Here is a 144179-nt window from a genome sequence, read left to right as displayed (position 1 = left end):
AAGCTTTACTTTAGTTATATCTGTTGAAAAGTACAGAAAAACTGTAAAACGAGAAACAATTTCACTGTAAACTGCATAAATGTTTCACCCATAAATGGACAGAAATATCTAAATGATCAAGTCATATTTTATCAGGCTTTGTCTTGATCTTTTTCTGGAGGTCCTCCCTGACTGCCACTCTGAGAGTTCTGTCGCTCAAAAAATATTGCCCTTTACCTCATGATTTTGTTTTCTGTAATTCTTGTTGGAGAGGAATCACACCAAAGGTTTGATCAGAGCTGTAGCAATGACCACCTGGCTTGGGTGAGGTTCATTCTTAACATTGGCAAAGTGACCATTTAGAGTGTTTAAAATGCTTTCACTAAAGGAAAAAATTGCTGCTTGCCGATTGTGTGGTGATACACAATTTGGCTAGGGCAGTATAGAGTGTTTTTTATTGACTAAAAATTCCCCGTCTCTCCCTTTTTAGTAATTTATACTATCCAGCAATGTCTCTGTAGCTAAGAGGTACCACGTCTATGCAGTATATTAAGTTAGATCCTCAGATGCAGCTGAGTTTATTGAAGCCTAGGACCCAAAGTGAGAGGGTGGCAAAGGTAGCTTTACAGCATCTTTATACCTCCACTTCCTAGGGCTAGTCATTAGCGGTTGAGTCCCCAGCGCAAATTAGAGAAGCCTTCTGTATGAAAGAGATTAACCTCGAAGAACCCAGGTTCAAAGGTTGGTCTGTATCAGGGTTTCAGTAACTGAAGTCTGCCAGGGGATAGGTGAAAGTGGCACAAAGTGGTGCTCAGATACTAGGATGATGAGTATTGTATAAGAATACAGATCGCCTGATTACTTTAATTAGTGGGTGAAGGAGAGAGAGGCGCTCGAGGGGTCCTTCCTAGTCCCCTACCAGGGAGCCCGCTATCGTGTCTTTTACTCCACAGGAGAGGCCCGGTGCTACCTTTGCCGATCAGTGGGGCATGTCTGAAGAGATTGCCCCTTGGCCCGGCGGGGAGGGGCACCCGAGACCCCCGAGACCCAGCAGGACATCGGCTCCGTCGTTGCTGACACCCCTGGCCACCCGGTACCTGAAACCACCTCTCTTCCTGCCCCATCCACCACTGCTCCCGGCCCGGCCCAAGAGACACCTCCCCTACAACACCCAGACGAGCGAGAGAGCCCCGCCTTTGCTATTAACAATCCAGCAGAGCCTATGGAGGAGGATGCAGCAAAGATATTACCGGGCATAGGAGAGGGCCCACACCAAGGAGAACTGCCCCTTCCATGCTGCCTCACCGTTACCCCCCCGAACCCCTGAACCATCGCCTCTGCCCCCCGACACGACCCCTGCTAACCAGCCCCCAGACGATGCTATGGAGGGCTGGACCCTAGTCCAGGGAAAGCGAGGCAAGCGGAAGGCTCGAGCTCTGCTGCACCCATCCGATGCGGAGGCCCCCCGAAAGACCAGGAAGAGAGGCACTGACACTGAGCCTTCCGCTATGCCCACGAGTGAGATCCATCCGCCGGTGTCGGGAGGGGAAGACAAAATAGCACTGGAAGGTAGAATCTCCCCTCCATGGGAGACCCTGCCCTCCGAGACCCCTGAGGAACCCCCTCTGCCCGAATATCACTCGAACCCCGAAGTGACTGTCGTAGCGGGTGCCAGAGGGGATACCCCCGGGGTGGCAGAAGACGACCTCTCCTCCATGTATGAGGAGATCGAGGCCCTAGGTTTGACCCCGGTCACCCAGGGAGAGGATGACCTACTGCCGGCCGGCCTCGATCTGGGCAACCTCACCCCAGTCCCCCTTTCCCCATGCTCCCTCCCACAACCGCCTTCCTGGGTGGGCACCCTACAGAAGGTGGTCCACCACCTGATGCCGTGGCTGCCAAATCCACCATAGAGCCTGAACCTAGCATCACTGGGAGTCCCCCCCGCCCAACCCTGGAATCTGCTTGGGAGGCGCCACCTTTCAGCTGCTTGCCTCCTGAAGCCCAGAGCCTCGCCTCTGTCCCCGCCCCCACCCCTGTCCCTGCCCAATCCACCTCTTCCTGCAATGCTATTGCCATCCCTGGGATTATTTCTTTCCCGTTTTTTGCGGATTCCCCCCAAGGAGCAGCCTTTGTATTTTCCTGCCACGACCCATTAGGAGCTGCAATTTTCCCTCCACCATCCCCTTCTACCCCAAGGCTTGAGATGGACCTACTAACTTTAGCCTGTCAGACGCCCCGTCGGTGGTCCGCACCCTGCCTGCCCGCCTCAGCGGACCACGAGGCTGCACCAAGAGCCCCACTAGGGAATAACCGGGAAATCGCAACCTCACCCTCCCATGAGCTGCGAAAAGCATTGCGGGAGTTTTTAGAAGACATCCGTGGCTCCCACAACAGGGTACAGCTGGCTCTCCAGCTATGGGGGGACTTTGATCAACTCCTCCAGGCCGCAAGGGCCCTTATAAAGGAGGGTAGAGGGAAAGGAAGTCATGGTGCCACGGCCTACGGGCGGGCCCGCAGCTTCCATGATGATTTACTCACTTACGGGTTGGGTCACAGATTGTTGCATGACCCGCCGGGGGCCGCGAATACCCCCGCCAACAAGGAACCCCCACCCCCCCAGCCCTCCCCATGACGCTTCTCATTATCGCAACTTTGAACACCCGGGGCTGCAGGATGACTCTCCTCAGGTCCCAGGTGCTCTCTTACCTTCGGGAAGGGGGGTACTCTGTGGTTTTCCTGCAGGAGACCCATACGGATCCGACCGCCGAGGGCAGCTGGTGGCTGGAGTGGGGGGACAGGGTCTACTTTAGCCACTTCACGATTCAACAAGCTGGAGTGGCAACCCTGTTCTTCCCCAACCTACAGCCCGAGGTGCTAGGGGTCACTGAGGCCATGCCGGGCCACCTGCTGCATCTCCGACTCCTTTTGGAGGGGCTCGTGGTCAACCTCGTTAACATCTATGCCCCAACAACGAGCCCGAAGCGGCTGCAATTCTATCAGCAGGTGTCTGACTTTCTGGGCACCCTAGATTCTCATGAGTGCCTAGTCCTGGGAGGGGACTTTAACACCACCCTCCAGGAGCAGGACCGCTCAGGGGCCGAGCTGAGCCCGGCCGCCGTGAACCTTTTCCGAGGAATAGTCGAACATCACTCCCTAGTGGACGTCTGGCGTGACCATCACCCAGATGACACTTCCACGTTCACCTTTGTCCGGGTGGAGGCCCATCGGTCACACCACTCTCGGTTGGACCGTATTTATTTATCCCGTTTCCATCTTTCACAAGCCCATTCCTCCAACATTCGGCCGGCCCCATTTTCCGACCATCATCTAGCCACCATAACAGCCTCCCTCCATGCAGAGAGGCCGGGGCCAGCCTATTGGCATTTTAACAACAGCCTGTTGGAGGATGAGGGCTTCATGACGTCCTTCCGGGAGTTTTGGCTGGCCTGGCGAGAGCAGCGGCGTGCCTTTCCCTCGGCGCGACGATGGTGGGATCTAGGGAAGGTGCGCGCCAAGCTCTTCTGCCGTGACAACACTCGGGGCACCAGACGACGGAGAAATGCAGCAATAGAGCAGTTGGAACGGGAGGTCTTAGAGATGGAGAGATGTCTGGCTGCCAGCCCCGAGGACCCGTTCCTCTGCGGAGCGTGCCAGGAGAAGCGGGAGGAGCTCCGGGCCCTCGAGGACCATCGGGCCCGAGGTGTCTTTGTTCGATCCCGCATCAACCTCCTTCGGAAGATGGATCGCGGCTCCCGTTTCTTCTACGCCCTGGAGAAAATGAGGGGGGCCAAGAAACACATCATCTGCCTTCTAGCAGAAGACGGCGCCCCCCTCACGGATCCAGTGGAGATGTGTGGGAGGGCCCGTGACTTCTACACAAGCCTTTTCTCCCCGGATCCGACCAATCCTGGTGCTTGCAAGGTGCTCTGAGAGGAAGTCCCCATGGTCAGCGTGGGCGACCAAGACCGACTAGGGCTGCTTCTCACCCTGGCCGAGTTCTCGGAAGCCCTCTGTCGCATGCCCACCAATAAATCTCCGGGCATGGACGGGCTGACCGTGGAGTTCTACCGCGCGTTCTGGGACATCCTTGGCCCAGACCTAGCCACTGTCTGGGATGAGTCTTTGCAGGGCGGGGTCCTCCCTCTTAAGTGCAGGTGAGCAGTGCTCACCTTGTTGCCGAAGAAGGGGGACCTCCGCAATTTACGAAACTGGCGTCCCGTCTCGCTCCTTAGCACGGACTACAAAATCGTAGCGAAAGCAATCTCACTGCGGCTAGGGTCCGTGATGGCGGATGTGATCCACCCAGACCAGACCTATACTGTCCCGGGTCGCAGCATTTTTGACAACCTATTTCTAGTCCGAGATCTTTTGGAACTCGGGCGTAGAGACAGTCTGTCGTTCGCCCTCCTGTCTCTTGATCAGGAGAAGGCGTTCGATAGAGTGGACCATGGGTACCTCCTGGGCACTCTGCAGGCATTTGGATTCAGACCTCAGTTTGTGAGTTTTCTCCAGGTGCTGTACGCTTCTGCGGAGTGTCTGGTTAGGCTTAACTGGACCCTGACCGAACCGGTCAGCTTTGGGCGAGGAGTACGGCAGGTGTGCCCCCTCTTGGGCCAGCTGTACGCTCTGGCAATCGAGCCCTTCCTCTGTCTCCTCCGCAGGAGGTTGACAGGGTTGGTGCTGCAGGAGCCGGAGCTGTGGCTGGTCCTGTCGGCGTACGCTGATGATGTGCTCCTCGTGGTCCAGGACCCAGGGGACTTGGCGCGGGTGGAGGTTTGCCAGGCCATCTATTCGGCAGCCTCCTCCGCCCAAGTCAACTGGGTCAAGAGCTCTGGGTTGGCGGTGGGGGACTGGCGGCAGGTGAGCTCCCTCCCACCCGCACTTGAGATCATCCGGTGGAGCGTGGGTCCACTGCTCTAGGCGTTTACCTTTCTGCCACGGACCCTTCTCCACCAGAGAACTGGCAAAATTTAGAAGGCGGGGTGATAGAGCGGCTCCGGAAATGGACGAGGCTAATCCGATGTCTCTCCCTCCGAGGGAGAGCACTGGTGCTTAACCAACTAGTCCTGTCCACGCTCTGGTACCGGCTCAACACCCTGGTCCCGACCCCGGGTTTCCTGACCAACCTCCGGACATCAATTCTAGAGTTCTTTTGGTCAGGAATGCACTGGGCCCCTGTTGGGGTTCTTCATCTACCCCTGAAGGAAGGAGGCAGGGCCTGAAGTGTCTGCACACTCAGGTCCATGTCTTCCGCCTCCAGGCCCTGCAGAGGCTCCTTTATAGTGCAAGTAGTTCGACGTGGAGCATACTGGTGCACGCCTTCCTGCGCCGGTTCCAAGGGCTCCGATACGACCAGCAGCTCTTTTATCTCTGTCCGAGAGGTTTTCTGCGAGACCTCTCTGGGCTGCCGGTCTTCTACCAGGACCTCCTCTGGACCTGGAAACTGTTTTCAACAAACAGGTCCGTGGCGGTCTTCGTGGGAGCAGATCTCCTCGCAGAGCCCCTGGTACACAAGCCCCAGCTCCGTGTGCAGGTGGCAGAGTCCCGCTCCGTGCGCCAGAGTTTGGTCCTGGCAGAAGTCACGAGAGTCGGAGACCTCCTGGACTATGACCGGGGAGACTGGCTGGATCCCCTGACGCTCGCTCGGCACATGGGGCTCTCCAGACCTCATACCCCCCGGCACATACTTCAGGAGGTGAAGGCTGCCTTGACGCCCGCTGCTCAGGCTTATCTCAACCGAGCCCTGCGCGAGGGCGCACCCCGCCCACCCTCTACCCCAGGCCCGCCGGACCTTTCAATTGGGCCCATACCCCGTAGATCCCAACAAACCCCTCACCCTTTGACTGCGAGCTGGCTGCATGAACTGCAGCCGGTCAGCTTCCAAATCACGCCTCGGAAATATCTATACACACTCACGCTTCACACCCTTCACGTTCACACCCTGGTGTCCCGCCCCGATACAAAGTGGCAGGACCTCCTGCCACCTTTGGAGGGTGAGCGACTCCGGTGGGCCAGCTTGTATTCCACCTTGGTCCCGAGGCCCGTCGGGGACATTAGTTGGCGGCTCCTTCACGGTGCTGTGAGCATGGGCGTGTTTTTGACGCGGTTCACCCCCATCCCGGATACTTGCCCTTTTTGCAACATGAGGGAAACCCTGGTGCACATATATTTAGAGTGTGCCAGGCTGCAGCTCCTTTTCCAGCTCGTCATGAATATTTTATTACGCTTTTGGCTACACTTTTCCCCTCAACTTTTTATCTACACACTCCCCATCTGTGGCCCCACAAAATCGCGAGATCTCCTGGTTAACCTCCTCCTAGCCCTAGCTAAAATAGCCATTTATAAAACCAGAGAGGAGAGGTTGGCTAATGAAGCGTCCTGCGATTGTAGGGCCGTTTTCCGATCCTCAGTACATTCACGTATCCGGGCGGAGTTCCTCTGGGCGGCGTCCACTGACTCCCTTGACGCCTTCGAGGAGCGGTGGGTGCTGTCCGAGGTTCTCTGCTCGGTGACCCCGTCCAGTTCCCTCTGTCTGACCCTTTGATTGAGGGGAAGAGCGAGAGACCCCAGCCCCAGCTGTTGCCACTGTGGATACCATCATCACTGTTACCTAGGAGGGGTCCTATCACACGTGGTGTACGTCCCCCCAACTCCCAAACCACCCACCCTGCAGCCGTGCCCATCTTGTCGGGCACTCTCAGGAGAGGAATAATCGGTGACACTGGGTGTGGCACTAGGTAACTCGAGGGGGTAGAAGACCATGAGTGTCGAGGAAGCCCCCCCGCTCTAGGCCACCAGGTAACTCAGGAGGGTGGAAGACCACGAGTGTCGAGGAAGCCCCCCCGCTCTGAGCCCAGGCTAGCCTGAACATTTCTCCCTCCTGAAGGCTGCTGTGTTATACCTTGTGTTTGCTTTTGTTTTGTTGCATAGTTTTGCTTTATCCTTTTTGGTGATTCCTTGTAAGTGTTACACAAATAAAATTATTTTCTGCTTCAAAAAAAAAATCTCTCCCAGCCCCTGGCCTGGGCTTTTCTTACTTTTTGCCCCTGCTTCAGTTCCCCCCCGCCCGACCGGGCCAGATGCTTTTTCTTCGTTTTGGGTTTTTTTGCTGTTTTTCTTTGCTGCCGTTCGAGTGCTGGTCGGCTGCCAGCTTGCTGCCAGCCCCCCCACGCCTGCCCTCGGACGCTGCTACTGCTCCAGCTGAAACCCCCGGAGGAGTGGGGGAGGACTGCCGACCCGCTCCCCGGAGGAGGGGAGTGGAAGCCTCCAGACCCAACCATTTTGCTGTGTGTTTATGGTTCCATACTGAGCCATGAAGAATCTTCTTATCTCTGCGACATTCCGGGCCTCCTGAAAGCCCTGCTGTTTAAAGCTACAAAGCCAGAAGAGAAGATAGCCGACAGAAAAAAACGCCCAGGGAAGCTACAAATCATCGTGGAGGGGGCCGTAAGACTGAGTAATTTTTGAACTGTACTCTTGTGTGGGGGGAGTTTGACTGTGTCCTAACTGCGTTTGTAGGGGCACAGGGGGTGTGGCATGGAGCTGCCCCCCGATCCATCGGTGCCCCCCCCAACACTACTACAACCGTCACGGCCCCCGCGCTGTCTGTCCCTGCTGGCAACTCGCCATCTGCCTTTGGATTCAGCTGCTTGCTCTGATTTCACCATCCGGACCGGAAACGACAACTGACCTAACGAGACTCTTTGGACAAACACCCGTGGGTCCACGTCTGCCCCCCCCCGACTGTTCACCCCACAGTTTGCCCCTATTACCTGACCCCAACTCCTGTTTCCTCCCCTGTCCAGTCCGACCCATTTGGCCCCCTCCCCCCCGCCTGCAACCCAGCAGGGAGAAGTGGTTAATCTGCTTCCCCCTCCCCCCTCCTCCTTCTGGTGCCTCCCCGTCTCTCCCTGCTCACAATGGCAGGGAATAAGAGGGGTGAGGCCCCTCTAACAACCTCAGCTGCCCCTCCCCCACCTACCCCCCTGCCCAACCCCCAAGCCTCCCCCCCACCACTGCTGCCAAAACACCTGCCACTGCCACCGCTGGGGCCCCGGTAGCAGGAGGCACCGGGGTGACTACTGCCGCTGCTACACCCACTGCCCCCCCAGATTCTAGGAGAGTCCCCCCAGTTAGCCAGAAAGACCAGGGTGTGAAGAAGGGAAAGGGCCCCCCACGACCACCAGGCCCTCCATGGCAGGGGCTGCCCCCACCGCTGTGGCCTCGTCATGGACCATGGCATCTCTCCCCGCTGTTCCCTCCACCAGCTCTGCGAGCGTCCCTCCCCCGGCCCCCAGGGCGTATTCCTGGTTGGTAGCAGCCCCCCCCGCCTCCCGCCTCATCTTCTCACCCACCCACTGCCTCTGCTACCATCAATAGTGGCCGGGGCCCCTTTCCCACCATGACCAGGAAGCACGGCGTCCGTTGCCTCCTGGTGCCCGCCTCGCCCCATGTGGAGACATACGTGCAGGCGTTGGCAAGGGTGGTAGGACCCACGGCTATTGTGGCGGCCTCCAAAATGTACGGGAAGGTCTTCATTTTCTTAGCATCAGAGGCTGCCGCCCAGGAGGTGGTGGAGAAGGTCCTGGCGGTGGGAGGGGTGTTCGTCCCCCTGGAGCCGCTAGAGGACCTGGGCGTCCGCCTAGTCCTGACTTCCGTCCCTCCTTTTCTACCCAGTGCCGCCCTGTTACCCGCTCTCTCCACCCTGGGGAAAACCACTTCTGTCATCAGCCCTCTCCCGTTGGGCTACAACGACCCCACCTTGGGCTACAACGACCCCACCCTCCGTCACGTCCTTTCGTTGCGCCGGGAAGTGCAGCTTCTACCGCCGCCGCCGGCGCGTGACGGAGAGGCACTCGAGGGATCCTTCCTAGTCCCCTACCAGGGAGCCTGCTATCGGGTCTACTATTCCACAGGAGAGGCCCGGTGCTACCTCTGCCGATCAGCAGGGCATGTCCGAAGAGACTGCCCTTTGACCCAGCGGGGCGGGGCACCCGAGACCCGAAGACCCAGCAGGACATCGGCTCCGTCGTTGCTGACACCCCTGGCCACCCGGTACCTGAAACCACCTCTCTTCCTGCCCGATCCACTGCTGCTCCCGGCCCGGCCCAAGAGACACCTCCCCTACAACGCCCAGACGAGCGAGAGAGCCCCGCCTTTGCTATTAACAATCCAGCAGAGCCTATGGAGGAGGATGCAGCAAAGATATTACCGGGCATAGGAGAGGGCCCACACCAAGGAGAACTGCCCCTTCCATGCTGCCTCACCGTTACCCCCCCGAACCCCTGAACCATCGCCTCTGCCCCCCGACACGACCCCTGCTAACCAGCCCCCAGACGATGCTTTGGAGGGCTGGACCCTAGTCCAGGGAAAGCGAGGCAAGCGGAAGGCTTGAGCTCCACTTCACCCATCTGATGTTGGAAGGGGAAGACAAAATAGCAGTGGAAGGTAGGATCTCCCCTCCACGGGAGACCCTCCCCTCCGAGACCCCTGAGGAAGCCCCGTCTGCCCGAATATCACCCGAACTCCCCGCAAACCCCGAAGCGACCGTCGTAGCGGGCACCAGAGGGGAAACCCCCGGGGTGGCAGAAGATGTATGAGGAGATCGAAGCCCTAGGTTTAACCCCGGTCACCCAGGGAGAGGATGACCTGCTGGCCGGCCTCGATCTGGGCAACCTCACCCCAGTCCCCCTTTCCCCATGCTCCCTCCCCATAACCGCCTTCCCAGGCGGGCACCCTACAGAAGGTATCCACCACCTGATGCCGTGGCTGCCAAATCCACCATAGAGCCTGAACCTAGCATCACTGGGAGTCCCCTCCCACCCCCAACCCTCGAATCTGCTTGGGAGGCGCCACCTTTCAGCTGCTTGCCTCCCGCAGCCCAGAGCCTCGCCTCTGCCCCTGCCCTCACCCCTGTCCCTGCCCAATCCACCTCCTTCTGCAATGCTATTGCCGCCCCTGGAGTTATTTCTTTCCCTTTTTTTGCGGATCCCCCACAAGGAGCAGCCTTTGCATTTTTCTGCTGCGACCCATTAGGAGCTGCAATTTTCCCTCCGCCGTCCCCTTCTACCCCAAGGCTTGAGATGGACCTAATAACTTTAGCCTGTCAGACGCCCCGTTGGTGGTCCGCACCCTGCCTGCCTGCCTCAGCGGACCACAAGGCTGCACCAAGGGCCCCACTAGGGAATAACCGGGAAATCGCAACCCCACCCCCCCATGAGTTGCGAAAAGCATTGCGGGAGTTTTTAGAAGACATCCGTGGCTCCCACAACAGGGTAGCTCTCCAGCTATGGGGGGACTTTGATCAACTCCTCCAGGCCACAAGGACCCTTATAAAGGAGGGTAGAGGGAAAGGAAGGCACGGTGCCGCGGCCTACGGGCGGGCCCGCAGCTTCCGTGATGATTTACTCACTTACGGGATGGGTCACGGATTGTTGCGTGACCCGCCGGGGGCCGCGAACACCCCTGCCAAGAAGGAACCCCCACCCCGCCAGCCCTCCTCATGACGCCTCTCATTATCGCAACTTTGAACACCCGGGGCTGCAGGATGGCTGTCCGCAGGTCCCAGGTGCTCTCTTACCTTTGGGAAGGGGGGTACTCTGTGGTTTTCCTGCAGGAGACCCATACGGATCCGACCACCGGGGACAGCTGGTGGCTGGAGTGGGGGGACGGGGTCTACTTTAGCCATTTCACGATTCGACAAGCTGGAGTGGCAACCCTGTTCTCCCCCAACCTACACACCGAGGTGCTAGGGGTCACTGAGGCCGTTCCGGGCCACCTGCTGCATCTCCTCGTCCATATGGAGGGGCTCGTGGTCAACCTCGTTAACATCTATGACCCGACAACGAGCCCAAAGCGGCCGCAATTAAAGGTATTTAGCCTCAGCTAGCCCTATAGCACACTTGGCTGGGTTGGCTGTGAGGCCAGCCTGTCTTAGCGTGTCCAGAACCGCTTCCACCTTTCCTAAGTGGGTTTCCCAGTTGTGGGTGTGAATAATCACACCATCCAGGTATACTGCTGCATAACTGGTATGGGGCCATAGGAGCTTGTCCATAAGACGCTGGAAGGTGGCAGATGCCCCATGCAGTCCAAAAGGAAGAACAGTATATTGAAACAGACCCTCTTGGTATAGAGAATGCCGTCTTTCTCATCTTTGGCAAGGGGAATCTGCCAGTATCCCTTTGTTAAATCAAGGGTGGTCAAAAATCGGGCATTGCCCAGGCGGTCAAGTAACTCATCGATACAGGGTATGGGGTATGCATCGAATTTGGATATCTCATTCAGCCGGCAAAAGTCATTACAAAATCTAGTGGTGCCATCGGGTTTGGGCACCAACACAATTGGCCTTGACCACTGACTGTGGGACTCTTCGATGACTCCCAGTTCCAACATCCTTTTTACCTCTGCCTTGATCTCCTCCCTTTTTGCCGCTGGGACCTGATAGGGCCTTAAAGTAACCTTTGCCCCAGGGTCTGTGATAATGTGGTGATATGCTTCGGTGGTGCGGCCTGGTTTGGTTGAAAACACGTCCTGGTATCAGTTGATCATCTCAGTTACCGCCTTCTTCTGGTTTGGTGTCAGATCAGTGGATATCCTGATCTGCTCCTACATATTATTTCCCTGGATCGGGGTCTCTTGGGCCACTACACATGCCTCTCGTTGGTGCCAAGGCTTTAAGACGTTAATGTAATAAATTTGTTCTTGTTTCCGGCGTCCTGGCTGCCGCACCTTGCGGGTTCAACCACCTCATAGGGCCCCTGCCATTGGACCAAAAGCTTGCTTTCTGCCGTGGGTACCAACACCATCACCCGATCCCCTGGTTGGAACTGTCGGACTTTTGTCTGCCGATTGTAATGGGTTTTCTGGGCCTCCTGCGCCTTTTCCAAATGTTCCCGTACAATAGGGGTGACCCGGGCTATCCGTTCTCGCATCTGCAACACATGGTCAATTATATTTCTCCCCTCATTGGGTTCCTCTTCCCAGATTTCTTTTGCAATATCTAGTATGCCACGGGGGTGGCATCCGTAAAATAATTCAAAGGGGGGAAAACCCAGTTGAGGGCAGAGGTACCTCCCGGATTGCAAACATAAGTTAGGGTAGTAGGGTGTCCCAGTCCTTCCCATCTCGACTTACCACTTTCCTTATCATTGCCTTGAGGGTTCGGTTAAACCTTTCTACCAGCCCATCGGTCTGAGGAAGATAGACTGAAGTTGTCAGGGTGTGTATATGAAGCAGCGTACAGAGGTCCTTCATTAGCTTCGACATAAATAGGGTACCTTGGTCTGTTAATATCTCCTTTGGTAGCCCCACTCGGGCAAAGATCCCCACCAACTCTTTAGCTATCACTTTAGAGGCCGTGTTCTGCAGGGGGACGGCTTCTGGGTAGCGAGTAGCATAATCCAGAACAAGTATATATTCGTGGCCCTGGGCTGTCTTCTCCAGGGGTCCCACTAGATCCATGGCTATTTGCTCGAAGGGGACCTGTATGATGGGAAGGGGTACTAAAGCTGCCCTCAAGTGGGGATGGGGACTGTGCAGCTGACACTCCGGGCAGGAAGCACAGTACCTCCGCACTTCTTCATGTACTCCGGGCCAGAAGAATTGTCGCAGGACCCGTGCCAGGGTCTTCTCTACCCCTGTCATAAATATAAAGGGAAGGGTAAACACCTTTAAAATCCCTCCTGGCCAGAGGAAAAAACCCTTTCACCTGTAAAGGGTTAAGAAGCTAGGATAACCTCGCTGGCACCTCACCACAATGACCAATGAGGAGACAAGATACTTTCAAAGCTGGAGGGGGGAGAAACAAAGGGTCTGGGTCTGTCTGTGTGATGCTTTTGCCAGGGACAGAACAGGAATGGAGTCTTAGAACTTAGTAAGTAATCTAGCTAGATATGCGTTAGATTATGATTTCTTTAAATGGCTGAGAAAATAAGCTGTGCTGAATGGAATGGATATTCCTGTTTTTGTGTCTTTTTGTAACTTAAGGTTTTGCCTAGAGGGATTCTCTTTGTTTTGAATCTAATTACCCTGTAAGATATTTACCATCCTGATTTTACAGAGGTGATTCTTTTTACTTTTTCTTCTATTAAAATTCTTCTTTTAAGAAACTGAATGCTTTTTTCATTGTTCTTAAGATCCAAGGGTTTGGGTCTGTGGTCACCTATGCAAATTGGTGAGGACTTTTATCAAATCTTCCCCAGGAAGGGGGGTGCAAGGTTTGGTGAGGATTTTGGGGGGAAAGATGTTTCCAAACGGGCTCTTTCCTAATAAAATAAACCCGGTTAGATGTTTGGTGGTGGCAGCAAAAGTCCAAGGGCAAAAGGTGAAATAGTTTGTACCTTGGGGAAGTTTTAACCTAAGCTGGTAAAAGTAAGCTTAGGAGGTTTTCATGCAGGTCCCCACATCTGTACCCTAGAGTTCAGAGAAAGAAACCTTGATCACCCCCAAATGCCCCCCAAAAAGATGCAGGGGCAGACTATGGGCCAGACTTAATACAGCATTCTGGTGTTTTTGAGGTACTAGGATCTGCTGTACCTTCTGTCCCCTGTACTGGTGCAACCCGGTATAAAATATTCTTCTTCATTATGAAGTAGGGTCCTGGTCCCTGGGTTTTCCCTTCCACGGGGATCCCATCTATTTCGGTCACCTCCTTCCTTATGTTGTCATATCTTGGATCTTCTGCCTGGTCCCATCCAAAATTTCCTCTCCTGGGGCTAATCTGCCTGAGATCTAGGGGGCCAGTCTCTGTTGCCTCTACTGGTTCAGAGGCGTTAGGGTGTGGGTCCAACTCGGGTGCTTCTCCCTCCTGGGTAGCCTCCTTGTCAGCTGCTCGGGTCCGCCTACCTACGAGAGCAACTCTCTGGCTTTGGGCCAGTATTCGGGTTCCCAAGGCCTTAGCTGCCCTTCTTTCCCTTTTCGTCTTTCTACGCTATCTGGGAGTGGAGAACAAATTTCAAGAAGGTTGGGGGTTGACAGTCTACTGTGGATGCCTCACTACTTTCAGGGCTTCCCCCTTTCTCCAATTCCCTTACTGGGAGTAAGTCTCCAAACCCTGGGAAGTCCCTCCCTATGAGCACTGCATATGGGAGTTTAGGGACTACACCTGCTGCTACCTCAGTAGTGTTCCCCTGAATCTCGATTTTTACTGGGATGGAGGGGTAATAACCAACTGTCCCATGGATGCATGTTATCCCCATACGCTTAGCCCACAACAGCTGACTACACTTCACGAGCTTCCCCGAGACAAGCGTGATAGCACTCCCCGAATCAACCAGTGCTGTGGTCTCTACCCCATTTAGCTTCACTGGTCTAGTGTACATATGTGGGGTTAGTCAGACTCCCACAAGGTGGATTAGGGAGCATGGGTCTGCCCAGTTCCCCAGGTTACACTGCACAGGCTCCTCGGCATTGGGACACTGTGCAGCTATGTGTCCCCACTCCCCGCAGGCATAACATCTGTATGGAGCCCTAGGCATTCCCCGGTCTCTTGGCTTGGGTAGTCTAACATCACGATCCTCTTCCCCCTCAGTGCTCCGACTCTTTGTGGCTTCTGGTGGGCCTTCAGCCCCTCTCTTTTTCCACCTGGGTTCTCCTGGTGGCCCAGTCACACGAGGTCTAGGGCTTGGTTTTGCTAGTTTAACCCGGGATGCTTCTTCCTTAACTGGTCGGGTCAGCTCCCTTGCCATCCTTCGCCTTACTACCAGCGCGACAACCTCGTCGTAGGCGGAGGGTTCGTTCTGGCTTGCCCAGGTGCGAAGGTGTGGCGGTAGTCCAATCATGTACCGGTCGATGACCAGAACCTCTAGTATCTCCTCCGGACTCCGGGACTCAGTTCGTAACCACTTTTGTGCGAGATGGATGAGGTCATATAATTGGGACCATGGGGTTTTGTTTTCCTGGTACCTCTACTCATGATATTGCTGGGCCCACACTGAGCTCGTTACCCCAGATCTGGCCAGGATCTCTGCTTTCAGCTGGGGGTAGTCTGCTGCACCCTCTTCAGGCAAATCATTGTAGGCCTTCTGGGCCTCCCCACACAAGAATGGAGCGAGGATGCCAGACCACTGTTCTTGGGGCCAAGCCTCCCGCAGGGCTGTCCTCTGAAAGGCCAGGAGGTATGCCTCTACATCATCCTTCCGCGTCATTTTCTGCAGCCAATTGCTGTCCCACATGATCTGCGTCCCATCATGGCCGTGGTTCAACTCTGTCAGGGTCTTTACCTGGTTTACCAGTTCCCGCAACATAGCCCGGTCTTGAGCAGCCTGGTCCATCAGCAGGCGATTAGTTTCTTGCTGCAGCCGCACTGCCTCCTGTTGGGCAGCTGCCTGGACACGAGTAGCCTCCTGCTCAGCAGCCGTGGCTTGTATCAGTGCCCGCACTACCTCCTCCATTGTGGTGAAAAAAAATAAAAATAGACCCTCTTCCCTCTTTTTTTTTCCCCCTTCCAAACACCCTCCTTCTTCTGCCTCACTGTGGACACCAGATCCCACTTTTGACACCAGTTGTGACAAAGTTCCTGCTCTACCTTGGTGGGTCTTGCGCTTATTGGTGGATTTGCTCACTTTGGAGCTTCACGGCAGCCCTCAGCTTGGCCGTTTTTCTGAACGCACAGTCCAGGTCAACGACTCCTGTGTCTGACCAGGAGTTGGGAGGATTTGGGGGGAACCCAGGCCCGCCCTCTACTCCGGGTTCCAGCCCAGGGCCCTGTGGAATGCAGCTGTCTAGAGTGCTTCCTGGAACAGCTGTGCGACAGCTACAACTCCCTGGGCTACTTCCCCATGGCCTCCTCCCAACACCTTCTTTATCATCACCATAGGACCTTCCTGCTGGTGTCTGATAATGCTTGTACACCTCAGTCCTCCAACAGTCCGCATTCTCACTCTCAGCTCCTAGTGCCTCTTGCTCCCAGCTCCTCACATGCACACCACAAACTGAAGTGAAGTGAGCTCCTTTTTAAAACCCAGGTGCCCTGATTAGCTTTCCTTAATTGATTCTAGCAGCTTCTTGATTGGCTGCAGGTGTTCTAATCAGCCTGTCTTAATTGTCTCCAGAAGGTTCCTGATTGTTTTCCAGAGAAAAGGGACCTACTTAGCCTGGGGCTAATATATCTGCCTTCTATTACTCTCCTATAGCCATCTGGCCCGACCCTGTCACAGTACATTTTTTGGGTGGTGACTCTTCTTAGATGCTCCTAGAGGACAGCATCAAACTCAGCCATCAGCTCCACAATTTTAAGGAAGTTTCCATTGTTTGGCACATACAGCTGATCTGAAGTGCCACACAGTGCTAGGTTTTGGGTAGCAAGCATTCTCACAATGGCAATGAGCCTTTTCAGAACATTTTGCCAGTAAAGAGACTGATGCAATCTTCTCTTGATGCTGATCATCTATGGTGGCCTTTAACCTTAGTCTCATCTCAAGCTCTTTCCACCAATGGAATGCTCTCTGGTGATTTGCTGCCTTTTCATGGCATGCCAGATTTCTAGCCAGATTTTTCCAGTCTTTTGTTCCTGTAGAACCCAATGTGCCTGGAATATTAGACTGGAAGAGTTTGCAACAAAAACAGTATGCAGCATTTTGGGTTTTTGAATACATAAGCCATGGCCTCTCCACTTTGTTACCATTGGGGATTTCATGCCAGTAATGTGTTGGATGGAATCTTCTATTTTCATTGTCTTTGGGGAACATGAAGTTTTCACTTGCTGTGGCCCATGCAGTACAAGGAAGTCCCTCAGGCTACTGCTCAAGTGGGTCCTACAATCTTGGATCATCTAGACTTAAGGAACTAAGCTCAGCAGCAGCTGTTTCTTGCACCTCCACCACACTCTGATCTACACTTTTCTTCAGGAATGTGCATGGTTACATCAATTTGAGATAGATATATGGATGCTGCAGTAACTGTCAGGTCACCTGCACTCTGACTAACTGGAAGATCAGGCATCTTCTCACCACTCACATCCTCACTGGGGCCGGAAGGCTCACCATGAACATTTGTGTCTATGTATCTCAGGAGAGCTCCTTCCTACTTAGATAGAAAAGCTTACTTTGTTTTCTTTCTTTTTCTGAATGCTGCCCCAGAGGGGCATTTTCTTCTTTCACTCATGACTGCCGTTCTGTGCCAGCTATAGTGGCTCTCAATACTCAATTGAAGGGGCCAAATAAGCAAGCTGGTAGCAGGGCCTGAGTGAGGGAAGATATCAGCGTCTTAAGGGCCTAACTGGCTCCTACTACTTCAGTTGACTGCCTGTTCTCCTCAAATGGATCCAGGGAAGCAGCAGAAACAGGAAGCTCCCTGAGAAGCTGGTGTTAATCAGTCTAGGCTCCCTGGGGGTGCCAGAGAGGTACATAAGAGGCTCCTCCTCCTCTTTCTCCCTGCAGCTCCTGCTGCTTTCTGTTTTTCCCTCTCACCTTTTCTCCTGCCTGCCTTTTATGTCTCTTATGCCCTCCTTCCTCCAGCACAACACTCCACCATCTCTGTGCATCTAGAGCAGAGAGAATACATATGCACCAGCAGCAGACACAATTTTCTACACTCTGGGTCCTAGTGGCGCCCCCCGCCCAGTCTGGCACCTGAGGCGGCCGCCGCAGTTCGCCTCATGGTAAGGCCAGCCCTGTTAAATGTCCAGTGGGCCACAGGAACTGAAAGAACCTTGTCCCTATGCAGTAAGGCAAAAAAGGAAAACTCCAGTAGCCTGCAGCTACCTTCCCACTCTTGATGAATATGTCTGAAAAGTTACTATAGGCTTACGTGCAGCATACATAGTGTTAATTGCTTGCCTCTCTACTGTAAAGAGATAGCAAACATTGGCAGACTGAGACATTTGTTTAAACTATCCAAACACTTGTAAATCAGTGGTAACTAAAATGTTTCCAGGTGGATTAGCAGAAAACAATATAACCTGGCTGTTTATCTTACAGCTACCATGCTGAATGGGGTTGTCCTTTCCCATGTCTTCAAGCTGGAGGAAAGTAGCAATTTGTTTGTTCAGGGTGTGTTGAAAGGAACTCGTATATCTTGGGTCCGGCTGATTCCACTTAGCATAAGACCCAATGGGAGGCCCTGAGAGAAATGTGGTTTTACACCGGCTTGACTCGCACGCACACACCAATACTCGGGCTTACTGGGGACCAGTTCAATCCTCAGTGCAGTGTTGCTTTCACTTGTGCTGGCTGATAATGATCTCTGCTGAGTCGTTATGCCAGCCACTGTCTGCCACAGTTCATGCCAGTCATGTTCTTGTCATGACCCCACCACACAGACGAGCTCCCTATAGCAGGTGCCACAATGGTGGGTTGCACAGAGCTAGCTACAAAGGTTCTATGCTCCCAGGGATACCTTCATGTTGACAGGTTTCAGAGTAACTGCCGTGTTAGTCTGTATTCGCAAAAAGAAAAGGAGTACTTGTGGCACCTTAGAGACTAACCAATTTATTAGAGCATAAGCTTTCGTGAGCTACAGCTCACTTCATCAGATGCATATCGTGGAAACTGCAGCAGACTTTATATATACACAGAGAATATGAACCAATACCTCCTCCCACCCCACTGTCCTGCTGGTAACTGTCCTTCATGTTGAGGGATTCCTCAGCTGGCCAGCAGGGACTGTATAACTAGCTGTTTGTGACACACAGTAGTGTGAAATGGTCATTGCTTTGCGGGGCCCCTTTTGACGTGAGGCCCCGGCCAAATGCCCTGTTTGCTACCCAGTAATGCCGGCCCCAGCAACAATCTTCCAGAACTCGTGGACATCTCTTAAAATCACAGAGTCCATTAACTCCTTGACAGAGTCATGGCGTTAGTCATTGTCCCTGGCCAAGCAGTTCACTAATAGTGTGTGGTATGCAGAGACTTAGGCCCACAGTGCAAAAATTATTCAAGTCTTTCACCAGCAACTTGATACAGTGCTGCCTTTCTGCCACAGCAGCCATAGCTTTGCACTCACCCTGGAGCTAGGAAGGCAGACAGTTTTTATAGGGAAACCAGATTGCCCATCAGCTTCCAGGGTTGTTCAGGTGAAATGCACCCTTCCTTCTCTCAACCCTGTGGAAGATTAACAGTGGTTAGTGGATTATTTCAGCCCCAACCGGCTAGAACAATGATGGTCCTGAGTCTGTTATTGAGCGCCTTGTGCACTAGCTCTATCCCATGCCACAGTGCAGGCGAGAACTTATTCTAAAAGGACAAAATTCATCCCTGCACAGAGAACAATTTTGTAGTTTAAGTGGGACTTTAGTGGTCCTGACTGCACAGGGAGACGTCACATATCTTTTTATTCCATATTTCTTCTCCATCACTGATTGCCATATCAGATATGCTCACTTTATCAGTCTCAACTAAATTTCCCTTGCTGCTACCACTAGCCGCCTTAAGCATGTACCTGACGGATCAAATTGCATTCTTTGCACTTCATCACCCACCTGTAAATAATCTGGAATAATCAATTATGCTAATTTTGCATAAAACAGACGAGTATCCAGCTCACTTTGGCTCATAGCGGTGACAATAGTAAAACTTGCACCACGGCTACTCTGGAGCTTTAACTGTGGTGAGGCACTCTGAGCAGTTCGGCATCGCTACCTGCAAATGTCATGGATCACTTGCAATTGTCTGTTTTGTTCATTCCCTCTGAAGCAACTGGGGTTGGCCACTGCTGGAAGACAGGATACTGGGCTAGATGGACCACTGATCTGACCCAATATGACTATTCTTAAGTTCTTGTTATGTGCTTTAATGTATTTGCCCCCTCTTCACCCCAAATTTAAAATGCTCTATCTTGCTTGAGTACCGAAGAGCAGTAGGATTGCAAAATTCCATGCACTGAAAGTATAACGGTGGGCACACTAGGGGTTGTGTCAGTGTAGCTGTACCAATTAAAGAAAAATCACACCTCTAACCAACATAGTCTTCCTTCAGAATGAGTGTGTCCACAAATTACTTTCAATCTTCTTTAATTGATAAAAGAGTGATTGTGATGCTTAGGCTCCTTTTCCCTTGAATGAGACTCCAGGACACAAGCAGCATAGTAGGCTGGAGGTGTGGGACTAGTGAATCTATCTTAATGAACTGTGAAATGTCAGGTTATTCCCCAGATCTCATGCAGAATGTGAGGAGGGGCTACTGAATTGCCCCACTTATGAACAGTGAATTCTCCAATTATCCCAGGAATGCAATGCAGTGGGCTTGGGGAAATGTGGGGCTAGCAAATCACAAACATGCACCCCTCCCACCCAATGAGGCACACAAGCTGGGCACTGGGTTAAAGCATATGCAATATTTATAACTTTTTGAGAAATGTATTTTGCGTAATTGTGTTTGAATGCTCTTTCCTTAGAACCTCTTTTACAGCACTTTGTCACTATGGTTTATCCATCTGCTTATAAATGATAAAGTTATAAAATCATTGCATGGGTTTGTGGATACCACCCAGGAATCCACCCTTGCAGAGTGGTTTAATAGGATGTATACACCCGTGGTATTTCATGTTGTTCCAAACAAGTTTAGTGCGATTCAAGCCTGGTGGTCTGTTGAGACAGAATGCAGATGATAACAAGGGTTGTTACTGACTTCTGATTGGTGCTGTGATTACTCATGGTACTTAGATGACACACTGGGTGCAATCTCACTGTGATGCACTCTTTACCCAGTTGATTTGGTTGTATCTGGAGATGCTACACTGATGGGTGGCAGTACAAAACCCTCAGACAGAAAGATATTCATTTTTCCTCAATAAAGGCAGTGGCAGATGGTGTGCTTCAGGATGTACTAGACATGCTAAGGACCCCTATAGTCTACTGTATTACATGTTTTTTACAATAAATATATTTAAAAAGTGAGCATGGGATAATGGAAAACCTCCCAGGAAATCTGCGTCATGGGGATAGTAGTATTACAGATATGTCATTTGAAGAATATGAGAAAGATCAGAGAAAAGAAGCAAAGAGACTTGGGATATACAGATGTTTTGGATTCCTGTAAAATGCTTTGAGTTTGAGGCTAAAAATACATGGAATTGAAAGAACCGATGGATGTTAAACTTCTGCTCCTATATCTGCTCTTACTGCAAAAATTGATTGTGTCTTCTAAAAGTCTGTAAAATATAAAGTTTACTGATTATATTTAACATTCACCTTGGAAAAACCTGTGAGAACCACAGTTATTTTCTTTCCACCCTATGAACAGGACCTCAATTGCTATATGCTTAACTACCATGCTGGATCAAGACCTCCGGATGGGGAAAGAGATACTGTGTAGGCAGTACAGTGCTTTTGGAAACATTAGAAGCCTATGTGAGTTCATTCACCTTCTGTTCTTGGGGATCTTCTGTGCTTACCTTACTTGTAATACTGGAAGTAGCTAAAAAGCTACCAAAAGAAACAACAGCTGAGGATACCATCACGTAGAGTATGTAATTGCTGGGCTAGTTCTGGTGATGATTTTGGTTGTTCCCCAGGATTGTGGTGGTTGTTTAAGGGTCTGCAAAAAAGTAGGGGCTTCACTGGAGGAAGATCTCATCCCCTGGCTGTGAGCAACCTTATACCTGGCCAGGAATTTTAGGAAAACTGATGACTGTTGCCTTAACTCCTTTATAATATTTTGAAATGCTTTCCCTTTCCTATAGGTCGCTGGCCCAATGTCAACCAAGAATTAAAATTACCAATTGTTTGAATTTATCTTATGGTTTCTTCTTGAAGTTTCTAGGATTTTGATAAAGGCAATAATGACCCTAGATCTGACCTCATGAGGAGTGGAGGCCATGCTCATTCTCCAAAGGGGCTGGAAAGGCCAGGTCTTCAAGCAAATCTGTTAGCTTTGGTTCGGGTGCTTGTCACGTGTAGGCCTTCTTCACCCTCCAGGATTTCAATTAGTCAAAAGTTAGATTTTGATTAGGGCTTGGTAAAATTGGCAGCTCTGAAAATTTAATTCTGCTTCAGGCTTCAGTAACTTTTCTGCAGAAACTTGGGCCTCAGTTTGTACTCCCTACCAGATCCCTGAGGCACAGTGCATCATCTGTGCATGGATTTAAGGGGCACAGTATGGTACACTGTGACTCATTTTGTTATAACCACACATTAAGGGCACTCACCCATTAGTGCAGAGGCAGCTAGGAAACGAAAAGAGGTGATCCTAAGCTCACTGAAGTCAATGGAAAGAGTCTCACCATTGATTTCAGTGAACTTTGAATCAGGCCCCAAATGAGGGGGACCCAAGCTCAGTCCCTCACTTCAGAACGAACAGTGTCTGGAATTGCTGTGGAAGTTGACTGAAGGAACAGCATTGACAGGGCTCTGAAGAAGGCTGCATCAAGTTTGTTTTCAACAGAAGGGTTGACATGGTATGGGACAGGAAAAAATTAAAGGATTGTCTGGACTCAAAAAAGAGATTGGAGTACCACTTAATGTGTGTGACAACGAAATAAAGCAAATACCAGAGGAATTCATAGAGACTGGCCAGTTTTTGTAAAATGTTTCCAAACTAGAAGCTGAACTGTCTTTCTGGATGGAACTTTGACAAGGATGTTGTAATAAATCAAAGGCACAAAGGACTATAATAGAAATCTATCAAACTTGCTGAGCTACTTTAGTACACGCAGGTGTGTCAAGTTTACTGTACCTTACCTGTGGCTGGTTTATGATACATGGATTTTAGCCTCAATCTTGTTGTCTGGGAGAAAACAATTGGCCTGCATGGCATAACTAATGTTTATGGAGACTATATGCCAAACTGTATTGATTAAACTGAATGACAATAACATTGTGCAGCAGCGAAATTTCAATAGAGAAACATTTGCATTTGTCATCCATCACTGTAATACCTTTGCCCAAGCAGCTATATTTTCAGGGCAGTAGCAGCTACACACAGGAGAGGGTTTGGTATTAAAACAAACAAGAAAATTAAAAAATGGTGCAAGCCATTTTGGATTAATCATTTAGTGATCTCAACTAAAAAGTCAATAATTAACAACAGTGACCAACCCAGCATATCTGGGCTGGCGGAGGAATTTGTTATTCTTAGTACAGGGAAGTACTGCAAAATCTTAGATACATTGGAGCCTGAGGGAAAGCCTCTTGACTTCATTGGGCTTTGAATCAGAGCTATGGTGTTAGTAACTGTTGGCAAATGCGGACTTATTAAAGGGAAGCTGTAGGAAAAAATGTTTGGGGTATGTGCACATTTTTTGCCTTTCTATGATTGATAAAAGGTGGCCTGAAAGGCTTTTTGCTTTGATTTGGGGTTTTTTGCATCACCTGTCTTCCGGTCTTTCCTCTGCTCTATCTGGGTCGAAAGAGGACAATCAGAAAGATGAAATAAAATGAAGTATTATAAGGAGAATATTCATGTTATGCATTTGGCTTTCAATCTGCAAAGGACCTAACAAAATTGAGCTACCATCTTGCATTATTTAATTTTCCTAAAAGGGTGATATCTCAGCATTCACTATTACTGATAGCCCTTGAACATTGTAATGCGACATGTCATTGGCAGTAATCCAATGACCATAATCTCCTTACTTCTCTTTATCACTGATAAATGGATTGGAAAAATTCTGCCCCTTCCTTTTAAAGACAGACATTTGTTTTTTAAACTATTTATTTTTAAATTCTTCATTGTGTTGGTGAGGCAGTCACGTACCGAAAGTTCGGTAGTACATACTGGAAGCATTGTAAATCAGCCAGAGAAATGAATCCAAACTTTAAAAAATGCCTAAGTGGAGCCAGGGCACTGAGGTGATTAGACCTGATTAAAAAACTGTATTAGTGGGAAGATTTTATTTTTCTTGTGGTCAAAGAAGAGGAGATTATTTTCTGGCAAAAGAGACGTAATGACACCCTCCAGGAAAGCAATGCCCAAGAACAGTTGCACAATCCACTGAGTGAAGATTTTCATTATCCTGATATTTTATATATAAAAATGGTGGCTAGAACTAATGTATATGACTTCTTTGCTGTGACGGTTAGCTTTCACAATTTAAGACCATTCAGGACAGGTTATACTTGAATAGCAGCCTCTGTGGAAAATACAAGGTGATGTAGTTAGTGGTATAGGTGATTCAGCAGGGGACACTGACCTTTGCCTCATGATTGATAAGAAGGGCTTTAGCCTAGGAGGTGAGGGGAGAAGGTTGGGAGAGACTTGTGAAATCTCCACACCACGCCCCAACACATAGGTGCAGGAAAACCAGCTAAATTAAAATATAATAAGGGATAATGGAACACGACAAGCTTGAAAACTGGGTGATGTCTGAGAGAAATAACAGAAATGCTTATACACTAATGCAAGCAGTCTGGGCCTTGAACCCTATGACTCAGTACTGGACTAAAGCCCTCATCATAGTGCTATAGGGCACTGCATTTTATAACGTGTCCCTCTTCAGCTAAGGTGTGAAATGGAGATCCCAATTGCTTGCTGTCCCTTAAAGATGGCATGTGAGTTGCCTAAATGAAAAGGATGTTAACCCGGTGTCAGGGCCAGATTCCAATTTGAGTAATTGTATTTATCCTTACCTAAATTTGCCGTTTATTTTCAGTTGCACAATTTTTTTTCTTTTCTTCCGCTAAACTAAACCATAGTAATTTCTGTGTTATGTGTCTGTATTTCAGTGGTGGAGGAATTGATCCCTGGATATAGTTTGTAAATCAGTTTGTAAAGCACTTTGGGATGAAAGGCACTATATAAATGTAAAGTATTGTTATTATACGATCACTTGTGGGTTTGGGGAGTAGAAGCATTTATTTATATTTCTATTCCCCTCCTAGTTTGTCTTGGCCCTGACTGTACTAATTTCGTGGGTAGGTAGGCTCAGGAGGACTGTAATTATTTTATTGACCAGCCTTCTGTCTCAACTGTGTCAATAACATATGTTATTATTGGAGAAGGCATTTTATAATGAAGCCAGCTACCAAAAGACCTTTTCCAAAGCATAAATAATTGAAGAGGGTGGTTGATGTTCTCAAATGGTTAAGCTGCCCATGTTACTAAACTGGATTTGCAAATAATTTTGCTGTGATGGTAAGTGAGCATGGCTCCCTTGGCAGTTGAAAGTGTGTTAATCAGAGCCAGATTGAAGACTACCCCCATAGAGGGTACCAAATGTGGTTCTGGAATACAGATTGTGTTGTGTGGGTGCAAATCATGCTACTTATTTTTAGAGCAGGCAGAGTTTCTTAAGCTGGTTTACAAATACTAATGTGGCCAGGTGGGTTGTAATAATGTATGCGGACCCTTAAAGGCAGGATACAGGACTAGCACTGTCTCCTGTCTTGATTTTAGTCCAGAATGAATGGAGTTCTGGGAGTTGTAGTCCCCAGTGATAGGACTTAGAGGCTGTCGCAGCAAGGAATGCTGGGAAGGAGCATGAGGAGATACAGGGCCTGAACCAAAGCCCTCTGAAATCTGTGGAAAGACTCCCAGTGATTTTATTTGGCTTTAAATTAAGGCATTAGACAGCTCCTTCCCTGGTCTCTCCATGTTTTGAAAGACGGGGATACTGATAGTAGTTGGCAGTCCTTCCCAGCATTCCCTGCTTTTAACTCCTATCAGCCCTGGGAACTACAACACCCAGAATTCCACTCATTCTAGGTCACCACTGGGAATATGGTTGAGCTGGCCCTACAGTCTGCCTTAAAAGGTGAGCACATGCTATTACACTACCATCTGTTTACAAAGTTTACAAAGTTAGCAGTGTCGGATGAAAAGTGATGTAGAAAATAACTTCCATTTAGATAATGCCTTTCCACCAAAAGGATCTCACAATGCTTCACCAGTGATATACACTGAAATGCAGCCAGACAGTGCCTCAGGTAGTTTCTCACTCCTTGGGCAGAAATATGCAGAAATTTAAATTGCGTATCATAGGCCTCTATGGAATTTTCATCTCTGACATTTCATAGCAGGGGAGAGAACATAAAAAAGGCACATGCCAAAGTGGAATGTAGAGGAATGTAAGGGCTTCATGGAGACCTGAGTGTTGATGAGTCATGTCCACATCAAGCTTAACCATCTGTAGTTGTCCAGCATTAATCTTATAAATGAGTTAGGGTCTTATCCGATTGACCACAGAGATTAACCAAACTTCTTCCTTGGTCTGATATGTTTCCAAGGCAATGTAGCAAATAATTTCTAGAGACTGACCATTTTGTAGGGGGTAATACTGGTAGAAGAGAAAAGAGAAATGAGCCTGGGTGCAGTGCACAACTTGATTATGGCTATCCAGAATTTACCAACAAACCAGAAATAGGCCCTCTTTGCATAAATCTTCCTCATGTCAAAGATGATAGGAATCATGCAAATCAGTGCAGGCAACTCTTGTGATTTTATCATGTGTCTCACGATATTTTGGTGCTTATTTTAAAAAGACAGCTTCTGGAGTTAAGAGACTGCCTGAGAACCTCAACTTTTCATTCAATACACTGGAAGCAAGATAAAGCTCTATGTAAAATCAGTGGCATAAGAGGATGTATATGTTACAGGAGAGTTCAGGAAAGATCTAACACATGGAGTTTACTGCTTATGTAAAACAGATATATATATATTTTAAAAAATTATGGATTTTATGCAAGGAACTATCCCCATCCCTTTTTATTATATATTAATTATGTAGCATCCTAATTGCAAATAAGAATAAAAGTACTTGCTCTGAGGAGTTTACAATCTAGGATCTTAAAATATAACACCCTGTTCCTGCAAAGACTTCAACACATGCATAATTTTAGGCACATGCATAAGTGTTTGCAGGATCATGGCAAAAATCTCAATTACCCCTTGATAAATTCTGTTTGGTCAAGAGCCAATCCTCAAGGACTTTTCTTTTTCATTTGTAGCAAAAGTAACTGCACTGGGGAAGTGTAATATCTTCTGTCTTTTCAGAAAACCAGTGAAAAAGTTTGTGGGCCAGATCCTCAGCTGGTGACTCAGATTAAATGACATTGATTTATACCTCTTGATGATCTGGACCCATTTTTTTTCTTATTGTGTTTTCAGTATGAACTGCCTTTGCAGCTCTAGAAGTAGAGAAACCAAATCTCAAGTGTAAGATGTTTGAAATTCAAACTTAGATCCTCTGTCTGGTTTTTGACCATGGCCCATGCCTTTATAATAAGTTGAGTTAAACCAAACAACCCCCACCCCTCCAAATTTTGAAATATTTGAAATCCAGATCTGAATTATTTTATGGCTTGAGTCCATTCCTGCCTGGAAGTCACCAGCAGCTGTGTGAGTTAACTAACAGGTGAGATACTATGGGATAAACTCTGTACCATGCCAAAAGGAACCATTATGATCATCTAGTCTGACCACCTGTATAACACAGGTTGTAGAACTTCCTCAAAATAATTACTAGAGCATATCTTTTAGAAAACATCCAATCTTGATTTAAAAATTACCACTGACCGAGAATCCACCATGACCCTTGGTAAATTGTTCCAATGGTTAATTATTCTCACTGTTAAAATTCTTTGCTTTATTTCCAGTCTGAATTTGTCTAGCTTCAACCTCCAGCCATTGGACTGTGTTATACCTGATACAGTATCGGTATTCCAGTCATGGATTTCAATAAGTCAACACACAGTTTGGCTAGTAGTGCATGAAAAGACCTGATAATATTTTAATTTTACAGAGTTTATGTACATTGCTTGAATATATTTATTTGATGCTGATAGCTGGCCAGGTGGCTGCTTGGGAATTGCAGTCAACTTTCTCCATGGCAATCAAGAGCCAAACAAGATGCTGTGTTAGGCAAGGTTTTCAACTGACATTAGGGAATTTTGGGTTAGATCCCAAGACAGCAGGACATTTTCACCGTCTGCCAGATGCCTAATCAGACCCATGAAATAGATATATTTTAAATGTTACAATTTTACTGAAATTTTAATAAATATGAGTAAGCTTTGTGAAGAGATAAAACACCCTTGTTTCATTAAGAAATAACAAAGCACATTTTGACTTTTAGTTTTTACAAGCTAATGTTTTTGATGTTTTATTAGGCGCTTAGAGCAGACACAGTTGCTCTTTGACTCAAACACTCTTAGCCTAATGAGTGCTTTGGGTTTCTTTGAGCGCATATCTCTTTTACCTGTACACTATCATGTTAATCCAGCCTATTGGGCAAACATTCTCCTACAGTATGTGACAAATTGCTCAAAGCACATAAACTAGAGCTGGTTGAAACATTTGCAATACAACAATTTTTCATTGAATAATGCAGTTTCATTTACATTTATATGTTTCACAGGAACATGTCAATTTTGACAGGAAAAAGTCATTTCTTTGAGGTAAAAACATTTCTTTTTTACTTTATCTTTTTGATTAATTTAGTTTGGACTTTTATATTAAAGTGGTAATATTAATATTCAAATTATATGTAAATTATTGTATTTAATATTTGAATTTAATATAAAAATCAAAACAAAATCAATCAAAATGTCTAGACAATATATTGTACCTTACTGAAACAACAAGTTTTTAACCTTATTGCAGTGAAACATTTCAACTTTATCAAAACAAAACTTACTGATGGTTCCAAATAGAAAATTTTTTGAAATTTCAGTGAGCAGGAAGTGTTGATATTTTGGCAACTTGTTCTGATTCAGAACAAATTATTTTTCAAAAGGTCAGAATTTCCTATGGAATGGAAATTCCGGTTTCTGACCAGGTCTAGTACCTACACAATTGCAGTACATACAATGAACTAAGAAGTAAATATGACTGCTACAAATATAGTAGGTGGTTACCAAAAAATAAAGGGTTGCTTTGTCACTGACACTGCCTAGATGGGCAAAGGGTTGGGGAGAGTGTGAAAGAGTCCTCACCACTGTGAGCTGTTGACCAGGACCAGCCATTATGTGGAAGAGGAAGTGGAAGCGTTGTTCTATGATGGTGCTGCTGGCCACACTCGACCCTGATTCTGCAAGGTACTTATGATTTTGCCTGTCTTTACATACATCAGTAATCCCAGTGAAGTCAGCCGGACTAAATGCATGCTTAAAGTTAGGCACATATTTTAATTCTTTACTGCATGGAGGCCCAAGTGAGGTGATGTAAAGACATGCCTATTGCTTCAACTCCTTCCCTCCACACCACTCAACAGAACTGAATGGGAGCAGGGAAAGAGCACATGGTGGTTCAGGCCCAAAAGTAGCAGAGCTGAAACTGCAGCACCATCTCCCTGCCTGGAATGTACAAGCATTCCTCCTGCAGTTCCCACTGCAGTGATACCACTCCTCCCTCTTAGGCCCGCCACATCCATCCAGGGCTATGCCTTAAAAGAGCAGTTTTGCTTCAGATCTCAAGTTAGGTTTAGGTTATACAAAACTCAAACAACCGAACTTGAGTGATCTGTGCTACTCCCAGTATTGCTCCTTCAGAATGACCAGACAAGGGAAACATATCTGGTCAGGCAAGGACTGTATCCATTCGTTGGGAAAGGGCTCGGGCCTAATGTAGCTCTCTCCAGAAAATTTTCAGGAATGCGCAGAAGGGAAGAATGGGTAGGACTGAATGGCACTGGCAAGCTCCTTCTACCAAAACTGTCTCTGGATATTATTTGTCATAGCAGCCCCGTTATTAATTAGAGTTTAATACCAGCATATGGCCTTTAGTTAAGGAATGACATTTATTAAGGAGTTAAATAAGATGAACTTATCTTCTCTTTCCATTAGGATGTCAATATTTTTGAGTTCTTTATACTGCATAGACTTTCGTTATTATAGTTTTAAAGTGACACTTGTTTGCTCTTTGCTATCAATATAAAGTGATAAGAAATCATTACGGTAACCTGTGGCTTGTTAAAATGTCTTATCTTTTATTTACCTTTTATCTTGCTATGCTACCCTTGTATCTCTTCTGGAATTTGTTTATTGATGGGATTCCATTTAATTATCTATGTTTGCAAATAATATAACAATTTGCATCCTGTTAGAAACGTTGGAGAAAGCTTTCAGATGCTGGTCTCACTATAAGGATAAACTCCTGTACTCTTTGTTATTTTAAATTCATTTGTGCAGCATCTAGTACAATGTGGGTCCTGATCCATAACTAGGGCTTCCAGGTGCTATGGTAATGCAAATAAAATAATAATTAATAATAATAATTAATAATGAATATAATTCCTAAACTACAAGAGTTATCAATTTTCTTGTTAGTATCACCCTTTCATTAGCCCCCATTTGAACGGTGGATCAGATCCTTAGCTGATGTAAATTGGCATACATCTATTGAAATCAAAGGGGCTCTTCCCATGCTTGAAAGTAAGCATATTCATGACTGTTTGCAAGATTGGGGATTTCATGTGCATTTTAGTTGAAATTAATCCATTGACTGCAGATTACTTTAAGGATAAACTGGTCCGGTATATTTAGCTCTTTTTTGCATTGTCTTATAAGCTTGTATACAAATGAACAGGAAATAGATTGACAGGATTATGCCTGTTATCTAAGCAGAAAGAGCGGGATCCTTTGGATGAAATTGTTAGCCACTGTGTGAACAGGCTTTATACAGAGGTCCAAATCAGAGGTAGATTCCCTCCCTGAACCTGAAGCCAGGACACCTCTCCAGCTTGTCTGCAGCCTACTCTTTCCCCTGAAGGCAAAGTGTATGTCAAGTGGATTCATGCTATTCACAGACCCACTGGCCATGTTCTCAGCCCTTGTCTTGCCAGACAAAAGCACCCCTATACACTCTCATGGAAGGGCCATTGTGGAATCCCCTCTGCGCACGTCTGTGCGCTCTGGCCCTGCCATGGAGCAATAGTATGGCTGCTCCACCATGAGCCAGGAGGAGTTTCCGCTAGTGCAGAATAATGGACATGCGGGATATGTAAAAGTTATAAAATCAATGGGAAAAATTCATTTTGAGAGCCAATGTTAATTAATTTTTTTTCATCAAACACTCTTGATCCACTCTATTTAATTTGTCATTAGTACTATTGGTACTGAGTCTGAAATGGCTAATCTAGTCTGGTCACATTTAACTCTAAACTGAATTGCCTTGCATATGGGGGAAAAGACAGACACTCATTAAATCAGCAGGTTATATACTGGTGGCATAGCATTTTTGCAGAAAGCTGACTGTAGTGGATATTGAAGAGTCCTAATTAGAGAATTTGGGATTTATATACTTTGATCCAGAAAGCTGTTGAGTAAGTACCTATAGTGAGAGCAAAAATATATTTGCTAGACTATATAGTTACAAGGAACACGCTGTACCACTTTAGGTTGCTGGGGGCCCTGGAATAAAGGAATGTTCCTCACCAGGCAAGGTACTGAGAGGGAAACTTATCTGTGTGTGCTCATACAGCCATCAGCCTGCGTAGATTCCATGGCTCCTGCACTTCTGGTTCATTAGAGGCAACGGCTGGTGGATTTGTGCATAGTGACTAATCCACTGTCCTCACACAAAGTCCTGGATTCTCCCCTCTGGTGGAGTCACTTTGAGGTGCATCAGCAGCCCAAGGTGGCCATAAGTCAATGGAGATAGCTAGTGGAGAATTACCCTTGTGCAAGGTAACTTGCTGGTAGTGAAAATCTGGCAGAGGTGGCTAAGCCAGTCACCACCCCCATTATTCCCTGTGTAAGGGCAGGAAGGGCATTTCAGGGGTGAGGAGCAGTAGGAGTAGGGTGAGGGTGGGGGCAGTGAGGGGAGTGGGCTTAGTGGAACAGTGTCCTGCTAAGTCTGATCTTTTACTGGTGTAAGTCAGGGCTGCCGTTGTACAGCTCTAACTTGTGCCAGGGCTGGGCAGCCCTGAGTCAGGGAGCCAAAACCAGGTCCCCCATCTTCAATCTATCCAATCAGGGCCTACATATTTAGCACTGCCCCACTCACCTTTTTTGCCTTTAAACTGCTACCAGTGACCTCACAACATATACATATTGTACTGAGCACAGTTGTACAAACACAGGGTCATTTATTTGCTATCCTGGAGTGTTTATTAGTTTGTTCCCTTTTGTTAACATATGAAATTTCACAAAAGCAAATGCACTGGTAAAGTGGGGAGCACTAAACCAACTCACATGTGTTTCACTGCTCCCAGTCCACGAGAATCCAAAACAATAAGGTGGAGCAAGTTGGATGGGAAAAGTAAGAGAGACAGCATTCAACGAAAGGTTCCCTGTTCTTAGTTACTCAATTGGTAAATCATAGATTCCAGCTCAGATTCTGTCTTGTGCTGAGATCTGTTTGGTTCAGGAGAGGGTAGAGGATTGTAAGGAAACCAGTTATGGCTCCCTGATCTGAGAGAGAATCTGCACCACCCATGGCTGCTCCAACTTATGCCAACTTGGTACGGCCCCAGTTGCTGCCATGGTGGATGGTGTGGGAGTTGGTCTGAGCGTTTTCCCACACACACACATTGAGGGAACTCTCAGACGGCTAAATACAATCAGATTTGGACTTCTTTGCACTGTCAGATTGGAGTAGAAAACCTGGCCCTCTGATTTGAGACTCCTTAGATAAAAATTCTCTTCCCACACAGATAACATTCATAAAAGCCCCATGCAACCTTAGCCTCTGAGAACTCCTTTCCCAGTATGTCTAAACATATGCATCTAGATAGATTAAAACTTGGACTTAATAATCCTCTCACAATAGTTTTTCACTGGTGTAACTCCTTTGATATTGATGGAGAGACTTCTGATTTACACCAGTGTAGCAAGAGAATCATTGCCAACATGTCTCTGTAAGTCTCCTTTTCTGTTACAAAATGAGTTAGTGTTCCCGATTAAGTCGAAACAAAGATATTTTCCCCACAGTTAAAAATAATAAAACCATTTTCCTTTAGAATATTTAATGCAAAGTGTCACTCAAATTCCAGGATTTAAACTAGGGGAATTTGCAATAACCTTTTATAGTCTTTCCATGTCATAATGATTCTACCTATCTAAAAATCCTGCCCTGATCACAAATTCTGTGCAAGGAACAACTGAGAAACAAATTAAGTTTAAAGACAGTGGGTGGCTACAGCCAACTCAGTAATCTCAGAGACCTGTTTTTTTGACATGAGCCAAGCAAGTTATGGCTGCTGAGCAAAAGAACTCACAAAGGGCTTTGCCTTGGCATCATTCTAGTAAGCCAGAGGAGCTGAACCAGGGACCTCATAGACATTTGTACCTTCTTATAAGTGCACCAACTGGAGCTACTGATCCAATGACTCCCGAGACCTGTACCTTAACAAGCTACAGGTTTTGAGCCAGCAATCTCATGGAGATCTGTGCCTTCATCAGACTAGCAAACTAGAGATTTTAAGCCTGTCCCTTGACATGAGACCAGCAAGGAAGATGTTCTGAACCAGACACCTTTCAGAAGTCTCAACCTTCACAAAAGCTCAAGAAAACTCCAGCTGTTTACCTAATGCCCTGTCAAAAGGCCTGTACTTGGACATAAGACCAGACCAAGGAGCTCTGCCAGTAACTTCACAAAAGCTTGTGTCTTGGTTTCAGCCCACCAAGCTAGAGATACCGAGCAAGAGATGTCACAAAGACTTGTGCTTTGACATCAGTCAAGCATGCTAAAGCTGCTGTGCAAGAGAGCTCACAGAGATCCCTGACTTAAGAACACCTCAACAAGCTAGAAAAGATGACTCAGAGACCTCTTTTGAGAAAACTTTCCTGGTAATCAGACCTGCAAGCTAGAGATGATGAGCCAGTAATGTACACAGCCTGTGCCTTGACAACAGGCCATCATCAGCCCATAAGTGCACAGGGCTTGACCGAAGCTGAAAAGCAACCTCTTGGATCAGGAAATCAGGCTGAATATTTCCCGAGACGAGGTTCTCACCACATTTCAATATTTTCTGTCAGCAGTCAAGCACTAAATGCCAAAAGAATGTTTTCACAGGATTTTGGTACTTCTGGTGAATCCAGGAATCCCATACAAATGTGGAAAAAAGAGTTACATTTTTTAAAAAGGAACTCAGAGTGTTTTTAAGCTCAAACAATGTTTGGATCAGATTCTGTTCAAGGTTTTGATAAACATTCAGGTATTTTTAGCTGAATCAGATCACTCATCTGTCACTTCTGCTAGGAACTTTGTATTGAGGGTTTGATCCTGCAAGGCACTAAGAACTGATACCTCGCAGGAGAGCTCAGAACATTGCAGGCTCAAGACCTGAGTTAGGAAAGTGAATAAGCACTAACTTGGCATAGTCTTAAAGTGTTCAAAGAAAGAGAGATTTAATACAGCATCCTATTTAGAGTCTGGCATCAATACACATTCTGACTGCAGGGAGGGAAGACTGGGTTGATATTCAAGAGGTATTCTTGGTGTTCTTGGACCCCTTTATCTCTGGTCTTCATGCACAGAATCCAAGTGCAGCCTGTGATGAGAACCATCATCAGAACCAACAAATGAACTGATACTGTGATCATGTATTAGAAATTTCTGCCTGGATGCTTTCAATGCAGAGAGTCTAAGAAATGATGGATGCATTGTAAAGGATAAAGAGAATTGCGATCCCTTTCGTAAACAACTCTGTCAAAACAGAGATTAGGTCAGTGTATTTTTCTACCATCAAGCCGACTGGGAGATCATCATTAATCCTTTTGGTATTGTGTCTATAAAAGCTACAAAAAGGGAAGAACACAGAAAATATTGTAGGCAGAAGTGTTGTAGGCAGAAGTATGGATGTGCAGTACAGCCTATTACCCATGAGGATGGCTGGTCTGGAAAGACCAGACACCCTGGCCTCAGCTTCCATAAATTTAATATTAAATGTGATATTTTTCTGAGTTGATAAGACCTAATCCAAGGACAATTATTTAGTTTTCCTGGGTTGCATGTAGCTCTTGGCTTCCCCTCCACCCCCACTGTCCTAGTTTAATGGCATTTGTCCAAGGGTGGTAATTAAAGATAGGGCAAAATGGAGATAATAGTTAACTGGACTAAACAGGAAGAGCTGCACTTTTAAAACAATTTATTGACTTTATCATTAAAAGATGCATTTAAAAATAAAGAATAGCGTTTTGGGCAGTACTGGGGTTTCATCAAGGGATCCTTGGTGTTCTGGCAACAGTGGATACAAAAATATTCTAATAACTATGAGTATAATCGGGAAAAAACAGATTAATGTTTCCCACTAAGTCAAACATAAGCAGCATGAAAGCTTTCCAAATAAGGTGCTGTTTATACTATGTTCTTAATAAGAGGTACCATATTAAATTAGGCTAATAACAGCTGAGTATAGATGTGTGTTCAGAGAATAAAGAACTTTAGAATTTATACTGTCTGTTTTATTTATGTCATAGGAACATTCTCCACACACTGTTTCATCTACTCAAGATGGCTGTCTCTATTGCATTCAGTGGATGGTAGTAGTAGCTGAGGCAGTACAGAGGTGTTTAGGCCTGGGTATGTAGTGATGAATAAACTGGCCCTCCCGTGGCTCAGCCCTGCCACACCTCTGAAGATGCTTCTCTGATCTGCTGTCAAGTCCTCCCTGTGTTCGCTCACAACTTAGCCCTACATTTTGCTCCCACTGCATTTGAGGGACCTTGGGTTGGTGAGTTATAAATACCAGCAGCCTTTAGGGGCTCTTTTCCTTTTATGATTAAGCTAGACAGAGAGATGGCAACAAAGAGATGCCAAAGCTGAGGAATTGAAAATTTGGGGCTTGACCCAAAGCTCCTTAAAGTCTTTCCATTGACTTCAGTGGCCTTTGAATCTGGCCCTATGTCACCAACTTGACCACTTGACAGAAAGAGCTGAAGCCATTTTCTACCAGAGCAATGTTATGCCTCACAAAAGTTTGTTGATTCTAGCTTAGTCCTAATAATGCCACCCAGTCACAAGGCTAGATGTGAAAATGGTGGTGCTAGAAAAAGGCAGGTGTGCATGTCAGGAAGGAATCAGTGACTGCCATCAGAGATCAGAAGTAATATTTAACTTGGCATTTGCTGACAATTTAGTTGACGTCTGTTCTGAAAAGTTATGGAAAATTTCCTTAATCGTGCCTTTTAAGTATGGTATCTAGGCTAACCCTTTTTCAGTTTTAAAACAGTTAGATTCTGTATTCCAGCAACACATGAGCACACCTAAGGCACTGAAATATAAATAAGGGGAAGTCAAATTTGGGGCTTACCCTTGACACAGTCCTTCAGTTAAGAGGCCCATGAAAGCTTTATTTGTCACATGATGGGCTAATGTACACTTAGAGAGGCTGAGAAAGGTTTTGTAACATACATGTAAATCAAGTCAGATGGCAGAGCTGTCAGGTATCTTTAAATGATTTGTCAGAACAAGCTAATTCTAATTAAATCCCAACCCCCCACTGTTGGGATATAGATATTCAGGCCTGCCTGTAAAGGCCTATACTTTAAGAATTTAGGTATATGTTTATAATTTAGCTAGTAATAGAGGTATATAAGAAAGAATCTGTGTAAGGGCCTTCTCTCACTGTGACAGTCTGAGGCCTTGTTCTGAGGCCAATGCCTTTGGCTAAGCAGCAGAGGCAGCCATAAGCTGGGAAGCGAATGGTCACATCCTCACATTCCAAACTAGCCAATATGGGGCTGTTAGCGAGGTGATCCGATCTATCACCTCCAGAGAAAGGGAAGAGCCTAGAAGATGTAAAAGGAAATTTAGTTTGATAGTTTTGTGTCTGGTAAGAACTCACTTATCAATAGACACAGCTGGGAAACCCTTATGTCTTTATAGATGTAGTTGTGAAATCCTCACTTCTGTATTGTTTTGTCATTATAGTTCCCACTTTGCTACTGTTTATTTGCATGGTCTCTGTCTGGTTCTGTGATTGTTTCTAACTGCTGTATAATTAATTTTGCTGGGTGTAAACTAATTAAGGTGGTGGAATATAATTGGTTAGCTAATCATGTTACAATATGTTAGGATTGGTTAGGTAAATTTTAGTAGAATGATCTGTTAAGGTATAGCTAAGAATATTACAATATAAATTAGGGGCAAACAGGAAGTAAATTGGGATTCGAAAATGAGGAAAAAGGAACTTGGATTTAAGTTTGCTGGAAGTTCATCCCAATAAACATCGAATTGTTTGCACCTTTGGACTTCGGGTATTGTTGCTCTCTGTTCATGAGAGAAGGACCAGGGAAGTGGGAGAGCAAAGGAATAAGCTCTCTAACACCCACCGCACAAACTCAGTTGTGAATATATCCCTGAAAGCTGTTCAAGATTTAACTTAATCTGCATATGTCTTATACAGTAGTAGTACAGTAGGCTAGTAGTAGGTCTATATAGCTTATATAGCCATATAATGCTATGGCCATATAATACTGTGCAGTACAAACACGTGCATATGTCTTATATGGTAGAGAAAGTTAGTAGTAGATCTTTATAGCCTATAGAGCCATATAATGCCAAGCACCTCCAGGGATGCAGCACTGCAGATAAAAGTAAGCCTACCAGACAGTCTGTAGCGAGGTGGTTACCCACTCTGGCCCTGAGGGGCTTAAAACAGCCCAGGAGAGAGCTGTGGCTGGGGGGAAGTAGTTCCCAGGCTCATAGGGGAAGCAGGCACAGCTGGGGCCATGCCCCAAACAGACCACAGCTGGCCCTTATAAAAGGGCTGTGAGCCAGATGTTCAGACAGAGTCTCTTCTAGTTGTGGAGAGAGATGGGCCTGGCTGCTGGGGAGTGTACCTGAGGTGAAGTAGGGCTGGGGAAGGCCAGAGGAGCAGGGAGGCTCCAGGCTGGAAACGCCCCAGGCTGCAGGTCTGGCAAATGGCCTAAGACAGGGCACTGGGGTTGCAACAGGGCAGCCCAAGGGTAGGTGGAGGCAGCAGGTCCAAATCCCCCTTGCCTGTGATGAGTGGCTTGTACACTGCAGTCCGCCCCAGTGAACAGGGGCTAAGTGGTGGCTGGCAGTAGCCATATACTGAGGTGGGGATAGGGGGTCGGGGGTTCCCTGGGGAGGGGAGACCCAGAGACTGTGGGGGTACTGCCAGGGGGCAGGACCCAAGGGACAGGGAGCACTGGGGTCCAACAGGGACACGGGGGGGCAGTGACAGGTGAGACACCGGTCGATAGAGGGTGCTCCGGAGGCTGGCGAGCTAATTCCCTGGACGACCAGCAGGAGGTGCCACTGTGTGAGTCTCGCAACACTACACAGTCTCCTTTACAGTTCCCTAGTTGCAATTCCAATGGCAGAGCCAGTGCTAGCCCACTGGGGCCTAAACAGGAATATCCCGCCCCTTGCAATACTAAAACAGGCAAGTTCTTATAATAAAAAGTTAATAGGTGGCCACCTTGAGCTGCTTGGGCCCCTAAGCAATTGTTTAGTCTGTTTGTGCCTAGAGCTGGCTATGTCCACCTGATTCTGGTAGCACTGGGCTATGGCAGAGATTAAATTTCCTAACTGCCCTCCCATGCTCCCCATATGGAAAAGTTATGCTTCAGCTCTACTTCTTGGATTCCTGGCCCATGTAGTGGGAAGAACCCAGTGGTACATGTGTATGGAGCTGGGACCCAACAAATACAGAGTTTCACAAGATCTGTGGCCAGCTGTGATCATGTGCAAACATACATTTGTGCAAGACAGGTCAAGCAACAGGTAGAATGTATGCAGGCTTGTATTTGTTCATGGACTGAGATTATGCCCAGATTTTCATGGAACTGAACTGTGCAGAACATATAGTAAGAATGCAAGTACATATCAGAACAGTGTAATGATCACAGAGGATTGGGGGGGGGGGGAGAAGAAAAGAAAAATAAAAACTATTGGTCAACCAGAGTGTGTACACGATCTTGTTATATGTTGGCGGCTGCTGAAGAGTATGGAGGGCATCATCTTTCAGTGTATTTCTCCTAGCTATTTTCATTGCTGCAGGTGAGTTTCTCTCTCAAGACAGATCTATGCAACTTCTCAAGCCTTTCCATGCTATGGTAGCCATTCTGATTTTAGATGTTGTTAACATAGTGAACTGCCATTTTCAGTGAGCTATATAAGACTGAGCTGTCTAACTGAACATGCAGGATACAGTTGGGATTCAAATGGAACAGACAGTTTGTCACAGATATTAAACTTATATCCATAGAGTTTATCCCCACACAGTTCAGTATGTGCTATATTATAGGCATGGTATGCCAGAAGGAAGTAGTGTTATGGAAAGTCTTTGATTTCTTGAAATGTCAGGAGGAAATTATTAAGAATTTTCCCAAGGGTGAGATCAGCCTGATCAGATCCTGTGCCAACCCCAATCACCTATAACAACAAAAGTTTTGACCTTCCCTTTGGTGTACAAACCATTAAACTAATAATGCACCATGTCTTGACAGTTCTTTTTTCTTGCTGGACTGGTTGCAACATCTCTGAATCTTTACAATTTGTCAATAGCCACTTTATGCCCTGTTAACCCTTCCCGCTTTAGAAGTGGTATGGACTCAGGGACGATGATGTTTCTCATGCTACCTAGTGCATATCACAGATTTCTCTGGAATGTGAGGTCATGTGCTGCTTCTGCAGATGCATCACAAACTCACCATACACAGGGTATGAAAATGGTATATTAGAGTGGGGGAATACAGTTCATTTATGCTTTTTGCAGTTTCCAACAAAGGAGCCATCAGATTTTATTTTCTCTCTTTTGGTGTATGAAATCGAGAGAAATGTAAATCAGGGTCCAGAATCTAAACATTCCAAAGTTTGGTTTGTTTGATCCCAGGATGTGGTTCAAGTACATTAGGAACTTTTCTATTTTTAGTGGAGGGAGGTGAACTCTGGTCTCAGTCACAGAAGCAGAATATGTGTAAATGGGACCTTTATTTGTCTATGTATAGTAACTCAAGATGATGCCTATTGCAAGCAGAGACAACCATAATAAACTCAGTCTAAAGCACCACATTTTAAAAAAATATCTTCTCCCCCCCCCATTTTGGTTGACTTTAGCCCCCGGGGCGGAATTAGATTAAGGGCCAGGAAGGTGATTTTTCAGTCCAGTTCTGTGCCGCCGCAGAGGTATAAAGGGACCCAATCAATGGCAGAAATGGCCCCTGGAGAATGCCACTGTCATAAGGGGATTCCCTGGGGAGTGTAGAACTTCCCAGTGTAGGGGATGTGTCAGGAATGTGTCCAGCGAAGGAGTTGCTCCCTTGGGGGCTACTGCATTAGAGATAAAGTTAGAGCAGCTCTGAGGTTGCTTACTTACAGCAGGGAGGAGCATGCTTAAAGTTAGGCAGATGCTTAAGTGATTTCTTGAACAGCTATGGACTTAATCACATACTTACATTCTGTCCTGAATCAGGGCCTAAAGATGGTTTTCCAGAATTTGTTTCTCGTATGTCAGTTATCGTATTCAACATAATTATCACAGCACAAACACAGTCCTAGCTATTTGCAAAAAACTGAGATGACAAAGGTTACTTGAGTTCAAAGCAATGCCTTTGACTTGTAAAAAAACAACTATATTTCTGTGATTTTTTTTGCCCTTTTCACTAGGACCAACTTATGACTTTTTATTTTAAAAATGCAGTAACAAAACAATAGCCCTATTTATCAGTTATAATTGCAAATCACTTGGCAGTGAATGTGGGGAGAAAAGGAAATTCTAGCAATAAAATTCCTAATAGATTTGGCATAAGACACACTGAAGTGAACAAGACTTAAGAGGAAAACTTGTTATAAAGCCACTGGGAGTATTTGTTTAAGTCCAACCCACCATGACTCTTAAATAAACAGCACACAAGGGGATTGGCTGATACAGAACAGCCTCTCTTTTTAAGGGAAAAGTGTCATAAAGATGGTAGTGCTGACAAACTAAGGAGTTTTCATTATTAATCTAGCCATAGTCCATCAAACATTTTCCACTCCATATTTCTGATCTGAATGTGACTTCATGGCATTGCAAGCATTCAGTCAAACCTGGAAATTAAACATTTTGCTTCTTTTTACCTGCAACAAATTGAAAAATTAACCATGTATTGTAGATTCAGGAAATTTTCTTCCAGCCTTCGGGTTTCTAAATTCTAGAAATGCCTTTGAGGGCCATAGACTATCACAGCATCATGGCATAAAACAAGTATTTTTTACCATATATTCCAGGAACATTATTTGATTATATTTTGTCATAAATGTGGTGCTCTACTAGCATTCAAAATGGTGCGCATTTCTGAGAGCGGGTGAGCTGTATGCTACAAAAAAGGGCCTTGTATAGGAACGTCATTCAAATTGAGCAAAATACGAACATTCTACACTTCCAAAATTATCTCTTTTCCTGCTGTTAATGCATTATAAATGGAATTCAGTTGGACTTTGACATTGTTATGGATTGGATTCAATCCCATTAATATTGTACATAGATATTGATTGTGGTTAAAGCAATATTGATTGAGCAAATAGTTCAACTCCTTTAAAACTGTTCTTGTTAACATATTAACAGCGATAATAACACATTGCATTTATAACAGAGCCTTTTTTCATGAAGGATTCAGAAGTTCTCTGTGTAACAAACTCTATGCTTTAACTGCAAATGCATATGTTAATTTACCATTAAGGTGATGCATTTAAAATGTGTATATTTTAACAGTGAGAAAATGGCAATGCTCAGCCTTCTACACTAATATTAGCCTTGTTATTTTGCAAATACATAGGATTTTCTATTTCTGTTTTTCATGTTAAATATGTAACAGTATTTCTGTTTAAGTTATAAAAATAAACACAAATTAAATATGCAGGATACATGCATCATAAGTAAATTCCTACAAAAACATTGCTCATTTTCCAACTTTTTCTTTTTTAACTGTGCCAACTGGTTTTTGTATTTGATTATCTTGGTTTTTTAAATACAAGAGGCCCAGGGCAGAAGAAATTACCCATATTTTAAAAAATAGCCTTTAAATGGTCCCAACTTTTTTTTTAATTTGACACCTCATTGAGGAGAATGGGATAAAGACTGAAGAAGTGCATCCATCTCATTGAAATGATGAGGGGTGAATGAATCAACACTTCTGGCTGATTATGTTGCTTTCCCAGAGGGACTTTTCTGCAAGGCTGGGAGAGTTGGGCAGCAGAACAACGGTTTAGTTTCTGATGGTGATATTGTGGCCACTGAAAGGATGGAAAGTTGGGCCTTCTCTACATGCACAGTTGCACCTGTGTAACTAAGGAGATGCCTTCAGGGTTATAAAAGGTCTGTTTTTACATCAAGATTCCTAACTCAAGATAGATATCTCAATGTCAAATCTTAATGGAGACAAAGCCCAGGTAGTTTTAACCTCAGTGCAGCTGGCTGAGGTAAACCCCAGGTGGGGGTGTAGAAATGACCTCAACTAGCTACATTGGGGTAAGAACTACCTGTGTCTTGTCCCCACTAGGACTTTACATTGAGAGAGCAATCTTGAGTTATGTATCTTGAGCAGGGTGAAAGTAGCACAGATGACTTACCAGTCTGAAGCCCGGCGACAGGGCCTCGGACAGAAGAGGTGGGGCTGGGGGGGTCAGCCTCCCCAGCCAGCTCATCGGCGCTGCATGGCCCGCACTGCCTGGGGCTCCAACGGTGATTTAAAAGGGCCCAGGGCTCTGGCCGCTGCCGCAGTGGCAGCAACCAGGAGCCACAAGCCGTTTTAAATCACCAGGCCCCAGGGCAGCTGCCCCTTTTATGCCCTCCCCACATCGGCGGCCCTGGGCGGGGGGGCAAAAGGGGTAGGGGCCGTGGCAGTGCTTTAACATCGACTGCGTACAAGCCGGTACCGGCGGCCACTTCTTACCGGTATGCCGTACCAGCCCCTACCAGCCTACCTTCACCCCTGATCTTGAGGTGGTAACACCATTTTATTTATTTATTGATTTTACAATGAAGACAGCCTAACGGTGAGATTTTTAAACTGTTTAGTTAAACTGGTATGGAAGTCTGTGTGGACATTCTTATTTGGATATAAACCAGGCTTATTTTGGTTTAGCTTAAATCAGTTAGGAGCAGGTTTAAGCTAAACCAAAATAAGCCACTCTTAAACCTAAAGGAAAGTATTCACACAGGGATTTGTACCAATTTACAAATTGGGTGCAAATTTGTGCGTAAACAACCCTTTTGACCCCATGATTATGTAACAATCCAGGGTATGTCTACAGAGAGGGAAAAAAACCCAACAACCCAGAGCAGTGAGTCTCCGAGTCTGGGTCAAATGACTTGGACTCATGGGGGTTACACTTCTGGGGCTAAAAATATCAGTGTAGACATTCAGGCTTGGGCTGGAGCCTGGCTCTGAGACCCACCTACTCCTTACTGGATTTTTCCAGTCTGAGCCCAAATGTTAACACTGCTGTTTTTAGCCTTGTATGAGTTTGAGTCAGTTGAACTGGGCTCTGGGACTTCTTGTTGTTGTGGGTTTTTTTCCTGCTGTGTAGACAAACCCCTAGGTACATTCTTATTAACCCAAATAGTCTCATTGAGTCAATGGGACTGTTCACACAAGGAAGTAAAGCACATGCATACCTGTTTGGAGGATAGGGGCCTTCATGTGTATTTAAATGGGGGAAAAATAGAGTTTTCAGAGCACACCAAACACAGAGGACAGTCCCTGACTGTATGGGACCCACGTAGGGTTGCCAACTGTCTAATCACACCCCCAAACACCCCCACCCCCTTCCCCGAGGCCCTGCCCCTGTCCTGCCCCTTCTCTGACATCCCGCCGCCCCTCGCTCACTCCATTCCCTCCTCCTTCCGTCGCTTGTTCTTCCCCCACCCTCACTCACTTTCACCAGGCTGGGGCGAGTGATTTGGGTGCGGGAAGGGGTACAGACTCTGGACTGGGGGGTAGGGCCCAGGGTTTGGAGTGTGGGAGGGGGCTCTGGGCTGAGACCTGGGGCAGGGGTTTGGGGTGCAGAAGGAGGTGCAGGGTGCAGACTCTGGGAGGGAGCTTGGGTGCAGGAGGGGCTCAGGGCTGGGACAGGGGGTTGAGGTGCCGGAGGGGGTGCAGGGTGTGGGCTCTGGGAGGGAGTTTGGTTCCCCGAGCACCAACTCCACAACTCCCATTGGCTGAAAACTGTGGCCAGTGGGGGCGGTGCCTGCAGGCAGGGACAGTGCGCAGAGCCACCTGGCTGTGCCTAGGAGCCAAAGGGATGGTGCTGGTTGCTTCTGGGAGCCACACAGAGCCAGGGTAGGTAGGGAGCCTGCCTTAGCCCTGCTTTGACACTGACAGGACTTTTAGTGGCCTATTAAATTCTCCTGGATTGCTTTCAATAGCCACTGGGAGATTGAGGCTGATTGCAGGGGACTCCCAGCCAATCCAGGAGAGTTGGCAGCCCTAGACCCACAGCTTTCTCTTGTCCCTGAAGTTAAGATAAGATTTTCTTTGAGATGTTGGCTATGAGTAGTTCAGTGAGAGAACTTCCATCATGCATGTTCTGTTTACGTATTTATGTGGCTCCCATTACCAAGGTATTTAAGCACCTCACAATCTTTAATTTATTTATACTCACAACATCCCTAGGAAGTAGAGAAGAACCATTATCCCAATTTTAAAGTTGGGGAATGGAGGCACAGAGATACTAAAGGCCTGGTCTACACTTAAAACATTGATCACCTAGCTACTTTGCTCAAGGCTGTGAAAAATTCACACCCCTGAGAGACAGAGTTCATGATATAAACCCCACCTAGACACCACTAGGTCGAAGGAAGAATTCATCCATTAACATAGCTACCACCTCTCTAGGGGATGGATTTACTACAGTGATAATAAAAACCCTTCCATTGCCATAACAACTGCCTCTATTATTGTGGCACAGCTGTGGCTGCTTGTATGGACTATAATACAGCATGGCCAGAAGGCAGCAGGAGAGTGATGGAGGAAAGATATGTAAGTCCCAAGATGAGGAGAAGCCTTATTCCCTGTAGAGGGAAGATAGGTTTCCATAGATTAATTAAAAGCACCTGAAGCCAATTAGTGCATCTGAAGCTCGTCACCTGATAAAAAAAACCCTGCTTCAATCAGCCAGGGGAAGGAGTTGGAGCAGAGAAGAGTTTGGAGAAGTGCTATGGCTGGCTAGAAGACCAAGACTCTAGGTAAAGAGACACCTGGCTTGTGCAGAGAGAGGGCAGGAAGTCCCACAAGCTGAAGAGCAGGAGAGGGAAGTAGCCCAGAGGAAGGAAGCACTAGTTCAAGTGATTTACCACTATCCCAAGGGCCCCTGGGCTGGGACCTGGAGTAGAGGGTAGGCCTGGGTCCCTCCCTCTCCACTACCCTTCTCTGAGTTACTAGTGGGACAGTAAATACCTTGGTTCAGGGTCAGGAAACCGTGCCCTGAACCTCCCACAAGAGGAAGCGTGGGACCCATCATAATCATACCGGCAATTTGCCACAAGATATATTGTAAATGGCTTACCAAAGGTAACAGAGTCCTTATGGTAGAGCAGGAAATAACCCCCCCCCATCTCCCAAGTCCCAACACAGTGTTCTAACTGCTGGGGCTTTCTTCTTTTACAGCTAGAACATTTGGGTTGGGCAATGAGGATGTGCACTACGACGTCACAAACAGGATGGAGCTTCCTTAAACTTTTTGCTTAAAAAAAAAAAAATTCAGCCAATGTCCATTGAGCATGCTCAGAAGTGATTTTGATTCACATAATACTATCGAAAGTAGATAGCAGATGTAACACAAAATGGGCACCGTTTAAATGCCAAGTTTCCAGGTGTGTCCATTCTATTTCTTTCTTGACATAGAGTTTTATTGGTTTTCTTATAGTTATTACAACAATAATATCTATCTGACCCCCTTTAGCATGATATCTCCCTGCGTAAAATAAGGACACTTTACAAGAGCTAGAAAAGAAAGATGGTAGGGGGGTCGATCACAAGGACAAACAATGTTAGATGAAAAATACACACTGAATTGCTGGATAAAATGTGTGGTAATTTTTTCTAGCAGGAAAAAATCATATTTGGCTGAGCCTAAGCATGGAAAATATCTGCTTCAATGGAATCTTTTTGGATAGTTACATGAACAAAAGAAAAAAGGTGGTTTCAAGGTAAACTGCTTTGCAGTCTTGATACTGTGTTCTTTACCTAGCAAGCAGCATTATAATAGGGAACGGCATACCCATCACTGAAATGCAAGGCATTTCTGGGGCAGTTGTTTGAGATCACATAACACTGGCAACAGCTTAGGATAGGAAAAGAATACCTTAATTACAGCAGCTGAAAGTACAGGGCAAATTTAAGTAGGCAGAGTGGAATTACCCAAACTGGAATTTGGCCAAGACTCCAGAGCTACATGCTACTCCTGGGAATTTTAATGGCCACAATTTAGAAATAAATAGTGAAAGCTGTTTGAGATCCCAAATCATTAACAGAATGTATGTATAGACTTTTAAAATTACACATTTAGCCAGGTTCCTTGAATAATAACCTGATCCTGAATAAGTAATGTACAATGAAGTATGTTAACATTTTATTGTAACTTTGCCTTTATCAAATGGTTTAAAACCAAAACCACAAAAAACAGATAAATTCAGCTTTTCTTCATTATGACCCTTGGTTTTTATGGTCTTTGAAAAAGACCGTCTGGAAGCCTTTGAATAGAGATGGTTGTACAATTTGTACAATGGTGATAGTTATTATTTGTATTGCACTAGTACTAAGGGTATGTCTACACTGCAATTAAAAACCCATGGCTGGCCCGTGCCAGCGGACTCAAGGTCTTGGGGCTTGGGCTGAGAGGCTGGTTAATTACAGTGTAGACATTTGCGCTCAGGCTTCAGCCGGGACTTTAGGACCCTGTGAGGCAGCAGAGTCCCAGAACTTGGGCTGCACCCTGAGCCGGAACAACTACACCATAGTTTAACTACCTCGCAGCCGAAGCCCCATGAGCCTGAGTCAGCGGGCATGGGCCAGCTGTGGGTATTTAATTGCAGTGCAGACGTATCCTTAGAAGCCCCAACACATATTGGGGGCTTATCCTGCTTGGTGCTGTACATACACACAGTGAGACCGAGTCCCTTCCCTGAACAGCTCACAGACAATATAAAGGGTGAGAGAAAAGAAATAGTATCCCCACTTTACAGATGGGGAAACTGAGGAATGGAGAGGTTGAGGGCCTGGATTGTAAGACACACTGAGCATTCCCAATGCCCGCTGAAGTCAGTGGGAGCCATGAATGCTCAGCACCTTTTAAAAAATCATGTGCTAAATGCCTTCCAAGGTCACACAGGAGGTTTGTGTCACAGGTGAGCACTGAACCACAAATCTCCTAAATTCCGGTCCAGTACCGTAACCACAAACCATCCTTCCTCCCTAACCTGGGCAGTTGTGGCCTTAGGCAATTTCAGACACAGCATGTTGGCATGGAGGGGCACCTCAGCAGGCCAGAATTCCCCTTCGAGGGGTCAGGCCCTGGGACACACATGTTGTAGGGGTAGCTCTGCTATACTTGGAGGGGGTACAGCTTGAGCTGGGTAATTATAGGCCTGTCAGTCTGACATGGATCCCTGGCAAGATAATGGAATAGTTGATACATGACTTGATTAATCAAGAATTAAAGGCGGGTAATATAATTAATGCCAATCAATGTGGGTTGATGGATAATAGCTCATGTCACGCTAACTTGATATCTTTTTTTTTTTATGCGATTACACGTTTGGCTGATAAAGGTAATGGTGTCGATGTAATAGCCTCAGACATCTGTAAGGCGTTTAACTTGGCAATGCATGACATTTTGATTAAAAAAACGAGCTCAATCTGAAATTATCATGGCAGACAGAAAATAGATTAAAAGATGGCTGATAGGTCTCCAAAGGCAACTGTAAACAGGGAATCATCTTCAAGAGCGTGCGTTTTTAGTGGAGTCCCTCAGGGGCTGGGTTTTGGCCCTATACTCTTTAACATGTTTATCAATGACCTGGAAGAAAACAAAATCCTCACTGATAAAATTTGCAGGTGACACAAAAATTGAGGGAGTGATAAGTAATGAGGAGGACAGGTCACTGATGCAGAGCTATCTGGATCTCTTGGTAAACTGGGCACAAGCAGACAGCATGCGTTTTAATATGGGTAAATGTATATAACTAGTAACAAAGAATACAGGCCATACTTACAGGATTGGGAACTCTGTCCTGGGAAGTGACTCTGAAAAAGATTTGGAGGTGTTGGTGGATAATGGCCTGAACACGTGTTCCCAGTGCGACACTGTGGCCAGAAGGACTAATGTGATCCTTGAATGCGTAAACAGAGGAATCTTGAGTAGGATTGGAGAGGTTATTTTACCTCTGTGTTTGGCACTGGTGTGATCACTTCTGGAATACTGTGTCCCAGTTCTGGTGCTCACAATTCAAGAAGTATATTGATACATTGGAGAGTGTTCAGAGAAGAGCACAACAATGATTAAAGGATTAGAAAACATGCCTTTTAGCGTTAGCCTCAAGGAGTTAAATCTATTTCGCTTAAAAAGAGAAGATTAAGGGGTGACTTGATTATAGTCTCTAAGTACCTACATGGGGAACAAATATTTGATAATGCGCTCTTCAGTCTAGCAGAGAAATGTATAGCATGAGCCAATGACTGAAAGTTGAAACCAGACAAATTCAGACTGGAAATAAGGTGTAAATTTTTAACAGTGAGGGTAATTAACCATTGGAACAGTTTACCAAGTGTTCTTGTGGATTCTAAATCACTGACAATTTTTAAAATCAAGATTGGATGTTTTTGTTATAAAAGAGATACTCTAGTAATCGTTTGGGGGAAGTTCTATGGCCTGTGTTTTACAGGAGATCAGACTAGATAATCACAACAGTCCCTTCTGGCCTTGGACTGTCTGAATCTGAGGATGCACCATACCCAGCCAACATCGGTGGCCAATGTTGAGGGGACAGAAGCTTTGCCTTCTCTCAAACCTTCCCTGCTGTTTTTGACAGCTGGTCTGTGGTAGAGTACTAGAAGGGAGCAGGTACTATGCTGCCTGATGATATTGTAACTGGCCATTCTACCGAGTACAAGGGGCAGGGGAAGCTCCTTGTACCCCTAGGCAAGGATCAGCCCAGATCTAGTCCTAAAGAAGTGTGTTTTGATCCAACTCCAAAGAGAAGGTGGATTCCCTGTATTGAAAAAGTTGTGAAGCACTGTCTTCTCTATTGAAAACATGATGTCGGTAATATAATCCCCTTAATAAATCAGAAGTCTGGACAGACACCCCTGAAAGTAACAAAGGAAGCAATCAAGGGCATTTAGCGGAAGTGTGTTTACGTAATCTTGCTGAAAATCTTGAGTTTAAGATACAAAGATTAGCCTTTCATAGATTAATGAGAATCGAGAAGTTCTAGTAATATTATTCGTGGAAAAAGGGCTCCAAGTTGTGAACAGGTTGTCTAAAGAAGAGTTTTTTCCAAGGTATTGGTCTGATGCCAAACTTCACAGGTAAGTTCAGGCAGATTGTACTTTGCTGCTCTAGTGCCCCATCATGCAAACCACTGAACATTTCCTGATAAAGTCAATGGTACCCAAGATAGTTGTCAACTCTGTGGAGAGCAGGATTTAATTGTAAGATAAGGACATTTCCAGGATTCAAGTGTATTTTAGGTCACAAGTGAAATGGGCCTGTTTGTTTTACCTAGCCACTGCACCTGGTAGTTTGATGGAATGAACTCCACTCAGAGATCCAAGGCCTAAAAATGAATCACCACTGTAGCAGTGGCAAAATGTGATGGACTGAAAACAAGAAAGGAACCTGCACTGCATAGCAAATGAGATTGTAACTGACCCCACCTCAGGGTGTTAATGTTTGTAAATATACACCATCCTTTTTGGATATTTGGTGATTAGCTCTGTGGACCACAAGCTCAGAGGCTTCCTTGGGTTCGGAAACCAAGTTGCCTCTTTACTGCTCTCTCAGAGGTGGATAGAGTCGTCCTCAGCCCGTGGTGTAACAGGCCTGCTCTTATTGTGTCATTGGTGTTCAAGGCCTCTCCCTGTAGTCACATTTGGGGTCTTTGTGCCAACACTTTGCTGTATATGTCCTGTTCTGCTGGATGGGTTCTGTTGCTGTGTATTTCACACTACATGAACCCCTCCAGCCAGTGATGAGCTGCCAAAATCTTAACAACGGGTTCCCTCCTCACCCCACGAGCGGGTTGTTGCCCTCCCCTGTCCCCTGACTGCCCCCAGAACCGGGCAGGAGGGTCTCGTGAGGCACTGTAGTGGGTGCCCACCCCACCCCTAAGAGCCAGAGGCATCTACCGGGGGCGAGGTGGGGAGTCCCGGTGGTGCTTACCTGGGGCAGCTCCCAGGAAGCATCCGGCAGGTCCCTCTGGCTCCTAGGGGCGGGGGAGCATAGCTAGGGGGGAGCAGCAGGTGCGGCGGCTCCCGCACTGATCACATCAAAAGTGGTGCCTTAGGTGCCGACTCTCTGGGTGCTCTGGGGCTGGAGCACCCATGGGGAAAATTTGGTGGGTGCCGGCAGCTCCCCGCTCCCTGCCCCACGCCCAGCCCCAGCTCACCTCTGCTCCGTCTCCTCCGGTGAACGCGCTGCCCTGCTCTGGTTCTCTGTGCCCGCCCCACCCTGGCTTCCCACGAATCAGCTGTTCAGCAGGAAGCCTGGGAGGGCTGAGAAGCAAGCAGCGGCTTCACATTCAGGCCGAGGGTGGCGGAGGTGACCTGGGTGGGGAGCAGTTCCCTTGCACACCCCCCTCCCACGTTACCTGCTGCAGCGTGGGTGGCCCTCCTCGTCCCAGCTCACCTCCGCCTCCCTGGGCCTAAGTGGGAAGCCGCAGCCTGCTTCTCAGCCCGCCCCGGCTTCCCACGCGAACAGCGGATTCGCAGGAAGCCTGATGAGGCGGAGAAGAAGAGCAGGGCGGCATGTTCACGGGAGGAGGCAGAGTGGAGGTGAGCTGGGGCTGGAGGTGGGGCGGGGAGCTGCCGGTGGGTGCTCTGCACCCACCAAACTTTCCCCTTGGGCGCTCCAGGGCTGGAGCGCCCATGGAGTCAGCGCCTAAGGCGCCACTTTGGGCCAGTTAAATTTAGAAGCCTTTTAGAACCGGTTGTCCCTCGTGGAACAACCGGTTCTAAAAGGGCTTCTAAATTTAACAACCAGTTCTAGCAAACCGGTGTGAACTGGCTCCAGCTCATTACTGCCTCCAGCCACTCAAGCCCATTCCCCAGTATTGCTCAGCTGCTGCCGGCTCAGCTCCCTGGCTCACTTCTCAGACTGCTATTTCCACCAGAATTAGCACAACTAGCTACAGCACCCACTCCTCGGTGGTTCCCCTGAGCCTCTTCCAGCCTCACCGTACACATGTCTCTAGTAGGCAACTCGCCACTCCTCAGCCCAGCTCTAAACTGGTTTCTTTCCCACTTCAGTAGAGGCCACCGTCTCCTGAACCCAGTTCTTCTGGGCTCTGTCTGTGGCCAGCCATGCTACCCTGCTTCCTGGGGATCTGGCTGCAGAAAAGTCCACCCACTGGCTCCAGCCTTCTGATCTCTCACACACACCAGCCCTTTGTTCGAGTTCTCAATGCCCTAAGCCCCCATTTCTCTCTCCATTGTTCTGAATCACACAGTGCCTTCTACAGGCTAGATAATGATCTTGGTCCCTGAATCTTCAGGAAGAACTGTCGCTCAATCCTTTTCCCCTCTACCTCACAGTAAAGAGAGTGCCCAGGTGCTCACTAATGAACCAGCAGTTTCCTTACACTGTGGGCTAGATTCACAAAGATACATAGGTGCCTAGAAAATCACTGGGATTCACAACGCCTGCATTTGTCACCTAGGGTCCCTATACAATGAATAGGGAGAGAGAACCACCTCTGAATGGGATTCACAAAAACCAGCACACTAGGCCACTCCTCACCTAACCTAGCCATTGGGAGATGCCAAGCCTAGGGGTGTGTGCTAAGCGCTGCCCTTCTCTTGGAGAACGGCAGGGCTTAGCACACATGCCTAAATCCTACCCCTCTTTTGGAGATAGACACCTAAATCCAGGCTGGAGGGAGGCATCTCCCTCTGCTTGGGTTTCTCAGTTGTAAACTCCCTCTTGGCATTAGACGCCTATGCTGTTTTAGCAAGAAGCCAGGAAGGGCTGGGGGAGGAGAACTTCCCTTATAACTTGTAGGCAAATGGTTAGCGCGTTCACCTGTGACGGGAGAGACCTCTGGTTCAAGCCCCACCTCCCCAACCCAATCGTCTGATGGAGCTCTCCCTTAGTCTCTGCTGTTGAAGCTGTGAATGAATAATGAAAGACTCACTGGGCCTGAGAGAGAGCGCATAAGAATGACTCTGTAGCCTGGTGCTTAGAGTACTCACGTGGGAGACTTAGGAGCCAGTCCCTCTGCTTCAGTGTTTTTTTTTGTTTGTAAATAATTGTTTTTATTTATGATCCAAAGTGGAGCAGCTTCAATAGGAGATGAGAGACCCCATGCGCCATCAGAATATCCCCTAGCCTAGTGGTTAGGGCACTCACCCAAGAGATGCCATATCCCTCTTCAAATCCCTCCCTGCTCAGATGGAGGGGGTATTTGAACTGAGGGTCTCCCACATCCCAGCTGAGTACACTAAGCAGTCGGCACCCCTGCGGGCACGGCACCCCTCCATTTTGTGTAAGCTTGTCAAGTGGGGCCGGAGCTGGTAGGCGAGCTCTGAGCACGCTTACTAGATAGGGCCCTGCAGGTGAGCTAGGCAGCCAAACACCTATCTTCCGCAGGCTCATGCATTGCTCTGAGGCTCAGGTGACTGGATATCTGCTGTGGGACCCCAGTGCAGAAACATAGGCATCTAGGGCAATGCAGAAATTTAGGCTCTGAGTGAGTTTAGGCAACTACAGGGTTTGTGGGTAGCTGAGTGTGTTTTTTTGTGAATCCCAGTGGGGCCTGATTCTGGGATTTAGGTGCCTAAAGTGGCAGTTAAGCACCTAAGTCCTTTTGTGAATCCAGCCCTATGTGTTTGCATATGTAAAACTCACTGTACTCACCCCAAGTTTGGGTTTTGAACTGGGGCCCAATGACAGATAAGTGAAAATATTCAGAAAGATGAGAACACAAGAGAGAACTCAACCATTTCATTCTTGTAATGCCTTAAAGTCCATTAAGGAAATCCTTCTGTATAATGAGAAAGGTAAGAACTTGGAAAACAGAGTTTTGTTTGCCTTAGTAATCTTTCAGGTTTTTTTAATCAATAACATTAAATTAAATATATCTGTTTCTTTGTAATAATTGAACACAGTAATCAAGCCCATGGAGATGATATAACAAACATTGTTGCTTGATGGAATTTTGCAAGGAACACTTCCTAAAACTCAATCAGAACAAAAAATACCCTATTATTAGGGTGATTCATTTGTGCTTACTTTAGATTTTGAAAAAAGTAAAGGCTTTTAACAACATAAAAGCTTTGACTCACCGCTGCATGTAGGTCTGAGAATTTTCTCAACTCTCCATATTGAATTTTTACTAAATTCTATGTGGTCAGTGAAGCAGGAGGTTATCGATGCTTCACAGGAGATGCAAAAATGCTATCGAGCATGAGTTTTCAAAAACAAATGTTATCAAATGCATCCAACAACAAACATTAGTGATATACAGTAGTTCACTTCATTAATGCTTGTCATGCCAGTGACCCAAAGCATGTCACAATATAGTAAGATTATGGCCTAGTATGCAAGATATGCTACATGGAAAACCATCACACTAAGCTTAGATTGAAGTGATTAAAACATGTTCGTACCACAAGTAAAATAGGGGAGAGGCTCTGAAACCCATGATTATGGCAACTACAATAACTGAATGTAAGATGACAACAACTGTGGACTTCTAAAAAGGGAAGCCTCATGAGATCTCAAAGCATGGCATGGAGCATAAGAAATAACAAGGGGCAGCTAGATAAAATTCCTTGGCGTGTGTTATAGAGGTCAGACTTGATGAACGAATGGGCATGTCTGATCCAATCATCTATGAATCTGTAGAAACGAAAGGTCACTGAAAAGACCAGACCAAATTAATGCAATGGCATTATCACAAATTAGGATAGAAGAAAACATAACTGGAGATATGTGCTATGAAGAATGCTTGCTATGACTCAGAGCCCTGGCAGTAGCATTCTACTTAGTCTGTAATCTGTGCACACTCATTGAAGTCAGGCAAGAGGATAGAGTTCAACTCTGATTTTCCACAGAAAACATGCCCTTGTCCAGGAAGACAATGTTCAAGCAAGTAAGCAATACTGCTTCCATTCATAACTTGTTGTACTAATCCTATGTCTCATTTCTACAAATTAAAATTATTCAGAGACCAATTTCTCAGGTATGTTTTGCCTGTTTTGCAATGCTAAAGCATTCCAATAAAGCTGGCCTCACCTTCATTGTTGTAAAGTTACAGGAAGGATCACTTAGTAAAAGTGTGTGGGAGGAGGATTGGGGGGGGGGGTATATTTGTTTGTGTTTTAAATAGGGAATACCTTTACTCTGTTACTCACTTTTATTTTATCCTTTGGGCAGGGCTGGGTTAGTTATTGACCCAGGCGTAGGGCCTAAGTTTCTGAAGTCATAGGATAAGATCAGAATCTCGGCTTCCATTAAAAAAATATAGGTGGGAGTCACAAGAAGGGTTCATGTTGCAGCACCTAACTTTTAGGTGTCCTGCTGCCAAATGGAAGTCATAACCCTCAATTAGGTGCCCAGTCTCCCTACACAATTCCTGGGCAAAGTCAGGCATGTAAGAATGTGATTCACAAAAACCAGCACGCTCAGCAAGGAGCCACCTAAACTAACCAATAGGAAATGCCACCTCAAGGACTGTGGCCGAAGTTCCACCCCTCGAAAGAGTTAGGTGTCTAAATCCAGACCAGAGGGAGGCACCTCTCTCCACTTGGAAGTCACAGCTGTGACTTTTCTCCCTCAAGAAAAGGAAGAGGGGGTCTCCTTTATAACCTTTAGCCCAGTGATTAGAGCACTCATTCAGCCGGATTCGAATCTCGGTTATATGGAAAGTATAGAATAGCCCCACTGGCTTCAGAGGAGTTACTCTGGAGTCACTTGCCATGTAACTGAGGCTGAGAATCCATCCAGATTAAAATCATGTAGCCATCATTTATTGGAATGAACAAAACTATTTGACAGGTTTCAGAGTAGTAGCTGTGTTAGTCTGTATCCGCAGAAAGAAAAGGAGGACTTGTGGCACCTTAGAAACTAACAAATTTATTTGAGCATAAGCTTTTGTGAGCTAGAGCTCACTTCATCTGATGCATTCAGTGGAAAATACAGTGGGAAGATTTATATGCACAGAGAACATGAAACAATGGGTGTTACCATACACACTGTAATGAGTGATCAGGTAAGATGAGCTATTACCAGCAGGAGAGCAGGGGGTTGGGGGGGAGGGGGTGAACCTTTTGTAGTGATAATCAAGGTGGGCCATTTCCAGCAGTTGACAAGCACATCTGAGGAACAGCGGGGGGGGGGGGGGGGAGGGTGGTGGAATAAACATGGGGAAATAGTTTTACTTTGTGTAATGACCCATCCACTCCCAGTCTTTATTCAAGCCTAAATTAACTGTATCCAGTTTGCAAATTAATTCCAATTCAGCAGTCTCTCATTGACTGCTTGTTGACTGACTGTTTTTGAAGTTTTTTTGTTGAAGAATTGCCACTTTTAGGTCTGTAATTGAGTGACCAAAGAGATTGAAGTGTTCTCTGTGTGGTTTTTGAATGTTATAGTTCTTGAAGTCTGCTTTGTGTCCATTTAGTCTTTTACGTAGAGACTGTCCAGTCTGACCAATGTACATGGCAGAGGGGCATTGCTGGCACATGATGGCATATATCACATTGGTAGATGTGCAGGTGAACGAGCCTCTGATAGTGTAGCTGATGTGATTAGGCCCTATGATGGTGTCCCCTGAATAGATATGTGGACACAGTTGGCAATGGGCTTTGTTGCAAGGGTAGGTTCCTGGGTTAGTGGTTCTGTTGTGTGGTGTGTGGTTGCTGGTGAGTATTTGCTTCAGGTTGAGAGGCTGTCTGTAAGCAAAGACTGGCCTGTCTCCCAAGATCTGTGAGAGTGATGGGTCATCCTTCAGGATAGGTTGTAGATGCTTGATGATGCGTTGGAGAGGTTTTAGTTGGGGGCTGAAGGTGATGGCTAGTGGCGTTCTGTTATTTTCTTTGTTGGGCCTGTCCTGTAGTAGGTGACTTCTGGGTACTCTCCTGGCTCTGTCAATCTGTTTCTTCACTTCAGCAAGTGGGTACTGTAGTTGTAAGAATGCTTGATAGAGATCTTGTAGGTGTTTGTCCCTCTCTGAGGGGTTGGAGCAAATGCGGTTGTATCGCAGAGCTTGGCTGTAGACAATGGATCGTGTGGTGTGGTCTGGATGAAAGCTGGAGGCATGTAGGTAAGCATAGCGGTCAGTAGGTTTCTGGGATAGGGTGGTGTTTATGTGACCATCGCTTATTAGCACTGTAGTGTCCAGAAAGTGGATCTTTTGTGTAGACTTGATCAAGCTGAGGTTGATGGTGGGATGCAACTTAAACAACCAGCACATCCCACCTAGCCTTGTAGCTGTCTCTCCTCTTATCTTTCACTTGGCGTCAGCAAACCTTACACTATAAGGCATTATCTACAACTGCAATACTGTTTTAAGAGCAAAAGAGCTTACTCAAACCAGCCAGGCCTAAATTCTATTAAGGGGGGTTAAGAAAAAGCCCTTAGGCCTTCAGCAGGGAGACCTCCTCGAACCTTATGGCCTTCCATCCCCTCAACTTAATTAGTGGCCATGCCCTGGGGTCCCCAACAGTGTGGAGCCATGCGGGTACCCATAGCAGTACCACTGATTTGAAGGTATACATTGTCCCCAAATGTGAAATAGTTATGGATGAGGACAAAGTCACAAAGTTCAGCCACCAGGTTTGCTGTGACATTATTGGGGACACTGTTCCTGATGGCTTGTAGTCCATCTTTGCGTGGAATGTTGGTGTAGAGGGCTTCTACATCCACAGTGGCCAGGATGGTCTTTTCAGGAAGATCATCGATGGATTGTAGTTTCCTCAGGAAGTCAGTGGTGTCTTGAAGATAGCTGGAAGTGCTGGTAGCGTAGGGCCTGAGGAGGGAGTCTACATAGCCAGACAATCCTGCTGTCAGGGTGCCAATGCCTGAGATGATGGGGCGCCCAGGATTTCCAGGTTTATGGATCTTGGGTAGCAGATAGAATACCCCTGATCAAGGTTCTAGGGGTGTGTCTGTGCGGATTTGTCCTTGTGCTTTTTCAGAGAGTTTCTTGAGCAAATGCTGTAATTTCTTTTGGTAACCCTCAGTGGGATCAGAGGGTAATGGCTTGTAGAAAGTGGTGTTGGAGAGCTGCCTAGCAGCCTCTTGTTCATATTCTGACCTATTCATGATGACGACAGCACCTCCTTTGTCAGCCTTCTTGATTATGATGTCAGAGTTGTTTCTGAGGCTGTGGATGGCATTGTGTTCTGCACGGCTGAGGTTAAGGGGCAAGCGATGCTGCTTTTCCACAATTTCAGCCCATGCACGTCAGTGGAAGCACTCTATGTAGAAGTCCAGTCTGTTGTTTTGACCTTTTAGGAGGAGTCCACCCAGAATCCTTCTTTTTGTAGTGTTGGTAGGGAGGTCTCTGTGGGTAGTATGTTGTTCAGAGGTGTGTTGGAAATATTCCTTGAGTTGGAGATGTCGAAAATAGGATTCTAGGTCACCACAGAACTGTATCATGTTTGTGGGGGTGGAGGGGCAGAAGGAGAGGCCCCGAGATAGGACAGATTCTTCGGCTGGGCTAAGAGTATAGTTGAATAGATTAACAATATTGCTGGGTGGGTTAAGGGAACCACTGGTGTGGCCCCTTGTGGCATGTAGTAGTTTAGATAGTTTAGTGTCCTTTTTCTTTTGTAGAAAAGCAAAGTGTGCATTGTAAATGGCTTGTCTACTTTTTGTAAAGTCCAGCCATGAGGAAGTTTGTGTGGAAGGTTGGTTTTTTTATGAGAGTATCCAGTTTTGAGAGCTCATTCTTAATCTTTCCCTGTTGGCTGTAGAGGATGTTGATCAGGTGGTTCCACAGTTTCTTTCAGAGCGTGTGGCACAAGCTGTCAGCATAGTCTGTGTGGTATGTAGATTGTAATGGATTTTTTACCTTCAGTCCTTTTGGTATGATGTCCGTCTGTTTGCATTTGGAAAGGAAGATGTCTGCCCGTATCTGTACGAGTTTTTTCGTGAAGTTGATGGATTTCCACTCCATACGGCTAAATGCAGTGCCTTGCATGGTGACAGGTTTCAGAGTAGCAGCCGTAACCTCTCCATCTGTGTGCCCCTCTTAACCCCAATCTTTTTTTTATATTCTTTCCTGATTTCTAATGTCCCTAGCAAATGCTGAATGTATTGACAGTCAGCAGTTGTATTTGCAGTTTAAGACTACAAATAAAACTTGCCCTCCTAAGGAGGACATAGACTGAAACACAAATGTTTTTCAAAACAATTGCCTTTGCTAAATCTGCTGATCTTTCCACTCTTCCTGTGTTGACTCCGAGTGTATATGAAGGCAACTAAGGCAGTAAGCAAAGTGATCCTAAATCCTTCACTTAAATAGTTCAAACAGCTTAGTTTCTCAGCAAACACTGATGATTATTTTCAGAAGTATCATGGACATAAGTGGGAATTATTGAGAAATAAAGATCTACTAAGTCCTATTTAAAATTCTAGAAGTGCTGTGTCAAAAGGATCAGTGTGCAAGCAAATGGGTATATGATTAATGTAGTTAGTATTTTATACTAACCACAAGGTGACTAACTCTCATTCACACTGATTTTTATCCCAGTGCAAGTCTATTGACACTGAGAAATAAAGATTGAGAAATAAAGATCTTCTACTAATTCTCACTTGTGTCCAGGATACTTCTAAAAATAATCATCACTGTTTGCTGAGAAACTAAGGGATTTAGAGCTGTTTGAACTGTTTAAGTGAAGCGTGTAGGATCACTTTGCTTATTGCCTGGCATGCCGGCATATACACCCAGAGAGTCAACAGAAGAAGGGTAGAAAGATCAACAGATTTAGCAAAGGCAATTGTTTTGAAAAAACATTTGTTTCAAGAACCCATTTCTCCTCCTTTATTGCTAGTGTAAACAAAAGGAGAATTGGGTCCAATAGGCATGGAAAGTGGATGAATCAGACCTGACACTCCACTGCCTTATATTTTGTGCCATTGTTTTCACAAAGGGTTTAAATGCTAACCCATCAGAATGACAGTGTTTTATATCTGGTTTGTCCTCCCTTTGCACAGGTGTAAATGACCACACCAGGCACACAAAAAGTGGCTGACCAGGCCCACCATATTGAATTATTAACAATGAGCTCCTGGGTTGGGACATAATGTAACAGTGTTATCAAAGCACCAGAAAGTTCCTTGGAGCTACTAATAGCAGTAACATGTTATGTTGTCCTGTTAATGGCAGCACTGCCATTCTATGGTGCCGTGTAGGAACAATCAAACCTTGATGTATGGAATAACTGGTTGATTTTGTAATGTGGGATATTTTTTATTGAATTTATTTGCTAATGCTGAAAAAGGGAACCATCTGTCTGCTCTAAACACACTTTTGAATGCCTCGATGGACCTCAGAGCTAAGCTATTTCAGACCAAAGGGGCTGGGGTGTGAATTCCAAAGCCATCGGACTCTCACAAAGAATACCCTGACAGAAGCCCCTACACCCCCTTTTTTTTTTTATGCCAACAGAAAACCATCTTGAGCACCTTTGCTGATCTGAACTGTGACCATATGGCGTGAGGAATGTTAAGGCGAAAAATTCATAATCTGTGCAACAAAAAAGACCAAGGTTTTGCTTTCTTATGAAGGACCGAATCCTGTCATCAGATGCAGCCTGAGCAGCTAGCCTGTGTGGTGACTCTCATTAGGAGCTGAATGTGGGGGATTAGGGGGCAAGACACTGGAGTACCTTCCACTGCACCTGGTCCCCTTTCTTTGTGGTGAAACACTTGGTAGATCTATATAGCCATGAAGTCATCAGCCCTTTCCACCCCACATACTACCAATGTGCAGCAAAACTTAGTAAACTTCCATGGAGCTGAGCTGTGAAAGAGGGGCCAAATTTTCATGCCAGTAAAATCAGTGGCAAAACTACCCTTGGCTTCATTGATATACAAGATTCCCCCCCATCCTACCCATTCCCCATGTACTGGAACCACTCTGGTTATACTGTAGGTGGGCTGGGCCAAGCCCCTGGAAATGGAAATTCCAGGTAACTACATTCTGAGTGTTCTTTTCATTCTTGTCAAAAAGTCAGATGGCAAGATGTATTATCCACAGCATGTATCCACTACCCCAAAGGACGAAAGGGATAGTAGAACCAAATACTCTCATATATATGTTGTATTGCATTGTCTGTCTGTCTTTGGGATGTGTGATTTATCATTACAATTGTCAAAACCAGATTAAGGAGTAGGCTAAATAAGTGGCCACCTAATTTCTAGACTCCTACTAGCCACTCCACTCCCTCATCAGCCGGGACAACTTGAGTGGGGATCTGCCCCTTTAAGGCCCCTCCACTTTGCCCTGCCCCCTATATTACTGTGAGCTATTTCAGAGCCCAGGAGCCACCACACTCTCATGGCTGTAGTCCAGCCCAAATCTGCCCACCCTCACCACAAAAGCCAGGGACAGCACAACATGTATGTGAGACTTTCCTTTAAGGTTGCTGCACACGCACGCGCGCACCCCCCCCCCCAGTCAGCAGAGCCCTGTGGCAGTTGAACGTAAGACTTGAAATTTGTTTAAAGAACATCCCTTTAAGAGAGTTAATCATTTCTAGTCCGTTGAATTTTAAAATATTTGAACAATTCACTTCCCAAAGTAGGGGCATACGGCTGAACAATGTATTGCACCTCTAACTCTGGTGCTGTTAGTGTGATTCTGTAATATAAAATTGCTTAAAACATCAGTTGTCATTTGTGGTCATGATAGGGTGACACGCGTATGGGTTATTTACAGACTAAATGGATGCTAGTGGAAATGACACATAAAGGTGTTGGGAAAGTACAGCCAGACATTTCAGAAGCCATCAGCATATATTATTCACACCAAAGAACAACAGAATTCATTGAGTCATTTTATTAAACAGATGTAATATGAATTAAATAAACAACCATTTTGTATTTCCTCCAAAACAAGCTGTGCAGATGAGCCAACACCTTTCTGTACATTCAAAATCCTCTCATAAGCCAAGATTAAATATTTTAGTGTTTGCTCTGGGATTCTTGACCACTGAAGGAGGAAAAAAAAATTCTATTTTCTGAATTAGTAGCAATCCCTTATACTTACATTTAATATAACCAATTTTATCTAAATAACCAGAGCTTAAGGTGTTTTGCAGACTGTATATACTAGGGGAGGGCAAACTACGTCCCGCGAGCCTGATCTGGCCCTTCAGGGCTTTCAAACCGGCCCATGGGATTGCCAGCCCCGTGGCGCAGGGGGCTAAGGCAGGCTCCCTGCCTGCCCTGGCCCTGCTCTGCTCCCAGAAGCAGCCAGCCCCACGTCTCTGCGGCCCCTGGGGAAGTGGAGAGCACAGGGCTCCGTGCGCTGCCCTCACCTGCAGGCACTACCCCCCGCAGGTCCCATTGGCCGGGAATGGGGAATCACAGACAATGGGAGCTTTGGGGGTGATACCCACAGGGGAGGGCAGTGCGCGGCAGAGCCACCTGCCCCACTACACCCCCAGGAGCCATTGCCGGACATGCTGGCCCCTTCCAGGAGTGGCGTAGGGCAAGGGCAGGCAGGGACCATGGCTTAGCCCCCCTGTACGCCGCTGTCACCCCAGAGCCGCTTGAGGTAAGCAGCACCGGGCCAGAGCCTGCACCCCAAACCCCTCCTGCACTCCATACCCCAACCCCCTGCCCTGAGCCCACTCCTGAACCCCCCCACACCCTGCACTCCCTCCTGCACCCCAACCCCTTGCCCTGAGCCCCTTCCTGCACACCGCACCCCTTTCCTCACCCCGCACTCCCTCTCATACCCCAACCCCCTGCCCCAGCCCTACATTCATGGTCCTGCAAACAATTTCCCCACCCAGATGTGGCCCTCAGGCCAAAAAGTTTTCCCACCCCTGGTATATACACACTATCCATCCAACCACCCATACCAATGAACTAATTGAGTAAACCACTACTATAGGCCCTATTTATTATTTATTACTAATTTATTTTTATTGTATGGCTCCTAGGAGCTCAATTCGTCATTTAGAAACCCACTTTGTTCTACACCATACACCCACAGAACAAAAATGTAATCCAATTTTACACTAGTGTAACTCAGCTGATTTACACAAATGTAAATTAGAAGAGAATCATGTCTGTAGGTCTCATATACTGTAGAATTCAGATTATTTCACCACCAGTGCAGTGCAACTAAACCATTACTTCTGGAGTGAAATGCAACACACATCTGCCCGTGACAGTAATATTACACCAGCAGCTTAGCACCAGATGTGAAGAATAACCCTATTCAAATTATAAGGGAATTTAGCCATGTTAGATAACGGCTTCTGAGCTTCTGGTTTTGTCAGGACAGAAAAGGTCTTGTGAGCCATGCTAACTAGTGACTCAATACTAATTTTAGTGACTATACCATCCAGAGCATTGGTTATATTTTTCATCTGACAGCTGACACCTCCAGTAGTACAGGTCCAAATTAGCAGGATGCTGTGGAATTGTTTCAATAATGACTTAACAGGGAAGGCACCAATTACTGAGTAACCAGAACTAATTCTTGCTGCACCTGGCATCTCATTGCAGTACTGATCCTACTCAAGTTACAGGATCTGATAAGGTAACAGTGCAAAGTGGTATGCCTGGAAATTTTTCTATTACCTTGTGACTCAGTCATCTCCTCTCAAAAACAGGCAAACAGATTTGTGGCCCCATGTTTCTGACTGAACCACGCATGTTTAGTTTTAATTTGTCCTTAAATAGAAGCCTCAAAGACTACCAAATTTCTTCCTGCTTTCTATAGTTTCTTTCACTTTTCCAAGTTCATAGACTCTTCACTCAATTAAGATCCAAATATTCATCATCACATAGTCAATACGGTCACCATCTGCCAATGATTTAGGCCAAAATTTTCAAACTTAGGCAGCTAGATCTATATATAGGCCCCTAAGTGGCCTGATATTCAGAGCTTCTAGCTACCTGTATCAAACTTATTGTAAAGTGTTTCTGAGTATAGTGAGTGTGAAAGCTGCTGTGCAAAGACTAACTCTTTCCCATTCCCAGGGAATAAAATATCAGGGGTTCTACACCCAATGCCAGACATTTGTTAACTATCTCACTAACCTTACCAGCTGAAACAATACCCAAAAATGCACTATCACAAACTCAGAGTCTCAGGCTCCTGCTATGGAAGCTCAGTGGTCAATATAGTCAGTGTAATCTATTACCTGATTGTAGATGAAGCTCACAATCTGGCAGGACTCCTCACCCAGACATCAGTGGATGGGATGATTAATCCAGTGCTTAAGCACAGAGGTGAATTGCCAGAAGGCCCTATAAGAAAGATAAAGGTCCAGCTACAAAAGCAAGATATCAATGGTATTTTAGAATAGTACAAGCAGCTGTTGGAATGGTAACTCCATGGCTTCTCCCCTACTCCTGATCATCCTGGCTCATCAATGAGCTGTGATAGATGAAGGAGAAAATCAGACAGATGGAATTCTTATGGTGCAGCACCCACTTAACTCTAGTTCAGCAAGAGCTCAAGGCCTACTACCTGCAGACATATGCTAGTCACGTGAAAGAAGCAAAAAGAACCCTCTTTTTCAGCTGCAGTCGAGGTCTCCAAGTCACGACCAGCAAAACTGTTTCATACAGTAACCTGACTAATTGACTTGGAATTCTTCTACTTTACTTTGTTGATATAATCAACAGAATCAGAGACAGTGTTACTGATTACACTTTTCTGGGTATGGTTAAAAGGTTTTGGTGGTAACTAAATGCCAGCAACCCCCCGTGTTAATATTCTGGTTCCTTCTTAATTGGGCTTTAGACATGGATACAACACAGAGATAGCCCTGATTTAAATGACCTTCTTTTGGTATGGATTGAAACAAACCTCCATGCTTATGCTAGTTCTCTCAACTGCCTTCAGCCCCATTAACCATATGGTATTTATGCAAACAAGGCCTACTAGAAGTAAACGGAGTACCATTTCAATGAATTCATTCGTTCCTTTCAGACTGATGCTATAAAGTCATGATGGTATTTGCATCTGCTCCTCTTTATCAAGACATCTCACTCGTGAAGTCCTGCAAGGCTCAATACTTTCACCTATCCTCTTCAACATACATATTAGACGGGTTGGGAAAATTTTGAGATGACTTCATTGTCACCAGTATGAGGATGACATCTAACTGTATGTCTCCTTTTCAACCTTGATAATCTATGCCATCATCAAAATATCCTGATGCCTGGAAGAAAGAAGCCAATGGAGGAAGAGCAGCAGTCTGCTCATCTGTTTTTGTATTTATGTATACTTTCAAAGCTTGCAGGACTAGGCTTGAGTTGAATGTTGTTTGACACAATGACAGTGAATTGATGTATATCAGTAAATGGTTGCTAATAAGTGATGTGCTAGCAGTATTCACAGGTGGAAACAGTCATGGAGAATAATTCTCTGAGGAACGGTGTTGCCTTTCTTTTAACTCACCATTTGTGCGGACTTTTGTGACACGGCCAAGCACCTGTATTCAAACAGCCCAGAGCAGGATCTGGGCAGAGTTGTTAGAAGTGTAGTAATCAGATACACTTATCAGAAATCTCCAGGGACTTTAAATCCTGTTTACAAAAGTGGTGGAGCCGTTTGCTGAAGGATTTCTATTCTTTTTGGTGTTTTCTTTAAAAATAGATAAATGCATTGCAAATAAATAGCTTATGAGAGAGGAATGATGGTTGTGTGAATAAGGCACTGGACCCAGGAGAGCTAGGTTCAATTCCCAGGTTTGTCAGTGACTCCCTATGTGACCCTGGGCAATTCAATATCATTCTGCCTCAGTTCCTCATCTATATAATAGGGATTATAATAAATATTTTCTCCCACTGTCTTCTCTCTGTCTCTTACTATGTGTATGTATAGCGTGCACAATGGGGTACTAATATCCTTTGAGGCTGCTATATGCTACTGTAATGTTTCAGAGGAGCAAAGAAAGAGAAGCTTCCTAGATTGTACCCTGGCTTCAGTTCTCACAACAAAGTGAAAAACACCAGCATTTGAAAGATATTAAATTAATTCATTGTTGATAAACACATTTGCAGGGAGTACAAGCAACCTCTCCAGGGCTGGTCAAAAAATAAAACATCATGCTGTAGGGAGGGGAGCAATTATCATTCTTTTCTTCCCATTCTTCATTGTATGAATTTCAGCCAACAGGAGGTGAAGGGTGGAATTAATGGGCATAGTTCCCATTTTCAAGTGAGATCTTTGTATGATCGGCCTGTCCGTACTGGGACATCTAATTATCCAATTCAGAAAGTATGGGTAACATTGACTATTGACCTGAGACAATCAGATTACTGATTGTCCATCATAGATTTTAAGGCCAGAGGAACTATTATGATAGTCTAGTGTCCCCTTGAGAGTTCTTTCAGGTTTTAATCACAGACCACAACCACGCCACGTCCTCATCAACACCATACTTTATTATATTTGTTCCGCAGGTCACAGCCTATAGTGTTATTTACAGGTATTTACATTCCACAGCCAGCTTCCTCATTTGCTTTTAGGGACAGGAACAATGCCAGCCTGCCTGCCTGCCTGCCTGTCTCTCTGTTCATCCTTCCTCTGCCTTTCTTCAGGCTCTCTCCTCTCCAGCACTTTCTTCCTGTCAATTTATATAATTCCACCTGCTGAGATTGGTTCCCCTTCAGTAAGCCCTTCACCTGTAGTTTTTCTCAGCTAATTGACACCTTCTGTCAACTACCCATCTTCCCATTAGGTCCCGATTAATATATACTGGTGGGTATCAGAGTGACAGGATGTTGAGTTAGCTCCTGTCTCAGCACACCCAGTTACATCGGGTGACTGGCATAAGATGGGACATAGAATTAACCCGATTAGTCCTGTATCTAGCCCAGAACCACATCTGGTTATCTTTTTTGGACTTTACAGAGGAAGCAGGCATACAAAGAGCATACAAAGGCCATTTGTCAATCAGCAGAGGCGGAATTTGTCACATAAAGCTGAAAGGAAGAGTGACTTGACAGTGACTATAAACATCTTCGAAGGTCCCCATGAAAACTAGCTATTCAGGAAGGGCCTGGCAGAGAGTCTAACTGGTCATGCAAATTTTCATGATGTGGTCAGAAAGAGAGAACTGGATTTACATCACTCTTTCCATGATGATTTGGCACATTTCCCATGCTAATACCCCAAAATGAGATGAATCGATCTGAAAAAGCTGTGGAACCTTATCATGAGCAAACAGACAGAGGCATTCATAAAATTGACAGGGTTTGTGGAGAGGTGAGGTTGGGATGGTGAGAAGCAGCTGCAAAATCCTCCCTTCTTGCATAAGCTGAGAGAGGCAACGCGTCACAAAAGATGGAGAGAGGATCATGAAAGGGTCAGGGCGAGAAAAGCTGGTCTATGTGCTAATCCAGTGTATTCCCATAGCAGCCTTCAGGAACTAAAGCTGCACCTTGGGCCCCCCAATGGAAAACTCTGAGGGATGGCAGAGAAATCCTTAGCTGCCCATTTAATGTAGCTTTAAGCCCACTTGGAGTTGCCAGAGTGATGAAAAGGGGCCTTAGGTTAAAATCTGCCACACATTTTTGTCATGGGTGCAGAATGAAATCAATGATCTGTACTACAATGCAAAAACAAAAGACAAAATAATAGCCTATCACAAATAATGAACAGAATAAGGTTCCCAGCACCAGTCCTGTTTAAAGTCAGGATGGAGGGGTCAATTGCTCAGAGTCCTGAGATTGGATGAATTTTGATATGTGATCGCTGTAGCCTCCAAGTTCTTCCAAAGCCTGTTCTTGAAAACCTGGCAATACATGTGTTCATTGTTACACCCTTGATGGAGAGAGGGGTTTTGCGTGAAGTCTCGTTGATACAGGTGTAGATAATATTTCGTTAGTGTCTTTGTGAAGCTTACAGATCTAATGTCCCATCTGAAGTGCCTCAGGGAGTCTTTTTTAAAAAAGTGCAGTCAGTATTTGAGTGTGCAGGGCTAGCTCAAAATTAATTTTGGCTTGCGCTTTTAATGTGTAACGTTGTAAATATGTTTGTCCTCTGTATTATCTGTTTTTTTTAAAGATAACATCCTGTTGGTGACAAGTTGCAGAATGAATACATTGCAGAATAAAGTCCTCTGTTAAATCGCAAGGGGTACATCACAGTAAACAGCACAGCTTCCCCCATAGTACCTCTCAACAATGCTCCACAGGTATCTCCTTTAGGAAAAGGAGGGAAATCCAGTTGCTCATCTCACTTCAAACAGCTCAGAATGCTAACAACAATGCCAATGGTGGGTTTTGTGTTGTAGACACTTGGCAACAAGAAGTGGAGTAAGAACAATAAGTCATTTCTGTTCTAAGAAGGCAGATTTTTTCAATTCAGGATTTAGCTGCCCTCACCATCAATTGTTACCAACACCACCACACATTAAACAATTGTGTCAGCGTGTAGATCTTACACACTGGTGTAGATCTTACACTGGTTCTGACAGAAGGCTTATTATACCGGCACCAGCCCTTTTATGAATGGGTAGAGGCTGATACAAAACCTAGTGAAGTCAACTGAAGGGCTCCATTTTGTTGAGTGGGCTTTTATCAAAGCTAAGGAGACTATCTGTGAATTTTCCGATATAAGTCTGATGGATTGGATCTGCAGACCAGAAAAGAACCAAAATTCGTGAGAGAGACAAGCATCCATGAGAGAGACTTTTCCATGCATCTGTGATCAAACCATAGGCTGCCCCAATACATATACCTATATAGTTGATGTCACTGGACACACAGGCTGCTGATTGTCTTTCCCAGGGAGGGAGTATTGTTGAGAAACAGTTTAAATGAATGGGGAAATGAATGTATAGTGGGTAAACCTAGAGGGTCCCAGTTCAGAATTAAGCCCAACTGTTGTCCAAAAGAGTCTGAATAACCAGATTATTTTGGCATACAAATCAGAAAGATTGTATAAACAGATACACAGATAAAAGTATCTCTGTAAAAGTTACTGAACTTTCTATAAGCGATGCCCTGAGACATTTGTCAGAGGTAATAACAACACTGAAATCCTCAGATGGGAAATTCTATGTAAGTGCAAAGTGCTTTATGAACATTAATGGATTAACCCTCAGATAGGCTGGAGGGATAGCTAGCTATACTTATCCTCATTTTACATATGGAAAAAGGGAAGTTCAAATAAGTTAAGTGACTTGCCTAAGATCTCATAGGAAATCTGCGGAAAAGTTGAACATAGATCCCAGATCTCTTAACTCTTGGTTCTGTGCCTTAACCACATGATGATCCTTACTGCCTTGCAGGCTAGTTTTTGTACTAGTTTAATGCCACTAAAATAACTTTACTGTTTAATACTCAAACAAAATATTTCATGTTTACATTGGCTTAACAATTAGAATGATAAAGTTGCAATGTTAAAACTGTGCTGAGCCAAAATGGGTGCAGTGTTCTTTTAAACAATTCCTTCTGTATTTGCTGGATATTTACAGTCTACAGCCTTTGTTTTTAGTTCAAGATTATAGATATCAGAACAGATTTATATCAATCCAGCATACTGTAGCTGATACTAGAAGTCCCAGGAGCTGATTCCTCAGTAGGCTGCCCTGCTCAATGGAAAGCCGTATAAGACAATAGAACCTCTCCCCAAATAAAAAAAAAATGAAGATTAGAGGCAAGGAATGATGTTAATGCAACCTTAGGGCTAAGATTTTAAGGCCACGAAAGATGGGGAAGTTGGCATTACGGTTCCCATGGCAGTCCCTTTGCAGTGTAAGTATTCTAATGTCTTCAGGACATAGCTATATGATGCTGGGCAGCATGATGCATTATTAAGCAAGTATTTATTTTACTTATAGGGGTTAGCCAAAGGGCAGCACTTCCTGGAGTATCGGCTCAAGGCAGTCCAGTCAGATCACTTTTAAGATATACAAAGAATGGCTTCTGGATGAAACTAGCTTAGCACAGCTCCTACTAGCTTGTCTGAAAGGTGGTGTTCCCTCGGTGACTTCAGTGAAGCTGATGCTTCGGGTCCTGAGTTAATGGATGTAAACAAAATCAGCCCCTGGGATAACTCCACTGACTCCATAGCATTGCACCATGGATACATTTCACTCACAGTGACTAGTCATTCGTTGGATGGGACAAAGTGGGTCAGTCTGTAAATGTAAAACGGAGCAGCCCACGCTGTGTATATGTAGGGGTTATGATGTGTGTGAAGAAGCTGAGAAGTGGCCATGCAGTAGCCATGTCCCCCACAGAGGTCCTACCTTCAGGAGGTCAGGGGGATCTTGTACAGGAGCTATTTGCAGTCCCTTTCCCTGATCTCACTTCACACTCCCCTCACCCTGTTTCTCCCCAGTCACTGTGGGTGAACTAGCATTACGAGGGGGACAGATGGGGCCCAGACAGGGCCACGCCTCCTCAACACCCAGACCTGTGCAGGAAATAATACCTCTTCTTCTGGGGACACTAGAACCCAGGAGCTGCCTCCTCTCCCCTCCATCCGCATGTGGCCTTGGTGGGAAAATAGCAGGAAGGAGTCAGCCAAAGTCTCCAGCTGGTAGGAGCAACTGCAGAAGCAGCCAAAGCAGGGACCTTCAGACATCCTGAGAACTTCCTACAGTTTTCATCAAACTTCCTCTGCCCTGTGCTGATTGGCTGCTTGCTCCAACCCTCTCTCACCTCCCAACCTCTTCACCCAGGTTCATGTTCCAGCTGCACCTCTTCTCCCCGGCTCTGCCCTCCTCACTCCTCTTCCCTGCAACATTCCCACTCTCATTCTCCCCACTCCTTGGCCTCTTGCAAAAAAATGCCTTATGCTTCTAACTCCATTGAGGGCTCACTGCTCACAGAATCGCTAGCAAAGATAGACACCTCCCCGCAGCCCAGACGTCAGTGCCTATCTCTGTGAGAGGGGAAGGTCTTAGCACACACTCCTCTTGTCAGCATCTCCCATTGGCTAGCTTAGGCGACTCCCTGCCTAGCCTGCTGGCTTTTGTGAATTGCAGTCTAATGTGCCTATCTCTCCCCATTCATTGTATAGGGAGCCTGGGCTTCTAACTCAAACTTGTGAATTGCAGAGTGTTCCTATGATTTTCTAGGCACTTGAAAATTAGGCGTTGGGATGCTGAGTATTGCAATGCCTAATTACCATTGTGAATCTAGGCCTTTCTCCCTGCTGTTGCCCCTTATGCTTTTGTAAGTAGCAATCATAACCTCTTCCCTGGGTCTTCTTTGCTTCTGACAAAATACGACCAGTTGTCTTAACCTTTCTTCTTCAGATCCAGAGTCTATGCTAATGTCCTTTTGTACTACCAGATCAATTCAAAAGGCAGGGAGACATTTGTCGCATTGCCTGCTCCTGAGTTGAGGGAGCAGAAAGGTAGCATGGAGCCAGCTACATTTTCACTGCCCTTCTACAAAGTGTTTTGCTCCAGTGCAACTAATATGCCATCTAAAGCTCAACAAGTCCACTTCAGTGTTGGGCGAAGAGACATCATCGTTTATGAGACGTTGCATTGTACGGCTGTTGTTCAACATGGCAGATTGGAGCTGGATTGATGAAACAAAATATCATGCCTACCTCGGCGGTTTGCAGGTGCACCCGACATTCAGAAGGACAGCACTGGCAGACTGGAGTTAGCCATCTCTAAGCTAAAATCATTTTACCCAGCTGAAAACCACCTTGCATGCTGAAGATAAATGAGAAAATATACCTTTAAGTAAAAATGTCGTTATAAAAATGTCTCATTGTGTGTAAAAGACAGAATGAAACCAGTTGTAAGAGCATGCCTTGTGAGATTAGTGGTTGTTTTTCCCCCAGCACAATGTAGGGGTGGTGAGAGTTTTTCACTAATGCCCTTGTTAAGCTCTCCTAGTGGGAATGATTGATTTACAGAGTTCATATGCATGTGTCTCTGACTGCCAACAAAACCTATTTGCCCTGCTCATGGCAAAAACACAATTTAATGCGGGATTTCTCACCAAAGGGAGATGGGTAAAAGAAATGTCTCTTTTAGATTTTTGTTGCAAAGTGTGTGTTATTTGACCAATACCAGCAGGAACACAATCCTTGACAATGTGAAATTTGTAGAGAAGCCTCGTTAACAGAGAATTATCACATACCCTTTCCCAGGGTCAAACTTATTATTAAACAAAGAAGGGTATTCAGTATATTATATTTTTTCTTCTTGCATTTCAGACTAATGTTTTAAATCAATGATGTACCAAATGTCGTTCTTAACCTGACTACCAGGCGCATTCAGCCCATGTTGCTACAGCTGAGGTTTTTTTAAAAAAATTTTAAACTTTGATGAATGAATATAATGAAATGAGAGAACATGGGTCAGTTCCTCAGCTGGTGTAAATTCCCATTGATTCTACTTCTCCATCTTTATACCTGCCAGTGTATGAAACCAGCAATCAAATGTGTGATGAATAATTTAATTTGGAACACGTGTATTTTGTTGCATGCCCTGCACATTTTACAGAATATAATGTTTTAAACTAGTTTTAAAGGATGTTTAATTAAATAAACCACTTTTGAAAAAGAAAGCTGGAAGAACAAATTCTATCACATGCAACCATAAGAACCCCCACATGGGTCAAGCGGAGGATTTAAACCCCGGCCTTTCATATCCTCAGTAGAGACAGCGATCACTTGAGTTTAAGGAATACCAACAAATCTCTCCTTGGATCAGCCATTGGAGGAAACTTGGTACATGTGATCCTCACGGGTTATACGACTCTTTGCTAGAGTGCCGTAAAATACCAAAGATCAGGAATCCTGGTTTCTATCAGGCCATGAAAGCCTGAGTGGATAAGACTTGGGTCTGCCACATTAGAAACTATTTTAGTCCTAACTCTGAACTGACTTTATGCAAATGCTCATTAAATTATTTATGCAATAGGAAGCTAATGCTAGATGCCTTTTAGGGTTGGGATAAGAGGCCGTGATCAGTAATAAGAGCTGCGAGGCACATAGAAATATCTACAGTAGAGATGAGATTGGAGCTCAAGGTCTCCTGGCTAACAGCTCAGCATGCTTTTCCCTCAGACACTTGGAAGAGACTCTCTTTGGGGTGTGTTTGCAATGCCTTTGCAGTGTAACATGACAGGCAGCATGATTCAGTCAAAACGTGGGCCATCCTGCATAACCTGCCACACTTACAACTGTTATTGCTCTTAATGAGCTTACACCAATTTAGACCAGCTAAGGATCTGGCAACTAGACAATGTAGAGAGTTTCTTCAGCTTGCTTCAGTAACATGATTTCTTAAAAAAAGAAAAAAAGAAAAGAAATTAGTGAATTTAGTGCTTATGACAAGGGACAGTTCAACTCCTTCAGAGAATGACATCCTCTGTCTCAGTGGTTCTCAACCAGAGATACACATACCCCTGGGGATATGCAGGTCTTCCAGGGGGGTACATCCACTCATCTAGATATTTGCCTTAGTTTTATAAGAGGCTACATAAAAAGCACTTGTGAAGTCAGTACAAAGTTAAATTTCATACAATGACTTGTTTATACCACAGTTGCCAACTTTAAATAAGCACCCCAACTTTTACAATAAGCCAAAAATCAAGCTAGTCCCAAAACAAGGCCAAAACAAGCCAATACGTAAGAACCCCAACAATCTATGTGACTAGCTCTCCCCAGCGTGCAGTTTGGGACTGTGGTGGGCCTGCTGTGCACCCTTGCCCCTGCTTGTCCCTCCTGCTTGCCGGGAGCCAATCAAAAAAAAGACGCAACAAGCTGCAACAAGCTACAAGCCCAACAAGCCAAAAACTAGCCAACAAGCAACTCACAAGCCAATTAAGCCAAAATCAAGCCCGATTTCTGTGTTTTTTCATGGATTTGGCATGTCTGGTTTATACTGCTCTATATACAGTACACTGAAATGTAAATACAATATTTATTTTCCGATTGACTTATTTTATAATTATATGGTAAAAATAAGACAGTCAGCAATTTTTCAGTAATAGTGTGCTGTGACACTTTTGTATTTTTATGTCTAAGCAAGTAGTATTTTTAAGTGAGGTGAAACTTGAGGGTAGGCAAGACAAATCAGACTCCTGAAAGGGGTGTAGTAGTCTGGAAAGGTTGAGAGCTGCTGCTCTATCTAACCCCACATGTTTTAATTCCTTCTACTGTTCATTGCATTTGATTATTCTTTGTTTGTGTCACTCAGCCACGTGACAAGTGGTCAGCTTACTTAGTTACTGGCTAGTTCCACGTGGACAGCCACATCATCCCGGCCCTTATTTGCAGCGTTAAGCAGGGAGGCCCAGGACTGAATAACTCATCCATACCAGAAATGGGTCCTCCACAGTAGGATGAATGGGATATTGGTAGAACCTTGTAGGGAAGGTTGCAGTAATGAAGTCCTCCCAATCAGCCATATCCCATTAATACTTATTGGCTCCCATGTGGTCAATCTAAACGAGGAGGCCAAGGGTCGAGTAGGCCCAGAGACTGAGCTACCTTCTTCCCCCCACCCTTGAGGAGTTCATAACGAACAGGCATACAGTAGCATTGGTGGAGCAGCGCGGGGGAGCTTTGCTGGCCTGAGAGAACTCACCCGGCCGTTTGCTAGAGCCAGGGCTGAGGGAAACAGAGAGTATAATTAGATACAATAAAAAAAGGAGGATCAGAAATGCTTCTGCCAGTACTGTAGCTAAATGGAGGACATTGGTCTTAGCACTGGCCCCCTTCTGTAAGCGATACGTTCACTAAACTGAAATAATTTTAAAGAAAATACGTTGCTGCAGAAAAGTGCTTAAGTGGTATATTTTAAAAATAGGGGCTTTCACTTTCTGAAATTGTATCCAACCACAAAAGTTAAATTAAAACTTTTTAATTTAACGAGAAGCTGGATATGGGTCAGCAGTGTGCCCTTATGGCCAAGAAGGCCAATGACATATTGGGCTGTATTAGTAGGAGCATTGCCAGCAGATTGATGGAAGTGCTTATTCCCCTCTATTCGGCAGTGGTGAGGCCACACCTGGAGTATTGCGTCCAGTTTTGGTCCCCCCACTACAGAAGGGATGTGGACAAACTGGAGAGAGTCCAGCAGAGGGCAACGAAAATGATTAGGGGGCTGGGGCACATGACTTACGAGGAGAGGCTGAGGAAACTGGTATTATTTAGTCTGCAGAAAAGAAGAGTGAGGGGGAATTTGATAGCAGCCTTCAGCTACCTGAAGAGTGGTTCCAAAGAGGATGGAGCTAGGCTGTTCTCAGTGGTGGCAGATGACAGAACAAGAAGCAATGGTCTCAAGTTGCACTGGGGGAGGTCTAGGTTGGATAATAGGAAACACTGTTTCACTAGGAGGGGGGTGACGCACTGGAACGGGTTACCTCAGGAGTTGGTGGAATCTCCATCCTTAGCGGTTTTTAAGGCCCAGCTTGACAAAGCCTTGGCTGGGATGATTTAGTTGGGGATTGGTCCTGCTTTGAGCAGGGGGTTGGACTAGATGCCCTCCTGAGGTCTCTTCCAACCCTGATCTTCTAGGATTCTAAAAGTTCTTTTAAAAAAAAAATATGTCTCAGTTGTAGTGATACAGGCTGCCTGCAGGTAGCAGCCAGGCTAAGAGGAGAATGAATACATTCGTAGTTTTGAATTAGAATGTAATTTTCCTTCTTCTTACATTTCAAAACTGCCATGGGCTGAATGTCCTTCTCTGCGTGATTATTAGGGACATTCAGCATCTCTTGCAACCACAGAGGTGACAGAGTAAGAACAACGTGCAGACTATTGAAGTGGTTGTGTAAGCTTCCCTACACTGTCCCGCTGACATGCCTCGCTCCAGGGTGAGCCATTCTGGGCAGAGTAGAGGGAGAAGGTCATTCATGTGATGTGCCCATTCAAATCCTGGGCCTGCCTGGGTAGACTGACAACCAGGGTGCCAATAAATATCAGTTTAGTATGTCTGTCCATGTGGTACTGCCCTGAGACCAGTTAAAACATTTACAAAAACAGCATTAAATTACAGTTAAGGCTACTTAATAGTCCACACTCTCACTGCTTTAAAATAAAGGAAATTAAAAGTTAAGTTTCTTCATATCTACATCATTAGTCACTTTAAAAACATAGGCACATACCTTTTGAATAAGCATTCCAAGGAGTGAAGTAATGCTATAATCATATTTATCTATTTTAAAATGCATATTATTCCTGAAGGAGAATCCTAAATAACTCTTAATCTTAACTACAACTATGACCACTGCTGGAATACCGTGTCCAGTTCTGGTGTCCACAATTCAAGAAGGATGTTGATAAATTGGAGAGGGTTCAGAGAAGAGCCAAGAGAATGATTAAATGATGAGAAAACGTGCTTTATCATGATAGACAAAAGGAGCTCAATCTATTTATTTTAACAAAGAGAAGGCTAAAGAGTGACTTGATTGCAGTCTATAAGAAGCTACATCGGGCATAAGTATTTGATAATGGGATCTTCAGTCTAGCAGGGAAAGATATAACATGAGCCAACATATGGAAGTTGAAACAAGACAAATTCAGACTGGAAATTATGAGTAAATTTTTAATAGTAACAGTGAGTCATGGTGGATTCTCCGTCACTGGCAATTTTTAAATCAGGAGTCGATGTTTTTCTAGAAGGTCTTTTGGGGAAGTTCTATGCCATGTGTTACACAGGGGGCCAGACTAGATGATCACAATGCTCCTTTCTGGCCTTGTAATCTATGAATCTATTTGTTGAAAGGCAAAACAAATGTAGTCACTATGTAACAGATTTTCCGCAATCTTAACCTATTTGTTTCTACAATAAATTATTTTTATCTATTATCTATGGTCCTAGTTAAGGTTATGAAGCACAATTTTTAAAACATTATACATTTTTACAGTGGATAAATGAGATTATATCATATTATTTAATGCTTTGGAATCTTTACTGAGAAGAGACAGGCAGATTGTGGTTTTCAAACTATTGATTATGTAGAGAAACTAGAGGGTAAGTGACTTGACATTTCCACTCTTCTCTTGATAGACCCTGATCCTGTGACGTGATGGGGCTTCCTCTGGACACTGCTGTCAGCCTACATGCATCAAATTGCAGGATTGGGCCATAGATGGGATTAGTAATGCACAACTTCTACATCTCGTGTGGAAACTAGCATAGCAGCAAACTCCAGGATGCACCTAAAAAGTGTACTGATCTGACTTACTTGTATACTTTACATATGTAACAGTGGTGACATCTAGTGGTCAGCTTTTGATCGTGGTCAACATCACATTGTCTTAATTCCTCTGTCCCATGGGAAAGGAGTACTTGTGGCACCTTAGAGACTAACCAATTTATTTGAGCATGAGCTTTCGTGAGCTGTAGTCTGGTTAGTCTAGGGTGGTAGTCTGTAGTCTATTGGTTAGTCTCTAAGGTGCCACAAGTACTCCTTTTCTTTTTGCGAATACAGACTAACACGGCTGTTACTCTGAAACCTGTCCCATGGGAGATGCTAGAATAGTAGTTGATTGTTTATAATGTAGCTAATAGTCACTGCATGATAAGATGTAATGAACAATATTGTTCGGATGTCAGTCTCTCATAGGGTACCAATGAAGCCAGTCTGCCAGTGTCACCTGAGTTCCATTTAGATATTAGTCTATATAATAACCAACAAGCCAGACAAGAACAGAAGGGTGTACAAATAAACACTTATCTGCATGTATACAAAAGGTGTGATTTTAGAACTGCATTGGGAAAGCCATTATTGTAATGCTCAGGATGCAATAGAAAATGACACCTCGCTTCATGTCTTTTTGACCAAGATCCTCAGCCAAGTTGTGCACAGCACAGGTGGCTAGTGTAAAGATGGGTTTAAGTCATTTTGTGTACCCCTGGCTTGGCTCTGTACTAGGCTGGTCTGTGTATATATGATAGGGAAGTTGTTTGACTGCTCTAAATCACACCAGCCGCTAACGGCTGGAAGAGTCAGTCCGTGATTGTCAGGGTGCAGAGAAACTTCAGCCACACCTCCTTTCTCCCCAGCAATGTCACCTATACTGGATGCAGGGACGAGACTAATGCTGGTGCTATTATGCTGGCTTTATGATACCACAGAATCCACTAGGGCCATCTAAACCAAAGCAGCCCAGACACAGGAGATCTCCTGAAAACCTGGGTGCTACCTGAAGCCATGTTGGTGATTTGATAGGTGTCATTCTTCTCTGCAGCTTAGCATGAATGCATTACCACCGGAGAATGCTAGGGGATTCTTGGTGCTGCAGGGATTTGGCTGAGATGTACAGCAGAGATCCTGACCACTCATAGCAATAAGACATCCCCTTATGCTTATTCATAAGAGTAGGAGTTCCAGGCACAGTGCTAGACACAACCTGTCACTCTGAATTCCTCCTTACAGTTTCAGCTGGTTATGGTATTGATCGCTGCTTTTTCAATTGAATGAGTGCTGTGAAAAAGTTGCTGTGTTTTACTGCCGAGGGGAATCAAGTGTAGGTTGCATACGTATAGTTCTTTCCGGCAGAGACTAAGTCTTGTGTTTGCACAGCACCACGTTTCCCTGGAATTGCATATAAATAGCTTATAAAGTACTTTGGAATGAAAGACACTAGCATACATATCAGTTGAGAGTATAAATGCCACAGCAGAATATAACAGCTTTGAAACGTAGTTTATTCTACAAATATTTAGAGCAGCATCCTTTAGTGAATTTCCACAATTGCACAGATTACTGGAAGGAACAGCAGAGGAGGGACAGAATCTCATTGAAAGGTCAGTAGACACTCACAGCTATGTTCTACACTATTCACAGGTGAAGCGTTAAAAATCAGTGTTTCTCCAGCACTTTGTCTTTATGGTTTTTTCTCTTGGCATTTTGTCTCCACGCAGTCACACTCATCTACCTGAACATACTTGTATTCAATTTTCTTCCTCTTAGAGCAAATCAGTTCCACCTTCATCATGTGGCTCTTTGTTTCATGGCAGCAAGTGCATTTGTGTTTCATTTCACTGTCGCCAAAGGCATACCTGGCAGAACAAAATTAATAGATCAATCCATTAGCTATTGCCTTCCTGCTCTTCATTAACCTTAGCTTCCCCTGGAACTGTGAGTGGGGAAGGAAAGCTTTAGGGTTTCTTCTGCTTGTAAGCAGCGGGCGGGGGGACGACAATATCAGTAACAGCCTATTCTCAGGACATTGGTGGGCCTGATCCAAAGACCTCTGAAGCTGATGGAAAAACTCCCACCTGAAGTAAGGGGGAGGTTTTCCATAGACTTAAATGAGCCATGGACTAGGCCCAAAATGACCCCACAGAAATGAAGAATGAGCCTAATGCAGAGCCCAAACTGCAAGTAAAAAAAATAAAAAAAAAATGTGTAAGTAAAAATGTGTTAGTCAACCTGTTAAACATGACCTATTTATCTAGCCTAGATACGGCAATCCTAGTGACAAAACAGTAAAGCATCATGGCTAAAAGGCTGGTGCTCTGCTCATCCAGCTTCCTTTTAAGAGGATCAAGGAAAAGGGTTAATGGAGATAGTAGCTGTGATCCTGCAGGGGCAAGAACAGGTGAGGACAAGACATCACATAAGCATGGAGAAGCAGTTTCTTACTTACACAGAGTATGTACTGCAGGACCCTTCACACGAAGGCACTAGGACAGGAGCTGCTGATTTACAGTTCTTGTGAGTGATGTATTCTTTTTTCAGCTTCAGTTTGCAGACATGTGACAATGGGATACCTAAGAGGGAAGGATCCTATTAGCCTTACTCAGATTTGAGTTAAAGCACTGAGAGATATCTGCTAAGCAACCAAGCTCTGTCTCTGTCTCATTAAGAACAGTTAGAGTTCAAATAGCCAAGGAGAGTTTAAAGGCCCAAGGTAAGCAAAGCACTTACACATTTGCATAAGTATTTTGCTGATTAAGGATGGTCTTAAACATGGGCTTAAAAGCACATGCTTAACTGCTTTGCTGGATCAGGGCCTAAAGCAGATGCAATTGTATATTTTTTCTACAGCCTACATTTCTGTAACAACATTTGTTAGCTAATTGTCACTTTTATGGCTTTACAGCAGCCAACACTGTTTACAGTAACAGAACCATGCTTTCTATGCAGTTCCTAGCTGCCAGCATCCAAAACACATTCTCTTCCAGGTTACATCATTCTTTCATCAGGAATTTAGTCTAATCTATAAATAATTCGCTTCTTTATAAAACCAAGTAAGGGAGAGCATGAAGATTTTTCCAGTGGCACCTCTGGAAGAGGTAGGCTGGTTTTGAGCCTTATAAAATGAAGTACTGAGCACCTCCCGAGAAGTGATAACTGCCCTCACATCCCACTGACTTCGCTGGGAGTTGAGGGCATTCATTACCTTGCAGGATCAGAGCCATAATAAATGGAGAGCCTGACAATGTTTGATTAATGAATCACTGGATTGGCCATACTCACATGTCTTACAACATCCATCTGAAGTTGTCGCAACAGTTCCCTATATTGAAAGCAAACAGAACCAGAATTGCTCAGACTCTAATCTTAGATATGCACATTACAGACTGAACAGCAGCAATAAGAGATTTCTAATAATGAGACACAGTGCCCAATCAGTCCACTGGTCCACTATCACAAAGCTGCTCGTATCATTCACTTATCTCATTTCAGCTATAAAATACTCACTGGGACACAGTTTGATGGATCAAACTCTGGGCAGGATATTATTGTGCTAGTCAAGACAAACTGGCCTGATGACTGAGTGCAATTATACAGAGCACAGTTATCTTCCAGAACTTTATAGGTCTTCCCAACCTGAATAAAGTAGAAAAAATAAAGTTATTCTGAGACAACACATAATCTAGCATAGGGACGGGATTCTTCTTCTGGCTTGAAAGGTATTAGCAACTCCCAAAATCTCATCCTGCATTCACTTCCTTAGGCTGCTTTGACAATCCCATCTGTAACTGTTACCTGGGTTGAAATAATCAAAGGCTCACAACAGTAGGGATATTAAGAGACATACCAAGGCCCACAGTTATGCACTGATGTGTGTGGTGTTACTATTTATGGGAGAAGATAAGCATGGAGGAAAATCCTTTTTTTCCTCTAGATTTTCTCCTATTTTCTTTTTTCAGGAGGTAGAGGGGGGGAAAAGAGCAAAAGACAATAAAATAGGAAGTCGGCCTTTATAACAGAGGTCAAAAGATTAATAACAAAATATAGCTACCTTTGGACAAAATTAACTTTTTGGAGTTGGTGAAAGTAGTATACAATATCAGTGACCAGGGAATACAAAAAATCAGATAAAGGAGATGCTGGATGCGGGAGCTAACATATAAGCCACTAGATCACAGACTGGTCAAGGTTTTCGCCTGTTCTAAACAGATACACTTTGCAATGCAGCAGAGAGAAAGACACTAGTCTAAGACTCCGGAAACTTCATGTGGCCTTGGTCAGGTCTGTCAGTCTCTGTCCGCGCTGCCCATCTGTGAAATGGGGATCAACACTTCCTCACCTCACAGAATACTGATGGATAACTCAATAATGATTGAGGTGCTCAGATACAGTGATGGGGGGCATATAAATACCTAGGTAGATTCACTTCAGACATACTTTATTTGATAAAGGCACTAACTTCCTAATGCTGCAACACATAGTGGGACTCAGTTTTTAAGCAGAACTCTCCACTGAAGTTGACGGGAAGCTGTATTTCTAAAACGACGACCCCGTGTCATACTGCAATTCCTTGTTGAGCAGGGGAACACACACACACCTCGACGGTCACAATGCCAGATGGAAGCTTCGCCACACAGGCCACCTGCACACACTGGCCGCAACACCTGCCTTCTTCTCTGATGTAGCGGAAACCCTGCGGGGCACAAATGCACCATCATTTAGCCACATTACTTGTGGCTTACCTGTGAAGAGCATTCAGACAAAAGGCACATTCCCCTTCTTCATGCAATGGGGGGAAACCCAACAGCCCTTGATTATACTTCTGGGTTTTTAGAAGGACTTTTGAACCCCATTGTTTGATGGAATCTAGGTATTTCAAACCTGATGCTTAGACCCACACAGTTGTCATATTAGCTTTTAATACTTTCCTAAATAGCAACCCTTTTGTCAGTGGCATCATCCTGGGTAATCTGCCATTTCCTATCCTTATCTGAGCTGATATTCAAATCAGGCCAAAATAACTAACTCACCATGTGTTACTTGCAAGATCCAAAGACAGCCCTTTGTCTGGTACATTTTTCCACAGGTATGGTCGCTATTTCAGATGTGCTGAGAAGACTGAAGGTAAGGTGTATTTACAACTACTTTCATCTATTCCTCCTGTGTGGACTTCAGTCCTAGAATGAGGCATGTGTGTGGCTCCATGTCCATCATCTAGTGAGGAGCTAGAATGGTGCAGTATGCCTGGCCTTATGTGAGCAGGGGCGGGGCAGAAGATCAAGCTTTTCTCTACTTGCATTCAAGTTATATATTCAAGATTTTAAATACAGAGAGCTAGATTCAGCAAAACTATTGCAGAGAGATACAAGCTACACCTCTCAGTGCCAGGAGAACCTTGTCCACTGAAGGAGCAAATCATCCCTGTGGATGGTAGCCGGCGTTCACACCATTGCGCTCCCCGGTGGTTCTACCAGAGAGGTTTAAGATTTAGCAGTGCACCATAAGAACTCCACCAACAAGAGCTGCCTCAGAAATCCATGGAATCAGCAAACTCAACAGTCATGGAATTAGCCCTTTGTCAACAGCTAGCACCATCCACTTTTTGAGCAAATTTGGCATCTTTTAAATACATCCTCTGTGCTATTAAGTGGAGTTGAAAACCCTTTTGTACCACTAAAACAAACTCTCCTACCAGAACTCACTAGTAGATCTGGCTCAAGGACTTTTAAAAGTCTTAACATACAGTATGTATATTGCCTACAAACAACTAATCCATTTAATTTTAGAACATTTAGTTTCATAGGGACCTTTTCATTTGAACCAAATCAGAATAGTTTTTCTAACATTTTTACCATATAGTGGTGATGGACATCACCAAGGCAACCATGCAAACACCATCTTTCAGTGACTTAATCTTCCCCATTAACCAGCTTGTGGGTGGAGTTGCCATTTTATAGAAAACATTTTTCCCATCATGCCTTTCTGGGGCAGGCCCCTTAAATTTGTCAGAGACAAACAGAGACAGCTCTGAAGAAGTCATTTTGTAACTAGCAGCTTGCTGCATCTGCCTCTCTTTAAGCAGGTTATTTTATGTTTCATCTTTTTGGTTGCTGAGATGGCACATCCCCAACCAACCATTGCTCTTCACCTGAACACACCTGAACTAGTTTTAGTTTAGCAGAGAGAACTACAGCGTAGAAGTTACTTACCTGCTGGCAGCCAGTTGAGCATTTTACTGGAGTGCACTGAATTTGGTTGGTTTGTGTAGCAGGGTCCCGCTTTTCAGTGCACAAGCAATCTTCACAAGAGTTTTTAGGCACCACTGTCCCTGGCTTAAAATAAGGAGGAAAGGAGAGGGGAGAGGGAGAGTTCATTAGCCTCTAAAACACATGTGCATTTCTCTGTAAAATACTAATAAACTACTATTTTTGGCTTTAATTTTTGGCACAAGCTTTTGACACAACACCTTCCAATCTTGAATTAACATACCATCAATATCACAAAATTAATACTCTACTAGAATAACATTCCAACAGAATCAAATATACTAAATGTAGCTATTACTTCAACACCTGAGAACTTCCCTATTCCATTTCCTTCTACAGTTTGACCAATTAGCTACTCCTAAAACTTCCTTTGATACTTGAACATTTTGTATTCAGTTATTGCCTTTGGCTACATTTCTGACATCTTAGTCCTGAAATACAGGGGAATATCTCTGTATGATAGAAACTGTTGCCCTAGCGATCACTATTAGGTAATTTCTCTAGTAACACATAACACCTAACTCTTATATAGCACTTTTCCATCAGTAGCTCTCAAAGTACTTTACAAAGGAGATCCATATCATTATTCCCATTATTATTATTATTTATTATATGTCTTACTGTAGCACCTTGGAACCCCAGTTGTGGACCTGTTGTGCTATATGCTGTACAAACACTGGAACAAAGGAAAGTGAAGCACAGAATGGTGAAGGGACTTGCCCAAGGTCACCCAGCAGGCCAGTAAGAGAGCCAGGACTAGAACCCAGGCCTTCTGAAGCTCAGTCCATTATTCACTAGGCCACAATAAGAAATGATAGGTCATTTTAGTCTGGGGCTTTATGTTAATTGAATGAAACCTTTAGGTGAATTTGGATAATTATGGGTTAATAGTATCTCGAAGTCACGACATGCCAGCCCACTGAAAGAAGTGGCAAGTCCTACCTTATATTCAACTCCTTCAGAAACACATACACTTTTTGGTACTATAAGAAAAATGGAACAAAAAGGATGCTCTAAGAATGATGTCGTCAGCATGTATTAGTTTCACATTTCTTAACTGTCTGTTAAACAAGTTGTAGAAAACAACTGTACAAATCTAGTAGCCCTAATACTCAACATAGGAAGTGCAGAATGGCTGGGATGTGTTGCTAATTTCCACCCCCTTGCCCATGTTTAGTGCATGAGCGGTAAATTTCACCTACCAGTATTTGCCATCTGGCAAACACTGTTTTCCCCCCGTGTTTCTAATTGCACTTGAAATTAGCAGAGATTCGCTTCTTTACTTTATTGTTTGTGACAGCATCATCAGCATGGACCAAAGACCAAATGGGGGGTTGGGTCACACTCATGATAGTGTAGTTGTGCAATACAGTTCTGTGACTAAAAACTAGCAGATGGGGTACATTTTGGGACTAAAGTCCTAGATGAAGTCCCCTTTGAAATAATGAAAGCCAGCATATAGTAAGGAAACTATACTTACTACAGGAAAAAATAGGACAGCAGCCACCCTCAGAAATAGCTACCACTGGCTGGAAGCCTAAATCACATTGTCTTCTGATGAGAGAACAGGACTTTACATCACATTCTGTAAATAGAAGATGTAGACAAATTGAGTCAAAGCCCCTGTGATGGGGTGTATCAGCCCCGCACTGGACAAGAAGGGGTTAACCCCTTGTGGGCAGAGGAAGCCATGCCCCCTCACCACTGCTGAGCATGCTCCAACTGGAGTTTCAATATAAAAGGGAGCAGCCCAGCTCCGTCAGGGCTGACCGCTGAAGAGGGAGGATGCACATTGCAAGCTCCCTTCTGGGAGCTGCTAGAGCCTGAGATCACAGAGGTCAAGCACGCCTAGACCTTGGTGGATACGCAGCCACCCGCAGAAGCCTGAGAGGGGACAGAGTTACTGGGAGCTTTGCAAGCTGACAACCCCAGAGCTCCAGTTTCATTGGCCTCTTTGGAGCTTGTGATGTTATACCCCCATATTCTTCATAGAAATATAGTTACGATGTGATTTTGGCATAACTAAGATATGTTTTATGCAAGATGGGTCATGTGATGTATCACTGGAAAGGTAGTAATTTACTGAATGTAATTATCCTATTTGTGTGCATGTATCATTTCTGTATCTGAAGTTAGGAATATTGACTATGTAATAATTACAACTGTGTGTGTACTTGGGGAATGCCCACCAGACAGTAGGCAATCAGCCTGGATGGGCCATTAGGAAGAACAATAAGACTTTGAAGATACTAATCTCCCACCTCCTCAGAAGCTTTCTGGGTTGTTGCTTTGACACTGCAGGATCATGTGATCATGTCACCTGGTACAAGCCCCCTGTCTTGGGCTTTCAGTGTTTTTCCATTAAAAGCGGGGGTGGGGGTCAGATTGGGAAAGAAAAGGTTCCCGCCATATGTAAATCCTATTTAAGCCCCACCCAAGAAGGAAGACTGCTGAAAACACCTGAAGAAACAAAGGAACTAAGATGAGGGCAGTGGGCTGAGTCCAGGAGTAACAGATCGTCTTGTAAAAGGAATCCCTGGAGATTTAAGGAGCAAGCAGTGCAGTTTACCTTCAAAAAACTCTGCAACCTGCTTGAAACAACACTTAGGGTGAGAAATTATTATTTGTAGCCAGTATTCCTTAGTGTATTAAGCTTAGTTTGTGCATTTTGGTTTATTTGCTCAGTAATCTGCTTTGTTCTGTTTGCTATCTCTTATAGTCACTTAAAATTTACCTTTTGTAGTTAATAAACTTGTTCTTTGTTTATTACAAAATCCAGTTTGTGCAATTCATAGCTTGGGGGGAGGGGAGGGCAAAAAGCTGTGCATATCTTCCTCCACTTTCAGGGAGGAGGTGAATTTCATGAGCTTATGCTGTATACATGTCTATACAGCGCAAGACACTATAATTTTGGGTTTACACTCCAGAGGGGATGTGCACCAAAGTGCTGAGCAATTCCCCGGCTGAGCCCTCCCACACAGAGCTGATTGAAGACTCTGTGTGATTCTACAGCTGGGCATGTCCCTACCTGTGTGTGTGTGCTGAAGGGGGCTGGAGCATGGGGAGACCCAGGCTGGTGGGACAGGCGGGATCAGTGGGACCCCAGCACATCAGGTGGCACCCCGGAAGGGGGTCCAACCCATCAAAGAACTATCATTCCAAGAATGACCATCCTTTCTGTAAACAAGTCAATGTCACCGATCTCTTACCACACACTGTCTCTGGACAGCAGGGATCTTCTGAATGTGGTCGCATTTTAGGAACAAATCCTTCTTTAGTGCAGTTGACTGGCAGAGACTTAACACAAGAGTGGGGTGAACAAGAGATATTCAAGGTTGCCTCATTGCAAGTGCAGTACTGACAATCATGTTCCCATATCTCTCCAGGCTGTGCAAATAAAAAATTGACAGTTCAACAAATGAACGGAACCTAGAAGTAATAAATTAATGAGAAACGAGGGTCTGCAACAAGCCAAAGTTTCTTATCCTAAGGTATGGTGTTGGGCTGTTTATATGGAACCCTGGAGACTCTTAATTCCAAAGGGAACTGAAAAGATCTGCATGATAAACCAGAGGTGGGCAAACTATGGCCCCCGGGCCACATCTGGCACGCAGGACTGTCCTGCCCAGCCCCTGAGCTCCTGGCTGGGGAGTCTCACCTCCGGCCCCTCCCCCACTGTCCCCCCTCCCTTGTAGTTACACCGCCGTGCGGGCAGTGTGGCTTGTACCCGCCCACCTCCCAGGCTTTCCAACAAGCCTGTCCTGCTGCTCTGAGTGGCATGGTAAGGGGGCAGGAGGTCCCGGGGGGCAGTCAGGGGACAGGGGGCAGTCGGATGGGGCGGAAGTTCAGGGAGGGGGGCGGTCAGGAGACAGGGAGAAGGGGGGTTGGATAGGGGGTGGAGTCCTAGGGGAGCAGTTAGGGATGAGGGTCCCAGGAGGGGGAGGTCAGGGGACAAGAAGTGGGGGCGGGGGTGGATGGGTCACGGGTGCCAGGGGGCCTGTCAGGGGGTGGGGTGTGGATAGGGGTCGGGGCAATCAGGTGACAAGGAGCAGGGGGGCTTAGATGGGGAGTGTGGTGCGGGGCGTGGTTGGGGCGGGGGGGTCCCGAGAGGGGGTGGTCAGGGGACAAGGAGCAGAGGGGGTTGGATGGGTGGGGGATTCTGAGGGGGGCAGTCAGGGGGCAGGAAGTGGGAGGGGACGGATAGGGGGCAGGGGCCAGGCTATTTGGGGAGGCACAGCCTTTCCTACCCGGCCCTCCATACCGTTTCGCAACCCCAGTGTGGCCCTCAGGCCAAAAAGTTTGCCCACCCTCTGATAAACCATGCTGTAGCCTCTTCCCTTTCTCTGCAGGTGTGTGTGATGGGAGAGAAACCTGAATGGTCTACCAAAAAACAGTGATTTTCATAGGCTGCCAATTTTGCGTCAGTATCTCAGATGAGGATTGGAGTGATAAAGCATAGCCAAAAGTCAGAAGGCCCATTGTTTTCCCCCACTATCTCTACTGTACATTGGTATTGAGTTCAGCATTAAAAGAATGAACAATTCTTGCATTCATATTTACAACAGGTAAAGGCATCTGGCTATTTGTGTAAACAGTTATTCAAAGAGCACTTCTTCTTAGATCCTATTCCTTACCTGTTTCACTAATCCATCAGGTCCAATACAGCCTACAAAATAGAACAATTGTACAATTATGAAGGTCAGTTCAAGAATATAATAGAGCTGGAGAAAGTGGCAGAAGCAGAGAGAGAGAGAGAGAGAGAGACATACATCAAAACCAGGATCTGGGAGGCTTTGAAAAGGGGACCTGAAAAGAATGAGCCATGGCTGAAAAGCACAGGTCATCCATCCAAAAGATCTTGAAGATTTTCTATTTATTACTTCCTGACTCAAAGGCGCATCCTTCTGCATAAAAAGAGGGGGGCACATTCCCCCTTCAGAATTCACCAGAATAATTTCTGAGCTGGCCAGAAAAGGCCACCTAAAGGCTACATTAGACACTTTCTTTACTTTTTCCCAGAGCTAAGCATACTGTTTCTACAGTACACACAGCCCCTGGGTGCAAAAGACCAGGCTGGCGAATTGCATTATGGATCCCTAAAGTGGTAGTTTTAAACTGGTGTTTCATCTTTTCCCACCTTTCACATTTTCTTACCACAGACAGAAACACAAAGGCCATCAAGATTATTCAGCAGGATCTTTCCTTCAGGGCAGTAGCACCCTTCCACAAGTGCTGGATCCTTATCTTGCAAGGGGATGGTGGTTTTCCTGCATGTACAGAGGGAAAGAAGAGTGGCACTGAGCTATTTTCATCTACTTTTTAGGGCTGATGTCACACAGAATTTTGAGTAGAAATTTGGCCTAGGGGAGTTAGGCACCCAAATCCCATTGGAATTCTGACTCCCTTCAGCTTTTTTGAAAATATAAGCCTTTGCCCTTGGTACTTAGTAAATGACCCACCTGCTGGAACACGTGCTTCTTTCTACTCCCCCGCATGGCTTGTAGATCTGATCCTGAGAACATCTGGCTTCTGTGGAACATTTACAATATGGAGATTAGATCGCCAGCTCTGTCTAACGCTCGTGGATTCAAATGATAATTTATTAGGTAAAATATCCCACCCAGATGAAAACACAAAGGAGGCTGTTTCCACTGAGGGGTTCTGTTGGGTTTGCAATCGCGTAGGCGAATTATTCTAGTAATCTAGAATAAATGGTTCTGACAACAAGAGGCAAAACAAGCAGAGGGAAACCAAATGTATTAAGCAATATTGCCATCTAGTGATTAAATTGTAGTTAATATTTTAACAAGCTAAAAACCATTTATTAAACACTGAAATATAGCTAAGTTCTGATCTATTTTCCCGCCCATGATAAGCCCTTGAATAAAAGCATTACGACAGTGCCTTAACTAGAATGTTACGAATGATGGGGCTGAATTATTAAGCCAAATTCTTCTCTGTTACACTGGCATAAGTTCAGGGTAACTCCACTTAAGTCAGTGGGGTTGCTTTTTATTTATGTTAGTGTAACAAAACATAATCTGGCCTGCCGGCTTTCTTAATGCAATGGATTGTCTAGGCCTCCGGAGCTGCTCCTCTAACTGATTAGAGAGTGTGTGAGAATGCAGACCTACCTGGGGTGTGTGCTGAATAGGGCTGGTCAAAATTTTTCTGTGGAAACTTTGACAGCAATTTTTTTTTAACCCAAGGGGAAAAAAATCACAGAAAGCATCCGCTTTCCTCAAATATATTTGATTTTTTTTGGTCAGAAAGCCAAATATCTGTAAATCAAAGAAAATATTTCTGGTTTTGGCAGTTTTCAGGTTTTTGACAAAAAGTTTAAATTTTCAGCGGGGACAAACATTTTTAAACCTACCCTGGTGCTGAACCATTCAGAAGACACTATTCTCCCCTCATTTACATTAGTTCCGCACTGGCATAACTCCACTGATTTCAATGGCGCTAGTCCTGATTTGCTCCAGTGCACGTGCAAGAAGACACAAGCCCTGAGTATCTTCCCAAACAGGAGTATACACATTTAAACAGAAAGAGGAATAGAATAAAATAGCTTCCACTCCAGCAAAGTCTTCCCCAACTCACCACATTGTCCATTAGTTTTGCTTCTCCAGTCAACACAGATCCCATGGAATCCACACAAGGCCGCATAGGTCTCAAGGCTTTGGCATTCAGCCTTCTGGCGTTGAGCTGAGCAGCCATCCACAACACAAGCCTCATAGTAAGGACGAGGGGGAATGGCACTGTGACAGCCTGTCAAATTCCTTATTAAAGAAAAAACATGGGACTTGTTTTTCACAGTGAGTGTTGGCAATTTCATAACAAGAATTTTACTCAGAAAAAAGCATCCACCAAGAAAAACTGTCAAGCTGAAGACCAAACTTTAAATCTGATGGGAAATGTTCCCTCTATACCAAATATCCAGCATAACTTTCAATGGAAACAAATCAGACTTTCATCTCAATTAATGATAACTTCTGTCTGAACATTATTTATAGCATCTTGTATTCCCAGGGTATGTCTACACTGTTGCTGGGAGGCTCGCTGCCAGGTAGACCAACTTGTGCAAACTCTGCTTGAGGTCACATGCTAAAAATCGCAGTGTGGATACTGCAGCTCGGGTGGGAGCTCAGGCTCTCAAGCCCACCTGACCCCCTTGGTCTGAGCTCGGGTGGCTAGCCCAAGTCACCACGGCAGCCGCAGCGTCCACAAGTCTATTTTAAGCACAGTAGCTCAAGCAAAGCTAGTGTGAGTCTCTCTGTCTGGGTGAGGTGGCTCACTCCCAGCTGCAGCATAGAGATACCCCCAGCGAGCTATCTGCTAATAGACTGAAACATGACATTAAGGCTTCTTTGCAGACATAGTGCTGTAATTCTAAGTACAAATATTTTTCCATGGGTGTGCTGTTTCATTTTGGTAATCTTATTTTAGTAACAAAATTATTTTAAAAAACTATTTGAACATACTTGACAGTGCCTATTTAAATTCACAGTTCACAGGCAACTAATCAAGATACCCAAAAACGTTGGCCTAAGTTTTCCAAAGATGACTAGTTATATCGGATGCCAAACTTTAGACATCTTAAATCCCCTCCTCAGAAATCAACACTCAAGTATCCAGTCTCTGAAAATCAGAGTCCTAACCCACTAGCCACTGTTTAAAATCTGTGCCCTCGATGCCTGGCTAAATTTACCATTCTTTAGTTTACTTTATATTTTAAAGAAAATTCACCCAGTCACCTTGTGAAGTACAGAGCTGCCTTCTTGTAGAACTGATTATGTACGTAACACACCCGGGAGTGTGTCTTACCAGATGAGTTTACAAAGAGCACTGGGTGCACAAACTCCCACTTTGGATAATGAGGTCTCTGTCTGAGCTGGCGCCAGGGTATTTAATTCACAATGTCTGTTGGTAGGATCTGGCACTCTCCAGTCTAAAGCCATCTCCTTGAAGGAGTCTGCAATCTCACCATTCCTCTTCATAGCATCATCAGACTTTTGGTTGGTGCATGTACCTGACAGTAATATAAAGGCAAGATGTGTAATGGCTACAGAACACAGAGTGCTTCTATAAGAGAGGAAAGGGGTATCCACACAAAAGGAACAGGGGAAGTTTTAACTTCTGTTGGAAGGATGTCAGGCACAGAGCCTTGCTTGAGTTCACAGGAAGAAAGTGTCTGGAGGAGGAAAAGGCTAATATAGCTAGCTTGGCATTTACCTGTGACAAGTGCAATTAAAGTGACAGCTAATGAATTCTTCCAGGTGGCTTAAGTGATTGAGACAGTTCTGCCGAACACAGGGCTCCCCAAGTTCTCCTAAAATGGACTTCATGAACATTCTTGAGCAGATATGTTCAGGAGATGGGGTAAAGAGTGAAGGAACACACACACTCTTTCTCTCTCTCTCTCTCTCACACACACACACACACACACACACACACACACAAACCCCTCCAGCCACCACCAAATGGGAAAAGGTAAAAGCAGGTGACTTGATACTCTCTTCCCACCCTGACCCAAATGAACAGCAAGAAACACGTTAAACTGTAGTGCTAAATAATCGTATCCTGAGGTAACAGAACTCTGATACAAATAAGGGAGGAACAGTTAGTATATCTGTTAATTAAAACTGAATGTAACACTTACCGCATTGCCCCATGGTATTGTTATAAAAGGTGCTGAAAGGGAGTTTTATGTAAAACGTAAGTCGTCCATAGGAGACATACAGTTTTTGTTCAGGTATTTCAACCACAACGTAGAGGCCAGAACTGGTTATCCTGATACCATTCTTGGAAACATTTGGCACAACCTTCTTATTGTTAAACAGAACCTAAAGGGGCAAGTCAAAAATCCCACCATGAACATCCTTATTATGTTGCTTAGTGTATAAATTTTATATTTCTGGAAGGCCTGGGGTAAATTCTGCTCTCAGAGAATTCTGCAATCCCTTCAGGACTAGACTGCTGGTCGTTTGTTGCCTTTCAAGCATTAATATTTGTGTTACTGACTTCAGGGAAAATATTAGCAGAAAAAAAAAGACATAGTGGTGATTTGCAACAAGTGTGATCAATTGTCATCAGACTGTTTTTCTGGATCACTCACTGTTTCATTTATGGTCATTTCCTTACAATCAGAAATTGTATAGATAATATCAAAAAACCCACAAATGATTTACAGTATATGGCTTATATCATCAAGGGGCTATTGCTTTCAGGCAAGAGACAAATCATGGGCCTGATCCAAAGCTGAAGTCCCACTGGAAAGAATCCCACTGACATCAGGGTCTTTGGATCAGACTTCATAAGAGCAAAGCCAAAATGGCATTATTTGTTATTGAGGAACAAATATATACACCAGACACAAATATTCACTAATATATGGAGTAATATCAGGCTCTTGAAATAGGCTGGATAGCGAGCCCTTCAGTCTGACACCCTCCAACAAACCACAGAGCAGGTAAGGGCCTGCAGTGCAAACTTCCCTGTGTTGCTCTGCTAACATGCCTTAGCCCTAACCTAGAGGGACCACCTCTAGGTGTAAAAGAATAATGTAGCTTCCAGACCTTTTCAATTGGCTTTTCTGTTGAAACTCCCAATCTGCTACCAAAATGTCCCTGCTGTAAGAAACTGGGTAACCCCTCCAAATCTTTAATGGGACTTATTTGTATTTCACCATAGGAGAATAAGATCCCACAATGCTAGTTAGTACCAATTGTGGTGATTGTTTTTGTGATGTAGGTGCTTATCACTGGGAACTGGACAGAGAGCACCAAACAAGTTTGACAGGAGGCACTGAGCAGCCGGAGAGGATCAAATAATAAAAGGGGATTACATTTCAGTGAATTTCCCACACATACACCTCCCATTTCATAGCCCTTCTCTACAGTCGAAATTTTATAATCTGAAAAATTTCACTGACATTTCCCCAGACTAAAAAGGAGAGCAAATATTTCACAGAACTGTTTGTGAATTCCCTCAATTTTGATTAGCTATATCCTTGATCCTGATTGGGCTCACTAGGTAGTAGCATAATAATAATACCCAGATATTGAAAAATACATTACCAAGTTAGCTTCGTTCCTATGGTCTACTGCTTGTGTCAGAATCACCATGGAATTCTTATAAAAAATGACAAGGGACTTCGAGCAAATTGCTCCATCAGTTGTACCACAGTAGTAGTTGTCCATGTGAATCCAGAAGCTCTGAGAGTCAGGCTGGATTGGCTTCACCAGGAGATAGGTGCAATTCCCCTGGAAATTATAATATGTTCCATCGAAAGTCACGTAATGTTCATTTCCCCACCCACTGCAAACACCTAGAAAGTAGAGACAGGCTTAAAGTTTGGTTTACTTTGGGCTTTCCAAATGTATGTTTTGTCAGTGACATTTGAACTCTGTGATATCTGATAGAGTTGCATCTTGTCACACAATGTTTCTTTGGCCAGTCTGATAGTATGACCTTTTTCTTTGTGACATTTCATCTCCACTGATATACTCATTTTAGTGGTCTGGTTTTGGTAGTTCTACCAGATTCCCCATGCCATAACAAAGATGAAGTGTCCCCTAAGAGAGGGCCACAAGAAAAGTTGTATAATAAGATATAACACGTTTCAGTGTCCTACATATCCCTGATCTGATACAAATGCTTTCTTTCCTTAGCCTCTTCTTTCCATACTCACTCACATATGGTCCTTTTCCATCCATTCTACTTTCCATTCTAACACCCCTACTGTGCCATATCCCTGCTCCCTTCGGCTTCCCATCTCCCCTACTTATTGTATTTACTCCCTTACAATTCCTTCCTAATATTAATTATAGAAAGCTACACAATAAAAATGACTGGTTTAAGTACTCAGAGTAGTTTGCTTCTGCCACAGTGATATGCACATTTAAGTATGAAGCAATCCCATTGAACCGAGTATAATGCAGAGCACAATTTGAACACATGGATATACGTCACTTGAGACTCAATTTAAAAACCTTATGAAAGTCAGAATCTAACTGCAATATTACTTACACTGACACTCAAACACTTCACAGCAGCCAGTTTCATCATAGTGTTTTGTGAGTGGGAAACCATTGACACAGAGGTTTAATAGCTGAGGAGGGCAATTCACTTTGGACAGTTTAATATCGTTTCCACCTCCCAAGCAAGTGGCAATTTGACAGTTTCCGAAGTCCCATGATTCATTAAACTGTTGACATTTTAAAAGAAAGAGGAAGGGAGGGATATGCATGAGAAATTAGTGTAATTTTCAGAGCTTTAGTACATGTAGGGAACAGGCCACTCAATTAAACACCTAGCATGAAGAATTTCATGCTATTTCATTCATTATTTAACTCTGGGGCTCTTGAAACATAATAATCAATGAAGACTTCATACCTATTTCTATGCAATACAATATTTTGTATAAGACCAAGTATTGCGATCATGACCACTTCTGATCTTTAAAGACCAGTTTGAAAGAGTAGTTTCCTAACTTACTTTACACTTCTTGCAGGGAAGGCACAAATATGATCCACCTTCGCATTGCCCGGATGTTCTGTTGCTAGGCGCAAGACAGAGAACCTTCATGGATCATATTGTTGTGTGCTATCCATTGCTTAGTATGATATTTTTGTTCACTCACCTTTCTAGGAGGACTGAGATATGAACAGTCTCTCATAGGAGTTACGTTGGGAGCAGATGTGTTTGCTGCACTTGGAAGAGAGTTTTCACAACGTCCATTCTGTAAAGCTGAATGACAGTGGTTGCTGGGCTGCTCAGGAGCTGTGCTCAGTCTTGGAGTGGTTGCACATTCTCCCTGGATTAATTCACTGTGGCATGAGGCATTACATACGGAGTAAAAACACCGACCCAAACCATCAGTTGTCTGAGATATGATACTCCCTGTGAGACCAGAAAGTAAATTACTAGAATTGAATTGTCCATGAGTTTGACATACTTTACCAGTGATGTTGTCATGAATTATCAGTCTCCATGTGGCACAGTATCACTTTGAATAGGAAAATTCCTCTTCTCCCACACTGGCTACAAACTGAGCAGTAAATTTTACTGGCTTGGAATGACTATCTACAGTACAGCTGATGGCCATAACCAGTTGTGATAGTCAGTCTACAGTTCTCTGAATCCAGCATAGCTGGCAGAGACTGGGAGAACCTCTCATTCATTCAATACACAACTCTTCTGCCCATAGATAAGTACATTAGTCAGAATTGTACATGTATACCAAAGAGAAGCATTAGGCCATAAGGTAATGTTTGTTAGCTCCATTGTGTGCAGTGTTCACAAAACAAAGTCAAGGGGATGGATGGCTCAGGATGCTGGCAACAGAAATAGCAGGGCCTTTCATCAACCATCTTTGGGAGAAAGTTCATATTCCCATGTCGATTTTGAGCCTTACATTCTAGAGAGTTTGGGTTCAGGGTTTGTAATGTAGCCCCCTGAAGACTGGATCTGGACGAATGGATCAGATCCAGGTGCATTACAAAGGAAAAATATAAGAAGAGTATCTGGCTATGGTATTGTGAGTATGACCAGTTTAAGGATATTTTAGCCAGTTCAGAGATCTGACTGACTGAAGAACAATGACTGTTTTATAATTAGAGAACTGATGGCTCCAGCGGCAGGAATCTGTATTTGCTCAAAAGCAAGTATTTTACTGAACAGCCAAACATTTCTACCCCTATACAAAAATGACATAGATGAAAGAAATATTCAGTTAGACTGCTACTCACCCTGAAATATCAGGTGTCCATTTACATTGCAGTAGCATGGGGATGCCCTTGTTATGGCTAGTGCTGATGTGGAAGAAGGTGCTTCTATAATGTTCTCTACTCCTACAATAATTAAAAACAGGTGACATTCTAATCCTGTATCATGAACCAGAAGATGCTAAATTTAATCTCCCCCCCATCATCTATAGTAGCCTATGTAACTGCAACACATGGAAAAAACAGAAGACAATAGAAAGAAGAAAAGTCAAATTCACTGGTCTTCCATTCCTCAAATCCCCCTTTTATCTCTCTTAAAGAAACCCTCTTTGCCCTTTCCAATCCTCCAGGACCTCACCTGACCTCCGTGACTTTGGGGAAGTGATTTCTGATTCTTCATCTGCCCTTTCCTTGGGCTTGGGCCCTGTTGATTTGGAGACATGCAGGTTATTCAGGTAGTGTTTAACCAGCCCACTTCATTTTGCCTTTGACTGCTCTCTTCTTTTAAGCTGTTATTCCATTACATGTCCTCTTACTGCTATCTCTGCAGTGACAGGGCTACTGAGCACTTTGCTCTATCCCTTGTCATTTGTTCTCCCACCCAGTTGACTAGAGCAGCTATACTCTCTTTTCCCTTGTCCAAACTTATATCTCTGCTCTTTGTGCAAGAAGCAGTACATTGGGTCATTTTACTCTTTGATTTTGCTTTCTTTACTATATTAATGCTATGTAATTTCTCCTTCTTTCCATTTATTTGTTTTTCGTTGATTCCTGGTTTCAGTTTCAGGTCCTTAAAAAGCCCTGGGTGCAACTACATTGATCTTTCACTCCCTCCCTGCCATGTTTTCTTTGCAATGGGAGTATTTTTTGGTTTGTCTTAAATATGGGGTCTTCCAGAAACAATCAGCTGGCTGGAGGTGCTTTTCTTTGCAAATGATGATCCATGCGGATTGGCTGACTTCTGGCTGCAAGGCAAGTGTAGCAAGGACAGTGCTGTGAGGAATGAGCTGGGGCCAGGAAAAAAGGTTTAGAATAAAAAGTTGGCATTAGAGCTATATGATATTGGTACTGTTGGCAGCTGGATGCAAATTAGAGCAGCCCTGATGTACTGGGAATCTGCAAAAATGGCATAAAACCATCTTTGCCCCCATCTGTCTGGTCCTTCAGCTCAACCAGACTAAAGAATGTGGCTCCATCTCTCTGGGACTTGTACAGTTTTGAATTATACGCAGCTCTTACATGTACACTGTATTATACACATAGAATTTTTCAAGGACTAGGAATCTTGGCACAATTGCAAACTTTGATATCAACTAAAATACACCAAAACTTATATAAACAAACTCTAGTACCTGGCTCCTCTATAGCAGGCACCATTGTAGGAGATGTTCCACAAGGAATAAATGTTCTAATGATATTCCCATTAGGGCCACAGACAGCCTTCCAGCAGCTGACCCCATCTGTTTGACTGTATATACTTTCATTTAAGGTGTAGGTCTTTTCCTGGTAGCAGCAGAGGCAGTCTGAGGCAGTGAGAGGGTAAATGCCATGGCAGCAGATAACATCACACCACAAACCAATATAAACAAAGACAAAATAACCCAGATTTGCCATAATCCACCCCAGACCATCAACTGTAAAGTAAAAGGTGCTCATGGCTGCAGCGTTCACTCTGTCTTTTGGTGCAAATATGTGCTTTAGAATCTAAATTTCATTTTAAACAAATGGATCCCATTTTTGCACCACTGGTGGCCAGAAAGCTGGCTTGACTAGTTCCCTTGTGTAAAGGGAAATACTGAATAGCATAGAGTCATTAGGTTTCAGAGTAGCAGCCATGTTAGCCTGTATTCGCAAAAAGAAAAGAAGTACTTGTGGCACCTTAGAGACTAACAAATTTATTTGAGCATAAGCTTTCGTGAGCTACAGCTCACTGCATGCATCCGATGAAGTGAGCTGTAGCTCACTAAAGCTTATGCTCAAATAAATTTGTTAGTCTCTAAGGTGCCACAAGTACTCCTTTTCTTTTTATAGGGTCATTAGTAGCATAGAACTGCTATTTTAAGCCAGCCCTGTGCATAACAGGCATTCCCATAAGAAAGTGGATGTAGATGGGATGTCCCTATGCATTGGCGAGACCCTCTATGGCACAGTGGCTTTCCAGGAAGCTACTGGACACCAACATTCACCAGCTAATGGGGCAGGTAACCACTATCAAAAACTTTAAATACACGAAAAGCCTCTCAGATCTCCAGGGAATGTGTGCTGAAGGTAATAAAGGGGAAGCTGTGTAGTCCAATGAATAGAGCATCATAGTGGCATTACAGAGAACTGGTTTCTACTTCTAGCTCTACCGCTGACCTGCTGTGTGTCCATGAGCAAGTCACTTAACCGCTGTTTCCCCACCCACTCTTTGTCTGTCTTGTCTATCTAGATAGCAGGCTGTTTAGAACAGAGGCGGCCTTGCATAATGTGTTATGTACAATACCCATCACAGCGGGCCCCATATCTGTTGGGGCTTCTTTGTGCTAACAGAAAACAATTATTAATCATCAAGCTGATGGGAAGGTTACCCTTGGAGTCCTCTGTGCACAGTTTTTCTTTAGGGTTGCTGTGGACAAACAACAAACAAATGTGATTAATGCTTTGTTGCCTTAAATCCTTACAGAGTAGCAAAATAAATTCACAACTGTATCCAATTAAAAAGAGAACCACCTTCTGTTAAGAAGCTGATGAGAGCTGAACTGCAGAGATTTCCTACTAGCAGAGCCCACGTAATGCCTGGCTAATAGGTGAACTCTATCCAAACCTCTTAGTATCCCACTGACCTACCACGACACGCAGTCAAGCAGGGAGACACACTCCCTTTGTTCCTCATCGTAATACGGCTTCTCAGTGCTGCATTCTGGGTAACAGCCTGGAAAGTAAACAAAGAGCATGGAGACTTTTGTCTGAGTAGTAAAGACCCAAATGCAAACACACACACTGGAATAGCTGTAAAAGATATGTATTTATCTTCACAGACAGAGCTGGAATTCTTCATGAACAGATCACCTGTCCCCTCTTTTTTCTCTCCCTATAACCAGCAACTATTCGTTAACTATAGATGACCAATAATACTCTTATAAACCCAGCATTAGTGACCCTCTAACTCTGCAAGACTTTGAAGGCATCAGGTCAAGTTTGCCCTGACTTACGCCCCTTGATGTCAATACAGTCACATGGGGAGTAAAGCAGGGAAGAATTTGGCCAGCGGTGCTCTGGGGAAGTTTGATTAGTCTTCCAAGGAAAGACAAAGCGACCCCATTGCTTAAGACATTCAAAACAAAATTGGACTAGTTTAGGCCCCTACAGGAAAGCACTTAAACATATTTTGACCCATCAAAGGCAAACAAGAATTACCTTCTAAACTATACAGCAGGTTACCACATTTTCCCTGTGGATTCCTGCAGGTCTTTAGACAGGGGGCTCCACAAGGCCTGTAGAACCATTCATGTTTGTCAGGTGGATTGTAGTAATCACAGAACACAGCTGGAAGAGAAAAAATGCCAAATCTCAGATAATGGATAAGGTCCATGTTCTAATTCTTTAAAGCAACAGGGCTCGCTAGTCATGCACCTGCACAGAAGTTAGGATTTTATCCTTCTTATCTTGAGTATGACTCACTGTATGGAGAGTACTTCTTAATGTGCATTTCTGTCTGTGAGTACTTACGACAAATGCTAGGTCTCCTCCAGTCAATACAGACACCGACTTTATTACAGCTCCTTGAATAAGCAGCTACTGAGGTACAGAAGCACTCACAGTCTCCCACACTGTCACAGCCACAGAAGTCAGACACACAAGACTCATAATATGGCATCGGGTTGATCTAACAAAATAACAAAAACTCTGTTATAACACGTATTCCTTCTCAGTAGTTTGTCTTCAGAGGAGACAAAGGGCTCTAAAAATCTGCCATTCAGTGTCAGTTTCTTTGGCAGAATCTGGATGGGCCTATGTGGGAAGTTGATATTTAAAGGGATTGGGCTATTTGACTAGCATTTTAAGCTGCCTTGTTTTCATTTGCTTGGATTGTTTTGGTAGAGCTGGACCTTATAAATTTTTTGATTCAAATGTATAAAATGATGAAACCTGCACTGAAGGTACCTTTAGAACATATGCTCTGTAGCATAGGACTAGAGCTGTTTAGAACAGCTATCTATTGTGAGACCTTTCTAATAGGCAGGTATCACTTCAAAGTAGCTAGGATAAAATCCTGGGTCCACTGAATTCAACTGGGCCAGGATTTCACTTGTCTTTAGCAACCATATGCTATATTATCCCAAAGGTTTCCAGCCAGTTCTTAGATATTACCCTCTTCTAGCCAAGCATTATCTTTTGGGTCTTTGGTCATTTAAAACAAGTTTCATTCTATATTTCCTTGAGAAGAATACAATGGGATTTCACTGGTGTAACAGTGAAAGGGTGGTCTGTGTAGCTCTTCTGCTCTTGTGTATGTATAAAGCTCTCTTCAATAGTAATAGGATTTGTGTATGTAAATCTGCTGCACAGAGAAGATAGAAAATGCCTCTGAAGTGTCAAGAGTATTGAGAAAATGAGAGAGATCACCTTACTGTGGCAGGCTCCGAAGACATTGCTCTTGATAATGCTGCAGTGCTTTTGCCCCAGTACAGATTTGAAAGGCTGATCAGCACACAGGTCAGTCATGTTTATGTTTGAGCAGCTACTGGTGACTTTCCAGCTGTTCCCAAACTCCTGCACTCTCATCTCCACTGACTGCCCTCTGGTGGTAAAGTCATTCTTTGAACGGCCATCAAAATCACCACAAAGGCCACAGACTTTGCCCTGAAGAATTTATACAGATTATAAGAAGTGCTTTCTAAAAACAAAATGAGATCTGCTTTTGCACGGAAAATGAACTAACAAACTGCTAGTAAAAGCCTAGTAAAAATATTTGCAAATTCCAAACATTCCCGAAAACACACCAACCTGCAGAATACTTCTTGGAAAGAACTGAGATATAAGTAACAAGATGTAGCCATTAAAAGCCTATATAGCCCTGTACTCTGTCCAGGCTTTACATCTAGCTTCAATAATTTGAATATTTCATACTGATGTGATCATGAAATAATTTAACTATGGCAATAAATTAGTGCCCTCTTACCCATTAGAGTGAATTCATTTTCATGCCAGGATTTTTAAACACGGGCTCCATTTTTGCAGGCATAATTTTGAGAAGAACCCCCCCCCCAAAAAAAAACAAAACAAAAACAAAAAAACAACAACCCACCTCTGACAGTTCATTACTGAAAGAAAAGTTGAGAGCACCATTAGTCACTGGCACATAATTGGCCACCATAGAAATGGAGGCACAGTTTGAAAATCAGTCCCTCAGTTGCTGCAGTTGTACCCACCTGGAAAGAGGGTGCCACCAGAACCATTACTGTGGTCTTTTGGTCCCACATGAAGGTCATTCCCAAGGAAGTTTCAATCACAATGTAAACCCCCCTGAGATCCAGCTTGTAATTCTTTACAGCATCTGGCTCAGTGGTTATCTCCTGAATTTTTCCTTCCAGGAGTCTGATTTCAATGTTCTAGAATAAGGAATTAAAATGCACTGAAGGAAACAAGGATGGAGTCACAACTGACTAGGAAACATGGCATTACAGACAGACAAACTTTTATCCCATTCTGTGCAGGAGTCTCATTCAGATCATTGCATCACACCCCATCCTATTTCTTCTACCCTTGAACTTCTGCATCTTGGCCAAGGTCCCACTGGGACAATTTACACCCATGCACCATCACTGAAGTCAACAGGGCAGAATTTGGTCCCATGACTCCATGGCCACAGAATCTTTCAGGGTAGCTTCCTCAAAAAGCCTTTTCTTGGTCACAGAAATCCACTTCTGCTGGAAATTCAGCTGCCATCTTGAGTTCTGCCTCATCAGCTCCCTATAGCACACACTCAGACGTGCTGGAATTCTCTTATAATGCCTGCCTGTCTCTTCCTCTTCCCATCCCTTAAATGTCCACACTCCCTTCACACATTCATCCGTTGCTGTCTTCCCTGCTTCCCTCCCATCCCCATCTTAAATGCCCAGTCCCCCCAGCACCCACTGATCTACTCTGTATGCCCATCCCTTCCTACCCTCACCTACCACTTCTTCCTTTTTGGCCATAGGGCTTCATTAGGGACATTTATTAGCTGCATCACAGTGTTAGGGTATAGTAAATTCATGACTCACAAAATTAAGTCAGATATCCCATTCTATCAGCTACTCCCACATAATCCAAAGTTAAGGCTGGACTCACCTCCAAAATCAATGTGATCTTCAAGGAACAGATGGACAGTGATTTCCCACACGCATTGTTCTGAGTTACAATTCGGAAGGTGCCATCATTGGGGTTATTGGGGCAAAAGTCCTTGTACAAATAAAGAAAACCATATCTGATCTTGTTATCTGACTAGCACATGTCTTAGAAATGTCCACGAGGGAGTAGTAAATGATCTATATTTCTAATAATTGACTCCACATTTATTGTCTTTTTTTTTTGTTCAGAAAAAGTTACAGGTGGGATTTTCAGAAGCGCCCAGCATTAGCCTATCTCTTCTTATGCTGAAGTCAAGGGGAATTTTAATAGGGAGAAGAGGTAGGTGAATGCTGAACACTTTTATAAGACCCCACCTGACATGTCCAAAAATATACAGGAAAACCATTCTGTAATGCGTTTTTCGCTCTGCACAGGCTCTTCACTATGAGCAGAACTGCAACCTCTACATTTCAAAACACTGAAATAATAGAGGCCTTGATTTCTACCTCCCTGCAAAAAGAGTTTCACTGCATCTAAGGTCACTAACATGCAGGTTTAACCTTCAGATGTTTCATTCACAAAAAGGCGTTGTCACTTTAGGACTGCCTGGGCTGTAGAAGCATTTGGTTTTTCATGAGGACTCAGAATTAGCCTACTCCACAAAGCCGTGCTGTTAGTGAAGTCAGTAGTGTTACACCAAGGATAAACCTGGCCCTCAATTATGTTCGCCATCTAATAGCACACACCCAACAAACAGAACACACTGGAATCAGGCCGGCATTATTTGGATGTGGGTTGGGAGGGCCAAATGCAAAAGGAAGTGTAAAGAAATCTAAACTGGTTAAACATACAGATTACACTACTTTAAGACCAGATCTCTTTATTGCTGAATGATCACCTAGAAGCCAATGGTCCAACACAAGGAGTAAGGCCATGCTGAGACTAGGAAAACAGGTCATGTTTTAAAAGGTTAGCTATCACCAACACAGACAGGGTTTTACACCTTTAAACACATGCTTGATGGTTGTGGTTAACCCTAAGATTTCACCTAGTATTTTTCTAGTCGAGATATGGCCCATTCATATCAAAATCTGGCCCTTAGAATCTCCACCACTTCTCCAAGGATACACTGCAGCCCCTTCACATCACCTCTGAACTGTGCCCTGAAGTCTAGCTGTGTTATGGAAGTCTAAATTAGGGTAAATTGGTGGAAGGAAGGAAGGTATTTATCAGGAAAAGTAATATGATGGCGTGGGCTGGTGACACCAACTGTGCTACCTACACGCAACTCTGAACGTGGCCCTGAGTCAGCCTCCACACCTTTCCCCCCAATATCACAGGACAGAGAGTACCCCCAATTTCATTATTATCTCCTCTCAGATTTACTTTTTCAGTTAGCTTGGCAGTCTTAGCAAGGAGACCAGGGACAGTGAGCCATGCTACTCAGCTGTCAGGCAGAACCTTCTCTTCGAGATACCAATGCATTAGTCACTCAGCTCAAAATCCTGTGCCCTGTGCCCAGCTCCCTGTGCTTCAGCTCTCTCTGGAGAGAATGCCTCCTGCTCTGTAGCTCCTACTTCAAACCAGAGATGAAGTAGAGATTACAGTCTTAGTGTCTCAATTCTACCAGGGTAATGACTAGTGCATCTACATGGCACAGGATTCATCAGTCTTGCTCTACCCCTTGCATCTGTGTGTTAACTTAGAGGGAGACGCCAAGGAAACCAGTGCCCCTTGTGTGGGTGTTGATATCCTGATTGCCCTGCCCTTGTGTGGTGGAACATCACCAGGTCTGATATAGTTTGGGATCTTCTATACCCATGCAGCGGTGGAGGGGCAGGCTCTTATCGGTGCCTATTATACTTGCATGTGATAGCCATCTAGTTACTCAAACAGCACTGCAACTTGAGCCAGTGAAGAGCAACAGCTCTCAGACAGGTAACGATGCTTTGTTACCTGAGCAAGAATATAATCGCAATCTCCTATGAAATCAAACTTTTCTCCATCGAAGCTCAAGTAATGTCCATTTCCGTACACAGTGCACGTTCCCTGGCAAGGGTTCTCTGTGCAGTTCCACTGTCTGTTGTTACATGTGCTAGGAGATGGAAGGCAAAATATTACAATCTTTACATCAAAGATGGTTTTACATAACTCTGGATAGTTATGGAATTACTGAACATTTAAATTAATCCCTTTTAGTGGATCACAGAACACAGTGGCCTCTCATACTAGCAGTGTTGGACTGTATGGTACTTTGAGGCCTTGCTTTAATATTGTCTTAACAATCACAAAAAGAACACGAATGTTTAATATTGAATGTCAAAGCTGGGCTTCAGGCAGCCAGAATAGTAGTTAGAGCCAGAATCCACAGTCACAAGACAGGACTCAAAAGTCAGCAGGATCAGGATAGCAGGAGGTCAGAAGCAAACAACAAACTGGAGACCAGAAACAAAGTTGGGAACCTGGGTCAGGATGCCAGGGAGATCAGAGGCAAGAGATAAACTGGAGGTCAGGAACCATAAGTCAGATCGGAGGAATCAAGCCAGGTCAGGATACTAGAAAAGCAGGCTCAGAGAGTAGGATGCATACAGTGTAGCAGGGTGAGCCCAGTTGTTCAGACAGCTTCCTGATCCTGCTGCTGGCTTCAGTAGAGCCAATCAGCCCTGGGAGTGCACCAACTGGACATCAGGGGTGGAGCCTCATACTGAAACTGCACTTCATTGATCCTAACTAAGCTGCTGCTAGGTGGAAGGTTGGAATATAGCGGCTCTTGTAGGCCTGGGTTCAAGACTGTGGATTGTGTCATTAAGACACGTATTTGACTTTTACATTTTGTTCTTTTGGTTGTTTAAATTGCATTAAAACAACGAATGAATTTTCCCAGTGTCACCCACATAAAGACCTGGAACCTGATAGTGAGGATTTTGGGGTAGGTCACTTTGGAGAAAGCCATTTCAACATTAATGAAGCATCATGGGAAAAAATCAGCTCTTAGTTACACAGGTGTGTATCCCATGTAATTCCGGTGACTTCACTGGAATTACACCAGATTCAGATCAGTGTGACCAAGGGCAGAGTACTTAGCCTGTGACCTCTTAAAGGCAGGGACTGTAGTTTTTTCCTACGTGTGTACAGAGCACCTAGCACAATAGGACATTGATCTTGATGGGGCATCTAGGTGCATCTGTAACATAAATAATTAATAATGGTGGTTTGGCAGCACAGATTAATACTTAATGCGCATACAAAATGGTGATCTACTACCCACAGGCCAAACAGTCTTATGGCTTTTGGCTCTCCCTTAGTCTTTGTGTCCCACTGAAATGCTTGTGAGGAGATGGATATGCCATTGTCACCTAGATAGCCAAACATTTATTTACTCTTCCTGACAGATCTACAAGATGTTTCTGGACGTCTCCTCCTTGTTGAGGTGATCCTTCAAAGATATCAGTCCAACATGCTCAGCCACAAACTGCAGGCTCTGCATAAACTATAGCAGCAGCTGGAGAAAGGTTGGTAAGGACGGAAACCACCACCAGCCTCACCCCTGTACAGCTGTGTCATGAGAGGCCACAGTCTTGCTTTGAACCAGGCAGGGATTTTCATGTTTCAGGCTTCAGGCAGTTATGTGCATGACCAGTTCACAGAAGAGGTCAAAGGTAATTTAAGGTGGGGATGATACCTGTTGTTGCCATATATGCATATGAATTGGTGCAATGTGGTGCAGACAGGAAAGAGTAACACCTTTCCCCTTTTATACCTGGTGGAAAAGTGGGGTACTGAAATGAAGCTTCCACAATGGATGGGAAGATCCTGCACAGATCTCAAAATACATCCTGTTTCTGGGCATTAACTCTCATTTTTTTACTGGCCTGCATTTTACAAGTTATTACCTTATGAAGAAACAAGTTATAAGATGTTGTGGAATATCATACCATGTGTTACAGCGGACTGTGATATTTTCCCCAGGGTTATAGAAATTTCCTCCATGGACACAAGGGCACTGGTCCTCAGCAATGCAGACCCCTTTACCATCAGATATAAGCCCATTGGGACACATGCAGCCAGAGACACATTCTGTGACATACTGTGAATATACAAATACAATGCAAGGTGATGTATTAATCATCCAGGAAGGAGAAAGAAAAAGTGGAGACAATTTAGCTCTGGTTGCTACATTGCAGCTGCCAAATCAGAAGTCAAGCTGGTAGCTTTCTAAGAATCAGGTCCATGATATTCATTTGGAACCCAACTGGTTTACAGATCTATGGCTTTCTGTGCATTAATTTATTCTATACCAGTGGGAAATAAGATTTTAAAAATCATCAAATTAGACTGCTGCATATTCATTAACATGACAATGACAGGCATGGTGACAACGTGGGTAGCTATCGCTTCTCTACTGTTATCAGTGGAAAAGGTGGTTTGTGAGCAGTGCAATATTAGCATTTGTTATGCATGATCATGCATGCAAAATAATAAATAAGCCATGCATGTTCTTATTGATATGAATTTAGCCCCTTACACACTGCATGTCCTGTGTCTTACAACTTTTCTGACACTCAGATCCAGTTGCTCCTGGGCCGGCAGAGCTGCAGTCAAAGTAAAACATAGGAGCAGGACAATCTGCAAGAGGGAAAAGCCATTACAGAAGGGTCAGTTGGTGAAACTGGAATGGATGCCATCAAACAATTTGTGCCAACGTAGACATTTCCCAAAATACTGACTGAGCATGTCAGCTAGGACTGGGGGAGTTTCTTTTATACAATTTTGAGCTGTTGGCTGAATTCAACAAGTGAAACTGACAGACATTTTTTGTCTTTTCAGATGTTTTCCCCATTGAGGAACTTTACAAAGAGTAAATATTTTTCTTTTCTATAAAATGTAAGACTAATACTCCACTGATTTTCCTTATGAAGGTCAGTCTCTGGAGGTCTCAACTGTACTTATTAAAATTTAATATTTTTTCTCAAAATAATTTTCCAATATAAACAAAAATGTTCACAGAAAATTTTCATTTTGGTTGAATTTTTTTTCATTTTGAGGAAAAACCAGAAAAAAACGTTGTTCAGTAAAATGTTTGGGTTTTGGTAACATTTTTCAGTTTTTTGGTTTTTAAAAACTGATCATTTTACTGAAAATTTGAAGTGAAAATGGTTTTGGAAAACAAAAAAATTGTTAAGTTTTCTGTTTAGTTATTTGTTAAAAACAAAAATTCAAATCGGATGGCATACGGGAAATTCCTGTCCCTTTCCCCTCATGGGAAAAGGGTTTCTTATACTGGGATGTGTGTCAGATACAGCCTGGAAATCCTGTGGAGCAGCCTTGCTGTAATGCCCAATCCCACATTTGTAGTGTTGAGAGACCTCACAGTTAGAATCCTCCACCCTCTTGCCATTGGTTATCCCCATATCTGTGCCCTCCCACTTTGGTATAGAAGGGGAGATGCCAGGCTTAGACAGGAGCACGCTGCAGACAGCAGCTGCTCCCCCCTTCCTCTTGATCCAATGAACCTTGCTTCCACTTTATGGTTTGAATAGACTTGGGGGACAGGGAAGCATGGATCCCCCATCCTTTCACACTTGTCAGTTTCCACTGGCTTTAACTTCTCTCCACTGAAGGATTGAGTACCCAACCCTGGACATAGGAATCCTTTGAGTCAGGTGCTGGCTTGAACCAGAGAACCAACCTGTCAGGAGCAGAGCCAGCATGAAGCTACTGATACCACTTGTTCCTTGTATAACTGATTTTTTGTCAGGCTATTAAGGATCCAGGGAAGAAGCAGAAATTATTGGATGACTAGATGGACCAACCTTTGAAAGCAGAGCCAGCACTTCACATTGACAGTCATCGCTAAAAAAAAAAAAACCTGCTTCCACACCTTTAGGATGCAAAAGACCAAGTTCCTCCCTGAGAGGTCTTCTGAGAGATCAGTAACCAAGCAGTATTAAAAGGCCTTGATATTTTCTATCTATATCAGATCAATGGCATGATATAGAATTGCTTGTGAGAGAACTCATTCATACATATTCATTTGTACACATCCGTACACATATCTCTATTTCTACCCTGTCAGAGATTGGAATTATTTGTGATATTGGAAAGAATGCCCTTTCTGGAAAAGAAGAAACACAGAGGTGACAGACACCTCACAAATTCTAGATGTGTGTACATTTGAGATGATGTGTTCAAAAGGACAGAGTCCGAATGAACCATCTTTCCATCTTTGAAGGACTAGTTATTAAAATGACCTGAAGCATCTAGAAGTGAAAATTACCCTTTTCTCATCTCATGAACTTTGAGAGATATATCTATTTTTGAAGAGTTCAGCAAGTTTGATGACATTTTTATAAAGAAAGTTATCAATAGGCTAATACTCACCACTATAATTAACACATTTCAGGGAGAAGCAAGACATGCATACAACACAGCTATCTGTTAAAAAAATCTGACAAATACATTGAAAACTACTTTAAATTCTAAATTACAGCTCAATGGTAGAATTTAGCAAAATCTCACCTTTTTTCATTATAGCTTCTCCAATGCAGTCTAATCTTCCTCGAATACATTTGCTAAAAATATTTCATAAAATGAGAAACATCAGCTCTTCTCACATGTAAACGAGAAAGAAAACATTATCTAAAAGCTCCACCACACAGGAGAATATCAGCCACACCACAGTGAGTGGTTCATGTAATCACCCATATGCCAAGATGGAATTATCACCTCAGAGAGAGAGACAGAGAAGGGCATACAACTTTTAGAGTTCTCTCACTTGCAACAGACTTTTTTTTTTATCTTTAGGCAGTTCACTTCAGCTTTCTGCATCTGTTTCGCCATGGTACTTACCTACTTAAGAGGGGTCTTGCGATGCTAAATTAATTAGTGTTTATAAAATACTTTAAGATCCTCCAGTGAAAGGTTCTGTATAAATGCACATTATTATAATTACTGATTCTCTGTTATTCGGTGTAATATTCTGAGCTGGTTGAAAATGCCAGTTATTTTTCATGGAAAATTAAATCCTTTTATTGTTTTAGTTTCTGTCAATTTCTTGATTATTCAATTCTGGAAAATTTTGATTCTCAAAGACCATTTTTGGCTCCAACGTATTCTGTTTTTGAAAAATGTAAAAAATGTTCTGATTTCCTCTCTCATTTTTCATTTCAAAAAGAAGAAATTTTCAGTGAAAATAAAAATTTTCCGCAACAAGTTGTAATACTGGCAAAAAAGCCATTTTTCACAAAATTACAAAAAAGTGAAATTTCAGTCAGTCCTAATACTGCATGAGGAGGACTCCTGAGGCCAGGCCATTCATAAATCTACCATTGTGTCCCACATTTGCTTCCACCCCTACCATTCTTTTTTCTTTTTCTGCAGCTCATTATTCCTTCCCCACTTCTCCACTGCCCTCCTATCTCCCTGCTAATGTCCCTTCTACTCTGCTAGCCCCTCTGACCTCCCTCCTCCTGAGTTCTGATCAACTCTCCATTTCTTTTCCCTTTCCATGCATTCCACCCCTGCCCATTGCAGCTAATCTCTCCTCGTGCTCCTACCAACTATGTGTGCCTCTCACCTCCCATGTTATAGAAGCCTTTTGTTAACTCTTAGAGCACTTGGATTAACCACTTCGGGGTTTGTCCATTGGACCATGGTGGAGCCAGTATTGTTAAATAGAAAATCTCATCATTCCTTGGTATGATATAAATTCGTTCAGAGATTATTACTTGCATAGACTGCAGTGTATGTTTAACATGGCAATCCATCTACCATACATTCTTCGGTTCATCTGAAACAACTTACCACATGAGTTTGTCCTCTTGGAACGATTTCCCAGCTTGAATCGTCTTGTCTTTATAGTAACATGGACAGTCATCTGGAGACACGCATTCATCAGCATTTAGGTAGGTCCCCTTGGGACAACCACAGCCCTCTACAGGAGTACTCTGGACATTACACAGCAGATCAGGCTCGCCCAGGGAGCGGCAGGAGTGGTTACAGAACTTCACATCATAGCTGAATACCATCGTTTCAGGACAATCCTTAGAGACATCTTTGCAAGACAAATAAAACAAGGACTGAAATGGGTTTGTGACCTGCAGTGTTAAATTTCACCTCTTGATGTAGGTGATAATTACATATACTGATAACTACATATACTGAAGGCTCTTCTCCAAAGGAAAGTGTTGTATCCCTCCTTGCCTAAGGTATTTAGAATTAATTAGCCAAAACACTGAAATATATACAATGCTATCACATATCAGGGCCCAAAAACTACATACTTCTAACATGTCCTTATGTTTAAAAACAAACAGCAGCACCCCCAGCACTTACGCTGACTGAGGTTTTTCCAGGCTGCACAGTTCCCTGTGTTGTTCCCCAGCAGGTCGGACTGCCAAAGCAGACCTGCTTTGCTTTCTTTCTAGATGTTAGAAACAGCATAATTGCCCACCATTAAGTTACCACACTGCTCTTTCTGAGCAAGAATATTTATTCTTAAAGCAAAAGCATGAAAGAAAACATATCAAAAATAATAAAAGAACCTACACACATGCTAATGAAGCTTAGCAGAGATCACCCTCCCCTGTCCAACCCCAACAAGGGCTCTGGCAGGAGTCAGTCCTTCAAACCCCACACAGGGGCTTCTCTGTGGCTACAAGTTTGTAACTCCTTTTGCTCAGAACAAGAACCCTCATGAATAGGTCAAGTCCTTCCAGTTCTTCCCAGGAAAAACTGGGGGCTCCCTTGGATAGAAGGACCTGTCTGTTTGCTGGATCAGAAAGCAGGGCCTGAGTCAGTTTTAACTGACACTATTTTATCCAAAAGTCCTTTCTTTGTCTGTTGGTACTAAAGAATCCAGTTTGAACCAGTATATGCAAGCCTCTTCAGGTGGTGGCACCCCTCTGGAGGTGTTATAACCTGAGAGAATTTGCCTAATTTACACACACACACACACACACACACACACACTGTTCTTTGCTCCTGGAGGAGCTGTGGTCACCCTCTCCCATGAAATTACATACAGTCCCTGGCCCACAATGATACATAAACTTAGTACAGTAAGATCACTGAAGATATGAGACTCTCCAATTAGGAGTAATTTGAAAAAAGAACGAACAACAACACTATTATTGTAAGTGCTGGGCAGCTGCCAGAGAACTCTCTGCTGATGACATGCTGTTGCCAAGGAAACGACATGTAGATTCTAGAAGCTCTCTGGAGAAGAACAGAAAGATGGAATCACTCATGGAGCATCCTTTGGGAAAAAGAAAAGCAAAGCCTTTGGACTGAAAGGCGAAGTATCAAGTCTAACAGCCCTCAGTTATCCTTTTGAGCAAGGCTGATCAAACTGCATAGGCTACTGAGGAGCGGCATCTTCAAATCTCTGCACCAAGTACATGGTAAAATAACCTTGGCTTACTCTGAGGGGTAAGTGGCTCATGCCATTTTAGCTGGTGCCAGATTACAGGGAAGAGCCAGAATGGCGGATATAACCATGAGGAGGGGCAGGGCAGCGCAGTGTCCTCCATGGCTATTGGCCAATCCAAAGGCCTCTAAAAGGGAATGAGACTTGGTGGTGTTTGGCAGTCCAGGTCTAAATTTGATGGAGGGCTGAGCCAAATTTTGGAGCCATCAGAGGGACAAACGCTGCTCCATCATTCTGCCTTTGCTGCATAGGTAACTAGTTCAAGGATGAGAGCTCTACTGTGGGATTTTCTGAGAAGATGTTTGATTACACTATTCACTGTTAAAGATGTGTAACCTTTGAGGTTTGAACTGCCTTGCATCTGGCTGCAGGCATGTCCTTTTTTAATGTCTCTGCAGTATCTGAAAGAGCCTTGGAAATCAAAGCAGTGTGAAACACCAGTGAAATGGAGCACACTCTGGCCTATTTACTCATTCTCTTATGAATAATGCTGCACAACAGATTTTATTCTTAGCACTAGTATGTTCCCAAAAGGGTACTTATTCTTCTTTACACAAGTCTGAAGGCAAAGAAGTATTGTGAAGGTTGAACAATCAGTATTTTTTTCCCAGCATTAGAGGGTAATTTGGGTATTGTTTGAAGCTGATATTACCAACTTCATCATGAGTGAATGGAAGTTTTGTTTCTTAAACCAATGCTACAGCCCTCTCCTGCTTTTCATAATGTAGTTCCTAACTTTTGGCACACACTGGAGTGCATCTTGTTCCACAATTCTTCACCTGTCACGAAAGCTTTCAATAGACAGACACTGTATATAATACATACAGCTGTATGTTTCTACTCCAATCAGCTGTAGAATACACTGTGTTCCTTTTGAATTACTGTACCAAAAATTTGTTAAATTGCTCGTACTGTAATTTTACATTCTTTCTACTACTCACTACTCTAATTACATTGTTTACCTCATCTGGAAAATTCAAGTAGCCTCAAAGGCATGTAATTAACCAATAGATAGACAAACTAGCAGATGCAAGGGGAATCTAAATTGCATATATACCATTATCTTATGGCTTTATATTCAGAATGGTTTCCAGTCATGAAATCATTCATAGGAAAAGTGAGATCTTCCAAAACTGCTGTCAATGAGAAGCTATTCTCATGCCAATCACTTGGGAATTATTGCAAACAAACCGCACTTATGATAGCAAGAGTTAATCAGGTGAATCCACTGATCATCAATGGAAGCATGACAATGCAGAAATAAAAATGAAGGTAATGGAGAAAACTTAGTCCCCAGGTGTTTATCCTCATACAGTACCAAGCGAGGTCAGTGGAAGGTGTACCATTAACTTCAACAGTGAATTGATCAAGCCCCAAAGAAGTAACCCCATTTAGCAAAAAGAAGTCTGTGATGTTATATATACCCATTTATAAGCATAAATGCATTTACCCATATATACCCCAAAGACTATTGAAACGGTCTATAGGAGACACAGATATCTAGTAGTAAGATCAGAACGCTGAAAGCTAGACTCCTATATTATTCCTGTCTATTCTACTGACTTGCTATGTGGCCTTCTGAGAGTCATTTATCACTTCATGCCATAGACTACCCATCTTTACAATGCGGATATTAGTACTTAAATTACAGGAGAGTTTGTGGGCTGAATTCATTAATTCTTATGAAGTATGTTATGATCCTCAGATGATATGTGCAAATACACTTTATGCAAGAAACTAATACTTTAATGTAACATAAAAAATCAGTTTAATTAAAATGGTGCAAGTTTGTATAGAGGTATGGACTGTAATGGTAGATGTTGTCGGTCAGAAACTGAACAGAAATGGATCCTATGGCAGCCAAGACTAAAATATATTGAGAGTCCTTTGTATTCAGAGTTTGCCTAATTCCTGACCATGCTATGCCTTGATTTAGCTAAGGATATTAATCCCTCATTTTCATGAATGCTAAATTCATCCATTATTCCCATAGAAAGAACACACAAGGTCAGTCCCTCGGCTGGTTTCAATCAGTGTAGCTATCTTGACTTCAATTGGGGAACATCAATTTACAACAAGCTGAGGATCTGGCCGAGAGCATACTTCTATCCTAGTTCTAAGATACCTATCACCTTGGCATGTGAGCACAGAACATAATTGTTTCAACAGCGTCAAAGCTCCAAAATGTGTTCTCTATGCACATACACATGTTAATATGTTACACATACCACAGACCCCATGCCTCCAGCCCTTCAGGTGTACTCCTCTTGCAGCACAATCCCTGGAGTATGTAGAGAGCACGCTACACAGGGCTGCTTCACTCTTCTCAGCATTACAAGTGTCATAAACACAGTTCTAGGCAATACACAAGGAAACGGATATTATGATGAGAGCCCGAGCAGCAGAAACAAAGAGCCATTTTAAATATTTATAGGATCATAAGCTCGTTGCCAGGGAGACTTAACCCTCAATATTGGAAAGCCAAATAATGTTCTTTTTTTGGATTACAAAGCAAATAAATTCAACTTTATTATGGGACAGTGTTTGCAACTTTTAAGGTACATGGGTTATTGCCTCCTCCTAATGATACACATTTGGTTAGCTGAGACTGAAACCCTGATCCTCAGTCCTCCCTGACATCAGTGGGAGGACTGGGCCAATAAATCTCACTGAAATCAACAGGAGCAGCAAAATTATCCACAACAAAATTCATTCCTGGTTTTGGTTAATTGCAACATATTTTAAACATAGCTGGCACATGAGTTTTCAATGAGCTTTAATAATTTGGAACATTTGAAAGGTAACTTACAAGCCATTTTTTAAATGGACCCAAAGGCACATTGGACAAGACAAAGTTAAAATCCCAGGTGATTTCTAAGTGACTTGTATCAAAAAAACACTGGATTTTTTTTTTCAAATTTTTCAGAAACTTCTTTACCTTCAGAATAAACATGGCCATTTTCAGGCCAAGTCAGCTTTTCCGTATCATAATTACAGAGATGCAAAATCAGGGCTTTCTAAGGACAGTTTGTTGCCATTTTAATAGGGAGTAACTAATGTCTCTTCACCACAAAGAGTAAGATATAAAAGCTGCTGATGTTGAATATATTCTTTTTTTTAACATCTGAATTTTAAATGAAGCTAAGTGTGAAGCCAAGATGTTTCAGAAGCACTGATCTGTATTATAACATCTTTCTTAGAAGATTCCTTAAGTAACATGTTAAATTACCTTCTAGGTATAAACAAAGTGCACAGAAAGCTAGTGTCTTACCTCCATCTATTCAGTTTCTTTTATTCAGACCTTAAGACCTAAAAGTCTTATCATTTCACAATGAAAATGAGCTAGCACCATTTGTGGCAAGATATCAAACTAGTTAGTTTAAATACCTTGCTGGTTATGAAAGCCCCAGTCCAGCAAAACACTTAGGCCTATGCTTCACTTTAGACATATGAGCAGCTCCATTGACTACAATGGGGCTATGCATCGGAGCTCATCAGCCTCCTTTTCTTTGGAATCTTTTTGGTGAAAATGGGTCTGTGATGTTGTCTAATTAAAATATAATCACGCAAATCATTATTTCTACCACTGTTATATAATTGCAATGAATCTTATATAAAATGTAACTCATGGCCAGAAAGGGTTAAACAGCTTGCAGGCTGAATGACCCAACGCCAACCTTTAAAGTCATGTTAGAAAGGTATGTGAATGGTAATTAGGACCATTCATGGTAAATAAGCTAGAACTTTGAAATGCAAACCTATATTGTTAGAAGTTAGAAGCAATACTGATTGTGTGTATCTTAAATGCTAGCCAGGTAAACAGACTGTTCCTGTCTGTCACTATAACTATTAATTCAGAGATCAAAAGGGAATATTAACATTTAGATAAATCTTGGGTGAAATAATGTCATTGTCTATATGTCTCTTCAAAGTTTGTGATGATAGTGGTGTTTAGGAAACAGAAGGTTACATCAAAAACCTATTGTTTACCCAGGACTGCATGGTCAAGTGGAGGCTAGAAAACCGTATAAAAGACCATTGGGTCCTGATTCTGTCATCTCAGATCTGCTTGAGCTTTGTACAGGGGAAGCTTAGGCCACAAGGACTGAGATCCCAGTTCTCATTGCTCAAACACCCTGCAACGACATTGGACTATAACCTATGGACTATTTCTGAAAGAACTCTTTGCAACTACAAAATTCAAAGCTCACCATCTCTGCTTTGAATCTGAACCTCAATGAATTGAACCCATGTCTGTATGTATATTGATCTTTTACTCATACTCTCTCTCTCTCTCTCTCTTTTCTTTTTTAATAAATTTTAGTTTAGCTAATAAGAATTGGCATAAGTGTGTATTTGGGTTACATCTGGAATATTCAATAACCTGGGAGGTAATGTGTCCAATCCTTTGGGATTGGTAGAACCTTTTCTTTTATATGATGAAATTAGATTTTCAGAAATCGTCATCATATTTGACGTGGGTACATGGATGGAGGCCTGAGGCTGGATTACTTTAAGGGAACTGTGTTGTTTGAACTTCTGAGTAACCAGTAAGGTATAACAGAAGCTGTTTAATGCTGGCTTGATAAATCTAAATATTGAATTATCCACCAGCTTTGAGTTTTGTCTGCCCCATTCTTTGTAGCTCACCCTAATTGAGTGATCCCAGCTGGTCCCCACTGGGACCCAGGTCACAGTGGCATAGTTGTGCTAGGATACACATTACCACAGGTTAATTGGGTTTTTGGATCAGAACCACATGCTTGTCAAAAATTAATTTTGATATTGGAGAGTTTAAAGGTTACAAATCAGTTACAATGAGTGACCCATGATCAAGATCCTGACAGAAAAAGCCTGAAAGAGTTGTGCTCACAGAGGGAGTTGTCTTTTAAGAAAAAGCCCCAGAGCAGGAACTGAAAGATCTGTTAATTGCCAGTGATAAGTAAGTAGACCCAGCGAAAATGCTTTTAGTGAGAAACCAGCAGCAGTTTGAACATGCACAAAAAATAGCTGATATGAAAAGAGAAGCTGCTGAAAGAAAGCAAGAAAGAAAGCAAGCAAGAAAGAAGCCCATGCAAGGCACATGGAACGGCTGGCCGCTGAGGAGAGGGTTGTCAGACTTAAGATCCAAATCAAAAAAGCAATGGAAGAACAGCAGAAACTGTATCATCCTGAAAAGCCAGCTCCTCTCAACAACAAAGATAGGGATAGAATCTATCCAGTTTATAACAATGTTCTATGACTCTAAGCAGTTGTCTGTGTGTAAACAACTATACCCCAACACTGCCACCTTTTATGTAAATGCTTTTAGTGTGAGCTCGGATAAAGATAGCCCTATAACTTGTGCAGAGAATGTAAAAATCACTGGTAAAAGCTGTTTAGGGCAAATTACAGCTTCTAATACCACTCTGTTAAAGCAGATCTTGTCAAAAAGGAAGATTACTTACCAGATAAGAGTGTGAATATTGTAAACCTCTATGAGTTTACTGTAAGTGTGCCTTTAGCCAAAATCCACCTTGAGTGGAATGGTGTTAAACAGGAAGCTATAGCTGGTGTAAGGAAGTTATTGCCTAAGGATCTTTTGATTGAGGATGATATTAAAGCTTTGTTCAGTCAGGTTGACATAAACTAGTCACAGGAAAGAAATAATCCTAAACCTGTGTCTATTAAGAGCAAGGACTTGCCTATGGAGCGTTTCTCCGAATGTTTGTCTGAGAAAGATAGCTGTTTATCTGTGCAAAAAAGCAGTTTGTCTGCAAATGAAGTTTCTGAATGCCTGTCTAGTATCTCAGAAATGAATCTGGAATTAAATAAAGCACAGAGAAAGCTCTTTGCTCAGGAAAATGTTTCTCTAGAGCAGATTAAAGTTGATGGTCAGGTTAAAGCCCTAACCGAGGAAGAAAAGGGTACATTCTTGGTGAGTAATGGATTGTTGGCTAGTAAAGCTTCTAAAAGTGAGTCTAGCCAATGTAAAAGTGAGTTACTTAAAGTAGCTCAGTATGAGCCACTGTCTGTGGAAAGCAGAAGTTTGTCTGTTGGAAGTGGCAACTTGCCTGTTAAGGAAGCTGTCCCACTATCCAAGCATTTGTCTGTGAACAGCCATAAGTGCTGGGACAAGGGAAATGATATCCCAAGCTGTTTGTCTGTTAAAGGGGAATGTTTCTCCAGACAGAAGGAGACAGAAGAAGGCAGGCAAAAGAAGCCTGTCAGCCTGTGATGGTTGAAAATTTATCAAATGACTCAGAGTTGATTCTGGATACAACTAAAGCCCAGGAAGAAAGTGGTCCTAAATTTGTGTCTGCTAGAAATAATGACATTGTAACCAGGTTGCTTTCAGTTAATGTCAGAAATAGCTCCCAGAGACCAAGCAATTCTGATGCTTCTATTTTGCCTGTTGCTAGTGTGCTGCTGGGTAAAGATATGACAACCTCATCTTATCAGGTTGATATCATAGCCAGGACACAAGGAAAGCATAAAGGTGATTTGACTATGCTGCCCACTGACAATGTGGAAACTTGTGACAAGGAAGAAATGGTTCCTAAGCTTGTACCTGTTGTCAGCAAAGAGAGCCACAGGGGAAAAAACACTTCTAACCCTTTGACTATGAAGTTTAGCAGCTTGCCTGAAAGGATGTTGTGTAAAAATCCTCCTAATGTGCCAGAGGTGATTCTGGATGCAAATGAAACTCAGCAGGTGTTTGGTGATTTGTCTGTTGTGCCAAAGTCGGTTCTGGACATAACTAAAGCTCAGAAAGAATCTGTTGCCGTGCATGATATTGCAGAAGGAAAGGAATTTCTGGGTGAAATCTTTGAAGTCTGTGAGAAGTCAATAGCTGTGCCTAGACAGGATGAAAAGGAATTGCTTCCTTTGATTGTTAATGGGCCACTGTTGATAGTAAACAGTCTCTCCTCTGAGGAAAGTGTGTTGGTGCCTAACGGCCAAAGTCTTTTAAGTAAAAATGAATCCACTGAATTTGCTTTGGAAAAAGCTAGAGTGGATAGCTTAAAGGAGGTTTCATTAGCTAATATTGGAAGTGAACAGTCTGTGTCTCAGGTTCAAGGAAAAGGCTGGATTCCTGGCTTTACACAGAAAAGCAGCCTTATGAATAGCCCCATAGAACTTTGGATTTGTCATGTGATTTCTTAGTAAGCTCTAATGTATCTGATGCCTTGTGGGTGCAGAAATTGGTAGCTGAAAAGCAGGAGAACTGTAATTCAGACATAATGATAGAAGGCTGTGTCTCTTTAAGGAATGGTGTCTGTGCAAACTGCCTAGCTGACAAGGGAAAAAGGAAAGGCAAGCTAACTCTTAAAAAGCAAAAATGCTTTCCTGTATCAGGGCTTCAATGGCACCATTTAAAGAGCCACCTTTTAATGAGTTTTAACTATAATTTTTATTTTCCATAATTTAGCACTGCATCTTTAAAACTTGACAATAAAGCATCTTTCTCTATAAATTTTATCCAGAGCAGCAAGGCTGACAAATAACATTGGTATGTTTCTACTGTAATTCCCCCTATGTTTCTCACATAGCATGGCAAAAACATGCTATTTCAATTTACTTCCTTGTTCATGCAATAGCACCTTCGATGATGTCAGCACTGCAACTCTGGGAAGAGGGTTTGTTAATTAATTTGTGCTATCCCAGCTGGTTCCACAAACCCTTGCAGAACATTCTTAAACTCTTGTTTTATTACTTCCTCATTGGCATCAGTGCATTTATTTTTAAATAGCAAGTAGAATACAACAAGTAATCCCCACCTGATAAGAATACATTTATGGCAGGTCAAGTTTTGGACTAGACTAAAACAATTCCTTACCTTGACGTATAAAGAGGGATCTACAACAGAATGACAGGCAGCAAATACACCACTTGTATTAGACAGAAGTTCACACCAGTGCTGCCCAAATTTTTCTGAAAGAGAAAATAGGGATAAACTGCCCAAAGTCACATATGCAAATTTATAATCTCCCTCTTTCTCAATGGGCTTTACAAATCTCTAAAATGTTTTTCATCTTGAAGATATTTTAAGACAGTCAGGTAAGAGTGGAAGGAAATAGTAGACAATCAGAAACCATGGTGATGAGTGTGATTAGATTGACAGATATAGTGGACAGTTAGCTATACCCCTGTCTGAACATTTCCATTTGCTACTAATATCAGTCCTCTGATTTAGGTTTGCAGAACAGATGTTAGAATGCATTTTTCTTATTTCAATCAATTTTTTCCAATCGCTTCCAAAGACATGATAGAATTAGCCATGTGATCATCAGCAAACTGTAGATTTCATAACACATGGTGGCACTTACCAGGGCAGATCTTGCACTGAAGCCAAACTGGGAGTTTTGGGTGCACATAGGTATAGCTTGTTCAGAAAGGACAGGCGGGAAAAAGGGAGAATGTGTTGCCCTGTATATCAAAGATGTATACACTTGCACTGAGGTTGAGATAGAAATGAGAGGCAGCCCTGTTGAAAGTCTCCAGGTAAGGAAATAAGGAATAAAAACCAAGGGTGACGTTATGGCAGGGGCCTACTGTAGACCACCTAACCAGGAAGAAGAGGTGGATGAGGATTTTTTGAAACAACTAAAAAAATAATTGAAAGCATAGGACTTGATGGTGACGGGGGATTTCAAATACCCACACATCTGTTGGGAAAATAATACAGCAGGGCACAGATTATCCAGCAAGTTCTTGGAATGATTGGAGACAATTTTTATTACAGAAGGTGAAGAAAGCAACTAGAGGAGAGTCTGTTCTAGACTTGATTCTGACAAATGGGGAGGCACAGGTTGAGAATTTGAAGGTGAAAGGCAGATTGGGTGAAAGTGATCATAAAATGATAGAGATCATGAGTCTAAGGAATCATAGGAGGAAAAATAGCAGAATAAAAACAAGGGACTTCAAGAAGGCAAACTTTAACTATCTTACAGAACTGGCAGGTAAGATTTGATGGGGAGCAAGTCTAAGGGAAAAAAGAATTCAGGAGAATTCGCAGTTTTTTAAGGAATCATTATTAAGAGCACAAAAGCAAACTATCCCAATGAGTAGGAAAGATAGAAAGTTTGGTTGGAGACCACCCTGGCTTAACCAGGAGATCTTCAATGACCTGAAACTCAAAAAAGTTTGATATAAAAAGTAGAAACTAGGTCAAATTATGAAGAATGAATATAAAAAAAAAACCACACACAAGCATGTAGGGATAAAATTAGAAAGGCCAAGACACAAAATGAGATTAAACTAGCTATGGACATAAAGGGTAACAAGAAAACATTGTGCAAGTACATTAGAAGCAAGAGGAAGACCAATAAAAGGGTAGGCCCGTTACTTAATGAGGAGGGAAAGACAATAGCAGAAAATGCAGCAATGGTCAAAGTGTCAAATGTCTCTTTTGTTTCATTTTTTACCAAAAAGGCTAACACTGTTTGGATAACTAACATAGTAAATGTCAGTGTAAATGGGGTAGAATCTGAGGCTAAAATTGGGAAAGAACAAGTTAAAAATTACTTAGACAAGTTAGATATCTTCAAGTCAGCAGGGCCTAACAAAATACATCCTAGAATACTTAAGGAACTGGCTGAACAGATCTCTGAGCTATTAGTGATCATCTCTGAGAACTCATAGAGGACAGGAGACATCCCATAGAAGTGGAAAAGGGCAAATATAGTGCCTACCTATAAAAGGGGAATAAGGAGAACCCAGGGTATTATCGACCAGTAAGCTGAACTTCCATACCCAGAAAGATAAAGGAGCAAATATTCAAACAATCTGATTGTAAGCACCAAGAAGATAATAAGGTGATAAATAACAGTCAACATGGATTTGTCAAGAACAATCACATGAAAACAACCTGACATCCCTCTTTGACAGGGTAACATGCCTTTTGGATGGGGGAAAGCACTGGATGTGATATATCTCAACTTTAGTAAGGCTTCTGATACTGTCTCATATGACCATCTCATGAGCAAACTAGGGAAATATAGCCTAGATGAACCTACTGTATAAGGTGGATGCATAACTGGTTGTACTGAATGGTTTCCAGTCAAGTTGGAAGGTCATATCATCTGGGGTCCTGCCTGGATCTGTCCTGTGTCTGGTTCTGTTCAATATCTTCATAAATTATATGGTTAATGCCATAGAGAGTACACTTATAAAGTTTGCAGATGATTCCAAGCTAGAAGGGGTTACAAATGCTTCGGAGAACAGGATTAGAATTCAAAATGATCTTGGCAAACTGAAGAAATGGTCTGACTAAATAGGATGAAATTCAGTGAGAACAAATGAAAAGTTCTATACTTAGGAAGGAATAATCAATTTCACAAATACAAAATGGGAAATGACCACCTAGGAAGACATACTGCAGAAAAGGATCTGTGTGTTACAGTGGATCACAAACTAAATATGAGTCAACAATGAAATATTGTTGCAAAAAAAGCCAACATCATTCTGGGATGTATTAGGAGGAGTGTTGAAAGCAAGACATGAGAAATAAATCTCCCACTCTGCTCAGCACTGATAAAGCCTCAACTGGATTATAGCGTCCAGTTCTGGGCGCCATATTTCAGGAAAGATGTGGACAAATTGGAAAGTCCAGAAGAGAGCAACAGAAATTATAAAATGTCTAGAAAACATGAGCTACGAGGAAAGACTGAAACAAATGGGTTTGCTTAGTCTGGAAAGGGAAGACTGCAAGGGGATATGATAAAAGCCTTCAAACACTTAAAGGGTTATTATAAAGAGGAGGGTGATACATTCTTTTCCTTACCCACTGAGGACAGCACAAGAAGTAATAGGCTTCAATTGCAGCAAGGGAAATTTAGGTTAGACATTAGGGAAAGCTTCCTAACTGTAAGGGTAGTTGAGCCTGAAACAAATTATCTAGGGAGATTGTGGAATCTCCATCAGTGAAGGTTTTAAAGAACAAGTTAGATAAACTCCTCTCAGGGATGGTCTAGATAATACTTAGAACTGCCTCAGTGCAGGGGACTGGACTAGATGACTTACAAAGTTCCCTTCCAGTCTTACACTTCTATGATTCTGTGAGGCTCATCGGGCCAGATCCTCAACTAGTGTAGTATGGTGTAGTTCCACTGATTTCAGTGGAGCTATGCCAATTTATATCAGCAGAAGATATGGAGCATAATGTTAATAACAATATATTTTTAGTCTTTAATGTTCTTTAGTCTAATACACCTTCTTTGGGGTTCAAATTAATCAGTGATCAAATCAAATGGAAAGTGCCACATCTTTCTGCATTAGTATATTTGTTCTGTTTTAAAAACAAAACTACCACCTTTTAAACATGGAAGAACAAACTTTTTAGGTTATATCCACTTCCAGAAGAAACCATTGTGTTCTCTCTTCTAATAGCACTGGAAGACAGGAAGCTCTTGTGACCATAAACTCCCTGGTTAAAAGTTTTCTAAAGCATTATAGGCTACCCAAAATACAACAGACATTTAGCTCTGGAACATCAGTGAGAATAAGTACCTTTGTCCACACTGTTTGCACAAGGGTCCTCAAAGTTGTCTTCAACATCAGGACAGCTGCCCCTAGTCTTCCATGAGTTACCAAAGGCTGAAGCTGAATCCTCCACAACTCCACTAATTGTTCGAAAGTCATCAATCTGGATGTTGTTGAAATTGCCACAAAGACCTGGGTGGGGGATAAATCACAATCAAATGGTATAAATAGGGTTTTGAGATTTAGAGGGATGAGCTTAGCTCTCTGGTGCTCTAGGTTTCTATCCAGGAAGTAGGAGACTTGTCTTGCTTGGCATATTTAATGTTCACACAGTACACTTTTTTAAAGGTATAATTTTTATTATCTATACTACAGTAGCACCAAGGAGTCCCAACAGAGACTGGTGGTGTACATACACACAGTGAGAGACTGTCCCTGTCTCAAAGAGCTTACAGACTAAAGAAATGGCAAAAAACGTTGGAGAAACAGAATATTACCCCTTTTTACAGGCAGGAAACAGAGGTACTGAGAGGTCAAATGACTTTTCCAGGGTGTAACAGAAAGTCTGTCGAAAATATAGGAATCTAATCCACATCCCTTGAGTCCTGGCCCAATATCTTAACCAGTTTTCCTTTATAGTCTAATAATTCAAAAGATTCTCACATACCACACAATATGAAATTCAATTTATCTACCTCAGCAGAGTGGAAGGATTTAGTCAATTCTACCTAGACTTTAAGTTTTTATTGGAGGCATGCAAGGTATTTCAATATGGCTATCAATTCATTAAGGTCAAAATGGAAGCAAGTAATTTGGACAGGAAGGGTGGTGGATGTACCATTATAATATGGGTAGACATCAAGAGCATAATATACTGTACCAGATGTATGATTTTGGTAAGAGTCATCCACTGTTATGAAGAGCTGCATAATGGGTTTTATTTGCACTTGAATCTGTACTCCCAATGAGGTCAAGATGTTGATGTAGAATGTAGAGGGTCTGAAGATAGTGATGCCATCTAAAAATACATAAATATATCTTTACCAAGAAAATATGCACAAATCTGCATATATGTGAAGAGTGGACTACAAATGTACACCTCCATTTGCTTGCTCACTGAACAGACAGTGGCCAGAAACAGATGCTTCAGAGGAAGGTGCAAGAACCCTGCAGCAGGCAGCTGTGGGATAACCTGGGGCAGATGTGAACACTGAAGAAGGAACACTTACCTCTAGTTATTGGCAGCACCGCAATGAAATTATTGATATAGACGTTTCCACAGGAACAGAGTCGGATATTCTGCAAATGGAAAATGAAATATGCCACAATGACAATCAAATATCAAAGAAAGGGATGGAATTGGTGTCACATTCTGACATGCTTCAGCCTTCGAAACTTGCTTACAGAAGGGAGGGTCTTTAATAAATCAATACCATTGAAGACTCCTCCGCCCCATAACACAGTTTGATATTATCTGGTGAATGGTGTGGTCCAGGGATCTGTGCAGCAACACTCAAAAATTCTGAGAGCTGTACTGGAAAAAAAGAGAACCCATACCCTAAGCAATATCCTCGACAGCATGTGTCTCACTTAACTTTTTTGAGGACAATAGAGGAAATTTACTTAGGGGAAATTTACATCTTCAGAGCACTGTGCAGACATCAGGCCTGATTCTGTTCCCAGAGGAGTCAATTGGAATTTTGCCATAGGCTAAAGGGGGAGCGGGATCAGGCCTTCCATCTGGAAAACGATGTGCTGTTATGGTGACTGTACTCCGCAAAGGAGATTATAGCAGATACAGCACAAGGTAACAAAGGTACTGTCAGGTCTCAAGAATCTTATTGATAAGAAAGTTATAAGGGACCTGGGCTTCTTTTTATTTCTTGGAAAAGAGGAGATGTTTTTGAAGTAGAAATACTCAAAATTATGAAAAGGACTGCAAAGACTGATAGAGATCCTTTTTGAACCTCTTACCACTGTGAAAAATGCAAGAGGCAGAATCTCAAAAGTTAGAAACCTAGGAGAAAACAGAGGATTTCTGTAGAACTAAGCTGGTAAACATATGGACCTGATCCTTAGCTGGTGTAAAGTGGTGTAACACCATGAATTTCAATGGAGCTAGGCTGATTTACATTACCAGAGGAGACCCATAAAACTGAATTCAAGCCCCTTTCCCTTTTCCCTTCAAAACAGTCAAGAAGGAATGCTGCAAGGGTGGTGATACTTCAGATTTGTTTTTGGTGGCTCTGCCTTACCCCCACCCCATATATGTATATAAGAGTTGCCTGACTTAGTTTGGAGGAAGTTCCCAGGAAACATAATTGAAGCAAAAAGTACAAATGAATTCAATAATTCCTCAATGATTTGTTCCTGTAGTAGGAGAGTATGTGGATTATCAAAAAGCATGCGAGTTAGAGAAAGAATGGTCTTGTGATCAAGGAACCTGACAGAGACTCATGAGATCTATGTCTGGTTCCTGTCTCTCCCACAGACTTGCTGTGTGGCTTTGAGTTAACTCAGTCTCTGTGTTCCACAGTTATCTATCAAATCGGACAATACTACATCCCCTCTCCCAACCTTCATCAGTCTGGTCTGTTTAGACTGTAAAATCTTTGGGGCAAGGACTGCCTCTTCCTATGTTTTTATACAGAGCCTAGCACAATGGAGCTCTGATTTTGTAGGGGAATATTACAAACATTTAACCGAAAAAGTGCAGGCATGGTGGGCCAGATGATCTTTCCTGGTCCTTACATTTCTTTTTAACCTAAGTAGTTACCAATGACTTACAAGGGCTCTTAATGTGACTAATACATTCTTCAGGCAAGTCATAGTGCTTGATATCCCACACTGAATGATCTCTCCAACAACCACAAAGCTGCTGCCAATGTCCTGAAAAGAAGCCAGAAAAACAGGTATGTGAACCATTTTCTATCATATAATGAAGAAGCAAGCAGTGGGGAGAATAGATCCCTAAAACATTTACAGGGAAATGGGAAAGGACCCAGGCATGCCAACTACAATTGCAAAATGTTATCTTTCACTCCCACTTTCAAAACCATGCCCATTAACCTTTCCCTTATGGTCCATTCCTTCAGTATCTGCTACTAATCTATTTTTCAAGGGCTACTTGGAGGTGGGTCTTTGGAGAAGAAGAGGCCAGCTCATCCACCTTCCTTTGCCAGACAATTGTCCACCAGGACAAAGTGAGGAAATCTAGGCTAATAGGTCCACTAGAAAAATAAATATTTTTTAAAACTTATTTAAAATGTGTTGATGCAGAAAGGACCCACTGATAAGCACAGAGCAGATGGGATCCAGAGTTACGAGGTAACAAATAGGACCACTCATGCTTAAAAGTTAAGCACATGCTGAAGTGCTTTGTTAGATTAGGAGCCATCTGAGCAAATTAGGCAATAAAGCTCTAACATAGCTTAACTTTTTATCCTAAATAGATTGAGAAATTAAAGAAGCTATTTTTCATACCTTAGCTAAGACATAATGACAATTGCCATGAAAAATGAACTCTTTGTTATCAAACGTAGTAATGTGGAATCCTCCCTTCACGTTGCAATTTCCAGAAAGAGGCAGAGATACACAAACCCATTGGCCCCCAGCACAGGTACTATAAAAAAAACCAGGAACAGTTATAACCGGAATACATGTAACGAGATATCATCTGTGTCCAAAACTTCAGATGTCTGTATAAATCAGTCACATCTTCTTCCTCTTGTGAGTAGAGCTGGCTGAAACTTAGAATTTCCATTTCATCGGAAATTTCAACATTTTGAAATTTGTATCCATTCTGAATCAGAACAAAAACAAGTATTTTCAAAATTTCCTGCCAAACAGAAATTCCAAATTGGAAAAATTTCATTTTGGAATTCTGAAATTTTGTTTTGAATTTTATTTTATTTTATAATATTTTTTATTTTTACATTACTTCATAACATGCACTAGTGTAAAACTCACACATCATAATGTGACAGACTATAATGATTGAAATAGTCTATTACTTTTATTTCATTTCATTTTTAAAATAATCAGTTGCAGCCGCTACTTAATACTGGTTGATTGATTGATTGATTGATTGATTATCTTCCTTTCTAGACCAAATAGTTTTCTTGTCATGTTGTAATGAAACAGTTTGAATAAAATTTCAGAATTCCCTGAAACAAAGCTTTGGAACTCCCCAAACAAAAATTTCAGAAACAATATTTTTTTAAATTTAGAAATATTATTTTGCCACTGGAATGTCAGAGACAATTGACACATTTTTTAAACAATGTGTCAGTTTCTATCCACAATGGCATATTCGGTTGGAAAAATATTTCAATGCAAAGTTTCAGACCAGCTCTAGTTAGTTTGTTACTCAGCTACCAATTCAATGCAATGCTCCTCCCAAATGTATAAGGCTTTGCATCATCAGGCCCTGAAAGAATAAAAGCTTACTGAAATTAATAGAAAGAAATTCACTTTGGGTACTTAAAGAACTAGTTGAAGCAATCTTGGAATCATTAACCATTATCTTCAAGTGCTATTTGGAGGATAAGTGAGATCCCAGAGGACAGGACAAGGGCAAACATAGCACCTATCTTTCACAGAGGGGGACAAAGATGACCTATGAAATTACAGACTAGTCAGCCTAACTTCTATACCTGGAAAGATACTGGAACAAATGATTAAACAATCAATTTGTAAGCACTTGAAGGATAATAGGCTGAATAAATAATAGCCCACATGGATTTGTCAAGAACAAATCATGCCAAACTAACCTACGTTCCTTCTTTGACAGTGTTATTGGGCTAGTGCATAGGGAGGAAGCAGTAGACATGATACATCTTGATTTTGATGAAGTCTCTCATGACTGTCTCATAAGCAAACTAAGAAAATATAGCTAGATGAACCTACTGTATATGGTGGGTTCATAACTGGTTGGAAAACGGTACTCAGAGAGTAGTTATCAACAGTTCCCAGTCAAGCTGGAAAAAAATATCTGCAGGGATCTGTCCTCTGCCTGATTTTAGTCAATATCTTCATAAATGATTTGGATAATAGCATAGAGCGCGCACACAAAGTTTGCAGACAATACCAAGCTGGAATTCAATAACAAGTGCAAAGTACTATATTTAGGATTAAAAAATCAAATGCACAAATACAAAATGGAGAATAAGTGGCCAGGTGGTAGTACTGCAGAAAAAGGTTTGGGGGTAATAGCGGATCACAGTGAACTGAATATGAGCCAACAATGTAATGCAGCTGTGGAAAAGGTTAATGTCATTCTGGGGTGTCATATATAAGAAATGAGAGGTTATTGTTTTGCTCTACTTGGCACTGGTGAGGCCTCCTCTGGAGTATTCTGTCCAGTTCTGAGCACCGCACTTTAAGAAAGATGTGGACACACTGGAGACATGTTTAATCTTGAGAAAAGTAGCCTGAGGGGGGACCTGATAATGGTCTTCAAATATGTTAAGGGCTGCTATAAAGAGGCCAGTGACTAATTGTGCTCCATGTCTACTGAAGTTAGGACAAGAAGTAATCGACTTAATATGCAGCAAGGGAGACGTAGGTTAGATATTAGGAAAAACTTTGTAACTATAAAGATAGTTAAATAGCAGAATAGGTTGCCCAGGGAGGTTGTGGAATTACTACCATTGGAGGCTTTTAAGAACAGGTTAGACAAACACCCGCCAGGGATGATCTAGGTATACATGGTCCTGCCTCTGTGCACACGGATGTACTAGATGATCTGTTGAGGTCCCTTCCAGCCCAACACTGCTATGATTCCTTTAATTCAATGGGCTTTAATTCAGGCCCTTGAAAGGGACACTGACTATTTCAAAACCCAGGATGTTATAATTAGTTGAGAAATATCTTACAGATTCTAAATCAATAGCTTTCTTTCCCCAGTGTTGCAGAGAACATAAAAGAGTCTGTATGCAGGACCTACACTACTTTGTGCTGCAGATGCAGCTGTTCAGCAGGTATGGAGAACTCAAGATAACAGGCAACCTTCATTCTTAAAGCTATGCACATATAAGGAAACCAGCAAAACATGGGCATATTGCTTGGACTTCATGAGGAACTAGGGATAAAGGGAAATTTTGCAAATAGGAAAAGACAATGCCAGCAGGAAAAACAAACCTGTTTGTTGAGCTTCTCAATGGACTCTAGAATGATGAACAAAAGAGTAAAATGAAAACTGGCAAACAGCATACATGACAGGTCTTCAGTGAAAACCTTCTAAGGTGAAGACTAGAGATTGGCTCAAGCTGCAAAGTTTGGACCCAGACCAACACATTCTCAACATTCAGGGGGGTTTAAATCCAGGGTTTTGAAGCAGACCATTATTTCTATAGGAACTAATTGTGAATGCAACCCACACTAACACAGTGTAACTGTCCCACCATAGTGACTAGACCACATAGAAGTTTGAGTCAGCTAATGCCTCCAAGCTAACAGACCTGATCCTTGATCTCAGACAGGGGAGGCTCATGCTTTCAGATTCTGAAGTCTCGGGTTCAGTATCTGCAAATGACTCCAAACTAATGTCAAAACTACATGATGTTCAGATCTCACTCTGACAGTGGGTGGTGGTGATCAGATCCTAAGTTTTGTATCAGTACTATCTTTAGTTAAGACAAATATTAGGACCGGGGTGTGGAGACAATGACATTTAACTCATCAGTGCTTACTAATAAATGCATTTGCTACATGAATATAATTAGGATTGTAACAATACCAGTTTTGCGAAGGCGTAGAGTAGGACCCACCGCTTGCATAGACTTTGCCTTGAAACATGCATGGACAGGTGTCAATGGGGATGCATTTGTTGCCATTCATGTCATCAAGAATAGTCCCTGTTCAGAAACACTGGCTAATTAATAGTTCTTAAGTGGGGAAAGACACTGAAGAAAATTGAAAAAGTAAGAAAACACAATACATCATACTTGGACATTTCTGCAGGTCTGGCTTGGGGTGAATATGTTTTAAAGGAAAATAATGTCTTTTTGGTCATTGTCTGTAGCATTCTGAAAGTTCATCTGTTAGCTGATAGGAGGCATTTCTCACCATGGCTAAAGTGCAAATGGTTTTAATTGCAATGTGCATTTCTGATCCCATGAGGCTGTGTATTGTCACCTTGCTGAAAAGTGACACCATGTGTGGCACTATTGTAAAGGGCCAAATGCAAGATTATGATCCAGACTCCATCCATTTCTAATACTGGTTCAGAAATCAGAAAAGAACTTCAGGGCCGCAAGCCAGCCTCCAGTTATCTATGTGCAAGCCTGCATCTGCACACACATTTTTTGTATTTGACTTCAGGAAGAGTAAGTTCCCAGTGATTTGGACACAAATCGAAATCTTAACTGAAACCATGGAGGTGCCTGACTACCCATCCAGGCTCACACAACATTTCTCTGCCTATATTCTCCCCATTGAGACAGGTTTTCCTTCCATGCTCCTTCCCCAACCAGAGCTTGCCTTTTTCTCTGGTTCTACACCAGTGACCCTCCTGTCTTCCTTTCCATTTTAATGAACCTGATCCTTTAGAGGACTGGACCAGGAGAAAGAGATGTAATTCAAACCAGTCTTTACATTAATCCATTCTTCTGTTATAAGAAACTGTTGGTTCATCCCTAGTCATCAGTCAATACTGGATATTCCATGACTGCCTGGGATAATTCATGCAAACTTGTAAGACACAAACTATTATCTATCTACTTACAAGTTTTCCAGACATAGGAATGTAAAATTCTGTCTACAGTTTTATTTAAGTAGGTTCACATTTTAATGAAGAAAAATGCCTTTCACTGAACAACAAGAGGTATCTCCTCATTAGTCCCTTGATAAGCAGGGCCTGTTATAAGAAGGATGCTACTTTACCAGCAGGGCAGAAGCAACCATCAGTACATGGGGCTTTACAAATCTTGCTCCTCTCTGGATTGGCACATGTGTCGGCACAGGGGTTTCCACATTCCATATATTCCAGGTTATTTGGACATTCTTGGACTGCAAACCCAAATGAAGCAGTTGTAGAGGGTAATGTACTAAATCAATGTTCTAAATGTGGTTTATCATTTTCCAAAGGAAACTAACAATCTTGGTTATAAAATGTTCTATCCAGAGCATTAGTATAATTTTATCCACTTTAGGAACCAGTTAAGTATATGGTTACTTTGGTTTTATGAGCCAACAGCTCTCGCAGTTTTTAAATTGGAGGGCATTATAGACTGTAATGTTATTTACACTAATGATTCACTGTTTACTCACTCTCAAAATGAAGTACTCACTGTTGTACCATGCTCTGTCAGGCAGATGATCATCACACACACTCAGAAGCTTGGACTAAATACCTGCATTATTAATCTTTAGTTAACTTGCTCAATTCTTGGAATAATCATTCTAAACAGAGAATTTTATGAAAGTACATAATTTCAGAAGCTCTTATAAAACACATTAAAAGGAACACTGCAGTTTCCTTCTCTGATAAATACTGCTAAGGATATATAAATTTTTTCTTGGATGCCAACTGAATTGGTTACTGAATTCAAATTCTGTAGTTACTTACAACAAAGATCTTTGGTTCTCCATTTCCCAGGGATTCCCCCGTTCAGGACACAGTCTCGGGAATACTGGCTAAGGGTACTGCATATGCAGCTGGAAACCAAAGCAGAATCAGAAGAAGAATTCTTTGCACAGATGCACATGTCTCCAGTGCAGGTGGCTACATAGTCATCAAAAGCAACCACTCTGGAACAGTTCCCAAGATGGGCTAGGAGTTTCTTGCATTTTGATATCTATAATGAAAGAAAAAGGAATAATCCACATCTTAACTTGGGGCCTGATCTTCAGCGTAGCTCCATTGACTTACAGAGTCTGAGAGTTTAAGGCCAGAAGAGACCATCATATCATTTAGCTTCAATGAACTCTCCGGAGCTATGCTGATTTACACCAGCTGAGGATCTATCCCATGATCACTAAGCCCACAGAAAAGGCCTGCCAGACATCTGATGTGCTCATTTGCTGTTCTTCTTGGACTGGAGGCTGTAATTCACTCATGTGCGTTTTTCCACTATAAACATCTGTAATGCTATAACAGCAGATTCTTACAACTTCATTTTGGGCTCTGATTCATGTTTGGATTCCTGAAGAATTTTAATTCTTTGAACATTGTTTATATAATATTTGCCTCAAGATAACCTCTGGAATTGTACTTTATTGTATTTCAGGGAAGTTTATACTTACTGTGACACTGGCCGCACACACTTACATATTTACTACATTTATTTTTTTGATGATGAACGTGACCTTTATGGTTTTTGGCATCTTCATCTTCAGCTACATCAGGGCACTTTTCTGTAGGCTCCTCTACTTTGTGAAGGTTTCCAAACTGCCTCGGGAGTAGTTTATAACCTGGAAAATTCCCAAGTTCATCCTGAATACCAATCAGATGCAGAACCGATCTTCAGCTCTGCTTCTGTATTGTGAAGACATATTTAATTATTGTGCTCTAGGGCAACATGTTCTTTACCCAAATTATTTAATATAACCCAGACACTTGAAATATAGGGACTGACAGATTTACATCATTCCTATTGAGTTAGAATCCTGAAATAAGGAACACTTTTATTAGGAACTGGTAAGTCTTTTTTTTTAAAAGTGAACTTTGATCTTTCACTTAAAGGTCATCAGTCTTAAGGGGTTTCAACTGTTTAAGTGCCTATTTGAACTAAATGGTAAAACTGTCAAAAGTATTTAAGTGGCTTAGGTGCCTAAGTCTCATTGACTTTCAGTGAGACTTAAGGTGAAATTTTCAAAATGGTCCTACATGACTGAGTCCCATTGGAAAGTAATGTAAATTTGGTCCCTAAATCACGTAGGCCATTGTGAACCTTTTGTCTTTAGGCTCCTAAGGCAATTCTGAAAATGGAATTGAGGTGCTGTTGAAAGTTTTACCCAGAATCCTGAAGTTCCCCACATCAGCCTGATAGGGTTATGTAAGTCTGGTAACGGGTACACGTAGGGTTCCTTTCATTTCTCCCCTTTTCAGGGACTGAGTGCAGTTGAAATCCTCACATTTCTCACATACCCAGGAGCTATCAGCAGCACAAGGTTTTGGCTGATCCAGGCTGTGAGCACTGCCGATGCTGTCAATGTGCAGTGTGGGCCCAGAATGGATTTGAAAGTAATGTTGTTTAGACATAACCCTTTATTTCCTAATTAAAAATGGTTTGGAGAACAGTGCTATGACGAAGGTATTTTGCTCAACCACTCTAGCTTTTGTGTCTAGGTAACACTCGGTTTCAACTCAGAGTTTCTGTTGAATTCCTTCAGTCAGGGGGAAGGGATGTTCCCTTCCCATGGAAGGAGATTGGGGTGTTCTAGCCCCAAAACATGCAGATCCCTCAGGATCCAATGGAGGCACAGTGCTACCACAGAGAGGGGCATTGCTTGGGGTTACCAACTGTCTAACCACACAAACCCAAAAACCCTTGCCCTGCCTTCTGCCCCGCCCCTTCCCTGAGACCCCACCCGCTCACTCCATCCCCCCTCCCTCTGTCGCTTGCTCTCCCCCACCCACACTCAATTTCACTGGGCTGGGGCAGGGGATTGGGGTGCGGGAGGGGGAGTGGGCTCTGGGCTGGGGCCGAGGGGTCCAGAGTGTAGGAGGGGGCTCAGGGCTTAGCCTGTGGCAGGGGATTGGGGTGTAGGAGGGGGTGTGGGCTCTGGGCTGGGGCTGAGGGGTTCAGAGCATGGGAGGGGGCTCTGGGCTTAGCCCGGGGCAGGGGGGTGAGGTGCAGGAGAGGGTGGGGGTGCAAGCTCTGGGAGGGAGTTTAGGTGCCGGAGGGGACTCAGGGCTGGGGCGGGGGGTTGGGGTGCGAGAGGCAGTGAGGGGTGCAGGCTCCGGCTGGGTGGTCCCTAACTCGGGCGGCTCCCGGTCGGTGGTACAGCAGGACTAAGGCAGGCCCCTCCCAGAAGCAGCCAGCACATCCCTGCAGCCCCTGAGGGATGCCTCAAGGCCTGTGGGCACTGCCCCTGCCTGTGGGCACCCCGCCTCCGCAGTTCCCACTGGCCACAGTTCCTGGCCAATGAGAGCTGTGGATTCAGCACTCAGGGCAGGGTCAGAGTGCGGAGCCCCCTACCCCCTACCCCCAGGGGCTGCAGGGACATGCTGGCCACTTCCAGGAGCAGCGCGGCGCCAAGCCAGGTAGGGAGCCTGCCTTAGCCCCGCTGCGCCGCCGGACTTTTAGCAACCTAAAATCTCCTGCTTTGGCTTCAGTAGCCTCTGGGAGGTTGAGCCCGATTCCAGGAGATTCCCATCCAAACAGGGAGGGTTGGCAACCCTACCCTTGCCTCTTCAGTGCTGTTCGGTCCCATGAGTAGCTGCAGGCCTCAGATAGCATGGCTCCTGCAGGAGCCATACTGCAAGGGGCTTCCCCAATCACTGTGTGCCCCTGGAACTACCGCAGGGCATGAACTTTAAGTTAATGAAGACTCTATTTGCTTCCTGCAAAGATATTGGCAGGGAAAAGAATCCTCCTGGGAACTCCACCTGCAAAGCCCAAACCTGAGGAACATCCAGGAGTGGAGCATGATGCCGGGGGATGCTCCCCCTGCTGCTCCCCTTCTGTACTGATCCAGGGGTGCAGGCTCCCCTCCATTTTCAGAAGCAGAGGGAGCATAGGGGCCAGAGTTGAGGGTTGCATTGGCCTCTTTCCAGCACAGTAGCTTGCACTATGGTTTTTGCAAACATTATCCTCAGCTCACTGAAGTTTCCGGAAAGTATGGATCACTGTTGATTATTTTTAACAATATACAAATGCAAAATCACACTGGTTCCCAATTGTAAGAGCATGAAAATGTGAAGACTTGTCAGGGAAGGAACATCTACCCATCCCTACTATGAAAGTGCAACTACCTTCGAACCTATTACTGTCAAGGGGAAATATTTAGGGTTGCCAGGTGTCCAGTTTTCTACCGGGACACCCAGTCGAAAAGGGATCCTGGCGCCTCCGGTCAGCATCATTAAAAGTCCGGTCGGCGATGCTGCAGGTCTAATGAAGGCTAGTTCCTACCTCTCCTGGCACCACACTGTGCCCCAGAAGCAGCCAGCAGGTCCGGCTCCTAGGCAGGGGGGCCACGGCACTCCATGTGCTGCCCCCACCCCAAGCACTGGCTCCACACTCCTATTGGCCAGGAACCATGGCCAATGGGAGCTGGGGGGGGGGGGTGCCTGCGGGCAAGAGAGCTGCATGGAGCCTCCTGGCCCCACTGCGTAGGAGCTGGACCTGCTGCTGGCCGTTTCTGGGGCACAGTGTGGAGCCAGGACAGTCAGAGAGCCAGCCTTAGCTCTGCTGCGCCGCTGACTGGGAGCCACCCGAGGTAAGCCTGTGCCTTGACCCTGAGCCCCACCCCCCTGCCACAGCCCTGAGCCCCCCGAAATGTAGAGCCCCCTCCTGCACCCCAAACCCCTCATCCCCAGCCCCACCCCAGAGCCCACACCCCCAGATGGAGCCCTCATCCCCTCCCACACCCCAACTCCCTGCCCCAGCCTGGAGTCCCCTCCCACACCCTGAACCCCTCATTTCTGTCCCCACCCCTGAGCCCATATCCCCAGTTAGATCCCGCACCCCCTCCTACACCCCAACCCCCTGCCCCAGCCCAGTGTAAGCAAGTGAGGGTAGGGGAGAGCAAGCCACCAAGGGAGGGGGAATGAAGTGAATGGGGGCGTGGCCTCAGGGAAGGGGTGGGGCTAGGGTGTTCCGTTTTATATTATTAGAAAGTTGGCAACCCTAAATATGGTAGTGGTACAATATGAGAGGTCTGCATTTAACTTTGGTTCAATGGGGTTTTTATGTGAATCTTTTCAGGTTTGCAACCCCCCGAGAATCATGAATCAGCCTTAGGTTTCTCAGAAGTCACCCTAGGTTTGTCAAAATGTGTATATCAGGGTACCTTTCAGCAAACCAGATGAAAATGTTTTTTTAGGTTTTGTATCATGCTTCATAAAACTCTAGGGAACACATAATATCCAATTCCTACCATTCAAATGCAAATCATTCTTCTCATTGCCATCATAGTTCCCACACAGACCACATGTTTTCCCCTTGTATGTATCTTCCAAGTCCAGCTACAAAATAAAAACAAACAGGAAGATCAGGGTTTTAAGTGGTTCAATGTGGAAAAGCACTAAGGTGTCAAATTTCTTCTATCTTGTGAAAACGTTGAATGGTATGTCTGAACAAAAGGAAACTCTCTAAACAAACAGCTGAGCCACATTCCTTTAGTGTTTAGCTATTAATTTTTTGGAGCATTATTTAATGTACTGTGACAAAGCTCTACCTTGGTGAGTCTTGCGTTTATTGGCGGATTTGCTCGCCTTGGAGCTTCATGGCAGCCCTCAGCTTGGTCGTTTTTTCTGAACCCACAGTCCAGATCGACTCCCCCTGTGTCTGACCAGGAGTTGGGAGGATTTGGGGGGAACCCGGGCCCGCCCTCTACTCCGGGTTCTAGCCCAGGGCCCTGTGGAATGCAGCTGTCTAGAGTGCCTCCTGGAACAGCTGCACAACAGCTACAACTCCCTGGGCTACTTCCCCATGGCCTCCTCCCAACACCTTCTTTTTCCTCACCATAGGACCTTCGTCCTGGTGTCTGATAATGCTTGTACTCCTCAGTCCTCCAACAGTCCACATTCTCACTCTCAGCTCCTAGTGCCTCTTGCTCCCAGCTCCTCACACGCACACCACAAACTGAAGTGAGCTCCGTTTTAAAACCCAGGTGCCCTGATTAGCTTTCCTTAATTGATTCTAGCAGCTTCTTGGTTGGCTGCAGGAGTTCTAATTAGCCTGTCTTAATTGTCTCCAGAAGGTTTCTGATTGTTCTGGAATCTTCCCTGTTACCTTACCCGGGGAAAGGGGACCTACTTAGCCTGGGGCTAATATATCTGCCTTCTATTACTCTCCTATAGCCATCTGGTCCGACCCTGTCACAGTACATAATTTGCTTCAATACCTTTAAAGTATGAAGACTCAGTTAAATATAAAATGTTGCTTTCTTCATTATATACATTTGGTCTTAACAAGTCCTTTCTCATTACACACTCTGTGGCCCAAATCCTGAGGTCCTTACTAGAAGGGGCACATCTGCCCTCAGTCACATGGTGTAAATCTGGACTATCTATAGTTACTATAGATTTATACCAAGGTGGCTGAGAGTAGTATTTGGACCTCAGTTTTCTTCAGGGATATTCCCATTGATTTCAGTGGAGAGCTACCTGAGTAAAAAGCTGAATAAGGGCTGTAGAATGGACCATATATACTTGCAGCTTAATTAGAAAAAGGGATGGACAAATTCTGAGTATTACTGAGCATAAAAAATGCTCATGAAACATCTATTGAATTAAGATCAAGAAGCCAGGAAAATAATTAGGAGTACTTTACCCAAGCTCCTCCAATTAGAAACTGTTTAGATCAGGGATTGGCAACCTTTGGCACATGGTCCATCAGGGAAATCCACTGGCACACCAGGACGGTTTGTTTACCTGCAGCATCCACAGGTTCAGCCAATGGCAGCACCCACTGGCTATGGTTCACCGCTCCAGGGCAATGGTGGCTGCGGGAAGCAGCGGACAGCACATCCGTCAGCCCATGCTGCTTCCCGCAGCTCCCATTGGCCTGGAATGGTGGACCATGGCCAGTGGGAACTGAGATCAGCCGAACCTGCAGATGCTGCAGGTAAACAAACCATCCCGTCCACTAGCGGATTTCCCTGACGGGCCGCATGCCAAAGGTTGCCGATCCCTGGTTTAGATAAACTCAACTACATCAAACAAAGGAGTGAAGGTGATCCACCCCAATAGAAGGGTGGGGGGAGAAATCAGATTACAACATATATGTAAACTTGCAAATACAAGTGAATGTATTATAAGATGTAAATATATGTTAGACATATTTGCAACATTATTGTTTAGTAATAAACCTGTAACAGAATTTCATATGAGACAGTCCAAATTCAAAGGAAAAATAGTTAACAATTGCTATTCCTACCAGATAAACAACTAATTGCAATATATTACACAGCTAGGTCAATAATACAAGTATCCTATGGTAGGGCAACTTCTTCCCTCCCCATCTCAGGCACTACAGTCCTACTCTAGACAGGATGCTAAATGTTCACGGAACAGCGGAACCCTGGTGAGAATGAGCTTCTGGTCACTTGATAGTGATATTGGCTTATCCTCTTCACCACTGGATTGAAAGGCAAACTTCATAGCACTTCTACGTCTTGCTGGCTAGGGCAAATAGCAGACTAAATCAGAATTTGAACTAGCATGTGACTGTAGAACCTTTTCCCATATGGATACCAAGCTGGCCTTCTATCCACATGAGCAACTTTTCAATCTTTTTCTATCTGTTCTATTCCCTTCTTTAACTCTCTGAATTGTGTTGCAGGGAATAAAAATCTCTGAAGCACCCATTATGTGGATAATTAGAGAACCACAGTCTCCAGGACTGTCAACCAGCACCTTTCAGCAGCACTAAAATTCACTAAAAGAAAACCAACTAACTGGATCTTCATACTAAGAGAGTGTCAGCCCAGTTCCACTTGAGAGTCAGGCCAAGTGTGGATGTGACTTGGAAGTAAGTACAGGTGTCTTCAATCAAAATGCTCTTCAAGCTGAAGGGGAGTGGAATCCTAAAAAACAGAGCAGAAAAAACCAACAAACTATAAAATAGAGCCCAAATCAAATTAAAAGAAGTCAAATTGAAGCAATGAAAGGTATAAGTATGTTCATGTAAAAGTTAGGGTTGGTCTCCATTTATGCACAATGCATTCTTTTATCTTGTCCAGTATGCCCGTTTGCCAATCCTAATCCACAAGGCAATGTATTTTGTCCATTAGCCTGTTGATACTGGGCCATATCTTCAGCTGGTGTAAACTGACTGACTCCATTCACTTCAGTGTAGCTATGCTGATTTATACCAGCTGAGGATCAGATCCATCATGATAGTAAGAGGAGCCATATCATAGTACTGGGGGGGGCATTGCTTCTCTGCCCTGGGGACTCCCCCATGTGAGGTACCACAGGTTTCTATTCTCTCTCCACTGTCTTTAAGAGGTATGGGACATACAGAGGTGCTTTGGCCTGCAGTGCCATCTATATTGCTTTTGCATCTGAGCCAGATGATAGTTTCTCACTTTGCCCATGCCTGGCTGAGAAAGGAGTTTGGATAGCTAGCAAATGCTCAGCCTACGTAAGACAAAGCAGGGGTTCCTCAACCTTTTCCACAGTGTGACCCTCTCTTACATACCAGGACCATGCTGGTGCCCCATTTCATTTAGCAATACAGGAAGGGTAGGTTGTTTGGTTGGAGAAATAACTGGAAGAAATTGCAGATTTTTTTCTCCTTTGATTGACGAGATGCACCTGCCTTTTGTCACTAAGATTTGCAATCTAATGGCTCTTTCCTATGTTCCACTACTTCTGGATGTCTAGAAAGAAACAGCAGCCAATAGTACTTTTTCCATCTTTGCTTGGCAAGGAGGGTGTGAGTGTTTCTGCTAGGTGTAGCCCTTGCCCATGCTCTTGACATCTCTGTGCTAGAATATGGCAATGCACTTTACAGGGGGTTGCCCTTGAAAAATCATTCAAAAAAATTCAGCTCATTCTACATGTGGCTGTCAATGTATTTAGTAGTGGTTCATGCATGGATCATACTTACCCCATGCTCCACAGAGTGCTAGCAGTTCATTTCAGGTTACCATTTAAGGTGAAATGCCATATGAATACTATATTTGTATAATTCATAATAGGAGAAGACAGTTTCTGAATTGAGCTTTTAGTTGTGGAAGAGTCTTTCAATTCTTATTCTGATCATCACCTAATTGTGGATGTGATGTTGCACCCCATAATTCTTTATGGAAATATGCTTATGAATGTATACATGACATAACTGGAATATGTTTTATGCTACATGTGCCATGTAACATATCTCTACAAAGGTTATGATCTACTGAATATATTCATCCTATTTGTATGCATGTATCATTTTTGTATTTGAAGTTATGAATATTGGCTGTGTACTTGTTTGATTTTAAGTAGCCTTAGTAAAGCATTTGGTCAGCTTCTTGAGAAAGGAATGTGCAAATTAAGTGCCCAATCAAGAAACACTTAACTGACAATGGATCTCGGAAGACTCCAATCCACATAAGAAGTCTTCCTGGAGACATTCAAGATAGCATGTGGGCAATGGCTGCTGTCTGTAAAAACTGAGTCATGCATGGACATGTGAATTGCCCATGTGACTCCAAAACTCCATCCTGGAGCTGGATTTTGTATAGAAGAGAGGAGGGGGTCTCCATCCACAAGAGAAAGTCTATTTAAGCCCCTCCATTTTGTCTTCAGCTGGCTCAAGAGATAGCCTCTCCACCCCCAAATGATACCTGAAAGAAACTGGAACAAAGGACAGTAACCACAGGGGTGTGAATGATTGCTAGACCCAGACTAGAAGGAGACTTGTATGTAAAAGAAGCTTACTGGAACATCTCTGAGGGTGAGGTTTCATCTGTAATCACTTTCTTACTGTATTAGGCATAGACTTTTATTTTATTTTGCTTGGTAATTCACTTTGTTCTGTCTGTTATTACTTGAAACCACTTAAATCCTACTCTTTGTATTTAATAAAATCACTTTTTACTTATTAATACTGGGGGGGGGGCAAACAGCTGTGCATATCTCTCTATCAGTGTTATAGAAGGTGAACAATTTATGAGTTTATACAGGGTAAAACGGATTTATTTGGGATTTGGACCCATTGGGAGCTGGGCATCTGAGTGCTGGAGACAGGAACACTTCTTAAGCTGTTTTCAGTTAAACCTGCAGCTGTTGGGGGACGTGGTTCAGACCTGGGTCTGTGTTTGCAGCAGGCAAGCGTGTTTGGCTTAAACAAGGCAAGGTTGTGGAGTCCTGGGCTGGGAGGGAAAATGGGTTAGAAGTAGTCTCAGCACATCAGTTGGCATTTCCCAAGGGGTTTTCTGTGATCCAACCCATCACAGTGGGTCTGACCAGATAGTAAGTTTTAAAAATCAGGATGGGGTGTATTAGGCACCTATATAAGCCAAAGGCCCGAATATCGGGACTGTCCCTATAAAATGGGGACATTTGGTCACCCTAGTCTAATCCCACACTGCAGTAAAAATTGGATGGAAATGTGTATGTGTTATGTAGAAAATCAAACTAGATTACCATAAGGGGCCCTTTTGTCCTTACCATCTATGAACTCTAATGGAACCCTTGCCAGGTGCTGAGTGCCTCATCTCCTATTAGGGTCAGTGGCAGCTGAGATGCGCTCACAGAAATTGTTCAGCACCTCAAAGGCTCAGTCCCTGTATAACTTTCTAAGAGTTTTCAATGGCAGAAGGACTTTAATTGCACTAACTAGGATACAAACTACAGTACAAGCTCTGTCAGTCCTCATCCTTCGTGGCACAAGCTGACCTACCAGATGGGTGCAGGTTGAAACCTCTCTCACCTGGTATACAGACACATTGCATAATGTGGGGCATTTTGAATGTCTTATTCCTTCCTTTGATGAATCTGCCAAGTCCAGAAGGGTCATTAATGCATTGCTAATATACAAGAGTGTACTTAAAAGGGAGAACAAACAACATAGTCCAGAGAGAACAATAAATGTTTGCTTACTCATGTCCATTCACTGTGATGCCTGACTCTTTCACCTCTAGAAGCACTCCATCAATGGTCGCAGTGAAGCAGACTGGAAATCCATTTTTGTCACTACGCCTGACCTGGATGTTGAAGTCCTGGTAACTGTCATTGCAGTGCGAGGCGAAAACATAGTGGCAGATTCCGGGGAAATCGAATTTAACATGGTCAAATGTCTGAAAGTGGAAACTGCCCCAAGTTGAACATTCACTCCTGGTGACTGCAGGGCGCTGGACTGTAGAAAGAGATAGGTGGGTAATGTTATCAGTGTGTATTGGAGGCTTTTATTTACACAGTGCCTAGCACCTGCCATTGAAGTGGCACTTTAAAGATTTAAGGGGGAGATTTTCAGCCATCCATGGCACTTTGGCATCCAACTCTTATTGGCTTTCAGCTGGAGTTAGGTACCTAAGTGCTCTTGGTGCCTCTGTAAACCTCCCCTTAAACTGTATTAAAGCAGGTTGGAAACTGGTTTGCACTCTCTTCTATCGGGCTCTCATCCAACAAGTGCCACAGATAACATCACTTTTCAGCAAGATGGCTGCCTCCAGCAGTAGACTCAGAAATGCCCGTTGTAATTAAAAACTTTTCTAAACGACACTGCATTTCATAGGTTACTCAAATTCAGAAGTGTGTCTAATATTGACTCAGCAAACATTTCCCTTCATTGAGAGGGATGCCAGAAACAAACTTTTGCTGGACCTTAAATAGACCTCCAACTTCTAGTACAACTCAGTCCCATCTCAAAAACTTTGGGCCAGAACCTTGGCCCTTGTGCAGCCAATTTGTGATGCTTAGAGACACCTTTTCTTCATCCCCCACTTAGGACTGAACCCCTCGAGTTTTCAATTGCATATGCTAAAGTTACGCATCAAAACTTTCTTTGACTGTGTATGAAACTACGTCTCAGAAACAACCTCAGACTGCGAAGCTAAGCAAAACTGGTGTAATTCTCCGTTAACGGAAATTACACTTTGCTGCAATATGCTTTAAGCCTCTCATTTTGCCTACCTGGCGGAATGGCAGGAGAAAATGGGACGGTTTTCCTGATTTGTTGGTGTGATGGCCTTCAGTAATATTAACCGAGCAATATACATCACAGATCAAATCAAAATCAGCCCTTAACATACTCTGTGAACTCTGAAATGTTATGAAATATTCATAACTGGGAATCAGCAGGGGTGCATTCAAAATGTATTTTATTTAAATAAGATGCATCAATAAAACACACTAAGGTGCCAGTATTTTTTTACAGATTGCATTTGGTAATAGGCATTTGTAACACTAGAGTAGAGTGGAATAAAAGAGCACCTTTCTGCATACGAGGCAAGGGAAAATAGGTAGGTTTTACTCATTTGTTGGTGTGGAGTTGCTAGAAATACTAACCCTGCAGCAGCCAACACATGAATTCACAATCAACTTTGTGTAATAAATGAACTCAGAAAGCTATGAGACATTCAGAACCAGGAATCAGAAGGTAACAGTGCAGTAGGGGGAAAAATAGAATCCCTACTACAGTGCAGGTACCAGGCAATTAACTCTGGGGGACATCATGCAGAAAAATTTCCCCTAGAGACTATATAAAAGTCAGACAATTAAAAAGGATGTCACCATTTTCTATATTACAAACTGTGTCCAGCAAATCTGTTCTTTAAACAACTAATCTTGGAACCATGGAATGGCAGATGAATTGCTTTTTAATGCAAAGAAAAACAATTAATTACTTAAATGAGGTTCATTTGTAGTGTACATACACAGTGCTAAGCGATTTACAGCATGCACATATATCTCAGTCTAACCAAGTTTTTTTAATTTGACATTTGTATTTGTTATTTAATAGAGGTAAATATCTAAGCAAACAACTTCAGAGTTAGATTTTTCTTACCTATCTGCACTGGTGTTTTGCTCTCGCAATAACTCCAAATTAGGCAAAATATCCATAGTGACCCTCCCTTTTTTTTCCCCATCACACCTACTAAGAGGTAACTTGAAAAACCTCCCAGGGAAATGCTTTTTTCTTGGCTTATCGGCACAGTTTTATAGTCCAGGAATTTGGCGTGAGAACAAAACATTGATGGCAGAGTCCCTGAAAGGTGGAGCTTCACTGATTATTCCCTCGCTGGTTCAAGCTTAAAAGACTGAGCGCTCACATTACCTTCTGAAAAGACAACCACGTGTTTTTGTGGTATTTAATTCTTTGGGGATGAGCATGAGGGGATTCACTGCAGCTTTTTCCATTCCCCTTTTAAATACTTTAAAATGGTGTTTCTTTCTTCCCTTCCAGTTTTGTCTTTTTCTTCGTGGCAAACATCTTCCTTTTTATTGTGACTTATTGGACACAAGCACTCATGGCCCTGATTCAGTCCCTTTACTCCTTTGTTCAGACACCAGTGGAATTGCTCTTCCTCAGGATCAGTTTGTTGGTTATTATTACATGCTCCCTCTGCTGGCTGGATGGCTACTTCTGAGCAACAGAAGAAAAAATACTGTAGGGTCAGGCATAAAGCAATGGCTTATTTAAAGAAAAAAATATTGACAGCTGAGTGGTGGACTTTAAAAAGTGAAAGGGGCCAGGTTAGCTGCACTGGACACTGAAGTAGACTTTCCACAGAACAGGTGCAATGTTAGTACAGAGAATGCAAACTTCTTACCCCTACCATATAAATGTGTCTCAACCTTGCTTTGCAGGGATAGGAGGATGATTTAGCCTTCAGTCTCATAAAGCTGGAATTCATTGGTTCATTGGAGTTGGTTTTCATTGTGAGGCTCTGAGATTTCAAAAGCCCAGTTTACACAGGCCCACCAAAATACCATTAGGGCTCAGTCATGAGCTGGTCTATGCACTTATGCAAGGGGATTACCTTGAGGGACACAAAATATCTCTGCATCACCAGTCACCTCAAATCAAGGCCCATTACTTAGGTTGAAGAGTAGCTTGCTGGAGTCAATGGGACCACTCGTGGAGTAAGGTGCTTCTCAATGTGAGTAAAAGCATCAGAATCTGGCCCGAAAACATTAAGC

At 43.8% G+C, this 144179-nt stretch overlaps 1 protein-coding gene across 3 annotated transcripts; it reads right to left on the bottom strand.

Annotated features, from left to right (window-relative positions):
• Positions 1 to 77715: 77715 nt before the first annotated feature.
• On the bottom strand, positions 77716 to 143149 carry LOC140912580 (mucin-5B-like). Of its 3 annotated transcripts, XM_073347195.1 has the most exons (48): positions 143044 to 143149; positions 141138 to 141393; positions 138016 to 138130; positions 135479 to 135566; positions 131706 to 131848; positions 131004 to 131232; positions 130319 to 130444; positions 129174 to 129291; positions 125918 to 126056; positions 125222 to 125323; positions 123664 to 123733; positions 123315 to 123452; positions 122462 to 122626; positions 118791 to 118885; positions 113200 to 113326; positions 109348 to 109597; positions 108064 to 108116; positions 106070 to 106170; positions 105480 to 105631; positions 103501 to 103639; positions 101545 to 101655; positions 100644 to 100823; positions 99838 to 100074; positions 98941 to 99097; positions 98629 to 98757; positions 98059 to 98143; positions 97800 to 97837; positions 96582 to 96752; positions 95588 to 95653; positions 95254 to 95355; positions 94146 to 94405; positions 93533 to 93710; positions 92581 to 92831; positions 91164 to 91347; positions 90329 to 90533; positions 89105 to 89283; positions 87964 to 88033; positions 87659 to 87771; positions 87139 to 87170; positions 85714 to 85891; positions 83985 to 84089; positions 83447 to 83487; positions 82448 to 82570; positions 80836 to 80931; positions 79746 to 79874; positions 79521 to 79560; positions 78688 to 78811; positions 77716 to 78097 (listed from the first exon to the last, which is right to left on the bottom strand). In XM_073347195.1, the coding sequence occupies exons 1-48, from the start codon at positions 143123 to 143125 to the stop codon at positions 77923 to 77925; spliced, it is 6447 nt and encodes a 2148-aa protein (XP_073203296.1). In that variant the 5' UTR covers positions 143126 to 143149; the 3' UTR covers positions 77716 to 77922. The 3 variants fall into 3 exon arrangements, with proteins under 3 accessions (XP_073203296.1, XP_073203298.1, XP_073203297.1); XM_073347197.1 differs by lacking the exons at positions 131004 to 131232; positions 131706 to 131848; positions 135479 to 135566; ... (1 more) ...; positions 141138 to 141393; positions 143044 to 143149 and adding an exon at positions 128576 to 128601 and having other exon boundaries at positions 130319 to 130408; XM_073347196.1 differs by lacking the exons at positions 77716 to 78097; positions 78688 to 78811; positions 79521 to 79560; ... (4 more) ...; positions 83985 to 84089; positions 85714 to 85891 and having other exon boundaries at positions 87154 to 87225.
• Positions 143150 to 144179: the final 1030 nt, after the last annotated feature.

Source organism: Lepidochelys kempii, chromosome 6, assembly GCF_965140265.1.
Source record: "Lepidochelys kempii isolate rLepKem1 chromosome 6, rLepKem1.hap2, whole genome shotgun sequence".
Taxonomy (NCBI): domain Eukaryota; kingdom Metazoa; phylum Chordata; order Testudines; family Cheloniidae; genus Lepidochelys; species Lepidochelys kempii.
This window is presented reverse-complemented; position numbering and strand designations above follow the sequence as displayed.

Coding starts and splice junctions, on each gene's coding strand:
- LOC140912580 (XM_073347195.1), bottom strand. CDS start 143,125: ATGGGGAAAAAAAAGGGAGGGTCACTATGGATATTTTGCCTAATTTGG. Junction 130,445..131,003: donor GAGAACCAAAGATCTTTGTT/GTAAGTAACTAC, acceptor TTGGGTTTGCAG/TCCAAGAATGTCCAAATAAC. Junction 89,284..90,328: donor GCTCTTTGTAAACTCATCTG/GTAAGACACACT, acceptor TTCTTTAATAAG/GAATTTGACAGGCTGTCACA.